General features: G+C 38.1%; 2 protein-coding genes and 1 long non-coding RNA gene across 3 annotated transcripts; 1 reads left to right on the top strand and 2 right to left on the bottom strand.

The window, feature by feature from the left end:
- Positions 1 to 3231: 3231 nt before the first annotated feature.
- LOC115921704 lies at positions 3232 to 8740 on the top strand. The gene is made up of 3 exons (XR_004063055.1): positions 3232 to 3286; positions 4528 to 4603; positions 8701 to 8740. It is a non-coding gene; the product is annotated as an uncharacterized LOC115921704 (long non-coding RNA).
- Positions 8741 to 55337: 46597 nt separating this feature from the next.
- On the bottom strand, positions 55338 to 84652 carry LOC579589 (sushi domain-containing protein 2). The gene is made up of 18 exons (XM_030979671.1): positions 84410 to 84652; positions 77791 to 77918; positions 76975 to 77274; positions 75739 to 75876; positions 74743 to 74905; positions 73659 to 73907; positions 72971 to 73268; positions 72093 to 72368; positions 71647 to 71779; positions 65218 to 65362; positions 64459 to 64593; positions 63103 to 63276; positions 62389 to 62646; positions 61401 to 61658; positions 59695 to 59979; positions 59299 to 59413; positions 58681 to 58737; positions 55338 to 56222 (listed from the first exon to the last, which is right to left on the bottom strand). Exons 1-18 carry the CDS (start codon positions 84483 to 84485, stop codon positions 56204 to 56206), a joined length of 3207 nt encoding a protein of 1068 aa, XP_030835531.1. The 5' UTR covers positions 84486 to 84652; the 3' UTR covers positions 55338 to 56203.
- A 3677-nt stretch (positions 84653 to 88329) lies between these two features.
- On the bottom strand, positions 88330 to 131659 carry LOC100889130 (sushi domain-containing protein 2). The gene is made up of 18 exons (XM_030979670.1): positions 131315 to 131659; positions 121655 to 121782; positions 117166 to 117465; positions 116600 to 116737; positions 115448 to 115610; positions 114384 to 114632; positions 113352 to 113649; positions 110705 to 110977; positions 110092 to 110224; positions 97450 to 97588; positions 95457 to 95591; positions 94222 to 94395; positions 93366 to 93623; positions 92060 to 92317; positions 91099 to 91368; positions 90677 to 90791; positions 90000 to 90056; positions 88330 to 89537 (listed from the first exon to the last, which is right to left on the bottom strand). Exons 1-18 carry the CDS (start codon positions 131379 to 131381, stop codon positions 89519 to 89521), a joined length of 3174 nt encoding a protein of 1057 aa, XP_030835530.1. The 5' UTR covers positions 131382 to 131659; the 3' UTR covers positions 88330 to 89518.
- Between the last annotated feature and the right edge of the window lie 12520 nt (positions 131660 to 144179).

Below are 144179 nucleotides of genomic sequence, written 5' to 3'. Positions count from 1 at the left end.
CCGATTGATAATTACCCCATATTGCTCCGATTGTCTCATTTTCGCTCGCGTGAACATTGCCAGCACAAACCACTGACCTTTACCTCCTGAACGGATCATCGCACATTCCCATTCACTATACGTTACGTACTAAAAGGCTGTATTGTCTGACCGTTCATGAATATTCATGTTTTTGCTAAACTCGGCAAAATGTTTGCTTTTACTAAATGGAAAAATTACGGTGGGGGGTTGGATGAAATGGACATAATGAAATAGGCAGAAGTGATCTATGATAATTCATGCTTTTTATGTTTCGTGTGCTCGACCTATAATCTTCAAATCGCTTGGTAAACTGAGTCCAAAGTTAGACTTGTTTCACATGTGTATTATAGGCAATGACGAGCTTGCAACCTATTTTGAAAAATTACGGTGGGTGAACTTTCAAAAGTCAATGAGACATGAGGGCTCCAATGAAAGAGCTAGTGATAACGTACGTCGGGGTGGATGTGCTTTTCGTTTAAACAAAAAATGATTTAAAAAAAAAAAAAAAAATTAACGATTTTTTTAAAAAACGTCCATAGGCTAACATGTTAGGCTGCTGAATCTGACCATGCTCTGACGATAGGGGGCGTTGTGAAATGAGACTAAACGGAGCCATATGTAAGTGGTTATTATCCGGGAGTAGGTGGTAGATGTCAAGGGGGTATATGTCCTAGAGGGCGGTTGCCCTAGAGGTAGTTATCTGGGGGTACTTGTCCTGAAGGATGGTTATCCTAGGGGTAATGGTGTGGGGGTAGTTGTCTGGGGCCAGTTGTCCTAGAGGATGGTTGTCCTAGGGGGTAGTTGTCTGGGGAAAGTTGTCCTAGAGGGTGGTTGTCCTAGGGAGTAGTTGTTTGGAGGGTAGTTGTCATAGAGCGTGTTTTTCCTAGGGGTGATTATCCGGGGAAGGTTGTCCAAGGGTTAGGTTTCCGGATACGATTCTCAACATCCTACTACTAAAAACCATGAGTTCAAACAACTTACATGCAAGGTGTATAATAGGTATTATTTATATATATTTGCATATCCATCATAATTGTCTTTTTAACTATTTATGATACAAAGTATATTTGTGACACCATAACACAAAGCCACCAAAAAGTAAGATTTAATAAAGGTGTATTTGGTCAGGACGATCATATACTTTTTTCTAAGTAATTTCAAAATTTGGAAGCAAAATAATTATTTAAAACTGGTATTTTGGCTGTATTTTGTGGACCATGTCTTCCTAACTTTGAGTTTTTTTTAGCAGTTTTAGTTTGTTACAAGTACAACCCTTGCTACTGGTCTCATTTCGATCTCAAATAACTTTAAAACATTAAGATATGACATTGATGCCATGAAAATAATGAAAAGTACGTGATTAGTTAGTGTGCCAAGTTTGAGGACAATTTAATTATTCCTTCTAAATATCTATAGAGGTGTACTACTCCTTTTTCACCTTGCACATGACATTGGAAGTCAAAGTGCTAAATAGACAACAGACTTTAAACACATCTTTCTCTAAACCATCTTCCTTTATTGAACTTTTTTGATTGAGTTAGGGTTATATTGATGAGTAATATATCATGATAAAGATAACAATCTCTTCTTTCAGGATCAACCCTAAGCTACAAAGTCTTTTCTGGCATCTTTATGGCGTTTTTGTGGTGCGGGGTGACATGTGTCCTTTAAATGTAATTTATTATTATTTTTTAAAAAATCGTTCCATTATATTTCATCAAAGCTCAGTAATTTGTTTTGTTATTAATCATTTTGGTAATGCTTCCTTGCTGGCCGTTGCAGTAAAATGTATTTGTTCTTATCCTTTATTTCCTGTTTACAGTGCTGCTGATCTGTACATACGAGATTATCTTCATGGATTCTGTAAAGATTGTCCTGATATTTGGATGGTGCGTGTGTACACAACAATGCGGAAAAAAAGCACGGTTAGAGATCCAGTGAAGCAATACATGCTCATCGATGCTGCAGGACCTCGTTTGCCAACCGAAGAGGAATGTCAAGGTAAAACCTGCAATTTTGGTCACCGAGTTTCAAGGTCAGCCTGTCTGTAGGAGCCGGGATTACTGGATGACAGTGGTCTTGATGTAGAGATTGGGTTTGAATCCCTGCGATAACAATAACACTCTTTGGAAAGACCTTAACCTAGTACATTTGACACTCTATACCCAGTTAAAGTGAATAAATGGGTACCCGGTCTAAAGTTATTCCTTGAATGCTTGATCAACATTTCATGCAGGGTAGCTTGGTTAAAGCCTAGTTATAATCGCTATTATCATCATTTGGAAATTTGTATTAATGCTACTTTATTTTAACTACCAGTATTACTGTTAATGGATTTTTGTTCTTGTATAGTTGAGTATTCCAAAGAACCAATTTGCATATCTTTGATAAATGATATTATCATATTCCCATAATGATAGCTCTTTACAAACCAGATTAATATTTTGAATTATTGACCCATCTGTTTTCAGACTGGGTCTCCAGAAAGGGGCCCAGTATAGTTGTAGTCACTCTGAGTACAGCGGTGCACCTCACCAAAACAGCTACACTGCGTGGATACTTCTCTCATATTGTGATAGACGAAGCCGGGCAAGCCCTAGAGACGGAGGCCATCATTCCGCTAGCCCTAGCAACAGAAGATACAAGTGTTGTGCTGGCTGGCGATCCGAAACAGATGAGCCCACAGGTAAAGTACAAGTCTAATATGCGGAAACTAGACTGTAAATTATCATACTGTGAATTTCATAAATAAATGGCTCAATTTAATTGGAGGGGTTTCGTGTATTAAAAGCATAGGTCACCAATGATCTATTGATTGTCTTGATCTAAGAATCAAAACATGAGCACCGATCAACTATGGAGATTTCTTCCAAAATTGCAGGTGCACTCTCCCCGCACGATGGAGGCCAAGTTCAACATGTCCCTGCTGCAGCGTCTTTTCAAATATGACAAACAGAATTACTGTAACGCCAGCTGCAACCTCACCATCAACTACAGGAGCTGCCAACCCATCCTAGACTTCTTGAAGGTGCACTATGGCACAGCTTTCATATCAAAGAGCACCAGCAGTGAAAATCCCAACCTCTTTCCACTAAACTTTGTGGACGTGAGGGGGGAAGAAAAGCTTGTCGGGACATCATACATGAATGCAGAGGAAGCAAGGATAATAGCAGAATGCGTCGCTTCGTTGATAAAGCACTGGCCTGTAGTGTGGGATAGAGCCAAACAGAGTGACGTTGTGGTACTATCACCTTACAGAGTTCAGGTAAGTGTCCTTTTGTTTTATTAGTATTAATCAAAGCATGACATTTACTCCATTGATATGACATTAAAGGAAATCGGTTTATCATGTGTACATGGACATTGGCTTGAAAGCAGTAAGGTGTTTAATAGTTTAAATGTTATGGTACAATATTGTTGTAGTTCTATCACCTGTATACAAAGTTCTAATAAGTGTCCTCTTTGAGAATCGGTGCTCAAAGTTCACTGATTTGACATGATGTTGATAGCCGGTATTTGCTTTGAAGTTTGTTGATTATAATGTTGTGTATCTGTAAAGCACGTTGAGCCATTGTGGATGTATAGCTATATAGATCAAAAATAGTTTCCTTATTCAGGCATACCAAATACCCTGTGTTGATTTCATCTTATTTTCTTTAAAATATACAGAAGCGAAAGAAGAAAAAACAAATCAATAATCAATGTTGCCTTCTTTGCCTTAAAACCCCAGCCAACAAATTTGAAGTTTAAAGGTTGACAAATTCTACATATAGGTAATCACGCCTATCACGGGCATTTTAGAAGTTAAGTTTGTTTAGTTTTTTCTCCATTCTTTTTCTTCTTCTTTCACAAGGTTACGCAAGGTTTATTATATATATATATGGGGCCAGTCACCACGAAATGAGTCCAGTGTCGCATTAGGCTCAATCGTAGTAATAGCGATGTATAGTGTGTATGTACTGAAAATTGACCCACCTACCACATTTAAGATTTTTCCAAAAATCGACTTATTAATGTCTTGTAGTTTATGTCCCTAGAGCTTAGGTCACGAAAATATCTCCTTCTAACATTTGTTGGCAAATAATATAGGCTATGTTACGCATCATTAACTTTACACCTAATTATCTCAAAACTGGGTAATCCCATTGTTTATAAAGTCCAATTAGGTTTTTGTTCATATTTCTGGATATAATTTATCAATTTTAATGTGTGACCCCTTAATTTAAAGCTTACTTAATGTAGATTCATATAATACTTAAAAACAGGAATAAAATTTTTGACCAACTGGACTCATTTCGTGGTGACAGGCCCCATATATATATATATATATTTTTTTTTTTTTTTTTTTTTTTTTTTTTTTTGGGGGGGGGGGGTATTTTAACCAGTTTATTTATAAAAAAAAATATAGCACACCTTTACCGGTAAATATTCAAGATTTAGCCTGTTTGGTTTACTTTTTTTTTGTAGTTTGGTCTTAAAAGGATTTTTTTTTGCCTTTTTTGATAGGTCGAGGTAATCCGACAGGAGATGAGGAAGAGAAGCCTACACGCTGTGACGGTTGAGACAGTGCAGAATGTGCAAGGTAATTTTCCGAAGATACTCTGCTGAACTTGTTGAGCTAAAGTATGATACGTAAAGGTGTCTGACTGAATAGTAGGCTTGAGTCGAAACGGTTCCCCGCTTGCGTTTTCGACCGTCACGATAAAACCCTGGTTTGAATTTCATATATTTTGGGTATTTCAAAATTTAATTTCATACTGATGTTTTGGCGATACAGAACTTAAAATCAACAAACTGAATATACACTCACAAAATAGTGGCTTACCAAAAATGTGATCATGAAGGAAAATGAATTAAAGCAATCAGAGCCCCCCCCCCCCACTCCGGGAACGACGGAGAGACCGCAATCATGTTCCCCAAATCTAAAATTAAGGGATACTTTTTACGCAAAAATGTCAAGCTCGTAATACACACAAAAAAAATATCGGCCCTTTGGACTTTACACTTTGGATACACGGATGGCGCGCCATATGCCCAATAACCCCGAAAAACATTGTTTATCACCGATAAACAAGGTTTATCGACGAAAAACAAGGTTTATCGTGAGAAACTCTGTATATCGACTGATAAACACAGTTTCCCTCGATAAACAAGGTTTATCGACGATAAACAAGGTTTATCGAAAAACAAGGTTTATCGAAAAACACGGTTATTCGTATTTCGTCAGGAGTGGGCGCTTTTTAAAGTTGCACCCAGCTCAGAGCACTGCTCCGCACGTGCGCTTTACACTGTAGAATATACCAACACCGTAACACTTGCTCGCGCTCATGACCACGATCGACATTTTCTGAGTGGAGGTATGGCGAAGTATTCTTAATTCCAGGCTTTTTTCCCAATTTTTGAAATGTTATGTTGATATATCTCTCTCTAGCCCTCTCTCTCTTTCAAACTTTCTAGGTTTTCCCCTTTTCTTATCTCTCTCACTCTCCCCCATTCTTTCTCTCACTCTCTCTTTCTCCTACCCTCTCAATATAACCCTTCTGTCTCTCCCTCTCTTTCTTCTAATTCTCTCTTTCCCTTTCTCTTTCCTTTTTCTTTCTCTGCACTCCCTCTCTGCCTACTCCCCTTATATCTATTTCCCCCGGTATGAGAAATAGGGTAGAGTAGATGGTTGGAGAGAAAGGAGAGATACAATCAGATAAAGGACAGATAGGGTAGAGATGGATAGATGGAGATAGAGGACAGATAGAGGGGAGATAGAGGAGAGATAGATCAGGAATAGATGGATGGAGATAGATTGAGAGATAGAGGAGAGTTAGGGTAGAGATAGATGGATGGAGAGATAGAGGAGAGATGAATGAGAAATAGAGGAGAGATAGAGCAGGGAAAGATAGATGGAGATAAAGGAGATAAAGAGCAGGGTAGATGGATGGAGAGAGAGGAGAGATAAAGGAGAGATAGAGGAGAGATAGAGGAGAGATATCGATCTATCCCCGCTCTATCTCTCCTCTATCTCTCCTTTATATATATACCTCTCTCTCTCTCTCTCCATCTATATCCATCCATCTATCCCTGCTCTATCTCTCCTCTATCTCCTCCATCTCTCATTTATATCTCCTCTCTCTCCATCCATCTATCTCTACCCTATATCTCCTCTTTCTCTATCCTTTTCTCTCCATTCATCTATCTCTACCCTTTCTCTCCTTTATCTCTCCTCTAATATTCACCATCCATCTTTCACTGCTCTATCTGTCCTCTCTCTCTCTATCTTTATCCATCTACCTTTAAAATATCTCTCCTCTATCTCTCCTCTCTCTCTCATTTATCTCTCCTCTCTCTCCAACCATCTATCTCTACCCTATTTCTCATACCGGGGGAAATAGATAAAAGGGGAGATGGCAGAGAGGGAGTGCAGAGAAAGAAAAAGGAAAGAGAAAGGAAAAGAGAGAATTAGAAGAAAGAGAGGGAAAGACAGAAGGGTTATATTGAGAGGGTAGGAGAAAGAGAGAGTGAGAGAAAGAAAGGGGGAGAGTGAGAGAGATAAGAGAAGGGGAAAACCTAGAAAGTTTGAAAGAGAGAGAGGGCTAGAGAGAGATATATCAACACAATTGGGAAAAAAGCCTGGAATTAAGAATACTTCGCCATACCTCCACTCAGAAAATGTCGATCGTGGTCATGAGCGCGAGCAAGTGTTACGGTGTTGGTATATTCTACAGTGTAAAGCGCACGTGCGGAGCAGTGCTCTGAGCTGGGTGCAACTTTAAAAAGCGCCCACTCCTGACGAAATACGAATAACCGTGTTTTTCGATAAACCTTGTTTTTCGATAAACCTTGTTTATCGTCGATAAACCTTGTTTATCGTCGATAAACATTGTTTATCGAGGGAAACTGTGTTTATCAGTCAATATACAGAGTTTCTCACGATAAACAAGGTTTATCGCTCGATAAACCTTGTTTTTCGTCGATAAACCTTGTTTATCGGCGATAAACAATGTTTTTCGGGGTTATTGGGCATATGGCGCGCCATATACGCGTACCCTAAATAACACTGAGTGGGGGCCCGGACTCAGAGCCACATAGATGTGCCTTTCAGTAGTTCAACAAAATGCATACATGTATATCTCAGGCTTTATGAGCTAGGCTAAAGTGAGAGTGTGTCATGCTCAATGTGCATGAATACAGCCCTACAATGCCATGCACGCAGACAAAGGCCAAGTGATTGGGATCAATGAGCTTTAAATTTAAGTATACTATTACTATAAACCAACATGTTTGCTTTTTACAAACAATACTATAGACATCCATAGTATCTCACAGAAATATTGATTTTCTGAAGTTACTAATGCATTAAATATCATGTTCAGCTAGCCATATTATGTGGCCTTGAGCTATTGTCACAACTTAGAGTGGCGACGGACCGATTTGTAGCCTGCTCGGTCCACGCTGGAAGTTAGGCATCGCCAAGAGATTTTTAAACAAGTCAGGCAGGCTGTAGAGCATCAGCGATGCCTGGGCGGTGCGCTGTCGATTTTCCGTCGGTCGCCTGTCAGAAGTTGGTCAAATCGGGGTGCTTCTACGGGCAGCGTCCCGGCAGTGACCGACGGACGACCCACCGATTCCCCAGCGGTCTCCACCCGGCCATCGGCTGATTTTAAAGAAATTGCCCGGAGGCCGGCCGATGATCGGTGGGGCACCAAAATACGCTCGGTGCCCGGGCGGTCGCCGCCTGGGCACCGACTTAATCGAGCGTTCGCCGTCGAGCGATATAGGTCAACAATCAAAGCTGCGAGGTCAAAGGCTGCAGACCGATTTTGAACTAGCCGCCCAGTGACTGACTGATCTCCCAGCGACGACCGGGCAGCGACTGGGCGGCGACCGCTCGGCAGCCTTTGACCTAGCGGCCTCGATTTTTGACCTAAATCGCTCGACGGCGATTGCTCGATTAAGTCAGCGCCCAGGCGGCGACCGCCCGGGCACCGAGCATATTTTAGGCGGCGAGTGAAAAGTAAGCAGGCGCTGAATTTTAACTCCGCGCTAAAATTTTAGCGGCGACCGAGCGATGCCCTTAAAACAAGCGCCCGTGCGAAATGGTTAAAACTACGCCGCCCTGCCGCCGAGCAGGCTACTTTTGGGGCTGTGATCATAGCTTTAGGACCACAAATGTATTCCTCTCTGCTGTCATATGCTGACTATTGCAGGACAATATCTCATATCACAATTTTGGCTAGCTAAACGATAAATTATTATTCCTGTTCTGCAAAATCCGTAATGACTCAGGCCTACTAGATACTTATGAAAGTCTTGGCAATACATGAGCATGTATGAAGGGTGTCAATACGTTAAAACTATCCCCTATTCTGAATAAAAAATAGTGTGAACAGAGGATGTGTTTATGGGCAATTATTATCAATTGAATGTACGATTTCATTATTTAACATTCCACGTCATGGAGCTCTCTGCACCACTATGTTGAAAATGTGTGCAAATGTAAAACTTTAACAATTTATGAGTCCAATGTAAATTTCGATAAAAAGTTGTTCTTATTGGCTGAATCTAATCAATGGGAAGCTTAAATGTATTTCAGACATATTTTTCTCGCTCGTAAAGTGTATAAGTATTTAGTTTATAAGTTATATATAGTCACAAAATATATTTTCATGTTTGATCCACTTTGTACAGGGAAGCAGTATCGCGCTGTCTTTTTGAGCACTGTGAGAACGAGATCCTCGTTAAATAAGATAGACACCACGTCCCTTCCCGAAGTAGGTGACCGAAATGTGGGAAACAAGTTCTGGTATGGATTCCTTTCAGACAAAGGGCTTCTGAACACAGCTTTTACCCGTGCACAGTCTCTCATAACTGTCATGGGTGATCCTGTAGCAATCTGTTCAGCAGGGGAATGCCAGAAGACATGGCAGAGGTACATCATGACATGCGAGAGGAATGATGCCATCCATAGCAAACAAGGCCTAACGATGGCTGCTATCCAGAATGAGATTGCAAATGCCAAACGTCTGCTCAACCCTAGTGCAAAAGCATTCGTTCCAAGAGATTCCGCTCACAGTACAGCCGTCAGAGGAACCCCTCACATTGTAACTGCAAGACCTACAGTCAGTAGAGCAATTGAAGTACCAAGTTGCTCTCCGAGGACTGGAAAGCAACATAGAAGTGCCAGTGAATACCCTGTATCTGGTGCTGGTGTTGCTGCGTCTGCAGTTGATGATGATGAAGACGAGGAGGAGGAGGACTTGCGTGTTGATGAATGGCTTCAAGAACTGAAGATTCAAGTGGATGAGGACATGGCTGAGGAGTATAGGAGATTACATCCAGAGGTGTCGGCCGAAGATCAAGGGGAAGAGGCTGCATCAGAACAAGAATCTGATGGCCGAGTTGCTGCCATTGAGCAGGAACAGAGCAAATCAGCCATACATATTCAGGAACTAGAAGCTAGAGTAAGATTACAGACAGCACAAAGAGGGGAAACTACACCATCTGCGTCAAGAGCTACTGTACCAGTACCAAGTGTCACAAACCGTACGAATAAACATGTGCTACAAAACCTACGCATGGTGGAGAGAGAAGGTCGTGTTGCTTTTCTACAAGATGATTCATATGATTCACATGATCCAAATTATGTAAGTGTGGATACCTCTTGTGAGGCACAAGAGACTGATGTTGAAGAACTTCGTCGCAAAGCTCTTCAAAGCCCTGACATGTACAAGGTCTGTATCTTCCGCCAAGAAATCACTGGACGTGCATATGCTGTCCCCCAAAACAGACAGTCAGGAGATGAAATACCCATCATGAATGTAAAGCGTCGAGGACATGCCCTCAACAGTGATAAGGTTCTTATAGAGGTCTTAAAAAATGAGGATGAGCAAGAAGTTGAAGAAGATAATGATGCCGAACAAGAAATAAAGATCTCTGGAAGGGTAGTAGGCATCATTGAACACAATGCTAATCTCAAGTTACAAGAGTTTGTGTGCCACATTGATCCTCAGAATGATAATGTTATGGTGCCTATTGACCGTTCGTCTCCTAAGATATCTATCCTGGGAGGGGAAAAAAGATGCGCTTCAAAGAATAATGCAGCTGTCGTTACACTGCATGAGACACAAACACGAACTGAATGCAGCCCTAAAAATGTAGAGGTTACACACGCGGAGAGAAATCATAAACTCTTTGTTGTTCGCTATCTCGAGTGGCCCCCAAAGGCTCCATATCCACTGGGAGAAGCTGTTAAAGAGTTGGATCATGGCGATACAGAACGAAAGGGGCTTAACATCCTTCAACTTGTGCATGGCATCAGAACTCAATGTGAGCCAGCTGCAAGAGAACAAATGCTGCAAGATTTCCCTGAAGGATGGAGTCTTCCAGATAAAGCTGTTCAGAAAAGAGAAGATTTCCGAACGACAAAGACCATCTTCACTGTGGATCCTCCTGGGTCTACAGACTTGGATGATGCCATCAGCTGTGACTGTCTACCTGGACAGCGCTATGAAGTTGGTGTACACATTGTAGATGCGTCCTACTTCATTCAACAGGACAGTTCAATGGATAAAGATGCCTACAAGAGGGGTACAACATTCTACCATCCATTCCAAAGTGATGCTTATCATATGCTGCCAAAGGATGTAATCTCAAGGCTTCTAAGCTTGCTCCCGGAACAGGATAGACTTGCATTGTCAGTCATTTTCACTCTTGATCATGAAGGGCAGATCGTTGCAGAGCCTATGTTTAGAAGGTCCGTGATTCGATCATGTCAGAGACTTACCTATGACGAGGCAGAGAAGTTGATTGTTGACAGCAGCAATACTTGTAATCCATACATGCGTGTTGCAGAACCTATTAGATACTTACATGAGCTGTCAAAACATCGCCGAAAGCAGCGATCGGGAGATGGACAGATGGTATACAATGCTGATGACGATGATGGAGGGGCACTTTCTTATCCACATGCCCACAGCGTAATCGAAGAGCTGATGCTGATGACCAATAATGCTGTTGCTGAACAAGTTCTTACCAGGTTTCCTGAGTGTACACCACTTCGCAGGCAACTTGCCCCATCGCAAGAAAAGGTGAAGACATGGAAAGAAAGTCATGGCAAGACTGCAAGAAACAGTATTCGTCTTCTTGAACTTGTGAATCCTAATCACAATGATGCAGTTCATGGAGGCCAAGAAGAAGATCAAGGTGGAGAAGACGTCCTAGTTGCTGCAGAAGTATGGCAGAAGGTCAAAGAATGCTGTGAATCAAAAAATGCATCGAGAAGTCATATGGAGGATATGGCTAATCTCATACTTCAAGATGAAAACCATCCACATCATGCAGTGGCTCAGTCTAACCTCTACGCCATCATGGAATCTGCAGAATACGTCGTATCAACAAGCGAAACCACGCCAGAAAAGCAAGAACACTATTCTCTGCAGATGAGAGCATATACTCAATTCACCTCACCCATCAGACGTTACATTGACCTTGTTGTGCATAGGATGCTTGTTGCTTGCATGGAGAATAGCAAATGCCCTTACACTGCTGAGGAGATGGCTGAGATCACCCATCATTACAACAAGCAACATACCAAAAGTAAGCGCTTCGGCATAGCCACAAAAGAGCTGAAGTTGGCTCTGAAGCTCAAGGAAGCTCCTCTTCAGGTTACAACTTTTGTGGAAGGGATCACTGAGTCATCTATGAAATTGCTTATCCCGTATCGTAGATACATCCAATCTAGGCGGAGAGAAATTCCCTTTAGTGTTCTGAAGCCCTCCGAGAAACCAGTAGTAAATAAAGGTTTCACAGATGTTCAAGTTACATGGAAGTGTAGCATGTATGACTACAGCAGGAAATGCCAAGCAGAATCACCAGCCAGCACTAGAGTCACATATTCAGACGTTCCTGTCACAATTCCAGAGGACAAATGGCAAGAGATCCTGCAATCGATCAAGAGTATGTATAGGGATGGAAACTTAGAGGAAGTTCGGACTGCCATTGAGACAGCACTGATCCATGCACAAGGTAGCGAGAACCCCTTCTCACAGAGGAGAGGAAATCAGGATGACAGGTCAGAACAGAGGGAAGCGGGAGCTATGCGTTTCCAACGAAGCTACAAGTTGGGTGATCCCTGCAGGGTCCAAATGCATGCACAGATGATGAAGGGTATGCTTACTCCAAAAGTACAACTCTTCAACATGACTCATCACTTGGATATTTGTGCAGAGCATCGATCACAACCCATTCAGTGCTTCTCAAGGATAGCCACTGACATTCCAGACATAGAGGAAAACATTACAGCATACAAGTCAAAATGGCTTCAAATCCTGTCTATGATCTCCTGCCACAACGCAGTCAGCGATGATGACACCATCATTATACAGAATGTGCCAATCACATGGCAGAAAACTTCAAGTGAGTTCACAGGTCACTTTCAGTTAGATAAGAATTTCCTTGAAGTGAACCACATACAGATCTGGGGAACAAGAGAAGGAATGAAGAGCAATTATGATTACCTGTGCATACACCTGGTCAATCTTGACGTGGAAACCAAGCCTTTGCCACAGATCAAGGGGTGTGATAACCGAGAACGTAGACATCATGTAGGTCCATTCAATGCTAAGGACTGGGAGAAGCAAACGTGTGTTCTCCATTGCAGGATATTGAAAGGCGAGGATTCTCAGGATTGTCGCACATGCCAACGGCTCCTTCGTACAAATTCAAAGTCACTTCCAGTCCACTTTGTAGTGCATCAGAAATCCGTGCCACTTCCAAAAGGGAGTAATGATCACCATGTTGCAAGTACTGTGGAATTCATTTCGAAACCAGAGCCAAACAGGTAAGTCTACTCAATGCTCAATATAAACATATTTAGGCCATTATTTCGCTTCATTCGGATATGACGCGGTAAATAACGTTATTGTTCCTTGTTACAAAGAGCTTAGTAGATACCTGTAAGGCATTTTTTGTGCGCAATTGCCATTCACTTACAGGTTGTAAAAATGAACGAGCCTTTAATCGCACATAACATCCAAAGCATAAACATAACAAAGTGGAAGAGAAGAGCAATTTCCATTAGTTGCATTATCTCTTATAAATATTGTTATTGTTCCTCTCTACAACCGATGAGCAGTCAATGTTTGAATAGTTTGTCTTTGAAAGAGGATCATCTAATGGAAAATTATTTTTGTCATTTACATTTAATGTTGTTGAATTGTAGGGTTGAGAAATGACAGTATTACCAGGCTCCGATATCCTCAGGTGTTTTAGGTACACATGGCCGATTATGATGAGAAATTATAGTAAATTAATGATGCATGTGAAACGATTTGAGTAAAAAACAAACAAAACAAAACTGAACAAGTCGTCCCTTCCATGTACTTTAATAGCACTTGAATATGGTCCCATATGATTGTTGATACCTTCAGTGACTAGATTTTCCATTACATTTTTATTATTTTGTTAACATTTTTACTGGGCAAATAAGCAAATGGTATAAAGTGCTTGCTAGTACCAAGAAATTCAAAACTTAATATAATTATTTCCATTTCTTTCCCAAATAGCTGCATTAAACAGAGCACGATGATTGGCCTTTAAAGGGCAAGTCCACTCCAAAATAACTTACTTTCAATAAAAGCAGAAAAATCAGACGAACCAATCAAAACAAGTTGAAGCAAAATCGGATAACTAATAAGAAAGTTTTGAATTGTTGATGACATTAAATCACAAGACAAATTGGCAACCTATTCATAAGTATGTGACGTCATTGCCTCACACACTAATTGTTTTCTTTGTATTGGATATATACATTTCTAATTTTCCCCTTGAAAATCTTATTTCCCCACACGAGAGCATCCAAGTTATATTGATAGTTATATGTTTTTGTGTAATTTTGTTTTAGTTATATAATGAAAAATGTGAAATTGTATAGACTATTTAAATGAAAATCAATGATTATGAATATACAATATTCAGAAAATAGTATTAATTCTTCAAAATTCGTGAAAAATTTTGTGACATATCATGCATGCCATATGATACAAATCATATAGCCTGGGCAAAAGCATGGGGAAATCAAGTTTTCGGGGATAAAAAGGAAAATAAATGGGATAAATATATATATAAAGCAATTGATAAATAGTGAGGCAAACTGATAACCAAATTGGCAATTTGTTTAATAGGGATTTCTAGGTTCTATACTTTTTCATACTTTAAACTTAAAACTTCCTTATTAGTTTTCCTATTTTACTCAAATTTGTTATGCTCCGTTTCTCTTGTTTTTCTGCATCTATTAAAAGCAAATACATTTTGGAGTGGACTTAGGCTTTAATGAGTCATGTGTATTTAATTTTACTGCAGACGAGAAGAAGTGGCTGTAGATGGTGTGGACTCAGAGAGGGTGCCGGTGTTGGTACAAAACATCGTCTTGCAACGAGACATCGTCTTGCAACGTCCGAATCATCCTGATTGGCACTTGGGTAAATTAGAAGGAGTCATGGTAACAAAAGATCTCAGGGTTTTAGCCCTGTTATCGCAGTGTACATTTATCAAGTACGATTTGATCCATGAATTATGAATAATGCACACTAATACCAATAATTGATTATATTTTGAATAAAAGAAGGTCAACTGTAAAGATATTAGCAGGTCAATATACATGGAATTTAAGGTCAGTTTAACCTTGGTATGGCCAAATCAATGACTGTTTTACGCTATTTTAGTGCTCAACTCAACCAAAAGCTCAGATTTTCGGATTTGCATGTCATAGGTCAAAGGTGAAAGGTCATAAAGTTCTATTGTTAGTACATGTTAGGTAAGGCTTCTTTGTTCTCACCGCGATATATTTCTAAATAATTGAATCCAGGATCTTATACTAATTTAGGCCGAGGCATTTTGGTTACAAAGTCGCATTTGTCTTGTTTTTTTCTACTTTTCTTTATCTTGAGGATTCATTCGAAGACCTTAATGTATAATATTCGGCATCACTATATGAAGAAATATCGATTGCAAAGTGACTCACTGAAGGCTTTTCAATATGTTGATATTAGACAAAGGATGAATTTAATTTATCTCCACTCAAACATAAAATAGAGAGTAATATCAATATCTCAAATATGGAGAACATCACTATCTTATTAAATATTTGATAACCCAGTCATTCGAAATTTAGGCTCCCACATTTTACTCTTTTTTTAATTTTTTTTTACCTTGGCCTGTAATTTAAATATATTTCGAAACTTTGTACTTATTTTCCGTACATTATCCTTATTTTGAAATCTTTATTTTCGTTTTGTGTATGAAATCTATACGCTTGTAAAAAAACAAAAATATAATTTAAAGTGTTTTTCGATGTAAAATGTGGAGTAAATAAACTTCACTTTTATAACTTATGGATACCTATTTTCTTTGATATTACTTCCATCTCTCTGATGAAGCTAATTTCCTTAGAATCCTCCAAAGGGAATCCCAAGCGTTAGCGCTCACAGACCTGCGTGTACCAGAGTCGACACTGCATCCGTTGAACCCTTCCCAGCAAGCTGCTGTGAAGAAAGCTCTCCAAAATACATTCTCTGTCATTCAAGGACCCCCTGGTAAGAATTTATTAATCCATTATCTTCAATATATGTGCCAAGCAAACAGATTGCTCGCTGGATATCTTTTTTTTAAATACCGTAAGAATGTTCTCACGTTGTTTTTACACCGCATGCAACTCCCTTTCCCATTCATTTGGAGAAAAAGAAATCGTAACTTATGTCTTTCAAAATTATGCAGATGAAATGTGGACTGAACCTTAGTTTCAAATTTCAGGCCATTTCTTTTCTATAATTGTGCCAAAAAATGGGCACCGCTCAACACTGGGTATGCTACTATTAGAGATGTATCCATACTCTTATTATGGCTCGCTCAATAAAGCAATGACTTGTGGTCTAGTAGATAAGTCACCGGACTGTAGATCACATGATACATGGTTTAAATCCCAGCCCAGCATAAACTTCATTTGAACAACATGCCTTGTTTTAGCCAGATGTTCATGACCCTGTCTGAATTTCATATCAACGGAAAGCTTGTAAGCCACAGATTACAATAATTTCAACAAAAAATTATGCTAGTTTAGTGTCTGTTAGAGGAGTCAAATCTTTCCGAAGACCCCAAATTTAGAGCTATGAAAATCGAAAGTTGTCCACCTCGCATTAAAGCAAAGCTCATTGCCTCAGCTAAATAGGCGAGCCGAATGGGTTCACGTGTTATTCCGTCACCGTGACTGCGGCAAATTTGTCCCATGTCGTCCTCTAATTTGGAGGGTGCGGAAAATGAGGTTTTAATTTGCCTTTGTTCAATACTAAAAATGAAACTACTTTGTATTAATTTATATTTTTATTCTATGTTCATTCAGCTTTCCATTGAAATTAAGTTGTATCTTCATCGGACCGGGTCTCCTTACAGTGGCGGATCCAGGGGGGGGGGGGGTTGGGGGGGTTGCAACCCCCCCCCCCCCCTTGGGCGGCCCCCAAAAAAAAAAAAAAAAAAGGAAAAAAAAGAAAAAAAGAAAGAAAAAAAGAAAGAAAAAAGAACGCACGCTGGAGAGAAACCCTTTCAAGTGCAAATATTGTGAGAAGATATTCAACTCATCTGGTAACTTAACCAAACACATGATAACTCTGGATATAACTATGTATTAAACTGTTACTTGATTTAAAAAGACGTTATCATGCACTGCTTTTTATGGTCTCCATTGTGTTAATAGATGCCAGGAAAACATCACTTACGGGGTTCAAATAAACACCCCCAAAAAAAATCGGCTCGCCGCTTCGCGGCTCGTGGAAGATGCTCCGCATCGTCATTATTTTGGTCAACCCCCCCCTTAGCAAAAAGCTAGATCCGCCCCTGCCTTAGAACTATAAGCTAAGAAAGATAACCAATACCTTGTTCAAGAATATACCAAACGGTCCTTTTCAGGACTACAAACCCTCAAGAAAGATTATCATGAGTCCTTTTTCAGGACTCCTCAATCCTCCCACTCTCTCACATGGTGCACCCTCAAGCCTACTGTATAAAACATGTTTTGTTGGTGATTTTGTCTTTTTCCAAAAACTTTAATTATATTTTTGTTTAATTGTTATTTTCCATATATCGAAATCGGAAAGGTGCTGTTCTTCGTAATTTTCAGGAATTCGTCCATGTACAAGGGAAATATTTAGTGCGAAGGCTTACAGTATATCTATTTCAGTGAAAAAATTATTAGCAACCGAAAGTCATTGATTTAATTTCCATTACAACAATAATTTTTTTCCCCATGTGTGTATCAACTGTATGCATGTACGTGTATTAATTTATTCGGTATGTGTTTTGTATACTTATATCAAGTCCACTCCAAAAATAGTTTACTTTCAATAGAAGCAGGAAAATCAGACAAATCATTCAAAATAAAATTGAGCAAAATGGGATAACTAAATAGTCCTCGAACCTGTATCATGATAAAAAGCTTTCATGGGACTCAAAATTGTGTTAATATTTGCATGAGCGTGCATTATAACAACCCTTTTCCCCTTTTGTTCCTTCTTTTAATAGTGAATTTCACTGTGTTCATCACAATTTCCTACACGTATCCATTGTTTCCAATGCACATACGACATGTAGGGCTTCTTAAACCTCACTCGAGATATTGACTCTTAAGGGGATCCGGGAACTTTGTCTCATCCTTGATTTAGCCTATATGCTGCAATCATAATTATAAACTTGTAAGCCATTCAGGAATCCCATGACTTGTACAAGCCGATCTCGTGTCTGATTATCATTATCATGAATAAAGATATTTATGATTGAAATCGAAATTTCATTTTGCGTTTTCTTAACGGTTTTCATAACACTACAGTCTATCGGGGAAAATGAGTATGGTAGAACCGGTCACTCAAAGATTTTTTACTTCTTAGAGGGACTTCATGATCATTTTGAAGCGCATTTTTTGTAGGGCTTCAATATTACACCATATCACAGACGCTAATAACACGTAGGGCCGTGCATCTCAGATTTAACATTGTTAAACGATGCCTTTAATTAATAATAATAACAATGATAGGCATGTCCATAGTGCCGTCTATCTAGAAATTCTATTCCGAGGAGCATTTATTATTACCCCGGCTTTAGCCTAGCTGCCATTACAGTGCTCCAGCATTTCAAGGAATCAATTCTTTTCAGGTACCCATTTACCTCATCTGGGTCGAGTGTGGCAAATGAAGATTAATGCCTTGCCAAAGGACATTAGTATCGTGTCGGGGATCGAATCACGACCTTCGAATTTCAAGTCAAGTGCTTAAACCAATCGACTACGACACTTTTAATTCCTTTTTAACAAAAATGTAATGCGCGGATGAGATAGTTAATACCCTTTATTTCTTAAATCCCATTTGTACTAGTTTGGCCGGGGGTGGGGGGGGGGGGTGAAAGCTCGCTGCAAGGTCACTGACAGGTGGTTATCTCATCAAATGGGCTCTGAATAAACATAAGAAAAAGGGGATCATGGGGAACCCACATGCACCGATTAGGCATTGTTTGCCATTTACAAAATCCATATATTTGCAGAATTCATATTGTTTGTATATGAAATAATATATACAATACCTTGTGAGAGCTTCAAACAAATAAATGTAAAGAATCGTTCAAGTTATGAAGAAAAAATAATCTTTCAAGGTTTTTTTGAAGGATTTCCTAGCATTCGGGTTAACAATTTTGAAAAATATGATTTGTGGCAATTTTGGCATCCCAAATTTGTTTACGAAACGTGTTCAGAAAACAAGTCACATTTATCACACCTCTAACTAAACTTTAATCTTCCTGCCTCAAAATTTCCCCAAAAAAACTTCTCCAGAAGTTTGAAATAAACCATTTCGTAATTCAACCACTTATTCTTCAAGATATATTATACATATAGTACCTTTAAGATATTGGTAATCACAGCATTACTGGTATTATCAATGATTGTCTATACTCTGCAGTCTCCAAGTTATGAGAAAGCGTGAGTTTTTCGGCTGCATTGCCCGCAATGGTTCATACTTAAAACTTTGCAATTTGAGATCATGGTCGTTTCCTTGATATTTATGTTCAAGAGTTTGTTCAACAAAAGCGAGTTGTTTAGAAGCATTTACATGTAGATGGCGCAAGTAGCTATACGTAGTGCAGTGGGGCTTTAAACAAATATTGAATGCAGCTCATCATTCCATATAACAAACATTCCCCTCTAAATTCATTAATTTCCCTCAGGGAAATATTGCATCACTCAAGGAATGTGTTGGTTCGTATATTTTGTTCAATTGAACACATTAGCATTCACAATGTGTATAATATAGTTGATATAAACATCTCCTTTCCCCTCAAGGCACTGGAAAGACTGTAACAGGAGCTTACCTTGCATACTTCTTCACTCGTCTCAATCGGGAACTACCAGCTAGCAAAATGCGTCCACAGGTGCTGTACTGTGGACCTTCAAACAAATCGGTGGATGTTGTAGCCGGTTAGTTCTTTTCATTTTTAGTACCAATATTAATGCAAATAAAATTGCAAAATCCTATTTTATGCACTTCGATGATAACCAATTAAATTCGTGAATACATATGTATATTTTGCCTTAACAATTTAGTCCTGCTGTGCCAAAACGATTTAATCGTGCTTCCATCATCCCATAATAGAAATATAGTGTCCTTTGCCTTCTGTTAATATTGATAATAATAATATTAATTTTTTTTATATAGCGCTTAATACAAATGTCTCTAAGCGCTTTACAAATATAATATTACCCCGGTCATTGGATTCAGTCCTTGCCCGCACACAATTGGGGCAGATTTCTTTTTTGTTTACATAAGAACTAAATCCTTTTCGTAATCCGCATGGTTATGTGTTGGTCCAATATTATTTTCTTGCATATTGACAGCTTTAGAAAACTTTTTTCATATACTGCTTGTAAGTGTCGGCTTGCATGGTGATGTAGATATACAGTAGGCTTTTGGATGCACCATGCGTGTGTGTGAGAGAGAGAGAGAGAGAGAGAGAGAGAGAGGGGATTAAGGAGTCCTGAAAAGCCACTCCCGCCACTCATCCTCTCCAAGCGCTATAGTTCTCCTTAGAGCTATAAGCTAATAAAGATAAACAGTAGTCTTTTTCAAGACTACACAAACAGTCCTTTTCAGGACTACACACCCCCAAGAAAGATTACCGAGAGTCCTTTTCAGGACTCCTCAATCCTCTCTCTCTCTCACATGGTGCACCCGCAAGCCTACTGTATATTTTGCATATATATATATAATTAAGAATATTACAGTAAACTTGAGAGATTTTTTGTGTCTATTTGTCCATTTCCTCCCCCCGTTAAACATACTCTCAACACCCTTGAATATAACACCGGATGTGGGTTGTATCAGTGAGGGGGACATGACGATCCTGCTATACATCCCCGCCCCGCCCCGTCCCGCCCCCCCCCCCCCGCCCCGCCCCCCACTCTGGGGTCGGAATGACCGCATGCGTGTTACCAAAATATCCGGTAAAGGGGTACTTTTCGCCCACCAAAGTCCGGCTCGTACATACACAAAATTTGACTTTACACACCGGACTTAGGGGGTGTTTTAAAAAGGAGGGAACACGCTTATGCGTATCCTAAATAACACTGAGTGGGGGCCGGTTATACAGCACACTTATTCAGAACATACTCAACACTCTGAAATTGACCACATGAGCACAGGTCAGGTCTTTGAGAGCTCCAGAGCTTCATGCTTGCTGCAAAGCGGCCTTCGCCTAATCGTAGGAGGTTCAACTGAACCAAGGGCTTCCTGGGAAGGTTGATGAGAGGGTGAGAGGACCAAGCTTTGATATAGGGTTTGATCTTCCCTGGGATAGCTTATTATGTAGCGCCAGCAACCTGAAGGTTCTCAACACTAAAGATTCTAGCATTTTTCACACACATTTACCATCACGGCCTTCCATTTTTGTAAATATATGTAAAACTGTTTCATTTATATACAAACGCATTGTACGGCCAGGAAAAAAGTTTTTTTCCCAGATTAGATGGGATTCCTGTTCATCAGACTTCCAATTAAATTCAGAGCTGCTCTTGTCATCTTGTTTATTCCATCGTTTCATAAACTCGCCCTAGATTATCTCAAGAAGTTCCCAAACATCTCCATTGTGCGAGTCTACAGTAAGCAAATCGAGCAGGAGGAGTACCCCATCCCTGGTGATAAGCGGTCCAGGAAAGAAGCCTCTATGTCAGAGGGGCTGTCAGACATTGCGCTTCATCGCTTGATCAGGAAGCGTGGAAAGCCGCATGCAGAAGAACTGGCGGCATACGAGAGGAAATTTCGCACATATCCAGGTGGAATACTTCCCAAGGAAATCAAACGCTACAAAAGCAAGATATTTGTGGCCACGGTGAGTGTTTATTTGTTTAACTAAGAGAAAGACTTATTGCACAAAGTTGTGTAAAGGACATTGGTGTTCTAGGTAAATACAAAAGATCGGATATTAGATGAGAGCAATTTATGTCACTTATTGGATATACATTATTATTTTCTAGGTTGGCAGCTATGTGCAAAATGTTTAAGGATTCCGATCACCTAAAAGATATTTTCTTTATATGTTAGTGGTTCCTTGTCATTATACAATACTACACATATATTTAAATCATTAGCTTTGAATATAGCTTATATAGAAAGGGATAATGTAAGTTCCGATTTACTCTCATTAAATGTGAAATTGACCTGTGAATAGAATAGACATATAGCTCCGTTTAGTCTCATTTGAGAACGCCCCCTTTCGGCAGAGTCCAGAAGCCTAACATGTACGTTAGCATATGGACTTTTACCCAAAAAAAAATTGTTAAAAATTCATTTTTTGTTTAAACGAAAAGCACATCCACCCCGACTTACGTTATCACTAGCTCTTTCATTGGAACCCTCATGTCCTATTGACTTTTGAAAGTTCACCCACCGTAATTTGATAAAAATAGGTAACAAGCTCGCCATTGCCTATATAACACATGTACAACAAGTCGAACTTTGGACTCAATTTACCACGCGATTGTAAGCTTATAAGTCAAGCACACGAAGGATAAGAAGCATGAATTATCATAGATCAGTTCTTATTTGTTCATTATGTCCATTTCATCCAACCCCCCCACCGTAATTTTTCCATTTAATAGTATAGGCAAGCATTTTGCCGAGGTAAGCAAAAACATTTAATATTCATGAACACCATGGACTATTCGATTATTAACAGAGGGGTGCAATTGTGCACCACATCAAACTCCCCTACTTTCAGTCGAGTATTTCATTGTATTATGTAGTTTGGTAGGTTTATTTTACTAACTGATTAATTATCAGATATCAATGATAGCTTAAAGATATGGAACAAATTCTTGTATTTTATATTTAGCAAAGCAATCTCACATACAAAATCACTATCAAGTGTCGTCTGATCCGCCGATTGCCGTCTGCTATATACGCGAACTAGCCTACGTTTGTGCTGGCGAAAATGAGACAACCGGATCAATATGATCACGCTCTTTAACTATTATCCCATTAAATAGGCCTTTATTTTTGTAAATGTTATTAGTACCCTTTCAGATTCATAATTTGTTTCACTGCAGAGAAAAGAACTAAAGAACCATCACATAGTCCTGTGTACCTGTAATGCCGCTGGAGCGCCTCGCATCTCAGAATCCACCCGTATTATCCAGGTGATTGTTGATGAGGCTGGGATGTGCAGCGAGCCAGAAACTCTGATCCCTCTGGTTTCAGTGAAACCCAAACAAGTGGTACTGGTCGGAGATCATCAACAACTCAGGTATTATGGGATACCCTTGTTTCTTTAAAGAAGGGAGGGTGAAAGGTTAAATGACCATTACTTTGTGGATATACAGTGCGTCCCAGAAAATACGAAACCGAGAATTGTCGAAGTTTAATCATAACTTAGTCACATTTATTATCAAATTAGCCGTAGACGAAAGACTTCATGCGTGGCTGATTGTCAACGAAACGGAGTTAAGTTTTTGTCGATTCTGCTTGTTGCTACAGCAGGCAGCCAGTAAAAACGCATTTGTTTAATACAAATTATGGAAATGCAAGCACTACTTTAAACAAACAAAACTTTGTTATTCCTAGCTCATATTTCCTGACCGAGGTGTCATATGAAAGGGCAGAAACCCAGCTTTCTAGAAATGTGATTTTCTCTTTGAAATTCAGATACCGTCCGCCAAATTACTTTTTGGTTTCCTCTCTTCAAATTCATTTTAATCACCCATGCGTGAATTATGCATCATATGAGTTGCAATAAATGAAAGTCATTTCATTTCAATCTTTATTCCAATTCATAAAAATACAACAACATCAAATATAAAACACAATATCATTATATACAACATTTAGTAAAAATGGTACAAAAAATAAATACATAAGTTTCATAATAATATTGTAAAAATGAATGGAAAAGGAGGCGTACGTAAAAAGCCAAGGGTAGGCTTGTAAGAGTGTACGACCCTACAATTTAAATAATGTATGAATATATATTGCAAAAAAATAACAAGTACCAACAATACTGTATCATCATATACCAAAACACAAAATAAAAAATCAACAAAAACAACAACAACAAAAAAATCAATAATTTCCAATCAAATATTTTTTATATTGCCTTTTAAATGAGTTATTAAATTGAATATTAAAGTTACTTAAATTTAGACTATTCCAAAGGATTGGGCCTGTGTGGCGTAATGAGTATTTTGATTTATTATTTAAATACGTCCAACGGTGAAAATGATTGCAAGATCTTGTATTATAATTATGGATATTTCTATTTTTTACAAACATATTCATTAAATATGGGGAGAGTGTTTGAGAGTGAAAACGTTGCATAAACGAAGCAATTTGGATCTTATTTATATCTTGTAATTTGAGAGTATATAATAATTTAAATAATGTGGAAGTAGAAGCAGTATACTCGGACTTCGTACATACTCGTATGGCTTTTTTTGTAACATTATTAGTTTATGTAAATGGCTCGAATATGTGTTACCCCATATTGAGTTACAATACGACAAGTGTGACAAAACATAAGCATTATAAAGAAGAAATAATATGTTACTAGGCAATTCATACTTCAATCGACTTAAAATCCCTATGAATCGTGAAATCTTCAAGCGTACTAAATCAATGTGATCCTTCCAAGACAAACTACTATTTAATACTACACCTAAAAACTTAACAGAATCATAGAATTTCAAAGGAACTGCATCTATTTTCAACAATATATCATCGACATTAAATTGCACACCACCCTTTTTAAACAGAACACATTGGGTTTTACTAGTATTTAAAGAGAGCTTATTACATTTAAACCATGCTGATATGTGGGCAAGACTTGTATTCAAAGATTTAACTAAAGCTTCAATATCATTATGAGAGGCAAGGAGTGAGGTGTCATCCGCATACAAAATACAGTCACATTCATGGCAAGAATTCACAATATCATTAATATAAATTAAAAATAGTAATGGTCCAAGAATTGACCCTTGAGGGACACCTGTGTTTATATTACCGAAAGACGAATTATGTGAGTTATAAACTGTAAATTGTTGTCGATGTAATAAATAAGATTGAAACCATTTTAAGGAAAGACCTTTAATGCCATAATGCTGCATTTTTTGTAATAAAATATCGTGTGAAAGGGAGTCAAAGGCCTTGGATAGGTCCATGAATACGCCAATAACACTTTTACCTTCATTAAGTTCTTTAACTATTCTATCATGAATTTCAATGACTGCCATGTCTGTTGAGTAATTTTGTCGGAAGCCATACTGACTATCATATAAAAAGTTATGCTGCAATAAATAGTCATATAATCTATTAAAAACTAACTTTTCCAAAATTTTAGAAAAACAAGGTAAAATTGAAATTGGTCGATAATTTGTAAAAAGACTCGGGTCATCCTTTTTAAAAATTGGCACAACCTTAGATATCTTCATCTTAGAAGGAACACAACCAGTGCGTAATGATGAATTACAAATATAAAGTAGTGGTTCAACAATAAAAGGTAGTATATGTTTCACAACTATTGAATCAATTTCATCAAAACCACAACTTTTACCAGATTTAAGATTTGACTTTACAATATCTATTATTTCTTCTTTTGTAACTGGTTTAAAAAATAATATATGTGGCGATGGTTGGCCCATATAAACATTAAATGTATCAATTGCATTTTCATCCTCCGCAATACAATTAGCAATATTTGATCCAATGTTCACAAAATATTCATTAAAGTTTTCCGCAATGTCATCCGGATTACTAATGTAAGAACCATTGTGGCAAAAAGATTTTCCTTCTTCCACAGCACTCTTTTGCTTTCCTAAAATTTCATTAATAAGTGTCCATGTTTTTTTAGAGTTATTTTTTACAGAGTCAAACTTTTTAAAATAATAATCCCTTTTTGCTCTGCGTAAACGAGTTGTGACCATATTACGGAGCTTTTTGTATTTATCATAGTTTGCTTGAATCGATCTTTTCAAGTAATTCTTATACAATTTATTTTTCGTTTTAATAAGTTTTAACATATCAAGAGATACCCACGGTTTTCTATTTCGTTTGCGTGTTTTAATATGTTTAGTTTGTACAGGAAAATGTTCATTATAATAGCCAATAAACTTTTCATAAAATACATCATAGGCCCTTTCAGTATCATTCTCCTGGTATACTTCAGACCAATCAGCATTTGCAAGATCAACACTCAGCCTATTACAATTTTCAATAGTGACTTTTCTAAATGAGAATGACTTTGATTTACTGTTATTTACCCTGTCTAAAAAGTGTGAAATATAGAAAATAGGAAAGTGGTCTGTTATGTCTGTTACAAAAATACCGGAAATAATGGAGCTACAAAAGACGTTCGTATAAATATTATCAATATTTGTTGCTGACCTTGAATTAACACGGGTTGGTCTATTTATTATAGGATAAAAACCAGATGATGCGACTGTATTGATAAAATCGAATATTTGCGAGTTTGTGTATTTCTTCATCAAATCAATATTCAAGTCGCCCATTAAATATGCTCGTTTATTTTTTATTTCATTATAATTCATTAATTTATCAAAGAAAGAAGAAAACTGAATAACGTTTGATTTAGGTTGACGATAAATAATCGCTACAACAATATTTTTAGATGTTTTGCAATCTATTTCTATACATAAACAATCAACACCTTCGCATTGTTCAGAGAACTGGACAAGTTTATAATTCAAGTCCTTTCGAATAAATAGACCAACTCCACCACCACGTCCGGACGGACGGTCAACATGCACAAATGTATAACCTTCTATTACAAAAGGAACATGTGAATTGGAATTAATCCATGTCTCTGATATTCCTATGACTGAGAATTGATATTGAAGATTAGAAAGATAGGCATGTATTTCTTCAAAATTACGAAACATACTTCGGGCATTAAAATGAATTATGCTAAAGTTTTGATTAACTGAATTATCTATAATTTCATTAAATTCAGATGATAAATAATACTTTACAGGAGGATTTGAATGTGTGTCTTCTTCATTTTCATTCAAACTTTCATCTTCAAAATTAAAGCCATTTAGGGAGACATCATATTGATTTACAGGTGAGAATAATCGTTCAAAATCTTCATTATTAACTTCTTGAAAGGGGAGACAATTTACAAAATTTAAATCATCTATATTTGAGTTTAATTCGTTGGCAATACAACTGTATACATTAAAGTCAGATGTATCACAGTATTTAACGGGCATGCAAAACTAACTAAAACTAAAATAAATAACAAAGAAAAAACCAAACAACAGAACAACAAATACAACAAAATCAAAGTTCAACGTCAAAGTAGAAATGTTCAGGAGTGGAATGTATCAGCATGATACATGTGATCACTCAGTACTGCTATAACTTGTCCAAATCACGTTTGCTGTGGATAGTTCGTTTTACTGTCTTTCCGTTCGTGGCTGGGAGTAGGACGATTATCCGTCCGTCGAAGGACCACGCCTCGTTTACTCTGTGGTGCTTTTTTGCTGCCCACAGGAGGTCCTGGTTTGTGGACGTGAGCGCTTCATCGATGGCCATGCCTGTGCCCTTCAGCTTCCTACGTGCACGCAGGACAGCGCTCCGTACACGATATGAGCAAAACTTTGCAATGATGGCGCGAGGTCGTTTGTTCTTGGGGTTGGCGTCTGCAGACCCGGCATCGTTTGCGATTCCGCCCCTCGGAGCGACGCGATGTGAACGATCAATGTCGACTGCTGTTAGGTTGACGCCCAGTCGTTCACTCGCTAGTTGGCAGATGACGTCATCTGTGATTTCCGTGTTGCTCTCTTTCACGCCGTAAAACTTCAGACAATTGCGGCGAGAGTATTGATCAGCCTCATTCATCGCCAGTGTAAGGTTGTGAATTGAGGTTGACTGCTTCTCAATGACGTCTTTCAAACGGTCGATCTCAGCTCCCTTCGTATTCAGTGAAGATTCAAGCTCTAGCGCCTTTCCATCGACGCGCTCTATCTCCTCCATTGTGTGAGTGCTGCTAATCTCTAGCTGGTCCAAGCGTTGATTGAACTTCATTATGTGCTTATCAATAGCCCTCTCTACAGCCTTTTCAACGGCATTGACAAAGGCGTTGCTTTCCATGTACTTCTCGAATGCTTTAAAGGCCGCCGCTTCTATTGCATCTGCCGTGGCCGTATCCGTGGTCGTAGGAGTGGCTTTACGATTTCTGGTCTCCATATTGGAGATGTTGACAATTAGTTTGTTTGTTTTGTTTTTTTCCTTCAAGTTATGTTGACTAAACGTTTGAAAGGGTATAAGATACTCGTCGTAGATTACCCAATAATGATCATATAATGATCTGGCATAAAATCAAGGTTGCTGGCAAATGAATTGCGTATCACACTCAAAGTGAGCAGTATCAAACGTTTTAGTTCATAAAATACTTAAATCACATCACATATATCATGCCGATACAATTCCAGAGGTGTGGAAATCAATTAAAACATGGCACAGGTCGAGACAGGTACTAAGTAGTCCTTTAAATAGTCATTAGTTCAGACTCGTTACCTGGTCGAGTTCCTGTGCGTTTACTTTCACTGGTCAGCATAGATGGGACTAACGAGGGATATGCAGAAGTTCATGCAAATGTAATCCATCAAAATGTTCCCAAAATCCTGGCGATCGCTTGCAGACCATTATTCAAGTAGTATCGGGATGATTTACAAAGGTGTATGTATAGATATACTTACATACTTACATATAACCGTGGAATACTTGTGACTTTTTAGAGATATTTTCGCTCGCTCACATTAGAAACCAGGGCAGCGTGTTGCGTTGAATTTCACAGAATCCTAAGCTTTTCAAACATGTGTTATATATCGATTATAAATGCGACTAAATTATGATAAAACATCGATAATTCTCGTTTTTTTTTTTCTGGGACGCACTGTATAGCAAGAAGAGTACATTTCTTTCCACAATTTGTCCACTCATTATAATTCAAGAAATCCATTATTTGGGATTTTGGGTGACTCTGAATGAACTTTGTGTACATCAAATCTTAATCACGAATATTTATAATCCAATCACAAATTACTTGTATATGAATGATACTGTGTATCAAAACTTGCACACTCACTTTGCAATAGTATATTTTGAATACAAGTAGGATTGAAATATGCCATTTTGGGCGATAGAAGTTTGAGAAGTTCAGAACTTCGAAACTTAAATATACTGTTTGTATCTAATAAATGGAGATGTGATTTTTTGCTTAAAGAGATGTACATGCAACCCACTTTTGAAATATCAATGCACTGAATTTGCAATATTTTGATTGTATTTTTATCGAAAGTATAATTTGATTAAGATGTATTGAAGGATACCAGCATGGTACCGTAAACATAAAGGAAGAGAGAAATGCTCGATAGATCTCATACATTAATGTAAGTCCCTTTATGTATTTGAGAGAAATTGGAAGGATCTGTTCTCGATGTTGACATCTATTTCCTTTCTTCAATAGAGATATAAATATGTGTGTTGATGGCCCATGGAAAATACTGTTGAGCCAATTTTTTCCTTAGTCACTGTATTGCCTGATACGTGTTTGATGCTGACAGGTCAATAATCACAGAGCCAAATGCTAAGCAGCTTGGAATGGATATCTCACTGCTAGAAAAATACAAAGAAAAAGCCGAGATGCTTACCATCCAGTACAGAATGGTGAGTGTGGTAAAACTTGAGTTCTGGTTAAAAAAAATATAACAAAATTCTCACAGAATCAAACGAAACATACACTGAATGTTAAAGATTACAAATAAATGTCATTTGCTAAACAATTTTGGTAGAAAATGTATACTGGCTGAATAATGAGCATATGCAGATAACGAAATCGAGATAAGTAGGCCCGACACCTTTTGTGTAGTCCCATATACATCTTTCTGTGTACAGTGCTTGTTACTTTACCAAGACTGGGCCAAATTTATTATGATTTTGATGACTGCAGAACCTTGCAGTACATACCAATACTTACATGCTACATGATCAAATTTTCCTGATCCATTCCACACATTTTCTTTCAAAATGCAATCGCATGATCAGAACTCAACTTTATCTTTAAAAACAAAATATAACAAATATACCATGTGCTAATAGTGGCGGTGATAATGAGGATAATGATGATGATGACGATGATGATAGTGACGATGATAATCGTAATAATGATTATTACGATGGTGTTGAATATGATCATGGTTATGGTTATGATTATGATGATGATGATAAGGATAAGGATAAAGATGATGATGGATATGATGATGATGATAATGATGACAGTGATAATGCCGATGATATTGTTTGATTTGCACAGAGCCTGGTGCTGTAAATATGTTATAAATAATGCAGGAAGGTAAGACTGCAACTAATGGTGCTTGCTAGGGCCTAGTGTGGTGATGATGATAAGGATGATGATGATGATGGTGATGATGACAGTGGTGATGATGAGCGCTGCTGGTGGTGGTGATGATGATAATACTGAACGTGTAGCCCAGCAGCCCAATGTACTTGGATCAAACGAACGAGGTACCAATATCTGAGTATTGGAACATTTGAGGAAAACCCTAGTATAACCAAATGTGGACGTCTGACGTGGTCCCTCTGCTGCATGTGGCCACTGGGGCCGGTTAACCAAAATGGATTTGATCAAACGAAAGAGGTACCACTTGAAACCAGTGTTAACTAAATGCATGAATGCCACAGAGCACTGAATGGCCCATGCCAGACAAAAACTTCTGCTGCTAAGGGCCCGCCAGACGCCCATTAACGTGGCCCTAAAGCCAATTATTGTTGCATTGACCCAGATTAGATATGCAAGTTACCCCTCAAAACCAGTTTAAAATGGTCGGGTTTATCTTAAAGACTACGGAAATCATCATGTCAGTCAAATTTTCTGCTGCAAAAGGGCCCACAGGCACACTAACAAAAAAGGAGGCTCCAAATGGGCAATGATCAAGTGAAAGAAGTACCACTTGAAATTAATTGTAACTTACCGTAATAGTTGAAGGCTACACAGCACTGAACGGCCCATATCAGACACATTTTCTGCTTCTTAGACGCCCCATAAAATGTTACCCAAAGGGCTGTTATTACAGCATTGACCAAAGTTTAAAAGGACTACTTTAGGTACGACTCAAACTGATTTGGAATGGTACGGTTTATTCTTACAGACTAATTAAGGAAACCACCATGACATACTTATTTATTGCTGCAAAAGTGACGAGAGACACCCTAAAAAGAGGAGCCCCACCTGGCCAATGAACAAACATTACAGATACTACACAAAACCAATTTGAAATAAAAGGGCACATTCCACAGAGTAAATAACTGCCGATGCAAGACAAATTAGCCTAGCGACCACCAGATAAAAGAAAGTGGCTAAATGTCGTTCTTGGGCCTTAGGAATCGAACATTAAATGTAGATTAATTTTTCTTGTAACATGACAATTCAAGCAGATCACAATATTGTAATCCTAAATTAGATTGCAGAATTAACACGTGGTGTATATTACTAAATAAATATGGTGGCTTTCAGAATTCTACTCAAGACAAGTGACCTCATTTTAACCCGTTCCTTCCGGGAACCTGGTATACCAGGCTCCCGTGGAGCCCACTCACAGACGGGAACCTGGTATACCAGGTTCCCATAATAGGCAGGTAGACGACGTCTTTACAAGCCTAAAATTGCCTTTCCCTGCCATTAATTCACTAAACTAGTGGATTTGAGGGTGTATCCAAAGTATATTCTATCATTATCCATTACTCCTGTTTTGTTTACTTTAATATTATTAATTATATTTGTACTTTTTCATAAGCATGTCAAGTTTTCTCTCACATGAAATTCGTACAGCAGCGTATTGGAGCTCCGCGATGTCTGTCCCACAGATATTGACTTTCGCTGAGACCTTCCATGCACAGAATACCAATACTGCTGGTATTTCAATTGGGAGCAGCGCAAAGCCAAAGCCTATAACGGCACGCGGCACGCGCGGAACAATGCACTTCACTGCACATGAAAGGAAAATCCAAAGGTCAGCTCTCTATTGTCAACAACAACAAGCAGTATTATAAGGCTAAAGCAAGATCGCGAGGTTGTACTCGATTTAGTCTCCGAAAACAAGTTTTGATCAGGTGTATGTTGGATTTATTATTATGACATTTTGTATCACCGACCCCCCCCCCCCCCCCAAAGCTCAGATTTATTATTTAGTTTGTCTCTCTTTTTGTTTGTTTATATTTTCTGGCTAAAGTATGATGTTTGACGTATAGTAACGTCAATATAGCATAATAAACATTTTTGTATAGCGGTTTGATGCAACATAGATTTACATTCAAAAGTTTTACTTTTATAAGTACTGGACAATAATATTTTTCTCATTTCGACTTTATCAGCCGCTCACTCTCTATAGGGTTCCCTATACTAAGGCATATGTGAGAGGGGGAGGTATATTTGAGAGGAGATATAAATTATTTGAGAAAGAGGAGGAGATAGAAAGTTATCTCCGACCCCCCCCCCTCCCCCAGCTCTGATTGTTTTTCTTTTGTGTACGTTTCTTTTTTTTGTTTTATTATATTTTTTCGCTAAAGTATAATGTCTGACGTATAACATCAGGGATATGTTATAATAATTAATCTCAAGTAAGGGATGATGCCGGCATGCAAGTAAATGGCGGAATAGTAGACAACATTATGAAACATGAAGATGGAAAACGACGTAGAAAGAGAGATAGAGAGAGAGAGAGAGACAGCGAGAGGGAGAGAGAGAGAGAGAGAGAGGAGGGTGGGCGGGGGCAGGATAGATAGAAAGTTTGACGTAGTCTGTTCTGTATTTATTATTATGATATTTTTCTCACCGACTACCCCCCCCCATACACCTCAGATTTTTTCTTTAGTTTTGCAACAGAGATTTACATTCAAAGTTTTTATTTTTTATAAATATTGTACTGTAATATTCTTCTCATTTTGACATTATCAGCCGCTCGTTTTCTTTTTCACTCCCTATAATAAATATAAGGTATAATAATGTAAATCATCAGGGATAAGTTTATGTTATAATAATTTATCTCAAAGAAGGAATGGTGCCGGCATACAAGCAAATGGCGGAACAACATTGGCAGATAGACAGAGAGACAGACGGAGAGAGAGGGAGAAAGTGGAGAGAGAGAGAGAGAGGAAAGAGAGAGGGAGAGAGACACATAAAGAGAGTGAAAAGGAGAGAAAAAAGAGAGAGAAACAATCATTTCTCATCATCATCTTTTTGTCTGTTACATTTTAGCATATCATATATTCTTGTTCTTTCCTTTATCTTGTATGATTGATATTATCTTTGAATGATTGCAAAAACAACAAGACCCCACTCCCCAAAAAACACACACAAAAAAAACCAGGGTTATACATGTAGGATCATCAATGCTGTAAGCCAGGTCATTGTCATTCAATTATACCTTTACCTTACTTCCGCTCTTCTATTGTTGGGGTTTATAACCATGACAACAACCTTTACATCCGTCAACGTTCTTTGTTCCTCTTACGTAACTAAGCTGTGGGATCATGGGCCAAAGACAAAGATATAGCTCTTTTCACATATTCTATATAGGTCCCAAATACTTGCAGACATTTCTGTGTCATTTGTATTTATACGTACTTTGTCAATTCATACTTACAAACTATAATTGTCAAAATTTGCCAATATATTCATACATATTGATATTATATAGCGCCTTAACATCAAACATGATCAAAGCGCTTTACATTAGTAAATAAAACAGAATAATTATTTTGCTCTCTAGGCAATACTACCGAACTATTTCGTTTCCCCTATATCATCTTCCGCTCTAGAATCCTATCTTGTTTATATTTATTTATTGTGTATTTGTCCTTGTCTCCCTCTCCAGTATTTTTCTGTTTTTTGAAAGAGAAAGTTTCATACTTTCTCTTCTTTCTCTTATAATGTTATCCACCTACTTCTAGATGACCCTTTTGTGGTAAAGTATAATGTCCGATGTATATTATTTCCGTCGATATAATGAACGTTTCATTATATTTTGATGCAACAGAGATTTACATTCAAAATCAAAACTTTTACTTTCTATAATTTGTGTACAGTAATATTCATTTTGACATTATCAGCCGCTCGTTCTCTATTTTTTTCCCTAGTAGTTAAGATGTATGTTTTCATCATTATGGATATGTTATCATAATTTATCTCAAAGAAGGAATGATGCCGGCATACAAGCAAATGGCGGAACAACATTGGCAGATAGAGAGAGAGAGAGAGAGAGAGAGAGAGGGGGGGGGGGGGAGAGGGAGATAGAAAGTTGGACGTAGTCTGTACTGTATTTTATTATTATGCTAGTTGTCCATCTGATCAACCCCCCCCCCCCCCCCCCCCGTTCAGAATGTTTCTTTAGTTCTTTAAAAAAAATTAAAAAAATAAAAAAAATCGATAAAGTGTAATGTCCGACCAAGGAGTTATTTCCTTCGTCCGACGTATATTACTTCTGTCAAAAAGATTGTTTCAAATTAATTTTTTGCAAAAGAGATGTTTTTATATCCAAACTCTTACTTTTAACAATTCTTATTTATATGTTGAAACGTGCTTTCGGAAATCGCGGAACAGAAAACAGTATGAGAGAGATGAAGTATAATGAACGGTTTTTATAGAGAGAGAGAGAGAGAGAAAGTTGGGCGCATCGTTATATAGTCTGTACTGTATTTATTAGTATGCTATTTTGGCTCTCCTTTCACCTCCCCCCCCCCTCCCCCCTCCTCCCCCCCCCCCCCCCCGTTCTGGATTCTTCTTGAGTTTCATTTGATCATGTTTATATATTTTCGCTACATTATATTGTCCGATGTAAATTATAACAGTCAATTTTGGCTGATAAACTATTTCAATTAAATTTGATGCAACAGAAACTTACATTGAAATAGTTTACTTTTTATAAACTGTGTATTTTCTCATAAAATCGAGTATCAAAATAAAAAGAGATAAATGAGAAGAATAGGAAGAAGGAGAAAAAGAAGAAGAAGAAGGAGGAGGAATAAGAGTGACAAGGAAAAAAAAAGATACGGAGGAGAAAAAAGAAGAACAAAATAAGTAGGTAGAAGAGGAAAAAAAGATAACGAAGAAAAAAATCTACAGTACGGAAGAGCTGAAAGAACTTAGAGCACGGCAAATTGCCAAATGATCTGCGCATGCGCTAAGTTCCTGCTCGTCGAAGCGACTGGCCAGGCTTTAGGTCGCTTCAACGCACACGCATTGTTCCGCGCGCTGAACAGTCGCACGGTATTGTACGGCAGCGAAGGAGTCGAGTTTTCGATTTTTAATCTCGTTTGTGGGGTGGCTATCAGGCTGAATAATTTCGGAAGGAACGGGTTAACTAGTGATGGGGATATATATGGCGGTTATGAAGATGATGATGATGGTGATGATGATAATGGCAGGAAGGCACGTCAGACTGTAACTAATGGTGCTTCCTAGTGCATTCTCTAAAGTGCCTGAAGATGGAATTTTGCATTACACGACATATACATCCATATTTATTAGTAATATATTATTATTTTAATTGTGTCTAGAAAGACTAGTTTGAAGAAGCACAATGATTTTGCTTTGTTCAAACTCAATAATCGATTAGTCTCCATTTTTAAGTGCATCCCACTGTTTGAATATCAATATACTGCATGTATATCAAAGAATACGTAATGCAATGTTTTGCATGTCAAAGAAATGCAGATGGACCCAATGTATCCATTCATTAATATACACTTAAGTATATGGAAATATTTGCGAAATCCCTCTAATATTGGCACTTCATCTGGAATTTCTTGTTCATTCTTTCATCGTTATGTACAGCACCAGCGGATATGTGAATTCCCATCCTTGGCGTTCTATGATGGCAGACTGGAGACGGCAGATTCTGTAAAGGGGCGTGGCCTTGACCCCATCCGCAGTATCTGGCCCAACAATGGCGAGATGCCTAGAGTCTTCTGCCATGTCAATGGACGAGAGGACACCCTCTCAGTGAAGTCAGAAGAAGGCAACGAGGGTTCAAAGAGTAACGGTGCTGAGATGAAACACGTGGTATGGACGTATTAAATTAATGCTTTTCATATGCTTTAACCTACTATCATTATAATGTGATACTCTTTAACTCATAGCCTGTCATGCATGCTACCGTTATAGTGCTTTGTACATGCGAGCGAGCAATTGCTTCGCTGCCTTGTGCATGCTTGCACACATTCGTAATAGCAGTTATTGTTCATGTTTATTGGACTGTGCTGTGTGTTTCGCACGCGCTATTCATATAACCATCGCATTAATCAGATTATCTCCAAAAAAACTTGGCACGAGGGGATTTTGGGCTTGGCACAATTGGGATTAGCCCTGTTGCATGATAAGAGTTACCACAGGGACTAACCGCTTAAAGTAACTTTCTAATATGACCGGAAATGGGTATAAATGTCACGTCCTTTAATCAAATAAATATAACAACATACAACATTTGTAGTTTATAATATGTAGCTTTACAAAATGTTCTTGTATTTGTTAGCCTAATTAAGGTACATAATTTTTTGTATACATGTAGTAGGATTTTTCGTTGATGGCCATGTACAAATTAAGTTCTAATGAAATATGTACATGGCATTAACCCTTTTTTCGGCTTGTTATGTTTTTGTTTTTTTTGCAATGGGGTTTTGTTCATGAGTGAGATTGTTTTTGTCATGGTCTGTTCCCCCTTCTCCCCCAATCTTAAACCACTACAGATCAGAATCGTTCGAGAGATGATCAAAAGAAGGGTGTCACCCGAGAAGCTCATCGTCTTGTCTCAGTATAACCTCCAGTGTACAAAGATTGAAGAAAGGCTTCGAAATGACAGCAATGCATCTCTCCAAAAGATTGAAGTCAGCACGGTGGTCAGTAGTCAAGGTAAAGCTTAATAATAATATTAATAATACACCTGTTTCCTGTAGTGCCTGCTGTCTCTATAATAAAGTGTTTTATGTTGTTTTAGTTATTTCCTATTCTTACTCATAATGTTGTGATTTTTGGGTAGCATGTTCCGTCTTCAGAATGTATCCATGCTTGTACAGTAACATGCAGTAACTTAAGGATATAGGGTAGTTTTTTCCGTCTCTGAATGACTTCTCCAGACTCTCATCTGGGAAAAATACCCTCTATGATAATCTTTCCCAGGACAAATAACCCTATGAAAATCTATCCAAGGACAAATACCCATGGGACAATTTATCCTAAGACAAATGCCCCAGGAACAATCTTGTCCAGGACAAATACCCCTTAGGATAATATATCCAAGGAAATCTACCCCATGTGACAATCTATCCTATAAATATCCATGTGACAATCGGTCCGATGACAACAGGATAAATATTCCTAGGACTATCTACCCCAGGACAACTATCCCCTACAAAGAGTAGGCCTTTAGGATAACAAATACATAACAATCTTTTTTTTAATAATTCTTGTACATCCCAAAACACATTACTTAACTATTACTTCCATGAGTTTGAGAAGAAATAGAAAGAAATAGAAGGGGGAATACGCAATTGTGTTCCTTTTACCTGTTCAACATTTGTTACCCAGCACCACAAACCACATCAAAGTTGCCAGGAAAGAGTTAGTTTAGGGATGATTCTGAAAGAGGTGTCTCTCAGTTTTAAAATTACATATAACTCATGCCGGGATGTGCATGTATTGGAGGTTATATCGAGCCACTGAAGGATTTACATACTTCCGACGTGCGCAATATACGTATCCGTAGGCCTTTTCTAGATTTCCCTCTCGTCGGCTGCTACTGAGTTCCTTGGATTTTGTTTCCAAGTCCATGATTGTTTGAGTAGACATACTAAGGAAATCCCATTGCATGTTCATCATTTTGTAATTGTTCTTTGTCAAAACGCTGCCAACAGAGTTGCAATCGTGCAGTGACTTCAAACTTGTCTTGCTTTAGGAATAACTTTTTCCAGGTTGCATGCTGTGCAAAATTTTACCCAAGTCCCATCTCTCAGTCAGGGATATCATCAAAGGTTTTTTCGTTTATTTTTGTGCAACTAGCATACATCAGATACAATGTACACAGTATAGCACCCTATTCTGAATTTCTGACTGATAATTCAGTTTGTAGAAAAATAGAAAAATGCTTACGATATATTATAAAAAAGACAAAGTAAAGGGAACCGCCATCCAAATATATACAAAGCTCGATGACTACTGAGTCCCGGCTACCGCCCCCTGCTCCGCGCAAGCCGAGACCGGACGGCACAGTACAGGCGCACAAAATAGACCAGAAGCGACTAATAGTGCAGCGGCTTAGCAAGAAACTTGTGCACTTTTTGAGAAAAGCATGAAATTTCTAGCATAGTTTGCTTTCACCATAAGATTTATTTACAGATGTGGAGGGAAGTCAGATTTGACCTCTGATGACCCTGAGAGGTCAAATCCAAAATGGCCACCAGTCCGCATGGTCTAACTGTACAAACACGCTTAACTTTTGAACCAAATAGTCCAGAAAAACGTTTAAGGTGTCATTTCCGACTAACTTGGGGATGCCAATTCATTTGATAATACTTTTGAGATCGCCAAAACTCAGGGTTTTGTATTTAGGTCAAGTTCAAGGTCAAAATTGACTAAAAATAGCAAGTTTTGAATGGTTACAAAAGGTTAAATCTCATTTATTTGTCATTTGTTCTCAAATTTCTTTAGGAATGGTTCCCCTGCATAGTCCTCCACCTTAATCCTTTTCAGCTAGTTTATTTCACAGTTTGATTTGACCTCTGATGACCCTGAGAGGTCAAATCCAAAATGGCCGCCAGTCCGCATGGGCTAATGTACAAACTCGGTAACTTTTTAACCAAAATAGTCCAGAAAAACGTTTAAGGTGTCATTTCCAAATTAATTGAGGATGCCAATTCATTTGGTAATACTTTTGAGATCGCCAGAACTCAGGGTGTTGCATTTAGGTCAAGGTCAAGGTCAAAATTGACTAAAAATAGCAAGTTTTGAATGGCCACAAAAGGTTAAATCCCCATTATTTGTCATTTGTTCTCCCCTATGTTCTCAAATTCATTAAGGAATGGTTCCCCTGCAGAATCCTCCACCTCAATCCTTTTCAGTTAGTTTATTTCACAGTTTGATGTGACCTCTGATGATCCTGAGAGGTCAAATCCAAAATGGTCGCCAGTCCGCATGGTCAAATGTACAAACGTGGTAACTTTTGAACCAAATAGTCTAGAAAAACGTTTAAGGTGTCATTTCCAACTAATTTGGAGATGCCCATTCATTACGTAATACTTTGAGATCGCCAGAACTCAGGGATTTGCATTAAGGTCAAGTTCAAGGTCATATTAGGCCAAAAAAGAGATGTTTTCTTTTAAAAAATAAACTTTGCCTATATTTTGACACTTAACCCTATTTAGCCCGGGCTATTTTGAAACTGCATAGCCTAGGGGGGGGGGGGGGCTTCTAAGGCCCCCCCCTATGATCTCGGCCGTGAAACGCCCGATCGCCGCGAAAATTTGCATACATGTCAAATGAAGTGTATAACTATGGTTATTTCAATTTTTTGAAAAATTCACTCATTTGCATATTTATGGTAATTTATGCAAATAAGGTCATAACATTCACATTTTTGCCCATAAATCAGACATTATTCATATTTAAGCATTCTTTCTCACTACATATATTTGTTGGACCATTTGGAATAATAATACAACACAAAAAAATTGAAAAACCAGGGTTATTCCTTATGTTATCTATTGTTTTGATAATTTCTTATGTATTTCTTTGTTTTTATAACTTATGTATTTTATTGTTTTTGTTGTTTTATTTCATTTCCAACTATAATTCAACTATTTTGACCCCAAAATAAACACCTAAACTATAAACAAGACCAAATAACCAATGTTTTATCTCTTTATTTGAAAAATGAGATTTCCATATGTTTTGTACACAAATCACAAAAATGAGCGATTTTCGGGCTGACATGCAAAGACAAAAGGACACGTGACTTTGTAATGGTAGGTCCGATTTTCGAAAAATTTCTTTCAAAAGATGCGCAAGACTCGAAAGAAAAAAAGTCACAAAATTTCAGTGAAAGATTTTCTTGCGTTAAAAAATTATCGCGAAAAATGTCGAGGGGGGGGGGGCTTCTAAAGCCCCCCCCCCCCCCCGGGCTAAATAGGGTTATTGGGGTCATTGTTTTAAAAATTAATAAAAAGACCCGTGTACCACAACTTTGACTATCCAGGGTCAAATTTTATAGAGCTGCTTATCGACTGGTTCTGTGCTTACCTATGAGTTTCTACTTCATAGCACTGCTAACCGTAAGCACATAAAATGCATTAACCTTACGCTGCTTATTGGACGAAAATGAATTTTGTAACAATGCAAATCCATTGTGAACGCGCAAGGTGGACACCTTGTTTTCTTGCTAACCAAATTTGTCTGCTACAGTTAAAGCACGAAAATTTGCTTACCGGTAAGCAGCTTTATGAAATTGGGCCCAGAAGACCAAAAAAGCTATTCCAAATACGACCTAAAACCTGTTCATTACCACAGCTATAGATATCCAAATGAATTTATCACTGTCCACAACTATCCTAATGGTAACAATCAAAATCTAACAGTCTCCAGAACAAGAGCACAGTTCAGTGCATCCTTTCTTGCAGCGACAGTGGATTATTCATGGCACAATTTTGATGCTTCCGGGAGAGTGGTCCAAAGAGGCTGCCATCCAGTTGTTTCGTTTGTCCAGCCCAAGTCAGATGGCTCTGGCATCTCTGGATTCTTGGCCAATATCTGGTTCCAACAGTTGGCCTGGTAGCAAGTGCGCTTGATGTGCTTCTTGAGTGCTGCCTGGGCTGGAGGAAAGTTCTCCAGGTTTCTAGACTTCTGTGCGAAGAACTGTTTCCTGGCATCATTCACTACCATGCTCTCACTGGTTCGGTCGTATCAGCACCACAAATCGCTCTGGCATGCAGTAACATTGATCCTTCACTAACCTCCCTAGGCATGCACAGGAGTTCACTGAAGGAATCATTCACCTCTGGGAAAGAGTTTTTCCTCTGAATGCAAAAACAGTGTGACACCCGGTGAACGTATGAAAGATTGGGAGAGTCATACATTGTGTCGGACTCATGGTGGCAACCATCATGATTTTGTGAAAAGCTATGTACCGAAAGCTTGATCTGACACCAAAAGCGATCCACAGCATCAGGAGCTGTAGTGCTGAATGAAGCCACGGCCAGTTCAACCGCATCAGTACCAACAGTACGTATGGTTACCCTTTTACACCCATGGGGCAAGGCCTGTCAAGTGTGACTCAGCAGGAGAGCAGAGTACTCCACTTCCAACTGTTGCATATTATACAGTTCCTTGCCCTATGGTAGAAGAAGATGAACGGCTTTGCATGACATGAAATCAAACAATTCGGTTTTGTTCTCATTGACTCGAAGGAAGTCCTTCCAGCTTTCTGGCAGCACAGTAGAAGGAGGCACCCTTTTTCTGGTGCCCTTTCCCCTTTCCTACCTTATCGAGGCTTTCAGGCTAGCAGGTAAGTATACACCCTAGCCAAGGTCGATGCGGATGTTTTTCTCGAGTTGAGCAAAGATGTATGGGACAAACACTCTTTCTCCATACTCTTGAAATGTTCTTGATGTTCCAGGATTGAGCATTTGAACCACAGCTTCGCCATCAATAATTATTGCTTGGGCCACAGGTGCACTATTGTTTTCGAGCAGATTTGATTCCAGGCAGCGAAGTAGATCTGCTTTAACTCCAAACCGCATTTTCCTCCAGTTAACAAAGCTGGCGGGGCTGCCTGGTTTTCATGAGAGAAGAAATTGTCCATATCTCCATCCCTTGTCTGACACGAGATGTACATCCTCAAAAGAGACCACAGTCACTCTTAAGTGCTGCAAGCTGTGCCTTCTGTTTTAACATAACCTTCGCCGGCTGCCGACTGAAAAATGGCAACTTGTTCGTATGAAGTGTTTGTGTGACAGGTGTCGTACACTGCTCTAGCCTTTCTGTCACAAACTTTGTGTACTGCTCCTCACCTAGGGTCTCAATCCTTCTCCCCGTTTCAGCCAATTGGGTGTCCATGATATGTCGCGTGTGCCAATGACTAGAAGGTCTTGACTTTGTTCTAGAAATGGATTCCCCATCTCTTCCAGTACTGTCAGAAGTTCCCATCCCTCAAGAATGCTGCCTGCACTCCAGGTTGCTGGTCATGGTGATGTTGTCTAGTGTTAGTAGAACCGTTATTTTGCTTTATGGCCTGTTCCTCAAACTCTGTAGTGATCCTTTAATTTACTTAGAACCAAATAAAACACAAAGTAACTTAAAGAACATCTTACCAGTATTATCGAGCAAAAATGGAAAGAAGCAGTTTTCCTGACTTCAATTGAGGTTTTTGCCGTATACTGCCTAGCTGCCCCCTGACCATGCTACGCATATGGTCAGTTACAAGACAAATAATGGTTTGGTGCTATAAGTAGTGAAATAAACTAACTGGTAGGGATTACGATGGAGACTATGCGGGGGAACCACTCCTAAAGAAATTTGAGAACATAGGGGGACAAATAAATGGGAACACTTTTAGTAAACATTTAAAACATTCCAAAAAAAAATAGTCAATTTTGACCTTGACCTTGACCTAAATGCAAAGCCCTGATTTCTGGTGATCTGAAAAGTATTACCAAATGAATTGGCATCCCTAAGTTAGTTGAGAATGACACCTTAAACGTTTTTCTGGACTATTTGGTTCAAAAGTTAAGCGTATTTGTACAATTATTAGACCATGCGGACTGGCGGCCATCTTGGATTTGACCTCTCAAGGTCATCAGAGGTCAAATCAAAATGTGAAAAAAACTAACTGAAAGAGATAAAGGTAGATGACTCTGCAGGGGAACCATTCCTAAAGAAATTTGAGAACAAATGACAAATAAATGAGATTTAACCTTTTGTAACAATTCAAAACTTGCTATTTTTAGTTAATTTTGACCTTGACCTTGACCTCAATGCAAAGCCCTGATTTCTGGCGATCTCAAAAGTATTACCAAATGAATTGGCAACTCATAGTTAGTCGGAAATGACACCTTAAACGTTTTTCTGGACTATTTGGTTCCAAATTAGTTAAGCGTGTTTGTACATTAGACCATGCGGACTGGCGGCCATTTTGGATTTGACCTCTCAAGGTCATCAGAGGTCAAATAAAAATGTGAAATAAACTAACTGGAAGAGATAAAGGTGGATGACTATGCAGGGGAACCATTCCTAAAGAAATTTGAGAACAAATGACAAATAAATGAGATATAACCTTTTGTAACCATTCAAAACTTGCTATTTTTACTCAATCTTGACCTTGACCTTGACCTAAATATAAAACTCTAAATTCAGGCGATCTCAAAAGTATTATCAAATGAATTGGCATCCCCAAGTTAGTCGGAAATGACACCTTCAACGTTTTTCTGGACTATTTAGTTCAAAAGTTAAGCGTGTTTGTACAGTTAGACCATGCGGACTGGCGGCCATTTTGGATTTGACCTCTCAGGGTCATCAGAGGTCAAATCTGATTTCCCTCCACATCTGAAAATTAATCTTATGGTCTAAACTAACTATGCTAGAAGTTTCATGCTTTTCTCAAAAAGTGCACAATTTTCATTATATTGGGAGCTTATCCGCTGTACTATAAGTCACCAAGCTGTCCCAGAGTGATTTTGGAACGGGACCATGACAGTAGCATCCGGGCATTAGAAAGTATTGGAGAAAGCGAAAATTGGATATCCCTAACCCAATTTAAAAAGGAAAGATTTTCGAGTCCCATAGAATGATACTTTGGAGAAAATGGTGTTTAAGTTCTGTAGTCTGTTGAAGCACTCTGGCTCCCTGAGTCCAGTGCGAGGTGACAAAAGGAGGAATAAAACTCAATATTCATGTTTGTTATTAGGGATAATCAGATTGTCCTGAACATTGGCACTCTAATTAAACACTTCCTGTTCTTTATTTATTCAAGAAATCAATGTAATGGCTTACTCTGTTTTAAACTTGTTGGATATTAAAAAATGGGACCAGTAGCAAGGATCGAACTCGTAAATAAATAAAAAAAACTACGACAAACTGATATTCCGAAAAACTCAAAATACACTTTTACATTTGTTTGTGTTTCCAAAACCTTAAATTTCATAGCAACAAGTATACTTTTTCAGGAAATGCTGAAAACCACATAGATCTGTATTGAGCTATAACTGGATACAACACAGTATGTGACTTTGTGTCGGTTTTGTGGTGCGTGTCACATTTGAAATAAGTGTTTGTTTAACTGAGGGCAGATTTAAACTTATATAGTATATTAATGTTTCTAAGATGGTTGGGGAGGCCATTCCATAAATCTGGGCAGCATGGATACATGATTTCTTAAATACGAGGGAGCTAGTCTATTAAACATTAATGTATATACATGAGAATGATTGACTCCCCCCCCCCCCCCCCCCCCCCGGACAACCAATCATACATTTCTCCCTTGGAACCTACCGAAGACTTCTTCATATGGCATGTTTATTTGTTGTGTGCCAAGTGGAAAACAAGTGGGGATGAAAATAAAAATAGTTGCATGCAAGAAAACATAATACTCAATTTGATGTCTGTGTGTTAGAAGATTCAGAAATGTAAAGCACAGATGGTGAGTATTATGTGAACAAGCCTTTCGGGGTGTTACTCTATGCATATTGTTCAGGGGTTGACAGTTAAGAGGGGCGAGTTGTTAAAGAGGAGGTATGTGTAGTTACGTTGACAATAAAAGTTGGTTTACAAACTCATTTGTCTGCAGGGAGTGAGTGGGACTATGTTGTCTTCTCAACCGTGCGCTCCAAACCTCGGAGTGAGATTGACGAAAATCCAAGCAAAGGCTGGCAGAAGAGACATCTTGGATTCATTAACGATGATAACCAGATGAATGTTGCCTTGACAAGGGCCAAACGAGGGATTGTCATTGTCGGTAAGCTTTATAGTATTTCATGGAGTGGTTGACTCAGGGAGTTGGAAGTTTTTTTGTATATATAAAAAGAATATTATGTTTTACTTGTAACTTAATATCTGGTCATCAGGTGGGCTGTATCTAATACAGACCACCTTATAATTTTGTGAAAATTGCCTTTATTATTATTATTATTTATTATTTATTTTTTTATTTTTTTATTTTGAACCACTTTTTTGTTAGCAAGATAACTTGACAATGGCTCAATCAAATAACTTGAAATTTGGAACACATATGTATAGGCATATGAAAAAAGCAAGGTAAGGATTTTAACCTTGACCTTGACTGATGACGTCATCTAGGCGCCATTTTGTGAAATTTTCTGAAAATAAACTCTTGATCATATCTTCATAACCAAAGGTTATTTCTCTTTCATATTTATCATGATCAAGGTCAATATCAGTCCAGTCAATTTCAGGTCAAAAAACGCGCGCGTGCGCGTACGTCCGCGCGTCAATGCGCGCGCAAAATTTTTAAATGCTCAAAATCGTCTCAAATTTATTTTGCATACGTTTTAGGTCATTTTAAGCATTTTATAAAAAATCGCGCGTACGAGCATGCGCGCGCGTTTTTGCGCGTAACACCATTAAAAAACATAGAATCGCCATTTTTTTTTCTTTCATGATATTTTTCATATTTTTTCAAGGAATTTGATTCCATGTTTATCTCTTTATGACCATTATTAACAAGATGAGCGTAAATTCAAGATAAATGTCAGTGCGCGCGAGGTCTTTTAATACATAGCATATATGGGCAAAAACATGCCTATACAAAATCCGTTATAGCTCTTTGGAATGCACCGGGATCCTCAATTTGTTTTCATATTAAGATAGAGTATGAGTCGGAAATATTTTTTATTTTATTTATTTATTTATTTCTGATCTTTTGACAGGGTAGCCCATTCACCAGCAAGTAGTGGTCTTCCATGGGGCCCTGAATGAACATATTTACATCGTTTATAACATTTATACAGAACAGTTACAAAAATAATACTCGTTTGCAAAATTAACATATATCATTAACTTAGTAAGCAGTAATGTCAATAGGAAAATATTAATTAAGTCGCAATTATGTGAATAAGACATGTAAATATTACAGAACATGCACGTAGTGTATGTACGGCTGAGCTATTCACAAATTACAACTTTGTTTAAACAATCTCTTAAATGAATTGACAGAGGAAGCCGTTCTCAACGAATTATCTAGCTTATTCCATTCAAATATGGAAGAAACAATTGGGCTACACTTATAACAATCAGTGTGAAATCTAGGCACACGTAAACATCCACTGTCTATTTGCCTTGTATGATGCTCATGTACATCATTAGGATTGATTAAGCCTACCTGAAGGTAAGAGGGTGCTAAGTTATGAACGCATTTATATATCATCATAACGCGACTTAACTCAAACCGCTTGTCTAGTGTCATCCATTTAAGACTTGTGAACAAATCAGCCGACGGTGTGTCATATGTCTTGTTCAATATTATTCTTGCGGCCCTCTTTTGAATTTTTTGCAGCTTAGTTGTATGAGAATGAAATCGGTTCGACCATACAACAGAGCAGTAATCTATATGATTCCATGTCTCATTTGGCCATTAAGTGTATCGTGACATCATCACAATGGACTTGGAACTCAAAATACGAATTTGCATATTATGACGTCAGCATATTTATGTAAATTTGATTGTATCTCTGTAAATATTGATCAATTTTCTTCAAAATTTCGATATGTTGTAGCTAAGACAATTCTCTACAAGCGCAATAATAACCATTTTTCATTTTGATGACGTCATCATAGTAAAGATTTTGATTAAAGGCCTCACGTCAAAAACTTCATAATTTGCGTGTTATGCCTATAGAAGGTGAATTTAGTTCACGTTATGAATCTGCATGATATTGTCTTTTAAGAATTTGTAAGCAGTATGTCGCTTATTTTTGCTCTATTTTGTCTCAAATGTTAGTTGACCAGCCCACCTATACTTGTTCCAAACAAGTATTATATGTCTAGTTTTCATTATGTATGTTTTTTTCAGAATTGTTTAACCTTTTGAAAAGTCTTTGTCTCTTCTCAATGGCTGTGACAAATACGTATTTTTTAAACAATGCTAAATGCAAAACGATTTGTATCAGACACTGATAAGACTAGGTAAGTGTGCTTCAGTTTAAGTACCCTTTTCGGAATGAGTATATCTGGAATATCTAAAGTTATGGATGAAAATAGATATGTAAAAGGTCAATAAAAACAGGACCATGTCTCTTCGTTATCTCAGAACCTTGTATGTCTCCCAAGCTTACATGGATAAACAGATTAATACTGTTAGAAGATTCCTCGAAATTGAAGCCTTTTTGGAATCAAGATAAAGATTCCAGACCTCCTCAAAACACCACACATAATACTCTTGCTTCATGAATAATCTTCGGGATGCAGTATGTTAAACTAACATTGATTGCATAGGGGGTTTTTGTGCGTGTTTTTGTTTCTTCTATTACTTTCTAAAGTAGTCCTTGGACCCAACACTTGTGTAATGTAGACAAATTGTTCTGTTGGTATTTCTCACAATAACTGACCTCTCTAAACTAGAATTTCTTCATCTCTTTTTCTTTAAATCAGGTAACAAGTATCTACTGCGATGCCAAGACAGATGGAGAACAATGCTAAGTATGTACGAAAAGGATAAATGCCTTCTTGAAGCTCAGGACTTCCTTCCCTCCCAAAAGGAAAAAACAGTTACCACCAGTTGAAATATCCATCTGGTTCCATTGAAATTCCATCTGGTTTCCTGTTGACGGCAACTGGTTCCAGATGATTCAAACTAAGTGCCCTTACAATGGTTTAAAAATCATCCTAACAATAGGGTCCAATATGTAATATATAACTTTAATTGTTCAGATCTATCTTGTATTACTCACGGTGTACCCCAAGGGTAATCCTTGGCCCCCTATTATTTTTGCTATAAATTAATGACATTAAGAAAGCCTCTGATAAATTTGAATAAATTATGTATGCAGACGATACTACTTCAATTTATACGCAGCAAAATATTGTTGATTTAGAAAGTAATGTCAACGATGAATTAGAAAAGATTTATTTATGTTTTAAATCAAATAGACTATTGATAATTAAGGTTTATCAATAGTCTATTTGATTTAAAACATAAATAAATCTTTTCTAATTCATCGTTGACATTACTTTCTAAATCAAAATTTGTTTTACTAATAGTAAAACAATTTTTGTAATATTCCATAATAAGACTTATATAAAATAGCCAATACACTAAGTGGTCTCACTCTACAAAGTGATAATATTTCGTTACTTAAGATTGATACAGTTAATTTTCTCGATGTACTTATAAGTAGTAATATGCATTTGGATACACACATAGATTATTTAATAGGTAAAGTTTCTAAAGGTATTGGTGTACGCTATAGACTGAAAGATACAATTCCTGCATCCTCTTTGATATTGTTATATAATGCATTTATGATGTCACATTTAAATTATTATATTATTGTATGGGGTATTTAGTAATCACAGAAAATTGGATGAATTATTTAAACTACAAAAGAAAGCTTTTAGGATATGCTTTGGCTGGCATTATCGTACTCACTCTGTCCCATCATTTATGAAATTGAAAACACTGAATAAATTTGACTTATATTTTTATTCAATTTCCCTGTTTGGATTCTTTTATTTTCAAAAAAAAACTACCGCAAAATATGTCTAGAATATTCACTTTAAATAATGATGTTCATATTTATAATATCCGTTGGCGAGACTCTTTTTATTTTTGGCCAGTTAGGACAAATATATATTTAAAATATGTAAGAAACAAGTTTCCTGTTATTTGGAACTCTATTCCTCCTGAAATATCCTCATGCAAGTCTCTAGCATTATTTAAAAGAAAATTGAAGCAGCATCTTATATCTATATCATTACCTTTTGTACCTATATTTATATTATACAGCATTACCTTTAACTGTTTTCAAACCTTTCATTTTGTAATGATTATTTCCATTTGTATTACCTGCCATGAACGATGTCCCTGTCATGTTTTGTCATGTATGTTTCTTATTTTATAGTTTTGTTTGTATATGTAAATCTCTTAACTACTGTTCGGGGAACTATGCCTCCACAAGGCCACTTTGTAATGTACATATGCATATGTATAAACATGTATATACATCATTTGATAAGGCGCCTTGAGCATCCCTTGGGGTGAATATGTGCGCATTATAAATGTTGTTATTATCATTTTTTTCATTATCATTAAACATATACACACAAAATCGTTTTACATATTCATTAAACCACAATAGAAGACATGGATATAAATCCTGCATTAGTACACAGTAGGTTTACTGCTGATTCGGTTTGTGTTGATTCGTTTAAAGCCATTATAAACATATGGGTACATAATAATGTTCAGACAATAGATTGTTGTTACCAAATGTATCGTTAATTACATGTACGTAGATATTGTAATAATTAGATGCATCGTAAATAATACTTAAAGTCTTAAATCGTTACCTGGTGTTTTGGGTGTGAATACTATTGCTTACTAGCTGTGTGTCCATGGGCATTGCCACATTGATACAGTCTATTTGTGTAGATGATGTCTTATTAGTCATCTGTACATTCAAAGAATGTTTTTACCAAATGTATCGTTTATTTCATGTACGTAGATATTGGAATAATAAGATGCATCGTAAATAATACTTAAAGTCTTAATTTGTTACCTGTTTTTTTTTTTGTGTGAATACTAATACTTACTATTTGTCTGTCCATGGGCATTGCCACATTGATACAGTCTATTTGTGTAGATGATGTCTTATTAGTCATCTGTACATTCAAAGTTTTCTAGCATCTTTTATCAATTATATGTTATGAAAATTAATGGTACATTTTTAAACCTTATTTGCTGCTATCTAACTTTAACATACATGTAGCTTTTGTTCTATTATAGGCCATATTTGTTGTCATGCACTGGTTAAAAGTATTGGTTGAGGCTGTCTACTTACATATATCTTTTTATAAATATGTAATGTATATATGTATATGTATAAACATGTAAATACACAATTTGTTAAGGCGCTTTGAGCATTCCTTGGATGGATACGTGCGCATTATAAATGTTGTTATTATCATTATTCATTATTATTATACATATACACACAAATTCGTTTTACATGATTCAAATGATTTTATTTCTCATAAAAAAATATACAATGAAACGACAAATATAATAGAAAAAGTACGAGAAAAGGGGAACTAACTTGAAGCAGAGCTTGTTGAAGTGTTGGTTCCTCAGATGCTGATTTACAATATAACATGAACAAGGTATGTTTAGAAATTCTTTAAACCAAAGGAAATCAGTTGTAGTCAATCTTGAATTATTTTTAACAAATCGCTTTCTGTTTTTTTGAAGCTCTCTTATGATTTGGTGTGATAAAAGTGTTTTTCCTGAAAAACATTTTTATATTTATTTTTGTTATATTACCGGAGCTTTTTTAAATTAGCCTTTTATATTTTTCATTTCTGTCTACAAATAGTCAGTATCAAATATAATCTGAATATTTTTTAAAGAGATTTGCTGAGACAACCATCTAAACCCCTAATAAAAGGAAATGAGAAAGAGGTATGTTTAATAAAAATAATAATGATAATAATAGTAATAATGAGGGTGAGCGCTCAAATTTGGCATATTACCACTCCGGGCACTCCATTATCATTACCCTGGCTTTATCGCAGCTACCGTTCGTTACGGCGCTCAAGCATTTCAAAGAATAAATTCCTACCAGGTACGTATTTACCTTCTGGGTGGAGTGAGGCAAATATAGATTAGTGTCTTGTCAAAGGACCATTACTGGTGATGCGACAGGGATTCGAACCCAGTATCTTGTGGTTTAAAGTCAGGAGACTTACCCACTGGACCACAACACTTTTACATATTAAAAGTATAATTGTTTGTTGTACAAAGTATAGAAGCATATATTATATACTGTATACATGTAATATTTCATTGCACAAGCTGCTTATTTAATGTTAGTTTTGATTGACGCCACACCCATACCCTCTATTGTGAATGTATCATGGTAACGATTTTATTTGTATAGCACTTTCACTCAACGCCTCTATTTCTAAGGATTGTATACATACATCAAATACCCAATCATTGGATCGAAGTGCAAGAATTTATTGGAACATTTATTGCATATGCCATTGGGAATGGGGTTCAATTCCCGAAGGACAGTTTTTGCAGGTACAATAATAGAGCGGTGCTGTCATCCCCTTCGGAATTCGTTTGCAAAGGTTGCAAAATGTCTCCTTTTGGAATCGAACCCGGGTATATGTATACATGTACACTGTATATGAGACACTGACATATTTATTTTTCTAGTAAAAGATATTGACTACTTAAATGACCAATGGAAGTAATCTGTGTTGAATTCCTATTTTTGATAGTGTTTGGCTATTTATGGAAAAATCATAGATATTTCGTCATTTTATCATTAATTGTAAATTGAAAATGAAAGTACAGTGGTATAAACTATTTGATCAAAGTATATGCATCTTTAAAAGTTTCTATTTAAATGTAAGTTTGTAAATATCAAGAGTATTGTGATATTGTGATTCATTAAACTGTTTTTTGTAACGCCTAATATTCAATTTAGCTCAGTTAGCAAATTCATTTTTATGTTGTAAACAAACAAATAATATTTTGGGGAATTTTGTTGTTTTCCTCGTATTGGAATCGGACTCTTTGTCCCACTTCACAGTACAACCATTCCTAAGTTTGTAGCTCGACCGGGCCCGTTTCCTTGTTCATCCCGATGAATGTCTTGATCTGCTCAGCTTGAAAGTTGAACGGGAATAAGGAATGGCAAGCACATGCTGGTTTTTTGTATAGCCCTCGAGTCAGGACGGTATGGCACACGCACTATAAGGGCCACTAAGAACATAATCAGGAGGAGCTGAACTGTCTCTAAACGGGGGGGGGGTCGGGTTACAAACTAGTTAGCACCAGTTGTGAACTCCTAAGAATGGGGTTGGACTTATCGGGAACTCGAGGTGTAATCAGTTAATTTGACTACAAATGGGCTTAGACTACTTGGAAATTTACATTTACACATTTACCCGATTTGAACTTGATATGAATTGACTGTAGAAGAGGTACAGACGAGATGGACGTTTTGAAGACTGTTTATGAACGAACTAGGTTTGTTTTATAGACATTATTTCAACATTCTACCTAGACCCCGACCCGTTTTACGATTTTAGGACGGGTCAAAAACGTAGTGAGATCTAGTTTGGTTTGATGTGGGCTTTAGAGAGACACGCGGTTTATCTTTGTGGAAAGTGTTTCTACAATTATTTAGCAGTCTTTATGAGTATATGTTATGCTTCTAGAAAAAAATATATTAAATTTAATCATGTATCAAAGTGAGTGATAATGCATTGTTTGAGGTGGATATAGATGTATGTTAATGATGTTGAACATAGGTTTTGGTTATAGGGAGTTGATTTACTTATATTGCGCTGTTCATAAACAAAATGTTAGAGAAATTTGTGGTAAAATTGTTTATGCACCATTTTCTGTCGATATAGATGTTTTGAGGGATATAGAGGTTTTGAGGGATTTCAAAGATGATTTAAAGAATAATTTTTCCAGTTTTGTATTTCAGTTTGTGTTGTTTGCTGTTGACCTTGGATACGTTTAGACGTCAGTCTGTTAGAAGTTTGTAACAGACGTTGTGTAACTTAACTGAGTATAATATTGCGATGTGTATTATACTAGTATCATGTGTTACAGAATTTACAAGATGTTAATTAATATATGTGAATCATGTTTACATTAAAAGTATATAAAGTCTGACTTTGTGGGACGATTGGGCTTATAGTTTATCAGCATTGTTCAAGGCTTCCAGCCTATTATACATACCTACCGATTGGTATATTTTCGCTTGTCTGGTAGTAGTATATTGCTCCGATTACTAGACTTATATTACTGTTTGATGATTGATGTTTTGATATAATTAGATCATTTATTCGAGTACATGGTTATAACATTTGATTTAAGTGAGTATACGAGAGAATCACGATTAGGCAGATTTGAATCGGAGATCAATTTTGAAATACTTTATATGATATTTAATCAAGAGAATAACAATATTTCTGTATAATAATTGTTTTTGTTTTATGTTCATCAAGATAATCATGTTGTTGCGAAGATAACATATATAATTGATTATATACTAAGGTGTTTTTTTTCTTTCTGCCAATTGCAAGGTTTTCAGTTTTGCGTGAACACCGAGAATTAACAGTTTATGAATAAATAGCCAGAATGATGCTAAAAAACGTCTCCTGGGCCTCATTTATTGTCTCATCGTACTATGACATTAATAAACCTGTTTAGTATACAATTGAAAGTTTGATTCGACACACATAATCATGTATGGCGCACTGAATCATAAAACAGTTTTTTACTCAGAATATAGGGCTCATAAAAATTCCTATATTTCAACAAACAAATTACACACCATAAATATGTCCATTAAAACGCTTTTTTCATGATTTAACATATGACGTATGTTGTCATGCCGCACAATGCAATGGATAATTAATTTTGAATTATCCCAGCTGAATTGATGACTTTTTACAGAATGCGCATTTGAAGTGGAAAGCACAATGTACATTTACACATACCGTGTACATGTATCGTGAATGGTAATTCTCACAGGTATTATTATCCCATGACAAGATAACTTAACGGATAAATTGATACATAAAGTTCTCATACAATTCTAACTACATTTATTCAACCGACTTCTCAGAGTAAAATTAGAAGGGAGAGAGAGTGACAGGAGGTGGGGGGGGGGGGGGGGAGCGGGATGGGGCAAGGCTAAGAGAGTGAGCAATGAAGAATTCGAAACAAATATTTTTTTTGCCGACGGCCATTGGTAATGGATGATTAAACCCAAAAGGATTTTAATCCATTTTATGAGGTTTCGTGATAAAAGTGAGACAAGATACGAAAAAAAAAAACGATGATGATGACGATGATGATAATTATAGAGATTTTCCTTTCTCATTATCTGATAATGTATTTTATTTCTCTCCTCTCTCTCTCTCTCTCTCTTTCTCTTGTATGACCTTTTTATTTATCAAACCGATGAGCGACATGTCACCTCTTATAGACGTTTTAAAAATATATATTTCTTAAAACTACTTCAAAAGAAAAACAAGACTACTTGTAATAAAATCAGTTAAGTATATTCGTGCCAAGAACAAATTACAAAATAAATGCTATGACAAGTCTACTGCTTACTCGTGTAAGTCTAATACTTTAATTTTTCAAAATTGTAAGAAACAAATATCTATATACGGAGTAAAAATTTACACAACGCCATGAGCATTGTTGATTACGTTACCAAATTAATTATCTCAAATTTTGTTCATGATAATGTTTTAAAATTAAAAACAAAATTATTGTATGGCTTAAAAGAAAAACTTCATTTTGTTTTTTTATTGATTTAGTACAACTATTGCATTTCTAGATGTGTGCATTAAAATCTATTCGATTATTTTGTTTTAATGTTATTGTATTCATCGTAATACGCGTGTATTGTGTGTGATATGTAAAAAAAAAAAAATACCAATGCTTTATATGGATATAAATGGATTTGCTTTTCATATGGTCAGAAATTCGATATGTAAATAATTTTGAAGTAAAAGATATTCCCAATGAAATACTTTGGAATAATAGTAATATTGTAATTCATAAAAGAAGTATTTTTTTAATCAAACATGTTATAAATCAAGGTACATGGATAGATAACTCTCTATTAAATAACCGTTTTGATGTAAAAAATCTGTTGTTTTTATTCAAAATGGCAAAATTAAAAAAAGCATTCCCGAAATCTGAATAAGAACATTGAGACAACTTTAGATGTTATAAACGTTGAATGTACTAAAGCGAAAAGTTACTATGATTTAATGCTAGAAAGTAAAAAAGAGAAAATTGGTTTCCATTACTGGCAAATTATTTTAGGCCTACCAGAAACATTTGTTGGAAAGACATATTTCAGTTCGACTTTAATAAGATAAGAGACAATAATATCAAACAATACAATTTTAAATTAATTCATATGATATTACCCTCTAAAGACAATCTCTTTATATGGATATCGTACAGTCTAACGAATGTGAATTTGTCGTGAAAAAGAAACTATTGAACATTTTATATTTCGTTGCAAGACATTAAGAGTTTTCTGGAAAATTATCTAAAGAATGATATATTTCATCTTTAAAACAGAAATTGAAATTGATATGAAAATATTGTTGATTGGATATAAAATAATGTTTTGATAAATTATTCTCAACTGGTAATATACAAAGACTACGTAAAGCGGAACTTTGGGGAAGTACCAACCAATCCAAAGAGGTTAACAAATAATTTTATTTCATCATTAAAAAGTTATTTGAAATACAAAGAAAATATAAGATACTTCGATAATGAAGTTAAACAAGTATTAGAAATGTTAAAATTATCATTTTAAGAAATTATGTTGATTTTGTATGTAACTGATATGTTTAATTTTACTTGTTTTGTTAATAATATATTTGTATTTTGAAATGGAACAATAAATTCCCTCTGTAGAGGTAAAGAGATAACAAAAAAAATCAAAAAAGTATTGTGTGGAATCCTGTCATCAATTTAGTGTATTTGTTTAACCATTCTTATTTTGTTATAAATCTTCGTTCATGTTATGACCTCTCCCTTTGTGCCTTGTAATAAACTGAAGTTTATTTAACGTTTGTTATTCTGTTTGCCTCTTTGTTTCTTTTCTCACCCACCCACCAAACCCAACCAACAGGAAATGTTTGTGTCTATATTCAAGAATTACGAAAGTAATCTTTGTACCAGTGAACTCTTTATTAACGTGATCCATTCTTTTTGTTTCCTTTGAATGTTTTTCATTTCCCAAGTGGTATTCAATAACCGTTGAAACCACTGTAAGATGTACAACTGCCACCTCGTGATTGGAAAATGAGAGATGAAACTAATATCAGAAGGATGAATGCAAGCAGCGCGAGAAAAACCAGAATATAACAGCTACAGAGAGAGGTAAACAAATCCACTTTCCATAAAAGTAGTTTATTGAGAGTAATAGTAAGATACTGCAACAACATAATTCTAAATTATTGCGTGTGTAATGGTTATAGATAATGGTATCATTGGGAATATGTTGATGAATACTGCGCCGTCCTACCTATTTCCTAAATGACAATTGCATTTGATTTTAATCGCAAAATTTAAAAGGACGAAACTACACATAAAGGAAAATAGTAAACTTTGTAAAATATATATTTAAGCCGTTTATGTCTGAGTAATAGCGATTTCTGTGATTTAAAAACAATACACATTATGAAAAGTAAAAGAGCCCAGAAAAAGCTTCGATTTGGTTATTCGCTCATGCATACATTTGGAGAGATTTCGAAACAGCAGCTCTCTCCTCATGCGTCGATAAACTCGTTGTATTGAAGTTTACTGCCAAGCCTCAGCACTATAGAGAAAAAGAGACAAAAAGAAACGCCATCAACATTAATTATGTTTCTTTGGCTTTCTTTTCAACCCACCTCCACTATTTCTTGTCTCTGGGTCTGCCCTAATGGTCTGCCCCAACCACAGTGTTACCACATAATAAACCACACTGTGTACCACATAGTCAAATATAGTGTTGTACCACAGCGTGCTACCACATAAGGGCCACATGTGATTTTGGAACATGTGGTAACGCTGTGGTGTACTATGTAGTGCGCACCACATAGTACACCACAGCGTTACCACATGTCCCTAACATCTCATGTAGCCCACATTGTGGCATCAACCACATAGTATACCACAGCATTACCACATGTCCCTAACATCTCATGTAGCCCACATTGTGGCATCAACCACATAGTATACCACAGCATTACCACACTGTGGTACGCATCACATAGTACACCACAGCGTTACCACACGTCCCAAAATCACATGTGGCACCCATGTGGTAGCACGCTCAGGGACCAAACACATTATTACCACATAGTCTACCACAGTAATTCATACCACATTGTGGTTAATATGTGGCGCACCGTGTTAAATATGTACGACTATGTGGAAGACCACATGATCTGAAACCCCTCACTGTGAACATACTGTGATCGCATAGTTTGCACATAGGTAAATGTATACCACACTCTTATAAATATGTGTCACTCTGTGTTAAATATGACCGATTATGTGGTAAAGCAAACACCACACTGTGACAATACTTTGAGCACAGAGTTTTCACATAGTAAACACATATACCATGCACTGAGAGGCTCTAGTTGAAATTCTGGATAGAGGTGGCAGGAATAGCACTATTTTCTGAGGGGCGTAGCCCTGAAGAAAATAGTGCCATTTTTGTCGCCGAGGAATCCATAATTTTAACTAGTGGTCTGAAATGCATGAAGTGCATGATATATTTGTTTTATATTTTTCCAAGCAACCTTCGTACAAATAATAATAATAATAATAATAATAATAATAATAATAATAATAATTATGTTAACTGTCACTAAAGTAGTGAAGAGTGCAGTGAGAGCAGTGAGAGCAGCACGAACGACAGTACCGCGACCGTGACCGATAGCACATTGATCTTAATCGATCGCATATATATGACGTCATCCATGTTATAGTGCCATGGTATAGTAAGCAAATATTAATCGACTACGAGGGTAATGGTGCCAACTATTATCGCCGAGGTGATCTCGGGGCTACTATCATCAGCGAGGAATGATGGTAGCCCCGAGATCACTGAGGCAATGATAATTTGTATCCATTGTCCGAGTAAAGGAGGTTAATATTTGTTTTATATCCCTCATCGACAATAAGGTCTATTTAAAGTGAATTTTACATAACAATAAGAACTGATTCTGCAGACAGTTTAGCTTCAGCTAGATTTTACAAAGCGCAACATGCATACATGTAATACAGTCGATGCGCGCTCATTTGACATTGACATTTACTTTGACATTTAGCGTAACCTACTTTGCTATGCGTATTCAATGGGCAAGGGTGTGCAAGTGGGGTAGCTGCAAAACATTAATTTACAAAAGTACTATCTCAGGTAGATTGTACTTATCTATATTTGATCATGTGACCTCGTTTAGACCAATCAGATTGCAAGATTCTTAGTATGCGGGATATAATTTGCACTTTACCATGGATGACGTCACGGTTACATCATAGCAATGTTATGTTTGGTCACATGATGCTATTTTGACCAATCACCGAACAGGATATCATTGATCAAAAATATAATTAAAATATACCACACTGTGTAAAATGTGTGTCACTCTGTGTTAAATATGTCAGTTTATGTGAATAATATGTGGTAAACCACATGGTCTTAAACTTCACACTGTGACAACGACGTGAACACATAATGCCCATATTGTGAATATAGTGTGGCAACACTGTGATTTTTCCATAAAGGTGGATCGCTCAATTATGATTATATTTCTATATTACTGTTATTATCAATACTATTGTTGTTATTTACCGCTTTGATTATCATTTAAATCATTATTATAATTATTATTATTATTATTAACAATAACTATCCTTGCTTATATAGCGCCTAACACTTACTTTATCAGAAGACTCTAAGCGCTCTAAGCGATCTCCAATAATGCAGCATAATTACCCTGGCTTTTGCGTTTCAAGGAATAAATTCCTATTATTATTGTTATTATTAATATTATTATTATTATTATTATTATTATTATTATTATCATTTTTATCATTAATATTATCAATTTTCTTGTTATTATTATTATTATTATTATTATTATTTTCATTTCTATCATTACTATAAGTATTATCATGAAATAAATATCATTATTAATAAACCTTTTTAAGTTGCTTCCAACAGTTTCATTCACAATGTAACTGCGTGACAATTACACAGGTATATGTTTTAGAGGACTTACTGGTCATAAGTAGGATTTTCATGATCTCCAGCCTGGTCTGTTGAAGAGCTTACCTTCCTAATACAAGAAAACAAAAAAGCGACAAGAAGTTTGAAGAGGGAAAAAGAAAGTAATCATTATAATGATGATGAAGTACACGAACAAACGGGATACTGAAAATAGTTATGTGATGAAGTCCGATTGATCATTTGTATCATTTGCGGTAATTTCCTAAGAATTTCTAGCCTCGACACTGAACCCAACACTATACCTAAACTTAACGTTAATCCTAAACCTAAACCAAACGAACCTATTGCAATCCTTATATCTACCCCATACTTTTAAGGAAATGAATTTAGGAGCGATTGTCGCCCAGACAAATGTCGGAGCACACTAGCGAAACCCTATACAAGAAACGAGTTACATGTGAAAACCCATATCTATAACACGAACAATATGGCAAAGACTTGTGAAAAAAAAATCAACTTCAGACAATATCAACGTAATCCCAATATGGTTTTTATTGGAAGTACAATAGAGTATAGAAATTGTCTTCAGTTGATTTTTATGAAGGTCTTTGCTACCATGATGGCCGTGCTTTTCTATGTGTGTTTGGCGCCAACGAGATATCTAACATACCCGCTCGACGGCGGACGTTTCTTTGGTCCGCAGATCACACTGACGATAAGCACGATCACAACGATCAGAATGACTGATCCCACAGATATTCCGATGACCGCGGGCGTCGAAAGAACTGTAGGGAAAGAGGAAATGATTTATTTAATTCTTGACTTAAACACTTAATACATGGATAAACTAGGTGCGATTAAGCAAGAAGAACTTAAGAAGTACGGATATTTGTATTTTATTTGTAAAGATAAAGCATATGACAGAGTTCATGGTATTTCGTCTTAAAAAATGGATAAGGAAAATACAAATATTTATTAATGTAGAAGCCAGAATCGAATACCTGAAATCTAACATCTGAACAAGATGGTTATGGCCCTTTTAACATCGACCTGACTAAATTCTTACCTGGCCCAAGTGGCGTCCCTGATGTAGGGTCCTTCTTTCTGTTTGTAATCAACTGCGGAGAAGTCTCAAACAAGGGCATGGTCATTGACATTGTCTGTCCAGATGCCTCACTGATGCAGGTCGGGATATCGCCATCACTCCATGTACCATCTGATTGGCAGGTTAAGTTGACCACGTGACTCATGTCGAAGCCGGCATCGCACACGAATCTAGCCACGCCCCCTGCCATGTAGGTCGTCACGATGGCACTTCCATTAGCAGGGGCGGGAAGAGTTGGGCAACTCACTGAAGATATGATAATTAAAACAAAATATTAACAAAGAAAAAACAGGTATAAAATTGTCACTAGGCATATGGAAAATGTCAAAACTAGGGCTCCGCAACACTGAATCAAACACTGGGTGAAAAACAATGCGTCTCGGTCTGTCATGTGCATTTATTTATAACTGACCCTAGGGAATTAACGCTTTCTGTGCAGCCAGCAATACGCGGCGTTTTTCCTATGCGCGAATAGATTCCTTCAAACAGAATGATCTATGACATAGAAAACAGCGAACAAATACAGATAATACGAGATGCACATAAGGAATCAAACCCGTATCAAGTGGTTTGCCGAGCGAGTGTGTTTTGAATGGCGGTATATATTTAAATCCCGTTGCATACGAGATGTTAGTTTGCTCACGGAAGAAAGCGTCAGTGACCGAACAGTCCGTGATATGCTATGTGAAAGTGAAATCATAACCAAAGGGAATGCGAAATGAATAGTTCTAACTCTGCCTTGAACTACTGGTGAATTCCTATTTACTTTCAAAGACTTAGTTAGCGCAGGTAATAACGAAATGGACATAACGCCTCATGCGCATCGCGCGGCATAACAGAGACGCAATCTTGCGCTAGGTTGTCATAACCTTGCGTCATGGAGTTGCGTCTGTGCTAGAGGCTCTGACGTGTTCTGTTGATATTTTATGCCGACGGATGAATGTGATTGGCGTAATAGAACGAGATTTTATGAGCAAGCGGTATGATATTAAGCAAATAATTACCGTTGGTGAAGGTGATGGAACAAACTATCACTTCCGAGGCGATGTGGATGTAGCTATCTCTCCGAAGCGAAGCTGAGGAAAGATAGCGTATACATTCAGATCGCCTGTGATAGTGATAGTTTGCCATCGCCTGAAACCAAAAGGTGATTATTTGCTTTATATTCCACATCGGAAACTTTTAACTTCTTCCGTCATTTTAGAACAATTCATCAATTAACAGCTAGCAAACGGTGTACGATAGTGCATGCAGTATGGTGGTGTGACCATATAGTTCGCGCGTGACCATGGGTGTCGATCCTTACGTAATACCTATTCATCAGGGGGGGGGGATGAATGAATAGATCATCCCCCCCTGATGAATAGGTATCAGTTATCAGTATCGACACCCATGCGCGTGACCAATGTTTGCGTACTAACACCAAATGCACTTAAAGAGGAGAGTAATACGCAACGTATACAATTAAAGTGCGTTGCACTGTGTAGATAGTAATTATATCTTCAGTGAAAGTGCGTTGCACCGTGTAGATAGCACTACTATCTACACAGTATAACGAACTTTTCTTCTCCCATCAGTGAAAGGCAAACTATCTTTCATCAGGTGATTTACTTTTGACCAATCGTAGAGCAAGATTCTTAGTATGTGGAATGTAATTTTAAATATACCGAACGATACTCTGTTGTCGACTGCCTGCTGATACTGCACGAGGGACTTCACGGAATTCTGGGCAAAACTCTGCGATCCCGTTGTCTGGTAGTCGAAGATACAGAACGGGTTCGTACCGCACACCTCTACCACTAGGCTTTGGTTGACAGAAGGGTTGGCGACAGGCTCAAAGACAGGAGTGTAAGTGCGGTCGGTATGAGATTCGTGGTCCTTGCCCGGTTCGTAATAGAACAACGATTCTACTGCATCGATTTCCCCTGTATTGATGCAAAAGAGAGTGACCAACAATGCGGACATTTATTCCTCTGCGACAGCTATACGTATTCAAGATGAGAAACAAGGACGCTATGCAGGATAAAAGATTCCTGTAATATTTTGGGAGGGGTTGGTCTTGCATCCTCGAGGTATATTTATTTATTTATGTATTTTTTTTGTAGGGTGACTCCATCAGTATTGAGGCTAGGTTCTTTAAAAGGTGATAACATAATTTGTGGTCTGTTATATTCTTGTTTAAAGGATAGTTTGGGAGAAAAGCATACATGTAGTATTAAGAGTCCATACTAAAACGGGACTGCTAATTAGATGCCCTCAATCGTAAAATGACCAGAAATGGCTGACTTTTTTTCTCGAGCAAACAGTCAATGTGACAAGTGTGTGTAGTCCTAAAAACCCATTGAGGTGCGCAATGCATGTGATGTCAGCAAGATTGAGTGGATTTCTTGTAAGTTTGATGATTCTAAAACATTATATAATAGACACCAATAAATCTATACTAAATAATCAAGTTTTTCCGAATGTGTAACATTTGAAAATGTAATACTATGACCAGGATTTAACTTTATCTTGAATTCCCTCATATTTTGATTGTTTAGGTGAATGATGAGTATTGTCAATAGCACTTCGAAGTCAAAATGAAGGAAATATAATTGTAGACAAAATTGATATAAAGTGAGAGAAAAATATTGGAAGCACAAAATATGATCTTACATAGTAGACCGAACTGGTTGTGCAACTGCTCAGTAGTCAAATTAGGTGAGAGCAAAGATCCCTGAGGAGTGAGGAAATCGTCGCTGGTATTACCGTTCCACGTTCCCATCAGGCCTTGCGTCTGACCTCTGAAGGAGTCTGGAGCTACAAGAAGAATGCTCATGGCTCCCTCTGATGCTTTCAACGTCAGTCCTACCCCTCCGTTGAAAACTACAATGATTCCATCTGAGGTAATGTTGCGACCAGTTACCGAGACCCCTATTAAAGCGAACAGAAGCAAAATGATGTATGCATAAGAACTCAATTATTTAAAATACATATGTACCTGTTGTAAACATCAAACGATTGGTATCAAAATAAAAAAATATATGTCAAAAACAGTGATTATAAAGCTCGGAGTTTCTTGCATCGAAACTACATCATAATTTCCAGCGGTGGGATATTCCTCAATACCAGGTTACTCGAAAATGTATTTAAGTCTTTCGATTGTTGAACTGACTTAGGTCTCCTGGTCGCCTTCCTAATACAGATAATAAACTGCTTTCTCAGCATCTTATTGATAGGAGAAGAAGGTAAAACTTCGGGGGGGGGGGGGGGGTAAATAATATAATCCATACAATTCTTACCGCATGACGTAAACAAAAACAGTTTTGTTTATAGACGTGTTATGATTCATAAACGGGAGGGAAATTGTTTCTTTTTTTCTTCTAATACCTGAATATGACCATCGAGAAGCCTGATCAAAGTCAATCCTTGTGAAGTTTTGTCCATCCTCGGCTAGTCGGACATACGCATCAAGAACCCTGCGTTCATTCGTTTGAACATGAATTACGTCACTATCACCATATCGTGCTGCCATGGCAACAAACACAGTTGCATTAGTAACTCCTATAGCGGAAGATACAGTGTGAAGGAGTTTTTCATATGAACCTTCCCAAAATCTTCCCCTGAAAGAAATATGAATTTTCCTATAGAATGATGTGTAAGTGTACAGACATTTCAGAAAGATAACCAGTGACTTTTTTATTTTTATTTTGAACAGGATGAATGATCTGGCATTATTTTCATCATTTAGCATAGACTGAAGTGTTTCCACTCTTTAAACAAAAATGGTCAACAACAAAAACGGGTTGGGTTCCTCATCTTGTCTCATTTTTAGAACCCAAAAGAGTTCTTCCGAGTAACGTTTGTAATATGGCTCTTAAAGAACCTATTGAAGATGGTTCAATTAAGAACATCTTTTCAATGTTATAACATTGAAGGTAATACAAAGTTTTGGGAAATTTTAGAAATGGGTGGATAGTGATTCTTTACAATTTTGATGTATTTGGATACCTCTGTGGATGTAATATAAGCAGTAGAAAATTTAGCCCCTAAAACACTTCTGCTTTCGAGAAAAATTGAATATAAAAATTTACCGGTGCTCCCGGTAAATGTTGATATACATTTCAATTAGCGTCTACGGCCCTACGATGGTAGCTGCGACCATGAAAATCTCAGAATATGTAGTTGTGATATATAATTTCCAAACGGGAATAGCTAATCGGTCGATTTTAGTCAAGAAACATTGTTTTAAAAACTAATTTAATGTCTTGACCTTGAGAGGGAGCTATACAACATAAAGAGTTTATTATTTACAATTTCATAACTTTAGACTCGATTTCAACCGCGACGATGATCACTGAATATTGTAGGGTCGCATATGCTTCCAATTTGTTCATTTGAACCAAATTCACGACCCAATACCAAAACTTTGTATTACCTTTAAGATGTTCTTAAATGCACCTCTCACGCAGGGTAGTTGAAAGAATCCTTAAAGAACCTGTGGTAAATTTCAAGAACTCGTTCAGAACAATATTCTGAGAGTGAAGTCTACGATAAGAAGAATACAATAACTAAGATCTTGTTTTTTAAATGCCTGTCAAAAAATTGGTAATAGGGTTTCAAGAATAAAAATCTTATTGTATCTAACTAAACTCACATTCAGGCAAAACGATGTAAAATCGACGTAACAATTAAACTTTAACTGAAGACGGAAGACTAAACAAATAAATGGAAGATGTATTTTACCAACGAGAGGAGCCGCTCTTGCTTGTAAGATGAAGGTACCATTCAGTGCGTTCAGCATAGTAAATTCGCCATGACCGTTGAAGGTGTACGTGGTCGAGTCAAGAGTTGAAATATGTGGATCGCCATTGCCCAATGCTGTGATGTGACAAAGAAAGAGAGAGAGGAAGGGAGGGATAGATGGAGGGGGAGGGATGGAAGAAAACATTTAAATAAAAATAAATGGAAAAGGATCTTGGAAGGGTGTAAGGGGTGAATTTCTAAGCAGTAATTGATGTATTGAAGGTCACTAAACATGAACTTAAAGTTTTGCGCTCAAACATACAATATGAAGTGCATTGGTGTCACGAAAAACTGGATGGGCGCCTGCGTGTGTGTGTGTGTGTGAGAGAGAGAGGGGGAATAAGATACACTACTCGAACCATTTGTCACCAATTTCGTGATTTTCATTGTTCATATTCGTCGGCATGAAACTATCGTGATTTTAACGTTGTTTGTAATTAAGTAACATAATCGACGTTCAGATATGAAGTGGTAAAGCGTGATACGGTGCGGTTGTCATGTTCCTTGCGCGCAGTTGCCATTTATTTACTCGTTTAAAAGAAAAACGTGGCAGCTTGCCGCGTCATATCTTAACATGGTTACACAAATTTTAATTCCAAATATGCATGACGATGTATAGCGGTTGAATGGTAATAATGGTAATTGGGAGAACCTATTTAGGTTCAATTAGCTTTTCCAAAGTCGATGAAATAGGCATACCTGGAGGAGGCGGTACATAGTTGTTGCAAGTCTGAGAAGGCCGTTGCAATCCAAAGATATTGCACTCAGAATTATGTGGTCCACCGTATGTACAGCAGTATGTCCACGGCAAGATGTCGACGAGGAAGTGCGACAGATACGGAACCTGAATATTTGATTGAACTCATGTGATATTATTCATAACTTTCACAGAATAACGAACGAGTAAAGCGGGAAAAGAAACAAAAGAAATGTTAAACTATAATCGATAACAAAAAACTCATAGTCGCTCCTTCAGGTGCTGTTGACTTTCTCTTTCGTTGGAAATTAGTATTAAAAAAAAAGAACTCGCTGACTGATACAAAGGTCGATTTTCTCGTCGATATATTCTTTTGCAAGTAATTCATTGAGACATTTTTTGTTGAAATAATAAGCCATTCTTTAATACAACATCTGTGACAACTCTCCTTGGGTTTTGAAAACTGTTGAGTAGGTTTATATTTCCTTACATTTCTTTACAATTATCCAAACTTATACTGTACATATATCTCAAATCATTCGCTATTATTAAGCTGGGGCATGCCGACTGCCATTGCTAAAATATCACCTGCCCCCAACAAAGGAATTAATGAACGATGGATGAAGGATTATCGATATATCAGTCAATTAAATCCGCATTGGCGTTTACTTCTAAAGCTATGGAAGTAGCTTTAAGGTTTATCTGGGTTTATCTGGTACAAGTTTGATTCAAAACCTATCTGATGTCATGGCTTCTTGAGCTTGAAAGTTGAAACGTATCCATTGAAGAACATTATCACAGGAAAGAGGAACTACTGATATGGTATGCTTGCTTCTAGTAACATTTTAATGGTCTTTTTACTGTGGCCAAAGAACATCTACATTTTGTGTCTAGCCCCGCTCAGCCACTTCTGTGTAAGTAGGCCTACACTGCATTGTACTTCTATACAACCGTTTTGCAGGTGGCTATACCCGCCTAACTGTATTCAATATGTAACAATAGGCCTGTGCTAAAGTGGAATATTTTAAGTGGAAATGCGGATTCCAGTCAAGTATGGGACTCTTTTATCAGCTGTGTGCCCTCTGCTTACTCCTTCTAATTGCTGAATCGCACAGCTCATTTTTAATGAACTCCAACAAGTGTATCACTGGAGTATCGTTCAATGCTCGTAGCATCCGACGTAAAATTGCTGATCTAGAGGCATACATTGATTGTAAACAACCTGATATTATCAGTATTACTGAAACATGGCTTGATTCCAGCTGTGAGAATTCTGAACTTGCCATACCAAATGATTATGTTATTTTCCGACGGGATCGGGAACAACCAGTCAATCATCAGCGTACCGGAAACATTGGTGGTGGGGTACTCCTGTGCCTCAAATCGTCTTTGTGCCCACGACAGTTATTCCAACTCCAGCACCCTGAGTTGGAGAATGTTGCAGCTGAGATATCTATCAATGGCTCCAAATGGATTGTTGCAACCCTATATCGGCCTCCTAACAACCTGGCAGATTTTTGGGGCCGCCTTCAGGACAACATTGACCAGATTCAGTCTGTTTCATCGAGTTACAGGGGAATCTTACTCACAGGGGACTTCAACATCGATGTCTCTGATCGTAACGCTGATGCTACCAGATTGCTGTCTATGCTGGAAGCGGTGGATTTATTGCAGGAGGTATCTTCCTTCACGCGGCCATCCTCTCGTGACCCTACAATAGGCTCCATTATTGACCATCTTTACTCAAATCGTCCAGATTTATTGGAATCTGTTTCTACTGAGCCAAACCCTGTGTGTAGCGACCATTTTTCTGTTTTCTTCAAACTGAGATCACCGAAACCTTACGCTTGCAGGAATGCTCTACGTGAATTTCTTCTAATTAAGGCAGCTGACTTTGACCATTTTAACCGTCTCCTTGAGCTAGCTCCTTGGCATCTCTTTTTTGATGCCAGTGACATCAATGCCAGTTGGGAAGGTTTTCTTGACATTTTTCATGCTGCCTCCCGTGATGCGATTCCCCGGAAACTTAGTAAATCAACAAAATCCAAACCGTGGATTACGAAGGAAATAAAGAAGCTGATCACCAAAAAGCACAATTCGTTTAAGCATGCAAAGTGTTCAAATGATCCACAAGATTGGGAAAAGTTCAAAGCTGTTCGCAATGATACAAAGAATGCAATTAATGCAAGCTACTGGATGTATGTAAATAAGCTCTTCGCTCTCCCGGACAACAGGAAGCGTTTCTTTGCGTATGTCAGATCTAGGAAGAAGAGTACATCTCCTCCAGTTCTACTCATAGGTGGGGCAGTCATTAATAAGCCTAGTGACATAGCCAACAGCTTTGGAGAATTCTTCCAGTCAATCTACCCTCCTCCATGTGTGTTGCCCGATGGTCCTAGTACATGTGATCATCCACTACCTCAACTCCATTCCATTTCAATTTCAACTCAGGAAATTCACAGGAGCATCATGCAGTTACAGGACAAGAAAAGTCCTGGCCCTGATTTAATCACTCCCATTCTTCTCAAGAAATCAGTGGATGTGATATCTCCTATCCTGCAACGTCTTTTTGATATGTCACTCAGCCAACGATCACTACCTGAAGGTTGGAAATCTGCAAATATTGTCCCAGTGTTCAAAGCTGGGGATCGATCAATTGTTTCAAATTATCGCCCGGTCGCATTAACATCTATTGTCATCAAGCTGATGGAGTCTCTGATTTCACGAGCGATCTCTGACCACATGGAATCAAATTGCCTCCTCACTCCATTCCAACATGGTTTTGTTCATCATAAGTCATGTGTTACCCAGCTAATGACTTTGACACACTCCTGGCTCCAGGACCTGGACAAGCGTAGACCCCCTTCTATTGACGCGATTTTCTTCGACTTCGCGAAAGCTTTTGATCGTATGCCTCATGATGTCCTTCTGCAGAAGCTTTCTCTCTATAGCATCTCAAGCGATATCTGGTTCTGGATCCGTGCATTTCTATCTGGCAGATTACAACGCGTCCAACACAAAGGGCATTACTCTGAGTGGTCAACACCTACCTCGGGTATTCCACAAGGGAGTGTCCTAGGCCCATGCCTGTTTAACCTATTCATTAATGACCTCCCTGAGGTTGTTTTATCGAAATGTGCATTGTTTGCAGATGACACTGTTATTTCACGACCTATCTATGACCCCATAGATCAGCAAGCGCTCCAAGATGACGTCAATGCTCTTGCGGACTGGTGTGACAGAAACAAAATGAGTCTGAATACCTCCAAAACCAAAGTCATGAGAATATCCTGGAAAAGGCAACCGGGCCAACCGCAGTACTATCTGAATGATATGCAACTGGAGGTGGTTACTGAAACCAAGTACTTGGGAGTCATCGTAAACAATCGCATGTCTTGGGATAGCCATGTTGCGTATGTCGTCTCTCGAGCAAATCGCTTACTTGGACTGATAACCAGCCTAGCCATGGGTCTTTCATCAGTGGCTGTGTTCAGCTTGTACAAGAGTCTGGTCCTCCCAATCCTGGAATATGGTCTTCCTGTCTGGACACCGCACAAAGTAGGATCGATCAACAGACTTGAGTCCATACAGCGCAGGGCAACACGTCTTGCCTTGAAGCAACGGCGAGGCCAAATGCCCTATGAGGAACGCCTACAAATGCTGAATTGGAAATCTCTCAAGATGAGAAGGACGTACTGTACAATGGCCTTCATTACTAAGTGTCTGTTCAAACACATCCAATGCCCTGTTGTGAACTCTCTCGTTGTAGTGAACCCACGTCATTTGGAAGACCTGAAGTTCAGGCATCTCTTTGCACGCAAAGATGGACTGCATTTCAGTGCAATACATGAGTTCCCTAGGCTGTGGGACACTCTACCTTCTGACCTCAGGAACTCGGTCCTTACTGTGTCTTTTTCCACATGGTGCAGTCACTTAAAATCCCATCTTGTCGATGCACCTTGAGTTTAATATGACAATGTTTGGTTTATATTTTTATGCAATTTATCTGAATTTTAATAAGTAATTCCAGTTAATCGTATTTATCTATATATATACATTAATATTTCTGTAGGGGTAAAGTAAAATGTTATTTTAAAGGCACCATTAAATTTGAATGTTCACTCTCAGTTGGGTCATTACTTAAATTTCCAATACTATTATGAAATCTCAGATATTTAGCTTAGCAGTGCAATATAATTTTTAGAAGAATGTTTTGTAGTTATACATGTATATTTTAATAAGCTGGCCTGCCAACATGCCACAACATTTTTACTCATATTGTTAATACTTATTTTCCATAGATTTCAACTGAACTTAATAATTTACTCTTCACTTGGTAAATAGATTATTGAATGACCTTTATCACCTTATTTCTCTACATGTATATTCACTATTCAGTGATTTTAACCTCGACTGAGTTGGTTCTTTCAACTTTCGTGCAATTATCCTTCAATTACACGTATATGCATTTACTTTATCTGTGCAATATTATCTCTGTTGTAATGTCACATTTTGCATGTTTTTTAATACATGTATTATGTTTAATGTATGTATAGGTTTATATGATTTTCTAGGGTTGAATCACACTACGGATACGAAATTTCCCCTCATAATCATTTTGTGCCACTTTTTTCTGCTGGTGTGGTCATGAGTCTCCGGCGTGTGATGCAGCCCTGGAAAAATTTGAAGTTTTTGTCTTGATGCATTTTAATTGTGGTACATACATGTATCTCTTATATTGTCTTTGTCACATAAATCTGCAACGCTGGTTGCATCTGGTTGGATATAGGTGAGGGCGGTCTGCGGACTATAGTTATTTGGTTAACTTTGCCCAATGCCTGGCAGCACAGCCGGGTGCACCCAGTGTTCCTTTTTTGTGTGTGATTTGCTATTAATTGTTTATTTTCAACTCTGTATTTTGATATCATGTGTTTTCTGCCAAATAAAATAATAAAAAAAAAAAAAAAAAACTCAGACCGGCAAACGACCGATTTGTAGCCTGCTCGGTCGCCGCTGGAATTTAGGCATCGCCCAACGATGTTTAGAGAAGTCGAGCAGACTGTAGAGCTCGAGCGATGCCTGGGCGGTGCCCTGTCGATTTCCCGTCGATCGACGGTCGATTTTAGGTCAAAAGCTGCCGTCCGATTTTGAACTCGCCGTCCGGCTGCCAACAAGGCTACCTTTGGGGTTTGTGACCAAAGCAAAAAAGGTGCCCTGTCGATTTCCCTTTGGTCGCCGGTCTATTTGAGGTAAACCAAAAAAAAATGGGCGAAATCGGGGAGCTTATCCGCGCGGCTTCCCGGCAGTGACCGACTGATGACTCCCCGATTCCCGGACGGTCTCCCACCTGCCGCCGGCTGATTTTAAAGAAATTGCCCGGCGGACAGTCGGTAATCGGCGGAGCACCAACATACGTTCGGTGCCCGGGCGGTCGCCCCCGAGCACCGACCTAATTGAGCGTTCGCCGTCGAGCGATTTAGGTCAACAACCGAAGCCGGTAGGTCAAAGACTGCCGACCGATTTTGAAATCGCCGCCCAGTGACCGACTAATCTCTCAGCGGCGAACGGGCGGCAACCGCGCGGCCGCCTTTGACCTAGCGGCTTCGTTTTGTGACTTAAATCGCTCGACGGTAAACGCTCGATTAGGTCGATGCCCGGGCGGCTACCGCTTTCTTCCTTTCGCATTGTATTTTTTGTCTACGATTTATTAAAACTTTTGTTGAGGTAATTTGTTTCAGATGTATATGTATGTATGTATCGATATGTGTGGAGTCGTTAGGTGCTATATACGGTAGTGCAGATGATCAAGTGAAGCTCCAGGAAAAACAAATCACCTTTGTAATTTCCATTCATTTCCCAGTGCCTACTTTTTGTGTTATATCTTCGCTTTCTCTCTCTCTCTCTCTTTCTTTCTGCCCTCACCTCTCTCTTTCCGACTCTCTCTCTCTCTCTCTCTCTGTATGTTTTCTTCACATTTTATTGACGTGTTTAACCACGTCCTCTCAATTCTGCTTTCCTTTCATGTCTTTATTTGGTTTCTTTATGACGTATTATTACGTCTTACCTCTATCCCACGTCTCTCTCTACCTTCTAATCTTTTTTAAATCGTAGCTTTTCGAGTCATCTCTGTCGGCCCCTTTGCGCATCTAATGGGGAAGGGATGCACATATTTTGACGCATAATAATTCTCAAAGTAAAATAAAATCATTACCCGATAAAATCCTAAGTGCGGAAATTTGTAAACTAATTTATTGTTGCACGGAGGGTTACTATTTGTTGCATGGTTGCATATTTTCTTGAAATCCGATCATCCGTAGGTGTGTGTGGTTGACTTTTTTCTACTTTACCATGCACACCACTCTCCCTTTCTTCTTCTGTTTGTTAAAAAAAAAAGCAACACCAAATACATAATTATACGAAAAGGATCATACCTTATGAGGTTCTCCATATGGGACGATGCCCCCATGGTGGTATCGATGACTGTAGCCCCCTCCCAGATTATCAAATACATTGATGATCATTCCATCAAACCCATAGCAGCACTCTTGTCCCCCTCCTAGCGAGCTGAAAAAACAAAGCGAAAGTTGACTATTACACTTTTTCAAAAGACATCTATCTTCTAAGCTTTAAGACACGTCCTATTGTATTTTTTATGAACCAAATTAATATTTTAAAATGAAAATTGTATGAAAATGGAATAATTCCAATATGGATTATATTATTGACGTCCCAACCTCTCAACCAGAGGTTAAAAGACTGGTCGGTAGTACGTGGACTTCAAGGTTATTTGGTTTAGCTTGACGGGTTTCCTAAACTTCCAATAGAGTTTTGAGAAGCTACATGTAGCTCTTCCACATAAGTGAGTAAAATAAAATACCTCGGTGAGTCGGCTCGTACGCAGTGTATTGCTCCAGGTTTATGGATGCAGTTGCTAGGCGACAAAATGTCAATATCACACAGCGGATGCGGACTAAACCTCCCTATGTCGATTTGGGCCTGGTCAAGTGTACATGGGCACGGGTGTGTGGCGGACAGAAAGGAAAGATCAGACCGAATTTCTTTTCCAATCCAATCATTGCACCAAAATGTTACGTCATCGCCGTTGTGCCACTGTAGAACATGGACCTTGCTCCAGAGGGCAGCATGTGTAGAACTAAAAGAAAATAAGAAAATAAAGAATAGGTTACTAAGGAAATACATTTAGACATTGCTCGAATGGCATATACCAAGAACACATCAACACTATTGGTCTACATAAGGTAACATGACAATATATGCATGGCATATTCTTTGCATGATGGTAAAAACTATTGTTTACATGTATGTAAAAGTTATTTTAATACTGAGCTGATGTCATGGATCTAGACATACCGGCTCAATCAGCCTTGTGACGTAGTTCAATGCGAAGCGCTTATGCTCATCAAGGTGCAAGCAGAACATTGTGGGAAAATTATTAAAATAAATTTGGATAAGTCAAATTATACTGGACCTACCAGTATTGCCTATGTGGGATACAAAGCGAATTACAGCCTTCTTTTATTAATGTGTAAACTATCATCGCCTAAGTGATCTCAGGCATGTAAGGTACTATACAATCTTCCCTCGTGATCAGCCCAAAGATCACCTCTGGGACAATGGTTCGTCGGACTCAAAAGAATCTATGAATATTTAATTATTTATATTAATCATCAAGAACGATAGATGAACTCAGACTACATTTTAGGTGCAATATCACACATTTGCTTTCATTCTTACTCCTCCGCTTGACCTCCAGATTCCAGGACGCCAATAACACCGACGTCGAAATGGATCTCAATGGCAGGTAACCCTGAAACGCTGTAGTGACCGAGATGGTAGTTAATACTTTGTGCCACTATGATCAGAGGTCCACTAAACTCCACGTCATTGTCTTCTTGGTAGCCGTAGACAACGATGTCAACCTCGTCCACGCTTTCGAGGGCATCTGTGTTCCATGTGATCTCGAAGTTGGACTCTCTTTGGTGGCTTTCCGTTACCGAGGAAAATACATTGTCAGGAACGTCCTCGACACTGACTAGTGGGCAAAAAGAAAAGTTCATCGTTTAGATAATCTGGGCATGGTTTCACAAAATTGTCAGAAATACGAGTTCGTCGACATCCTTTTGAAGCGTCTACAGTGTGTATTACAATGAACCCGCGTTTCAATGGGATGTCGGCGAACTTGGACTTCCGACATTTTCGTGAACGATGCCCAGTTACATAAACATGATAACGAAGCAACCTATTTATCTGTCATGCTTCTGCTCAAGTCACTCTCTACTCCCAACCTCCAATCAAAGCACTGTATGTCTATGCTGTAGCCCTTCTTTTTATTATCTACATGCTTACAATAAAATAATCTCAATCTGAATAATGTGTAGATGGTTATAGCTTCAAATGAAAGACGATGTTTATATGAGCGTACTAATTGTGAAAAATCCTGTAAAATCGAACGTGACTCCATCGTCTAGAGACACGCGCAGGGGAATCCGTCCAACTTTATAGAAAGTCGGCGAAACGCACAGGGCGATCTCGTCTTCCAGAAGCCTTCCAGAAGTCTCGATTCCGTCGAAGTCACAGATAATCAGGTTGGTTGAATTGAAGCATGGTCCGTTGATAAGAACCTGAGTTCCACCAAGCATTGAACCGACCAATGGGAACAGGGAAATTGCACCTGTTAGAACGAAAACAAACCTGTGGTAAACAAAGTGGAATAAACAAGGGCGTGGCATATTAATATTACGCACTTCGGTATTCATATGTAGGCTCTCTCTCGCAATGCATTAAAGAAGTTCACGCCGGAAAGCCACACACACTCACTCACGCACGCACGTTCTCCTACACAAATGCATTCGTCTATGCACCAGGTTGTGAATTATTAATGAAAAGATGGATGAAAAAAATATTTTCGGTACATTCTAATTGACCGAAGGAAAGTGGTTTATTTTTACCCATTTTATGATACGTTAACAGATCCTGATTATTCAAAATTTAAAAAAAATTGACGAGGCAGAAGTATCACAGAATACACAGAATATATCGAAGGGAATAGGACATGTTTTTATGAAAAGAAACACGTGAATCATATCTAACTCTTAACAATGTATTGAGGTCTGGTGTGAAGCCGTCCGATAAAAAGGACACAATTGAGTTCATAGAATGGTTGAGTCAGGGAGAAAATGTGGTAGAAGGGGTACAGAAGAGTGGATTGAGATGCATGGGTCATGAGTTGAGAGAAGAGGACGAGGAGCCTGTGAAAAGAGTGTGGGATCTGGAAGTAGATGGCATGAGAGGAGAAGGAAGACCGAAGATTTCTTGGAAAGAAATGATGAAGACAGAAAGCAGTACGGTTGGTCCACAGAGGAAGTATGCTCGAGACAAGAAGAAGAGGAGAGAAGGAGTGCCATCAAGACCCGAAAGTCGGTAACCTCTTTTTGGAGGGAAAATGCTGATGATGATGATGCTGATGGTTGCAACAACAAGTGCGAGAATAGTAATTGTTTACATACCAGAGGTGGTACATTCTAGTCCTTCAATGTTTGAGTTGTCCGTTCTAAACACCCATCTTCCGGGTACACCGATGTTCGATGTCGTTTCGATATCGACGACGACCGCTGTCTGAGATCCAGGGACACTATAAGAGGTCACTCCGTCACCAGCGTTGAATCCAACCTAAGAGGCAAACATGTGACCTTTGAAGCAATAAGTCTGAACACATGTAACTTGAGACGGGATTAAGTAATTCCTTTATTCGTCTCATTCCATGTCTTATTGCTTTGTCCAGTGTTGATGTTTTTTTAAAGAGTAAAAGTCTTGAGAGTTCTTTTACCGATTTATTAGTTGATGCGATACTTGATTGATATATTTTTGACGTTGAGCTAGATAGAAATAGACCAGACGAATCCAGCATCTTTTTCATATTATGGATCGAGATCTACAGTAGCTTTTACATTCTCCTCTTGTTGTGTGAAACTCCTCCTTATTACAAAGTGGAGTTCGAGTTAACGATTACAAACAATTGGGTGTGAAATGTGCTTGTCAGAATAACTGCACATCCCAGTACAATAAGGTTTAGAATGTGATTGCCAGAGAATTTATGGGTGGCACTCTAATATTGTAACAGGTGTCACTAAAGAAATGAGCGACAATTGAATGAAATACTAATATTTACCAATGCAAAGTTCTTCTAAGTCCAAGTCACTACAATAGAACGATAAGGCACTGAACCAAAAGATCCTCCGAAATTAAGACCAGAGTATTACAGTCTCAACCGAAATGACCAACACCAAAATGACAACAGACCCTACCAAAAATTACATTACACCGAATGGTTGAGAATTGGACATTCTGAACTCAATCGGCTTGGAGTAGGTTTGGCGATGTGACTGGATGATGTATATAAATGGGAGGGGCTACTGTAATACATGAGCTCGTTACCGCATTTATAAGCGTGTATCACTTTTATAAGAAGAGGGAGCTTCGACCCAAACGATGTAATAATTTACCTGAGCGGGGGTTCCACCAAGACCAGTACCACTATCACCACCACTGGCAGTTCCCGTTGTCCAGTTGATATCACCGTAATTAAAGATGGCGAAGGAATAGCGACCATCCGTCACCATCACAGCTTGAAAGGAATTTCTCTGAACAATGATACAAACATGTTATCAAAACCTATATTATGATATTAATATGAAACGGTTTTGTTTAATGAATAAATCCATACAACAAAACGGGTAAAACGGGTGAATGAAAGTGACCCGCAAATTTAAATACTTTTGAATAGTGGAAAATATGAACGGACCAATTTAAAAAAAAACAAAAAAACAATTGATATAAACGTTACTTTACGAGCCAAATCGCATTACTAGTCAAGAAGTGTTTTACACATTTTCAAAGATGACATTTGGATGGTTTCTAGGAGGTTTGCATTAGGCTCAAATACCTGATGTAATTCCTTTATCGTGTATGCAAATTGGCCGACACTATACTTTCAAAATGGTAGAATGTCATCTAGTAATTGCAAGACCCCGTAGCATGCATGCTGGGGTTAGTGGTTTAGAAAATGTTCTCATTTAAAGTAGTCAGGGCACTTGTTTGGATAAATTATATTACCTTAACATGAAACAGTTCCTGAAAGCCATGTTAAGGTGGCGACAAATGATAAATGAATAGGGAAGCGGCGAAAAACCTCTTTTCATATCTCTCGCATTAAAGAATGGAACAGTCTCCCAGATGACATAAACAAAATAGTACAACTCTTTCTAGGTTTAGAAGGTTATCTAAAACGTACCTACTTGAAAGACTGACATTTATTTTTATTTGCATCTTAGTAATTTCTTATTCTGAAATGCTTTTTGACCACTAAGGACCTACTCGTCAGTGTGCCTGCTGTGTATAGGCCTGTGTGTACGTGTGTGTGGGTTTGTATGTGCGTGTGTGTGTGTGTATGTAATAGAGTATTTGTATGTACTATATTATGTAGCTTAGTATTTTCATCCATTGTATAATCATACGTAACATTCTTTTTACTGTAAATGTATGTATCTATAGGGCCCCGCTCACAAGCTTAGCTTCTAAAGGGGTCCTAAAATCATTCAGTTTATGATGTAATCAATTTAGAATATGTTGATTGATGTACTATTACCAGTCTCTTTTTTATGTAACAGATTATATCATGCTTTGTGTGGTTTTGAATAAAATGAACTAAACTAAACTGAACTGAAAAACAGTGTACTTACGATGGAGGTATCAGAAGCACCGAAGAAAGCCACTCTGTCCCAGGTCGCGATGTACATCCATGACGACATAAAGTCTCTCATTTCAACAAATGATGCTCGTATAATTCCATCGGCTTCGAGGAACATGCCGTCGTTTTGGGCGAATCGTAAGACCTGTCGATAGGATAGAGTCCCGCCATTACGCGTGTCGATATCAGCCCAGAATGGGGTCAAAAGTCGTCGGCCATCAGCGAGTGGAAACGGTACGGAGGTATATTGACTAACTCCCGCCAAGAACGAGATGACACCGTTATTGTTGACCTGCATCAACATTTATATGTAAGCGATTGGTAATAAAATTAAGTGTAAAAGAGGGGGGGGGGGGCTGGTGATATTACAGAGAGAATGGGAATGAAAGTACAAACACGAAAACAAATGGGAAACAGATAGAGAAAGTTGTTTTATTCTACCCAATAACTTGGCGCAAATGAGATCTGGCAGTCTTGAAAAGATTGTCTGATGTTCAGTCATGCATGCAGAGATTCAAATGAAAATGGTACCTAAATGTACTGGGGGGTAACTCTATCAAGACATATCATGATGAAACCCATGATTAAATATTCATACTTCAAACTATACAACTTTTAAAAAGTGGGACATTTTTTTCTGACTCACTCTGTACATAGAACATCGAAAGATGATCAATACAAATTTACTTTATTTATTCCAAAAAATATGTCATAACATCCTATGTTTGATAAACGTTTACAAACTTGATGTCACATAACGGACGAGTACAACTAAGTTTTGTGTTCCGATAAGCTACGAGGGACTTACAAAAAGACTGGTGTGGTCGTGATCGAAGAAAGGAAAGGCGACGGAAATTGGTAGCTCTTCTGTGGAACCGTCATCGTTGGCGGGTAGGAATTCATCCCCTTCATTCAATCCAAATGGGAAAAACAGACCTGAAAATGATAAGAATAAGGGCGAATTATTATAATACTAACATCAATATCAATACTAATCATAATAATAATGATGATAGTTAATTATTTTAATTGATTTATTTATAAAATTTCAACGATTTTTAAGGTGCCATTACGACCGATATTGTTCTCTTTCTTAGATGACCCGGATGCTGATGAGGCACAATGAAAGAATGAATATAAATCTTCAATTCATTACTTTATTTATAAATGTGCGCGAGCGAAGCGTGCGGGCTTTGGGGGTACATTTGAGAAAAAGATTGCCCCCAGTCGCATTAAATTAGGGCCAGTTATTAGGATGGTTATGACAAAATATATTGTTTCTGGGGAGATGTGGGGTGATAAGATCATTTCATCGTAACACGTACAGTAATCGTGTATCATTCTTTCAACATAAATGACATTTGGTGTTGTTAATGCAGCTCTCATTATTTAAAAAGCTCTGGCAATGTATTTACCTGAACATTATTTAACGAAGGGCACTTAATTTTCTGACCTTTTCTATAAAGTTCAGAAGAGCATTAGGTTTAAAAGAGGATAGGTCGGAAGATCCCTTTTAGAGAGCACGATTATATTTCTAATACGGGCACAGTTCGTTCTCATGAAATGTGGGTTATTTTGCCTCTGTCACCGGCTCCACTGCCTTTTACTTGTTTGTAGAAAATATTCCTGTTACTACACAAAGTAATAGGGCGTATTTTTTTTAATTAAACCAAAGGGCAATTATATCAAAAGTAACGAGGGGAACTTATCATTATTTGAAACTTTGAAAGAGTCACTTATTGTGCAATGTTAATTAAGGGCACTTAGTAAAAAGGAAAAATGGCCACTAATCAGAAGGGAGACGGGCAACAGAGACAACTGTCAAAGTAAAAGGAGCATTTCCCAGAACAAAAAAGTGGCATTGCTCTTACCCAAAAAGTCATTTATCAGAGGTGAAAAAGGGTCATTTATAAGGAAGGGAAAGGGACGCTTTTTACAAAATAGGGATAAGAGGCACTTTTCTTAGAATAAAAAGTGGCACTTGAGGCTTATTCTAAAGTATGGGGGCACTTTACCCCTAGTAGTTCCCCCTCCCCTCCTCTCACCGGGGCGACGCCTCTGCATTAGTGACTATTATTTTTGGAACATGGGGAAATATATGGTTATGGCAAAATAATGTTAATGTTATCTCCAAACCTATAACATAAGGCATTATCTTGTACGAAGTTTTACTTCTCTCATTTGACACCTCATGAAATGGTAAAATGAGGTTTTATTAAAAAGTGATATTAAAAATCCGTCAGTATTGGTTTAAATGGCGGCCATTTTTGTTATCAGTAGGTTGATTTTGGGGTAATGAAGTACACTGAACACGTTGGTACTTAACAACCTTTGAAAACATTCGATGTCTCAAAAACTTGATCCCCCCCCCCCCGGTTGATGATATCCCTCAGCGAACCTGTTTGTAGAAGTTATCGCAAAGGGGACAGATAACAATGTTGACTTAGGATGTATTGTTTGGTTGTTATGACAACTATGTCTATTTTACTTTGGAATCGATAATGGGAATATTAATAATCAATAGACGTGATGCTTGTTGAGAGAGATATAGAAGGGAACATCTGTTTATTGCGACAGAATATCGAGCCACGTTTACACCACAATTCCCCCACATTGCGACTTGGGTTCTAGGACAATCACAATCACCCCCAGAAAATTAACCCCCGAGGGTAACTACCCCCCAAGGACAATTACCCCCCGAGGACAATTACCTCCGAGGACAACTACCCCCCCCCCCCCACCGAGGACAATTACCTCCGAAGCGAAGACAACTATTCCCAAGAAAAACTACCCCCGAGGAAAATTACCCCCCCCCCCGATACAATTACCCCCTCCCCGGAGAATTACCTTCCCCGGGGACGACTATACCCGCCCCCCCCCCGAGGACAATTACCCCCGAGGACAGCTACCCCTGTTGGACTCAGACTCTGGAACCCGTCCAGTGATATGTACATACGTATGGGCACATTTGAGAATATTAAAAAAAAGGAAAAGACATTTTGAAACTTGTTAAAAATTAGTTTGTAATCAACACACTAGAAACGATTTAAATAATAATAATAAAAATAATTCGTCCTTATATAGCGCATTTCAGGACGGCAGGCCCTCTCAATGCGCTTTACAGAGATATATTATTACCCCGGTCATCGTATTCATGCTTACTCGCACACAATGTATGCACATTTTGCAACCACACTAATTTTCGCATCCTACCGGGTAGCGAATTTTTTTTTCCCAAACAGGTTTACCTACGAGAGTATAATCCTGCCTCCTGATTGGTTCAGAGGTATACGCATCATGAATATTCATGACTGAGCTGAAAGATACTAGTAGTATTACGCATGCGCGTGACACCAGGCGAAGCTGCTCATGCAGCTCATCGAAATCCAAGTTTGAGCATAGACGTAATTTGTATTACGTCTATGGTTTGAGTTCGTTGATGCAGCGCAGCTATAGTACGTAGGCTATACACTGCATGCATGGATATGCATGCGCAGTGATTGGCTCTAAGTTATAACTTTTACATGAGCTATAGTATTATGGCGGAGTCTACAAGTACAACTCTCTGCAATTTTGGTCGCTCTAAAGAAGAGAATACCGATTTCTTCTGCAAGAACCATACAAGTCTTTATGTAAGTACCACAATATTATTGTGAAATTGTAAATCGGCCCATCCCATTTTTATTTTAATGCTTTGAAATTGTCAGTATATAGTGTCAGTAGGTTATGTTATTATGTATTCTGAATTAGTCTCAAAAGCAGTGACACATGCATGCAATATAATTTACATGGAGTCTCAAATTTAGTTGACAGAGGCAGTGAAATAAATGTGTGTGGGGATTGTATCTTAATAACAGAAAATGTAAAATCATATCCTGTGCATGTCATATCAAGTTTAAATTCATGAAAGTAGGTCAAAGGTTATGAACCTGCTGTTTGTATTTATTGTTGAAAGCTCAAATTAATGCAATGAAATGGATGTCCTTTAAATATTGTTTTAATTCTGATTTAAGTAAGATAATCTTGAGAAAAGAAGTTTGAAGATATAAAGATTGAAAAGGACTTAGTCAGATATTCATGTTTAAATAAGAGATGAATCAGTGTAATGTGCACTTGGTATGCATATTAATAATAAAAGCTTGTCTTTGACATGTGTGTAGAGCCTGTATATATTACTTTATGTCCTTTGTTTTCTTTGGCCAGGTTCATCTGTCACAAAGGAACCAGAACCACTGATATGTTTGTTTGTTTTGTTTTATTTCCACTTTTTCATATCAATACAAAGAAACATACAAATAAATATAATGAATAACATGTAAGTTTGACAAAATTTGTTTCTAGTTAAAATAAAAGTTTCATACAAAAGGAAAAAGCAGGAGACCACATGTCGTAAGCGTAAATGCTTGAACATGACCGTGGCCTCTGCCGAGTTAACAAAATAAAAGAACAACCCATGCAACTGCATTGTATTCAATGTTAAATAAGATATAAGTGAAGTGATTAAAAGTGAGCATGGCTGAATTAATTTGGAGTGAAAATAACAAAACAAATTTAGTGAAATATTTCATGTTGAGAAGTGCATTTGTGCAAGGTGCAAAAATTAGCTTGGTGGAACAAAAAAGAGACTAATACCGTGATATTAATTGTGTGTTGGTTTCAGTTACGGGTGATAATATTAAATGTTTGTCAAGATATCATGCTCGGAGCAACACAGTGGCTTTGACCCACATCCAACCATCTCATGTCGGACCATCCTGATAAGATAATTCATACCCCTTGTGTGTGTCTATTGTGTATTCTTGACAGCTAGTGTGTGCATTTGTTGCTTATGTGTTTGTAAATACATGAGGGTGGGTGGGTGTGTGTGTTTATAGAGAGAGAGAGAGAGAGCGAGAGAGAGAAAGAGAGAGAGAGAGAGAAAGATAGTGTTTGTATGTATAGCCTATGTGTGAAATTGGAATATTAGTGTGTGTACTGTAAGTGAACTCTTTGAGAAAAAAAATCCTCAGTGTAAAACTATATAAACCAAGCACCAGAATAACCAGAAATGTTCAAAAACAAACAGACCCCCCCCCCCTTCCCCCAATAAAAATCCCCTCGCACCACAGCTAGCTCACATACATTTTGTACACCTAAATGGCCAGCAAAACTGAAGTCCACGCGCATGCGTAATACATATACTAGGTACTGCAGCTCAGCCACAGTGCTGTGAACTCAGCTCGTGAATATTCATGACGCGTATACCTCTGAACCAATCAGGAGGCAGGATTTTACTCTCATAGGTAAACCTGTTTGGGAAAAAAAAAATCGCTACCGGGTACCCATTTAAAACCCGAGTGGAGAGTGGCAAATGTAGATAAATGTTTGTATGCGGGAACCTTGCCGCCAAATGTACATGAATAAAAAGCGAGATATTCGGTCTTGACCTTGATACACGAATATGGGGATATTCGGGCCTCTCGTTACCCTTATTTATCATGTTTTTAAAGGTAATGAGTGTGGTAACAATGTTATCTCGAGAAAAAAAAAATATAATATATATTTGGGTGCCTTGCTGTCAAAATATTGTCAGCGAGCAAGGAAGAAAAACACTATATTATCTTTAGCATGTTATTTTCTCATGTCATTACATACATCACAAAATTTACGTTTCCAAATGGAATTAACATTCTCTTGCGGCACCTTGGTTGAAAAACGCTGAGCTGGAGTTATAAAATCAAATAAGATGAGTTAACAGAGGGCGGCTATTTTTTTTTATTTTAACATGGCACCGTAAATATAACTTGAAGGCGATTTCTGTTTCAAAATAATTTATCGTACAAGAAAACATATTATTCTCCAGCATGTCAACAGAGATATGTATAGATAACGTGAAGAAAACCTTAATTTTGGATCATGGATAAGGGCCCAATAAACATACAAAGACAAATACACGATCAGTTGATTAAAAATGTTACAGAGGATGCATACATGAAATCTGACGTCCTAATTTATTTGTTGTGCCAATTGTTGGTGAGAGACGCTGTAACGCGTACTCATCTGCGCGCAATGTATTGTTAAATTTCTAAGAAATGTAATTTCTGTTCTTTATTCTGTGGCAAAACTACGGGGAAATTGGGCAAGCCCCCCCCCCCCCCCCCCTCTCATCGATTTGAATAATTTGAAAAGACTGAAATGAACTTCATAAACAACTAAGAAAATAAAAGTTCATGTAATTTTCTGGCATTATACGTCACAGTGTTACAAATTCCTCAGGGGTCATTGTCATTTGGGGGGTACTCCTGGGGTGGGGGGGGGGGGGGTAATTGTCCTAGAGGGTAGATTTCCTCGGGGGTAGTTGTCCTCGGGGGTAATTGTCCTCGGGGTAGTTGTCCTCGGGGGTAGGTGTCCTCGGGGTTAGTTGTCCTCTGGGGGTAATTGTCCTAGGGGTAGTTGTCCTCGGGGGGTAATTTTCATCGGGGGTAGTTGTCCTTGGGGGGTAGTTTTCCTCGGGAGTTAATTTTCCCGGGGGTAATTTTCCGGGGGGTAATTGTCCTCGGGGGGGGGGGGGTGATTGCCCAGGGGGTAATTGTCCTGATACACACTTCACACCGACTCCATAATATGGTCAACTATTGGTCGTTGGTGGTAATGTGCTGCCTCAACCATACCAACGAGCCCGTTGGTATGACTTATCTGATAATGATTATTATAGGTTTTCCCACCCAACTTCGTAAACTTAGCATCCGAATTAACGTTACGTTCATTCAAGTTCGTGCGAAATTGAATGACTATGTAGATCAACATTCAAAAAGCTAATTGCGTCTTTCAATTTGATTTAGTAGCATGCGATTTCATACTCTTGTCACGGAGAAGTGCAAAACGAGCATTCAATTTAGAAAAGCGTGCAAAGAGCATTCAAATTCGCGCCGGACAGACGGTGGTATGTATTCGAGCATTCAATTTCGTGATTGAAAGAGGTTGCCCATAGACGAAAATGAAACCGCAATTCGACAAAGAATTGTCCTCCCACTCAACTTTGGCGAAATTGAATGCCGCTTGCGCATTTCCAAATTGACTAAACCAAACGTTAATTTGAATGTGGTTGTTTCGAAAATTCGGTGACTCGAAACGAAATTGAATGCAAAAAGTTTAAAAATGAAACAGGGAAGTAACGAGGGGAGAGAATTTGCTCGAACATGAATGCACGTTAGTGAAATTGATCGCTGCTTTGACGAAATTGGCCGGGAAAACCTATATTACTAATGTGGTTTTTAAAAAAGACAGAGAGAGAGAGAGAGGAGAAGAAAAAATAGAGATGGGGGTGAAATTTGTTTGATGGACAAAAATGAATGTTGTTAGCCTTCAAAAGACAAGAACACAAGCCTTAATAATTTACAAACAATATTATTTCGGAAAGTTGGATATAAATAATTGTATGATCTTACTTTGATCTGCCTCTGATTTCTGAGGTACATCGAAGATGATAGCCACGCAGAAGAAAATAGCAACTTTCCAAATCATCGCAGAGAGTTACAAGTCTGTCAATATTTTAGAATCCGTCCAATAGGCCTATCTTTTGCAGTTATCTTCAAAATATAGCGTCTTTCTTCTTCTTCTTCTTCTTCTTCTTCTTCTTCTTCTTCTTCTTCTCCTTCGTCTTCTCCTTTCGTCTGTGCTCTGCTGATCGTCGTCTGTCTTTCTATGATTGTGTTGTTGCTCAGCCACCTGGTTTCTCCCTTTACACGTTCTGTCCACTCACTAGTTCACAGCCTGGAATGTTCTCACTGTCTACCGTACTCAATTCGTCGCTTTACGGACGTGCGCGCCAGTATATCTTCAAAAAGATTGCGCAAGCATACACATCCTGGTTAAATAATTATCTTGACAATAAATTAAATCCCTATACAAACAACCGCAAAGACAAACATACAAGGTGTAACTGTATTACAGATTGGTCACGCACTTTGATTTTTATTTTATCAAGAATTACAATGTAATTTCGTGTAAAAACATTCCAGTCAGAGAGGATAATTATGTTTTCTGCATTATCTACTTATTGATTTATTTCAACGGTGTGGATTTACGAGGTTAATGATGTCCAAAGATTGAAACATAATAACAAGTGTTCGGATCAAACACCAATTATCATGATAACTGTATGATAAGCGAATGCATGTGGACTTTGCGTCATTATTTTGGGGAATGTCTATACGGATATCTGATGTAGAGATAGTAGTAGACTAGCCAATCATAATTGGAGGTAATACGTGGCATCCATGCTATAACCTTTGCAACAACAAAAAAAATAAGCAATAATGTGACGGTAGGAGTCGATGCAGTCAGGCGCGGATCCACGGAGGGGGTGGGGCGACGGACTCGGAACCCCCTTTGGACTTAAACAAAATATAAACAAAATATATGAGTGCACTACCACCCCCCCCCCCCCCCAACTACTGACCGAAAATGTCGATCTGCGCAATTTACACATTTACTGGGCAAAAACGAAAAATTAATTATGCTTACATTATGCATCACACTATTGTCAATACCAAGTAAAATGTTGGCAAAGATAATTATTACCCGTATCATAGATGCTGTTGACCAAAGTCTTAGAAGGAAACAAGCAGGTTTTCAGAAGGGAAAAGGTGCACTGACCAGATATTTGCACTACGTAATACCATGGAGCAATGTACAGAATGGCAGAGGAAACTTTATATTAGTTTTGTTGACTTTGAAAAAGCAATGGATAGCATCCACCGAAACAGCCTTTGGAGAATACTACGCAAATATGGGATACCAGTGCAACTAGTTCTTGTAATTTTCACATGAATAGTAGGAAAAAGTAACCATAAATTCCAAGTGAAGACTGGAGATAGGATGTGTCATGTCAGCACTGCTCTTCAATATCGCCATAGACTGGGTAATGAGGCAGGAAACTGAAAACCCAAAAGAGGCATATTATATGGACCTTTTTTTTATTTGAGGACCTCGACTTTGCAGATGATCTCGTTCTACTTTCACACACCCACCAGCATATGCAAGAAAAAACATCCAGACTCAGTGATTTTGCCCAGAAAATTGGCTTGAAGATCAGCCAAATGAAAACAGAGGTGATGACTCTGAAAATCTCGAACCCTTTACCAATACAAGCAAACGGGGAAGACCTACCTATAACTGAGGAGTTTACTTACCTGGGCAGCACTGCCAGGCACGACGGACGCGCAGGCAAAGATATTAAGAACCGTTTTGATAAAGCCAGAAATGCATTCAGAATACTCAACAATATATGGAGATCACAGCAGTACAGCATCAAGACCAAGTTAAAGTTGTACCAGAGCTGTGTCTTTTCCACTCTTCGGTACGGCTCTGAATGTTGGAGAATGACAAAATACGACCTCAATAAGCTGTCGGTCTTCCACACAAAGAGCCTGAGAAGAATATGTCGCATTTTCTGGCCGAACACCATTTCAAAAGAAGCACTGTATGCCCAATGCCATCAAGGCAGCATGGAGAACATCATCATGAGCAGAAGGTGGAGATGGATCGGACATGTAATGAAAAAGGACATAGATGACATCACACGAACAGCCCCAACTGGACACTAGAAGGCGATAGAAGGAGGGGAGGTCCTTAAAACACTTGGAGAAGAACTGTGGAAGGGGAGAACCATCCAAAGACTGGCCCAGTATCGGAAGGAGTGGAAGACGTTTGTTGCTACCCTATGTGCCAGGAGGTATAATGGGCAGTAAGTAAGTAAATAGGGGTCGATGCCATGCAAGTAGTAACTCGTATTACAAATATTTTTACTCAAAATTTGAAAGTAGAAAACTAGGCTTTTTGATTTTTTGATCACAAAAAGTATTATCTGATATTAAAAGGAATTTTAATTGATGTAATTTTTATCACAAGTTTTAGGTAATTAACCTTTTAAATAAACAATTGAAAGTGGGATACTACACAAGTAATTATGTATGATGAAATGAATCATGAAACTGTGATATACTTCGAATAAGGGGGTTATAAAAAACTACCTATATTTTAACATCAAAATAATACAACATAAATCTGACGACTGAAGCATTTTTCTTGATTCAACATATGACATATTTTGTCATGCCAGATATTATTTTTAAAAAGTCATTTTAAATTAACCTAGAAGAATTGATGTCTTTTTACGGGATGCGCATTTTGAGTGAAAAGCACACTTTACATGCCAGTTACGATGATGACGACGACGATGATAATAAAAAACATGGAGACTCTCCCTCCTCATTATCTGATTGTTTCTTCTTCTTTTTTTGTTCCCTCTATCTCTCTCTCTCTCTCTCTCTCTCCCTCACTCCTCTTTCTCTCTTATGACCTCTTTCGCTATCAAACTGATGGCCACATGTCACCTCCAACAGCCGTTGTAAAAATATATATTTCTTTAAATTAATGCAAAAGAAGAACAAGACTACTTTTAATCAAATCAGCTAACTTTATTTTCGCCTTGACAAGATCGAAATATTTATTTATATGACAAGTCGACTGCTTAACCATGTAAATCTAATATTTATATTTTCCAAAATTGTATTACTGATGTAGATTTACCACAAATTATGAAACAACTATATACATCGTCGCTGTTTTCACGAAGTGACGGTAGTGAAAAAAAATTGCATTCACTTTGCGTTACGATTTTCCTCACTACCGTCACTTCGTGAAAACAAGGACGACATATAGAGTGAACATTCACACAAGGACAAGATCATTGTAAAGTTCCATTAACAAGTTATTTTTTTCAATCTTTTATCATGATAATACATTTAAAATTAAAGAACAAAACAATCGTTGGCTTCAAAAGAAAAACTATTTCATTGAACTAGGACGACTACTGTGTTTGTAGAGTTGTGCATTAAAATAAATTTGTTTATTTTGTGTACATGTAATTGTATTCATCGTAATTTGCATGTGTAATGCCTGATTCTTGTCATCATTTTTGTGTATTCCTTTGCTCCTTTCAACCATTCTTCCTTTGTGTAAATCTTCCGTCATATTATGACCTCTCCCTTTGTGTTACCCACATCTGATCAACCTGTTGTGTTGTGTTATGTTTATCTGTTTCTTTCTTTTCTCACCCACTCGCCCACTCGCCCAACCCACCCACCGAACCAGACCAACGGAAGACAATTGTGTCTTAATTCAGGAATTACATATTGACTCTTCGCAAAAGTGAAGGCTATATATAATCCTTTTTTTTTCTTCATCGTTTTCCTTTTAAATGTTTTTCAGTTCCCAAGTGGTATGACATTATCTTCTTTTTTATTCCTTCAAATTTCAAATTCAAATTTAATCAATTAAAATAAAATATGATATGATTAATTACAATCAACTGCATTTTTTTCTTCTTTTTGGCTCGAATATATAAACAGCAAAAGTCATAATTCGGGAAAGAGATACCATCTCTCTGGAGAAGTGTTTGCTCCTATATATGACGCATATAATTGTCTTAGTGCTTCTCAATATCTTAAATGTTATACGGAAATCAAAAGATAAGTAGGCCTCTGACAATTGTCAATGACTTTTACCTTATCTTAAAGACACACGTTCTAAAAAAAAAATGTATAAAGCTTTTATGCCTTTATTCAGATTTCCATATACACAATTATGAAGAAGAACTTAAATTTTGTTACATAAACATAGAACATTGTATCCTACATTATAAACACAGACAAACTTTATTTTTTTATAAGTATCCAAACTAATATAGTACACAAGAACAGAAATTGTGATACAATTCTACAATTTGGGAGGAAAACAAAAAAAGAAGAATTTTTAATATAGACAAAAGCCAAAGGTGACGGTAATACTTCATATTAATATTTTCGGACACAACGTTATGAAAATTAATATTTGTTTTACAGTATAAACATAAATTCTATGCAAATTAATTGGTTCAATATTTAATTAAGCAATCTGAATCATTTGGGACCACTGTAAGAGGTGCAGCGCCACCTCTTGGTAAGAAAACATGAAATGAGAGAGGAAACTAATCTCAAAAGGCTGAATTTAAACAGCGTGAGATAAAACCGGAATATAACAGCTTCAATGGTAAACGAACCTACTGCATCTAAGAGTAGTTTATTGAGAGTCATGGTAAGATACTACCCTACAGCAACCACCGTTTAACAAATTTATGTTAAAGACATAATTATTAAGTATGACATGTATAATGGTTATGAATATGGTTATCATTTGGAATATATATTCACGAACACTGCGCCGTCTCTAATATCTAGTTCCTATTGGCAGTTGAAATTGATTTAAATCATAAACTTAAAAGACGAAGCTACACAAATAGCGTATAATAGTAAAGTGTATATGCTCTATATCAAAGCCATTTATGTCTGAGTAATAGCAACAAAACATATTCTGAGATTTGTTTTCTCCAAATAATGAAAAAATAAAAAGCCTACAAAAAGCGTCAATATGATTATCCACTTATGCATGTATTTGCAGAGATTACAAAACAGTGGCTTCGTCCTCACGCGTCGATCCACTCGTTGTACCGAAGTTCACTGCGAAGACTCAGCACTACAGAGAAAGAGGGAAAGAAAAAAAAAGAAAAACGCCATCAACATTAATTATGTTGCTTTGGCTCTCTTTTCTGCCCACCATCACTTTTCTGGTCTCTGGGCCTGGATCTCTCATTTATGATTATATTTCTATATTACTGTTATCATCAATACTATTGTTGTTATTATCCTTTTTATTAGTATCAATATTTACATCATTATTATAATTATATTATTATTATTATATTATATTATTATTATTATCATTAATATTATTATTATTATTATAATTATTTTTTAATTACTATTATCAATTGTCTTCTTCTTCTTCTTTAAAATGTTATTATTATCATTACTATAAGTATTATCATAAAAATAAAATTTCATTATTGATAAACTTTTTTCCAAATTGCTTCCAAACAGTTTAATTAAAAATTCAACTGCGTGACCCATACTCAACCTCATGTTTAAGAGAACTTACTGGACGTAGGTAGGGTTTTCATGTACTTCAGCCTGGTCCATTGCAGGGTTCATCTTGCTAATACAAGAAACAAATTCAAACAAAATAAAGGAAGAGCGAAATGCAGTTTGAGGAGGGAATAATAAGGATTCATTATAATGACGATGGAATATACAAATTAACGGGATTGTGTGATGGTGTCAGGTGAGGTTTGTGATAGTTGTACGACACTCGTTCCGAGTGACCATTTGTATCCTTTGCGGTAATTGTCCTACGAATTTCTAGCCTTAACAATGGAACCCAACACTATACCTAAACGTAACGCTAATCCTAAGCCTAACCTACAAGCGAATTACAACTCTTATCCTTACCCCATCATTTTGAGGAAATGAAGCAAGGAATAATTGTCAGCGGGGCAAGTGTCTGACCACCCACTCGACATCCTATACAAGAAATGAGTTACAGTTGAAAACCCATATCTGTAACACGAACAATACGGCAAAGACCAGTGTAGAAAGGAAATCAACCTGAGACAATATCAATATCCCTATCGATCAACTATTAACACGTGCAAACATTACACTTAATTTCTGATCCCAATATGGATGTACAATAAAGATTTGTCTGAAGGTCTTTGATATCATGATAACCGTGCTTGTCTATGTGCCTTTTGTGCCAACAAAATAAATGCAGCATACCTAATGGACGGTGGACGTTTCTTTGGTCCGCAGATCTGAACGACGATAAGCACGATCACGACGATAAGAATTACCGATCCAAAAGATATTCCGATGATCGCGGGCGTCGAAAGAACTGTAGGGGAAGAGGAAAAACTTAATATTGACGTTAAAAATTGATACATTGATACACTAAATGCGATTAAGCAGATACAATAAAGAGTAGCTAAGCCTGATTTAGCCAAACGGATTTTTATAATCATGACATTTTTTTTTATTTGATCTGTAAGGCTATCTTGCAGATGACAAAGATTAACGTATTTTGTTTTATAAAGCGGGATAAGAAATTTCTTTCATCTAGTAGACAGAATCGAATACCTAAATTCTAACATTTAAACAAATATGTAAGGGTCCATTTGACATTGACCTCACTAAATTCTCACCTTGACCAGTTGGCGTCCTTGCAGTCTTGAAAGTTTCCGTAACATGCCCCTTTGTTACGTCAGAGGTCATAGGGATTGTCTGCCCGGATGCCTCAATGATGCACGCCGGGGTATCGCCATCACTCCAAGTACCATCTGATTGGCAGGTTAAGTTGACCACGTGACTTAGTACGAAGCCGGCATCGCACACGAATCTGGCCACGCCCCCTGACATGTAGGTCGTCACGATGGCACTTCCGTTAGCAGGAGCGGGAAGAGTTGGGCAACTCACTGAAGATATGAACGGAATATGAACAAAGGAAATACAGGTACGAAATAGTATAGCCTGCCATGAGGCTACATGCACGCTACCGTTAAAGTACTTTGTATATGCGAGCGAGCCATTGCTTCGCTGTCATTTGCATGTTTGCACGCATTCGTAATAGCAGTTACTGTTCATGCTCATTGTAGTGTGCTGTGTGTTTCGCAAGCGCTTGTCATAGATCCATCGCGTTAATCAGATTATCTCCCCAAAAAACTTGGCATGGGGGATTTAGGGCTTCGCACAATGGGGATAAGCCCTGTGGCATGAACATTCAGTGTAAGTTTCGTTTGATTTTGTGAGAATTCATTTTCTTTTCTTTTTCCACCAGAACTCACCTTTTTCTTTAAAAGCCCGTTACACACAAGGTGTTATTTTGCTGACCAAAAACAGCGTCAGTGACTCGCGCGATCTTTGATATGCCATGTGAGAGTGAAATCAAAACCAAAATGAATGCGAAATGAAAAATGTAAACACTGCCTTGAATTACTGGTGAATGGCTGTTTACTTCCTTAATTATAGTACAGGTAGTAACGAAAATGACATGACGCCTCATGCGCGACGCGGCTCTATCGTGTTATGTTGATAGTATATGAATGGATGAATGTGATTGGTGCAATAGAATGAGGGTTTGTGAGCAACCGGTATGAAAAAACTTACCGAACGATGCTCTGTTGTCGACCGCCTGCTGATACTGCACGAGTGCCTTCACGGAATTCTGGGCAAAACTCTGTGACCCCGTTGTCTGGTAGTCGAAGAAACAGAACTGGTTTGTACCGCACACCTCTACCACTAAGCTTTGGTTGACAGAAGGGTTGGCGACAGGCTCAAAGACAGGAGTGTAAGTGCGGTCGGTATGAGATTCGTGGTCCTTGCCCAGTTCGTAATAGAACAACGATTCTGCTGCGTCGATTTCCCCTGTATTGAAGCAAAGGAAAGTGACCAAAAATACATACATGTATTCCTTTGTAACGCACATGCGTGTTCAAGATCAGAAGCAACGACAGTACGACACTATGGAGATATAATAATAATAGGCATTTTTATAGCGCCATCTATCTAGATAATTCTATTCCGAGGCACATTTAATATTACCCGGGCTTTAGCCTAGCAGCCGTTTATACAGCGCTCCAGCATTTCAAGGAATAAATTCCTGCCAGGTACCTATTTACATCACCTGGGTTGAGTGTGGCAAATGTAGATCAATGTCTTGCCAAAGGACATTAGTGCCACGGCGGGACTCGAACCACGTACCTTGCGATCGACAGTCCAGCGACGTATCCTCTCATCTAAAGAATCCTGTAATAGTTAGGATGGTCTCTTCGATACCCGAGGTTAAGGAGAAGGCTGGGTTCTTTAAAAGGTAATTAATAATCTAAGAAGTATTTTGTTGTTGTTGTAATGGAAGTCTGAAGGAATATAGTGCACATACTAAAAAATGATTGCTTGTCAAATGCTTTCATTCGAAACATGACAAGAAATTCCGAGCAAACATTCATGTAAAATGTGTGTTTAGTATCCAAAACCATTATGTGTGTGCAGTGCATGTTGTGTCAGCAAGATTGAGTCGATTTTTTTTGGTATTTTTGATTATCATAAAAACCTCTTAGCGGACGCCAATACCTCTATCTCTATCAATAGTACTTAATAAACTTTTCAAAATAAATGACTTCATACAAAATGTATTACACCGGATGACCAGATTTCAACCATATCTTGAATACCTCACATTTGCTCACTCTCTGTTTCTATTCTACCTAGGACGGGAAAATTAAGTCAAGGTAATGAAGATTATAGACGAATGACTTCAGAGGTCGCAGCAAATAGAGTCTATTTATGTTAAGGTGAATTATAATTAGTGTCAATAATATATGTACTTCGAAATCAAGGGAATGAAAGATAACTATGAACAATATTAACATACAGTGAGAAAAAAGGGTTGGGAGGAAACAAAATGTGATCTTACACAGTAATCCAAATTGGTAGTGCAACTGCTCAGTAGTCAAATTAGCTGAGAGGAAAGATCCTTGAGGAGTTAGGAAATCGTCGCTGGAATTGCCATTCCACGTTCCCATCAGGCCTTGCGTCTGACCCCGGAAGGAGTCTGGAGCTACAAGAAGAATGCTCATGGCCCCCTCAGATGCTTTTAGATTCAGCCCTACCCCTCCATCGAAAGCTACAATTATTCCATCTGTGGTAATGTTGCGACCAGTTACCGAGACCCCTACGAAATCGAATAGAAGCAACAAGATGGGTACAAAAAACTCAACGATTCATGTTATTGATTAACTTATTGTAAACATCAAACAGTTGATATTTAAAGCAAAATATGAATAAATGAAGTATCTGAAATAAATTAGTTCTGCTCACTAGCTCTTTAATAAGAAAACTATTCGGTTCTCGTATAGCGCATATCCCATTAAACAACGTCTATATGCGTTTCCTGAGAGCTTTGACAAATTATTACCTGTGGCTTGTGGAAAAAATGGGATCCCTATGAAAGCTTGGAGATTTTTGGTTCGAAACTACATCAGAATTGACAATGGTGCGATACTCCTCGATACCAAGTTACTCGAAAACTGAAAGTCTTTCAACTTTTGAACTGACCAAGGTCTCCTGGTCACCTTCCCACTACTGCTAATAAATTGCGTTATCAGCATCTTCTCGATAAGAAGAAGAGGCAATAAATTCGAATGATAAATAAATAAATTAATATAATACTTATCGCATAACAGAAATACTAATAAACAACTTTAGTTGATGTGCTTGATATGACCTAAGAACGGGAGCGACATAAACACATTTTGTTTTTTAAGGAATACCTGAATATGACCATCGAGAAGCCTGATCGAATTCAATCCTTGTGAAGTTTTGTCCATCCCCGGCTAGTCGGACATAAGCATCAAGAACCCTGCGTTCATTGGTTTGAACATGAATGACATCACTATCACCAAATCGTACTGCCATGGCAACAAACACCGTTGCATCGGACGTTCCTGCAACGGAAGGTGCAGTAAGAAATACATTTTGATACGAAAATTTCTTCCATTTAACAGATAACTATAGAATGAACAAATGTGAAAGTGTCAGATATTACAGACAAAACACCCTGACTACTATGTTCACTATGAACAGGATGAATGATCTGGCGTTAGGTTCATCATTGGGCATAGACAGCAGTGTTTCCCCTCTTAGAAAGAATATAAATGATGCCCCCGCCATAGATAGATTTTACAAACCAAATCAGACGCAATTACAAAATTCAAGTTTGATTGTAATCCATTAGCAGGTTCTCAGAATATCGTGCCTATTCTGTATATACATGTATGACCCTTTGATCTTAGACCTCAAAATGATCCTGAATTGCCTCAAAAAGGTGCTAAGTTTTGGGAAATATTGAACATTGGGTGGATAGTAATTTTTAAAAAGGTTGATATATTATAAGCATTAGACAATTTAGCCCCTAAAACAATTCTGCTTTCGAGTAATTAGATAATCAAAATTTACCGGTGCTCCCGGTAAATTTAAAATACTCAAATAGCGCCTAAGGCAATTCCATAGCAGTTGCGACCATGGCAATCTCAGAATATGCAGTTCTGATATATAATTTCAAGAGGGAGCTATACAACATAACGAGTTTATTATTTAAAATCTAATCACTTTAAACTCGATTTCAACCGCGACAACGATCATTGAAGGTTGTAAAATCGCATATGCTTCCAATATCTTCATTTGAACCAAATTCATGAACCTATACCAAAACTTGGTATTACCTTTAAATGCCCCTTTCACGTAGGTTTGTTGAAAAAAAGACATTTAGAAGCTCGGGTCAATTTCAAGAACTCTTTTAAAACCAATTCAGGATGAGAAGATTATAATAACTTAATTCTTGTTTTAAAAGTTCCTGTTAATAAAACCGTATACAGACTATCAGGAGTTTTTTTTTTTAATGTATCTGAGTAAACTCGCAAACGGATGTAAAATCGGATTGACATCGACGTGACAAAAAATGTTTACTGAAGACTGAGCTAAAACAATAAATGGAAGATGATTTTACCAACGAGAGGAGCCGCTCTTGCTTGTAAGATGAAGGTGTCATTCAGTGCGTTCAGCAGAGTAAATTCACCGTGACCGTTGAAAGTGTATGTGGTCGAGTCAAGAGTTGAAATATGTGGATCGCCATTGCCAAATGCTGCGTTGTGACAAAGGGAGGAGGAGGGGGGAGGGGGGGGGTGGAGATTGGGGGTTTGGAAGGGGTAAAAAAAGGGGAACAATTTAGTACATATTATTTAAGGGGGAAAAGGCATTGGGACAGTATCAAGGATGATTTTCCTAGCAAGAATTTATAACAATTCACAGAATATTTCATTTAATTTCATATTTCTCATGTTACATGTACATTTCAAATAAAGTACAAAATGTTTTTTTTTTTTAAAGAATTCATAATAAATAACAAAGATAAGTGGTCAATATCGAGTACTGATTTAACTAAGAAAAATATGATGGGACCTACATGAAAGCAAGCTTGTAAAGCTGAAGGCCCCGATATGATATTAATTTCATGCTCTTAAAGGTAGTATGTCCCTTTTGCAGCCAACATCAGATTCTTTAGAACGTTGCAGGAATAATGAATATGTCATGTATGTCCTATCTGTTAAATTTAAACATTAGCAGTGTCCTTAGTATTCAAATTATGCAAACAAACCTGTTTACCTTTTAGACTTCACTGTCAGACACTAATGAGTGACGGACCGACATATATTTTCTTTGGTAATAACATACATAAAAAGAGCTGTAGGCAGGTACATGAGCATTTGTCTACATCAACAACCTACTTCTTGCCAAGGCCAAAATTAAACTGATTGAATCTTTGTGCAGCACAAAACGCACGACCATTCGGTAAAAGGGTCTGAAAATCAGACTATTACTTAGGTGAGTGCAATATTATGTGATTGTAAATATTAATAAATGATAGATACACACCATAAAGACTAAAATAACAACAACAACAGCAACCACTTATGACGATTAGACAACTAATGGTCGTTATTTACCCACTAAAAGCCTTTTTCAAGCCCTTTCGTTTTGAGGGAAGTTTTAAATTAGTATTGTCTTTCCAATGCTGTTGAAATTTGTCCTTTTTTGTTGGCCTGCAAATGGTACCTTTAAGCATGAAATTGGTAATGCCATGGTCTCACCAAAAACTATGTTTGTGTTTGTGTGTGGTGGTGGTGGGGGGGGGGCATTTTTTACAATATTTTTCATTTGTTCAACTTCATCGTTCAACCTATTTATATCCGTTACTGAAAATGAAGTTGCAAAGTTCATCACTACTTCTTATTCAACAACATGTGAATTGGATTCTGTTCCTAATTAACTTATGAAGAGATTTATTTTAACTTTTTACTGTTTATGACAAAGGTGATTGATGTTTCATTACTGACTTTAAGTTTTAAGTGTGCAACTGTTAAACCTAGATTGAAAAACGAAGCCCCCAATGTTGAAGTTCTTGAAAAGTTATTGTCCCATTGCAAATATGAGGTTCTTTGGTAAGGTTTTACAAAGAATTGCAGCATTTCAGCTACAACAGTACTTGAGTATTTGTAAGCAAATTCCCAATCTGGCTAACGCTCGCTTTATATCATTGAAACTGCTCTATTTGGAGTAACAAATGACATCCTTGCACTGTTCGATTTTTCATGCACGTTCAACACCATTCAGCATGACATATTGGTGCAACGCTTGGAATTGACAGTCAAGCCATTATGTGAATACAGTCCTACCTATCCCAGCACCAAAACCTGTTTAAAACCTAGGGGTAACTTTTTGTTTTCCCTTTGTCGGCATTGTTTGTAATAGAATAACATAAGCCCCGTTCAGAAATGAGGTAGTAAACCGCGGCGGTCATCTTTTTCGCAGCGGTTCACCGCGTCTTTTTTTTTAAAGCTGTTATGGTTACACATATATTTCCAAATATGCTTCCATAACTAAGTCTAGCTGACATCATCATGGTTATGCGGAGATTGATAAAATCGATAAATAAAAAATACCTGGAGGAGGCGGTACATAGTCTCTACACATTTGAGAAGGTCGGTATCTTCCAAATTGGCTGCACTCATATGGTCCACCGTAAGTACAGCAGTAGGTCCACGGCAAGATATCGACGAGGTAGTGCGACAGATATGGTACCTGAATAGTTCATAGAGTCACGTGATATTATTTATAACTGTCACACAATAACGAGTATAGCGTGAAATAAAACAAAAGAAATGGTATTAACATAAACGTGTTTAACCTGATACGCGGCTCTCATGTTATATATATAATCAACCACTGTAAACTAAAGTCGATAAGAAAGACTAACTCACAGTTACGTATTCATATGTATTGACTTGTTGATTACTATGTCAAATTGATCAACAACAAAATTCGCAGTGAGACAATGAGACAATTTCCTTGTCGACCTATAGGCCCGAATTCACAAAGGAGGTTTATATTTAACCCACGGTTTAATCATGGACCTATTACGGATGGACATTCAACGTGATTCTTTCTTTGATCCAATGATAGTCGCCGCCTTCTGATTATGTGCATCTTAATGAGAACATTCAGCTGTTTTAACAATAACGACTGCGTAAGCATTTTCGGTCATTGACAAAGGAGCAGTTTCCCTCTCTTGGGTTTTGTTTGTATGGTGTGCTCTGTAAGAGTGTGTCTTAAATGAAAGCATCCCAAATGGGAAGCAGCAAAGTTGAAAAGCAGACGAATAGGTGATATGAAATGTATTATTACTGATTCGCACACTTTCGCACACACCCATGACCTTACACAACAGTTAGAAGGCCATGATCTGTATAAGCCCTGTGCTTTGTAACTCTGGAATATTATGAGGAAATAGGGGGAAACGGGATTTTAAATCACAACCCAAAAATCCAAAAATAACCTCTATCTGGTAATATTAACATGTTTTTCAAAATAAAATACATGCACAGTACACGGAACAACAATTTCCGATTATAAGTCAGAACTGCACATCGATTTTCCATGATTTAGGTGAGTTATTATCTTCTGCGCATGTAGATTAACATGTGTAAAATCACTATCTTGATTCTCTCCGGCTTTTTGGCGGTGACCATCATGAGATCAAAGTGACGAAACATGTACGGAATGTTATTGAGATGACATTGACGGAGACAATCACAATGAATTCGTTTCGAAAACGATGAATGTCCATCCGTAATAGGTCTATGGTTTAATAAACCGTGGGTTATTTAGCCCAGGCTAAATCTAACCCATGGTCTAAACCTCGCTCGGTATTCACAAAGCGAGGTTTACATAAACCATGGTCTAAATCTAACCCACGGTTAACCCACGGTTTAAGCATGCCTAAGAGAGCAAAAAAAGTGAACTGAGCATGCGCGTTCAGTACACTTAGTTACTCCACCTAGTTCACCTTCGTCTGCTTATAGTCCAGATTCAGTTTTTCTTAGGGAGGTGGGGCATTAATTTGTTCTCAATTTGTTTATTTGCTGTATTAATTCTTTTCTTAGTGGGCATTCATTTTTTAATTTTTTTTTGCTGTAGATCTATTGAATTTCTTAAGGGAATAGTGGTTTAAACTAAAAGGAAAGTCAAACTTTTAAAAAAACTTTTTTTCTCGATTTCTCACTTTTTCACCTTCCCTGTTTTTGTTTGTTGTCTCTCTTTTTTCACCAGCTCTCTACCCCACCTTCTCTGATCTTTTTATTTCGTTAGAACTCCATTTTTTCTTCCTCCCTCTCATACCCCTTTTTTTCTTTTTTCCTCCACCTCTCTCTCTCTCTCTCTCTCTCTCTCACACACATACCCTTTTTCCTTCTTTCTTCATCTCTCTCATTGTATTTTGCTCTCTCTCTCTCTCTCTCTATCTTAATGTTGTACTGCACAGGTGTTTGGATTTAGCGAAAAATACTGAATCCATTTTAATTCATGGTGGGTACTGGTTACAAAGTAATTATGAGTAATAGATAACAGCAAATGGTATATTAATAATTGAACAAGATGAACAAAGTAGGTTATTCACTTGTAGAACTCCCCAAGGGGGTTTACCTTCTAACTTAATGATCTCCCGAGAAAAACCACACCATCAAACAAGAGAAATGTATATTTAAATATTGACGATTTAATATGGATAATCAAAACAAGTATTCAAGGTTATTGACGAAGACAATGTTGAAGTCGATGATGTCAGTATTGATAATGATGACAGCGATGTTGTCGGTGGCGATGAAGCAGTCAATGAACGATTTCAGTGATGATGTCGATGATGATGATGAAGATGATGAAGATGATGAAAATGACGATTAACAAAAAGTCAGCACAACACAACAAATGACGGCAATTGAAAATACAGATGTGAGAATACTGCAAGATGCTGCTATATGTTGCTTCTACTTCTTCTCTTGATGTTGGGTTCTTCATGAATTGTCTCCTTCTTCTTGCAAACACTTCTGACACGTCTTTGATGACTCTGCATACAGAAGACTGTGAAAGCTGTGCCTCATCATCATGCATCTTTTGGAATGACCCTGTAAAAAAAAAATCCTTTTAGTGAAATATCAACTCGTACAATTTCTTACAAGTTACAAGGCCACGTCAAATTCTCAAACTGAGAAATATTTAATGTCCTTAAAATTGTAGAATAGTTTTTTTTAATTAAATCAGGGCTGTCAACCCTCTTGCATTTGGAGGGAGTCTCACGCCACCACGCCCTTCCTCCAACTTTCATGTAGAATATCCCGGTTTATGACAAAACCTCCCGCCAAACATGGTAACCACAATTTTACCCTTTTATTTTTTCGCTCAGCCCAGATTACATAGAATTTTAACATAACATTCCCATACTAAATAAGATAAATTACTCACCAACAGCATATAGTCGAAGTGCTGTCACTACATGTATCAATACAGGTATTGGTCGTTCCTGTCTGTCGTCCTCCTCAGCTCTTCATCCACCAAGTTGATGAGCTATAGAGCGCTGTCTCTTTGGAAAACTGGTACCTGGTCCGGAAGGACTCATCATCATACACTTCAAAAGGATTCTTGCGGTCACGACGGCCTCTTTGAGGTCTGCCTATCAACTCTCTGTTCCTGTCAAGCCGGCGGAGATGGTGAATATATTCAGCCATGCTGTCTCTGTCACAACAAAATAGAAAAAAGTGAATTAAGTTAGAACATGAAATGAAAAAAATCATTCATTGCTTATCGAATAAAGCCTATGATATTACATGGTATGCATTTTTTGTATTGTAGACAATCTGATTTTGAATAGCTTTTGCAAACTCTAAAAAAATAGTAACGATACTTTGATTGCAGTAAAGAAATGAGTGTTATTAGTACTACTAGTTGATTCATACTATTGGGTAATTAGGACAGATGATGTCACTGAACCTCAATTTTATTTATTTATTTAAAATGGTTTATTTCATTAAAAAACATTCGCGGCCCGAGAGCCGAATTGCAGTTTTTTTTTACAAAGTAAACATCAGTGGCAAAGTAAAATTACACGTAAAACATTATACATGGCGAAGTAAAATTGCAATTCTTTCGTACATATGATATATTGTGCTTCAACGACCTTGGCAAATAGGTTGAAACATATACAGAAATTTGAATAAGAACGTATGGGACAATTCCTGTCATGTTTTGTTAAAAATCTACTCATGCTTGATATTTATAAAATGCGAAATTAGCTAGAATACATGTACATGTAAATTAGCATTAGATGTCCCATGTGAAAGGTTGAATATAAACTTAGAATAGGAAAAACACACATTGATTTATTGGCTATTAGCTTGCGCAAATTTTAAACTTGCTTCTAAAAGTAAATCAAAATTCAAGTACAACAATAAACATGTATTGATATAGATCTAGGCCTAGGCATGATGTACTATAGTAGGAGTTGACTGTAGAGACATTCGACAGTCAGTACTACTACTGGAGTCTAATCTAGATCTAAATCAAGATGGGCCTAGGCTAAAGAAGTAGGCCTAGACCTACCTCTCATTCAGCTCAGTCAGACTCGAACTCGAACTCAGCGACGGTGAGACACACAAACACCCAACTTCTTCAGACATCTAAGTAGACCCCATATCTAGATCTAGGCTAGATCTAGGCCTACGTGTTTGTGCGTCTCACCGCCACCGACTTCGAGCTGAAGCTCAAGACTATTCAGTACAGTATCAGTGTCACTAATAATTCGTAGGCATAGGCCTACTTTAAGTCTAGATCTAGGTCTAGACCTCTAGTAGATCTAGACTAGGTCGAGTAAAATCCGTCGGCTTGGAAGAATGTTCATTTTCATTTCGGCATTTTTCGTTCTCCTCCGTTAGATGAGAAGCAGCATCAGCTAAGTATCAGCAGAGCAAATGCTCGAATCAACGACAAGCATTTTCAATCCATCGCGTCAGCCGAGGCCAGGCAGCTGGCAGCAGTAATGCCAATGGAACTGTCGCTACCCCCCCCCCCCCCTTCCCGAAGCTAGGAATGTCTCGAATGTCATGATCAACATATTTTTTCTTCCCGATTCACACAATTATGTGATGTTATTTCGTATTGCTACTATGTCAGCTGGCATATTCGCAGTTATTGCGAAGTTGCCTCGCCTCGCAGGATTACATAAACTAAACACAAATACACACGCATGGGTCCGAGCTGTGTTAGGTGCCACGACAATGTTCGCAAGGGCTGTGCAATTATAATGATTAGATTATTATTCGTGCACATTTTACGCACATAAAACATGTTTAGTTTGGCTTCCATTATAGTAAAGCTGAGAATATGGTACAAATATGTTGTAAATAACTCGAAATACTTACAATGTAGGCTATCACAGTTGAAAGCTTGTTGTGAGAGTGACAGAGGTCCTCGCGAGGGGGCTCTGATATTTGTCCAAAATTTTCACTTTTGGGGTCCGATTTTTCCAAAATCTTCTTGATTAGTAGTAAGATTTTGTGTTTTGGTAGATTTTGGAGGGTGGAGAGAATCTTTATTTTGGTCTGGTATCTTGGATTCTGGGAAATTAATTTCATTAAAACGTGTGCTGGAGGTAACGCCTGTAGTGTAGCTTGTACGGTACTGCTACAGTACACAGCAGCATGGACAGTGACGTCATTCAAAATGGCAGCCAGCCTACTTCAACCGGCAGCAACGTGGTAAACTCTGCAAATTCTACCGAGCAAACCTTTTTCCAGACCACCAATGAAAGGAAGAAAAGAGGGAGGCCTAAAAATAAGGATAAACAAGGAGAAAAAATTGCACCTCAGCAAGAATTGGCTACAGGTGATAGAGGCACCGGGGTGACTGGCAGTTCACTGGAAATTGAGGTATGGCATTGCAAAGTTTGTAACTTAGATTTTTGCAGTGATGACGACAAGCTCATGAAGTGTGAAAGATGTGATGGTCCCACATGCATTAAATGTTTAGATATGGATACTGAAATGTACGAGGAACTTACAAGCAGAGTAGATGTCCATTGGTATTGTACAGCATGTGACAGACAAGCCATGTCTGCTATCAAAACAGATTGGGAGATATAGGAGAAATGTGCAGCATATATGGCTACGTTTAACAAAAAGTTGGATGACATGCAGAGCAATTTAGACCAGAAAGCAGACAAAAAATCAATGGAAAATAATATCTGCTGAAGTGATGGCTACACCAGTGGCGGATCCAGGCCCCCTCCCCCTTGAGAAAAAATCATGTAAAAACACGTGATTTTTACCTTTGTTGGGGGTTGGCACATTTTTAAATTTTCGAGGACCCCCCCCCCCCCAAAAAAAAAAAAAAAAAAAAAAATGTGCTCACAACCAAGAGAAAAGGAAGCTTCTATTGAGAGGTGGTCCTAAAGTAAGAAGAGTTAATCCTGAAGGGGTTAGCTTTAACCCTTCCAAGGTCTTCATAAGTCCAGATATGATTATTCTACAGCGAGAAGAGGACTTCAAGTTGCGTGAGGAGCTACGTAGGAAAAGGATAAGGGACCCAAACTGGATAATAAGGGGAAAAAAGCTCTTTTTAAAGACTCAGGTACCACCTCGAGATCTTCCACCAGACAGAGTAGGAAGTTCAGGGGAAAGGAGTTAGTTCGTAAGAAGAAGGAATCTGCACCGCACCCAAGCATCGACAACACTTTTATTTTCGAAGGAGAACATGGAAGTACATGTACTACTCCCTAGGATGGATCGAACCGCACTTACTGCACAAGCACAGGCACATCACAAATTCGTAAAGGAAAAGAATTCGATCCACTCAAGGTTGTACACATGCATGCTTTTAGCATCAAGAACAAATATGTTGAACTTCAAGACTTCTTATGAAAATGACATTGACATCTGGCCATAACAGAAACATGGTTAGATAAGTCGGTGAGCAGTAACGAATTTTTCGCCAAGACCGCAGCCTTGATTTTTACAATGAAGGTACCTACACAGAGGATGGAAGAGGAGGGGCACTACTTCTTGTGAGAAGGAACTTAAATCCCACGCCATATCAGAGAGGAGATACTGATGCGGAAGTGGTTTGGTGCACATCGCATCCAAACCCAAAGACAGAATTATTGATTGGAGTAGTTTACAGGCCTGAGCGTGGTGGTGAACCGTACTTGGAGAAAGTCTGTAATTCAATTTCAAGAATCGACACAGACAATGTGATATTACTCGGAGACTTTAACTTTAGAGACATCGATTGGGATAAAGGAGAAGCGCATACTGCCCTTTCTCGGAAATTCCTTACATGTATTGAGGAGAACATGCTTTTTCCAGTTGGTGAAGGATCCAACTAGAGGTCGAAATATCCTCGACCTAGCTTTTACCGGAAACCTGGATATCGTTCACTCTGTTACTGTTGGAGACAAATTGGGATCTAGTGATCACAATAGTGTGCTATTGGAACTAAGGATACCTGTACCTCGTAATTCATTGACAGAACGCAAGATGTTTTGGACTCCAAGGGAGACTACTCGGCATTATCCGACGAAGTTAAATCTATTGACTGGGTGAAGGAATTTGTATCTAGGAGTATGAACGAAAGATGGGAGTTACTCAAATCCAACTATCTTGAATGGATTGACAAATACATTCCAATTAAAACTGTGAAGTCGGATCAACGCCACAAACCTACATGGATTAACTTCAGATCAGTCAAAAGAGCAAAGAAATCCAGGAGGGGAGCAGCTGTTCAAGCAAGGAAGATTGGACTTAACGCCCAAAAGGAACAGTATCTTCGAAAGAAACTTAATACTGAGGAAGTAATACGCCAAGCCAAAGTAGACTTTTAATCGTCCCTTATCAATCAGATTAAAACTGAACCAAAGAATTTTTATAACTATGCAAGGCACCTCTCTAGATCTTCTGCTACGATTGAGGTTCTTGAACACGATGGAGTAAAGATAACAGATGACCAGAACAAAGCAGAGATTCTGAACGAGTTTTTTTGCAAGTGTACTGAAACCTGAACCACTTGAACTTAATCTAAATCTACCTCTTCCCGAGATATCACACAACATTGTATATGACATTGAGACTTCCCCTTCTAGAGTTAGAGAAAAGCTTTCCAAGCTTCACATCAACAAGGCCTGTGGTCCTGATGGGATACATGTAAATGTGCTATTTTTTAAAGGAATGTTCCTGATTTGGATGTACCTCTTGGTATTTTATTTGATCAATCTATCCGAACCGGACAGATACCCCCCCCCCCCCCCCCCCCCCACTCAGTGTCATTTAGGGTACGCTTATGCTCGTTCACTCTTTTTGAAAGCATACCCCCAAAATGGAAGGACGCAAATATCACTCCACTCTTCAAGAAGGGATCCAGGTTGTCTCCAAACAACTATAGACCAGTCTCCCTTACCAGTCAAGTGGTAAAGCTTCTTGAGTGAATTATCTACGACAAACTGATGGAACATGCAGTAGACAATGATATGATTTCATGTCACCAACACGGCTTCCAGAAAAAGTTTTCATGTGTGACACAGCTCTTGGAATGTCTCTATGACTGGACTAAAGCATACGATGAAGCGAAAGGAATGGATGTCATATACCTTGATTTTCGAAAGGCATTCGATACCGTCCCCCATCGTCGACTGTTATACAACCTCAAGCACAATGGTATCCGAGGACACATTCTCAATTTGATTGAGGGGTTCCTAACTGGACGCAGACAAAGAGTAGTGCTAAGGAACGGCGCCTCAAGATGGAGGTTGGTGACAAGCGGCGTGTCGCAAGGGTCCATTCTCGGGCCGCTCCTCTTTCTAATCTTCGTAAATGACATTCCCGATATGGTTCTCACTACTGCGTAGATTTTTGCTGATGATACCAAGATTTACCGCCAAATAACATCGAAAGATGATTGTGACATACTACAGAGAGACTTAAATGCACTCGCTGCATGGTCTAAACTATGGCTACTTAAATTCACTTTGTGAATGTCTCTTCGCTTTGTTTCACCATAAATCTGTCAACATAATCTGTACGATCGATCGAAAGCTAAAGCTCGCCGATATGACGTCATATTACGCGTTAAATTGTGGGTTAGATTTAGCCCGCTGTTTAAACCACCCGGCCCTCTGAGCAGGCTAAAAATATGACGTAATATGACGCGTTAAACCGTGGGTTAAATCTAAACCTCCTTTGTGAATACCAAAATAATGACCCATGGTCTAAAGCTCGGTGTTATGACGTATTATGACGGCGTTAAACCGTGTGTTAAATCTAAACCTCCTTTGTGAATTCGGGCCATAGAATACCGAAGCTGTGACATCATAACAGTCTATTTGAAGAATTTCTATAAAAAAAAATCTTCATTTTCGGAAAGATCATTAAAAATAATGTCCAAATGTCGAAAACTAATTTAATATGTTAAGTATTGGCTGAGATATGATCATCTGAACAAATGGATTTCCTATATGAACTCTGTGTTATTTTGCTCTGGTTCATAACATTTCGAAATCTATTCATTCAGATGGTCATATCTCAGCCAATATTTATCATATTCATTTAGGGTGCGTTCAATCGAATTTTCGAAGCTAGAATCACAAACATGAATCACACATCAAAACGCCATTACAAAAAAACAAGGTCACTGCGGTTAGCGTTCAAGCGATTTTTCATCAACGCTGATTCTAGCTCATTTCGAGCCCAGCCACTGCGGATCACACTCGCAGTTTGACCCAGGAAGTATAGGTCAACTTCGGTGCGCGCTTTTTGGAATTGTTTACGGCAGACTGTTGACTGCTGTTTTGAGCATAGATCGCAATAATAAAACAAAGAATGAGAAGGAAAGACAGAAAGAGAAAGTGATAGAATGGTTAAAACAAAGAATTACATTAAAAAAGCTGATAGAAGGAAGAAAAAAAACAAAGATTGACATAAGAATAGAAAGAAGAATCAAAGAATAACAAAAGAGAAAGTGATAGAATTATAAAAAAAAAAAAGAATAACATAAGAGAAGGTGATAGAAGGAAAAAACAAAGAATAACATAAGAATAAAAGGAAGAGACAAAGAATAACACAATGAAAGACAACAAAAGAATGTGATACAAGGAAGAAACAAAGAATAACATAAGGCAAGACAGAAAGAGAAAGTGATATAATGATTAAAACAAAGAATAACATAAGAGAATGTGAGTGAAGGGAAAAAACAAAGATTAACATAAGAATAGAAAGAAGTAACAAAGAATAACAAAAGAGAAAGTGATAGAATTATAAAAACAAAGAATAACATAAGAACAGCTAATAGAAGGAAAAGAACAAAGATTAACATAAGAATAGAAGGAAGAAACAAAGAATAACAAAAGAGAAAGTGATAGAATTATTTAAAAAAAAAGAATAACATAAGAGAATGTGATGGAAGAAAAAAAACAAAGAATAACATAAGAATAGAAGGAAGAAACAAAGAATAACATAAGGAAAGACAGAAAGAGAAAAGGAAGGAAAAAAAGGAATAACATAACGGAACAGGCCACGATAAAGAGCATGGTATAGTGAACGCAAAATTTTGCATGAAAAGCAGGCGCGCGGTTTTTGCCCAAACCGGACCAGGCTCCGTCATACAATCATGATTGAGAACTCCGTACGTTCAATCGAAAAAATCGCTTGAACGCATTGCGTTTTAAACTAAACGTCTTTAGAAACCGTGATTCTAGAGTGAAAAAGTGTCGATTAAACGCACCCTTAGTCTTCCAGTCGACATTTTGACATTTGTATGCTCTTTCAGAAAAAGAAGAAAAAACGTAGAAATTCAAAAAATTAATTTTTTGATGACGTCACACTTCACCACTCTATAGTTTTGCACGTATTTATTATAAATGGTGTTCTCTTTAAAAAAAAATGAACCATTCTCTCATTTCCTTTCGCATTAAACCTATACAGCAGCTTTAGCAACACTTACTGAGTTTCCAAAGCTCTTGTATAGATTTATAATTCCTGACATTCCTTGACAAATATCCAAACCTATACATGATTGTATCTTCAGGCATTTGCTTGGATCCAGCTGAGGCATGCGGATTCTCATTGCTCAAAACTCACTTGCCCCCAACATATGAATTCATTAACGCAGGTTGAAGATTTGTCAGCCAATTGAATCTGTGTCGCCTAAGCTAACTGGCCTGTCTAGTGGTCTAGTGGTTAATGCATTGGCGTTCTAAGCAAGCGAATTTTGCAAAAAAAATGCTAATCGGAGGACAGCAATGGGTAACTGTGATTTAAACTACTCGACCATTATTCTATCATTTAATTTTGTTATATTTATTTCCACGAGAGTTGTCAATGCTGTTGTTCAGGTTATTTTCATGGATTTACCTTTTATACATAATAATATATGAATGTTTGTATGTATCTCAAAGTTTGTAAGTGGTTAGATAACATGGTGGTACATATGATTAACGGAAGCTACGGGAAGAACATATCATCTACCGGTTGGGCTGCTTGCAGCCGGATAGACTCATTGTCACTTTTCCAGTTTTTGACTTTTGTGTTATATCTTCGCCTTTTCTGTCTTTCCATTCTTTCTCTCTCAATCTTTTTTTTTATTCTTCTCTCTTTCGCTCTGTTTCTGTATGTTTTCCTTCCACTTTAGTGACCTGTGTATTCTCTCCATGTGACGTAATTATTCGTGCTCTCCCCCCCCCCCCCCTCTCTCTCTCTCTCTGTGCACCTCCGCAGATTTTATGGGGATAGGATGCGCATATTTTTACGCACAATAATTATAGATAAAGACCAGTAATGGTCATGCGATGCGAGTGAAACAAACGTTGTGGAATCGATCAGAAAAGGTTGATCATCTAGCATATAAGTATTGGTGAGTACTGCAAGGTTCTCATATTGCTCCGATTGTCTCATTTTCGCTCGCGTGAACATTGCCAGCACAAACCACTGACCGCTACCTCCTACACGGATCATCGCACATTTCCATTCACTATACGTTACGTACTAAAAGGCTGTATTGTCTGACCGTTCATGAATATTCATGTTTTTGCTAAACTCGGCAAAATGTTTGCTATTACTAAATGGAAAAATTACGGTGAGGGGTTGGATGAAATGGACAAAACGAAATAGGCAGAAGTGATCTATGATAATTCATGCTTTTTATGTTTCGTGTGCTCGACCTATAATCTTCAAATCGCTTGGTAAACTGAGTCCAAAGTTAGACTTGTTTCACATGTGTATTATAGGCAATGACGAGCTTGCAACCTATTTTGAAAAATTACGGTGGGTGAACTTTCAAAAGACAATGAGACATGAGGGCTCCAATGAAAGAGCTAGTGATAACGTACGTCGGGGTGGATGTGCTTTTCGTTTAAACAAAAAATGAATTTTTAACGATTTTTTAAAAAACGTCCATAGGCTAACATGTTAGGCTGCTGAATCTGACCATGCTCTGACGATAGGGGGCGTTGTGAAATGAGACTAAACGGAGCTATATGGTAATCATCAAAATGATAATAAATTTGCCCCAGTCTTGGCAATGTTCCAAGCACTATACACAGAAAGGTGTATATGGATTACGCACACGTGCGCGACACGTGCGTTATATCTTTCAGGTCCAAATAAATATAATAATTTACCAAATATATCAATTGGAATTTTGACACAATAAACCGAAATGAATGAAGAAAAAAAATGAATGAATGAATTAGTAGGCGGTTTCTCCGCAAAATTTGTATGATCACGTATATGTATTAGTCAAAACATATTCTTTCATATGATTGGTAATAAGAGCTTCCATTTCATTTTTTGAGAAGGGGGGGGGGGGCGTTTCCAAAACCGGTCTTTACCTTTAAAGTAAAATAAATCATTACTTGACCAAATCCTAAGGGCGAAAATTCGCAAAATAAATTCTTCTTGCACGGAGATCATTATTTTTTGTGTTTTTGCTCATTTTCTCAAACTCCGAGTAAACTCTTGGTAAAGTTACAAGCACTGTACACAGAAAGATGTATATGGGACTACGCCACACGTGCGCGACACGTGCGTTTTATCTATCAGGTTCAAATAAACTCAGAGTAAAACTCAAAACTGTGTGCATGGGTGTGTGTGGTTGACTTTCTTTTTACTTTACCATAATTATACACCATACCCTTTTCTAATTTTCTTTTCTTCTTCTAATTTGTTCAAAAAAGAGTCACACCAAAATACATAATCATACGAAATGTATCATACCTTCTTAGGTTCTCCATATGGGGTGACGCCCCCATGGTGGTAACGATGACTGTAGCCTCCTCCCAGATTATCACGGACATTGATGATCATTCCTTCATCACCATAGCAACACTCCTGTCCCCCTCCTAGTGTGCTGTAAAAACAAAGGATAAGTAGACATTTACTTTTTTCCACGATATCCATCTTAAAATCTATACATATCTTGTCATTTCTAACACTTTGATAAGTATAAATTGAAATTGTAATAAGTGTTGCCGTATATAAAAAGTAAAATAAGTTGAATATCAAAGATCGTAGAGCAACTCTTCAGCCAGAGGATAAATGACTATTCGGTAGTATGCGGACTACATATGTGATTTAGATTAGCATGTGGGTTTCCTAAAAAATGACGTCCGGCTGGAATGCTCCAAAGTGGAGTGGAGAGTGTGCACAGTGAAGTACAACATTTTAATTAAATCAAGGTTAATAATATTGTAAGCGCTTCGGCATGTAACGTTTGAACTGGTAAAGTGCTTTATACGGATCGTAATCGGATTCGTAATGATTATTAACAATCACGCCAATAGATTGTGGAGAAGCTAGCTCTTTCATATTAATAATTATAATAAGATACCTAGGCGTGTCTGCTCGTACGCAGTGTATCGCCCCTGGTTTATGGACGCAGTTGCTAGGCGACAAGATGTCAATATCACACAGCGGATGCGGACTAAACCTCCCTATGTCAAGCTGGGCCTGGTCAAGTGTACATGGGCACGGGGGCGAGAAGTCCGAAAAGGGTTCAGACCAAACTTCTTTTAGAATCCAATCATTGCACCGATGTGTTGCGTCATCGCCGTTATACCACTGGAGAACATGGACCTTGCCCCAGACAACAGCACGGGTAGAACTAGAAAAATATAAGAAAATTAAAAATAGGGATCCAAGGAATTATATACTTATATCCCACATTCCAAGAATCCTGCAAAACGGTTGGTCTGAATAAGATCACATGGAAACTGATGAATTGCATTATTTGTGGTGTGATAGTAAACAAATAGGGAATGGCCGTCAGTGCAATGGTGCAAGATTGTGCAGGAGGTGAAAGATAAGAGATTCTTTATCCAACTTAATTTTAATTATTATTACATTAATTATTACATTTATTAAATCCATATGTTTATTAAACGAATTCGTTTTCGCTGGCTGCCTTCCGTAGCAACAAACGGAATGAACAAAAGACTTAACTCCGTTTCGTTGACAATCAGCCGTAGACGAAAGACTTCATGCATGGCTGATTGTCAACGAAACGGAGTTAAGTCTTTTGTCAATTCTGCTTGTTGCTACCGCAGGAACCAGTGAAAACGAATTTGTTTGATAAAATTATGGAAATGCAAGCACTACTTTAAACAAACAGAACTTTGTCATTCCTTGCTCATTTTTCCTGATTGAGGTGTCATATAAAAGGGCAAGAACTCAACTTTCTAGAAATGAGATTTTCTGTTTGAAATTCAGATACCGTCCGCCAAATAACTTTTTGATTTCCTCTCTTCAAATTCATTTTAATCACTCATGCGAGTGTATATGAGTACATATGAGTTGCATAAAATGAAAGAGGGAGATCTCAGCTTTCCCAATATGTGCCATTTATTAAATGTGCCTAAGTTATGATAAAACATCGATAATTCTCGGTTTCGTTTTTAATGGGTCACACTGTATAATAAAGCCCCGCCCCCCCCCCCCACTCAGTGTTATTTAGGGTACGCATATGCGTGTTCCAACCGACCCCCCCCCCCCCTTTTCAGCAAAAGTCCGGTGTGTAAAGTCAATACGGCTCGACCTTTTTCTTTTGTATACGAGCCTTTTTGCGCACCCCCCCCCCCCCCCCTTTTCAGCAAAAGTCCGGTGTGTAAAGTCAATACGGCTCGACCTTTTTCTTTTGTTACGAAAAGGACATTTTGGCAACACGCATGCGGTCATTTTGAAACCTGAGTGGGGGGGGGGGGGGACCGGGAATAAAGCATGTTGAATAAAACTAGTCATCTAATTGGTCGAAATTGTAGTCGTGATTTTAGCCATTGTCCGATCATTCGGGGTAACGGTCAATAGTTAATGACAAATATGCCCGTTGCCTCGGGTAACGGGGCCGCATAGTTAAATTTTGCTGATATCCCCATTGGTTAACGTGTCAATAGTTTATCTGTGCGAGCGCGGATACCATACAGTGTGTGTGCGATTCCCGACTGATCGTAACATTAGGGCAACTTTCCAACAAATAATAACAGACAGTGTCTCAGATTATCTGTCATTATGTGGTGTTTTATCCAATCTTTACTCAAGAAAAGGATAATAAGGTGAAAATTCTTTGTAGACTATTTTGTGAAATCGGTATATAAAAGATATATGAACTGCTTTTAATTCGACACATAGCAGTAAAGGGGTCATAGCAGGACGTAACGTCCCCTTAAACCTATATACACAGCTATGCCTCTCATAGCAGTCAATATATCTATATTATTTTCTTGGCGTGATAGTGAATATTATATCCTGCATCAAATATTTATTGGTTTTTGATTGGTTGAGAGTTCTTTACGTGACCAGAAATATTTCACCCATTTTAAGGTTGTCCTGAAAAAGTGCTGTTTAGGAGTATATTTGGGAGTTGGAAACATAGTGATTTTTTTTTTTAATTTTTAAATTTTATTAAAATTCTATAAATTGTTAAATTGTATAAATAAGAATAATATATTTTCTTTTTATGAAGGATACTGGTTAAAACTATGGGTCTCGGTGAACCAAATAGTACTATTGGAGTCACCTATTGCCCATAGTTTCAACCAGGTACTCTCAAGACAGTGTATGTTTGTATGCTATTGAATACATTTATGAAATCTCTTTTTCAGCTGATGCCATAGATATAGACGTTCAGGTTACATGGGCCATTCTGACGCAATTCAATGAGCAGCGTTTTTTTTTTAATGTCCAACAAAGCGCAATCAGAAGGTGGTGCAAACAATGTTATAGTATTTACTATGTTGCACGATTGTTGTGTCCCAATTAATGTCTCCCATCATTGGTTCAAATGATGTTTTTTTTTTAAATTTCAATATTAATCCAAGCATGTCTTTTCTGCCTCTTCTTCTATGTCAAGCTATATCTCGTCTGTCCTTGATGCCCCGAGATCACATCTTGGAGAATAGTTCATCAGACTTAATTATCAAGAACGATAGATAAACTAAAACTACACTTAAAGTAGAAGATATAAAATTTGATGTAATTCTTACTTTCCCCCTTGACCTTCAGATTCCCTGACCCCAATAACACCGACGTCGAAGTGTAGTTCAGGGTCTAGTAGCCCTGAGACACTGTGGTGACCGAGATGATAGTCAACTCCCTGTGCCACTACGACCAAAGGTCCACTAAACTCCACGTCATTGTCTTCTCGGTAGCCGTAGACAACGATGTCAACCTCGTCTACGCTTTCGAGGGCATCTGTGTCCCACGTGATCTCGAAGTCGGACTCTCTTTGGTTGCTTTCCGTTACCGAAGAAAATACATTGTCAGGAACGTCCTCGACACTGACTAATAAGTACAAAAGAAAAGTAAATCGTCTAGATAATCTGGACATCGGTTCACTGTGACAAAATTATCACAAATACAAGTTCGTCGACATCCTATTGAAACGTCTACATTACAATCAACCCGCGTTCCAATGGGATGTAGGCGAACTCATACTTCTGACAATTTTGTGAATGATGCCCACTCAGGTTCATAAACAATATAACGAGGCAATCTATTTAATCTGTCATACTCACTATGAACATGACGGACAAAGAAAGAGGATATTTACTGTATATTTTGTCCTCTTTCTTTGTCCGTCATGTTCATAGTGACTTGTGCTCAGGTCACTGTCTAGTCTCAACCTCCTAACAAAGAAATTTAAAGCGCTAAAATTCTATGTTTATCTCTTAGCCCTTCACAATAATATATCCAGGCTTAGACTCAAATGATGTTGATATGCTCTGTATATTATGCTTTGTATACGTATATGAATAGCAAACATTTTCCGAGAAAGATGATGAAGACAAATGGAGAGGCAAATAAAATCAAAAAATATTTTGTTGGTTCGAATTAAGATTTATACCATGCACGTAACATTTATTTGTTCATAAACTTTCATTTCAAAGAGCTTTCGGCAAAATGTATTGCAATGTATAACTATAGCACAAGCTAACGATTCTGATCTGATGACAGTACAAGGTGGACATGGTAATAGCATTTTTACAGATTTAAAGACGATGTTTATATTAACTTACTAATTGTGAACAATCCTGTGAAATCGAACGTGACTCCATCGTCTAGAGACACGCGCAAGGGAATCCGTCCAACTTTGTAGAAAGTCGGCGAAACGCAGAGGGCGATCTCGTCTTCCAGAAGTCTTCCAGAAGTCTCGATTCCGTCAAAATCACAGACAATCAGGCTGGTTGCGTTGAAGCACGGTCCGTTGATGAAAACCTGAGTTCCGCCAAGCATTGAACCGACCAATGGGAATAGGGAAACGGCACCTGTCAAGACAAAAGCCAACATATGGTCAATACAGTAGAATAAACAAGGTCGTGACACTATACGAAGCACTTCGGTGTCCATCAGTATTTTCTATCTCGTCATTCATTAAAGATTTTAATGCGGTAGAGTGAGGAGGGCATGCTCGCAAGCACGCATCCACGCTCGCACCACTCACTCACCTACACACCCCCACACAATACCTCGTCATCCGACAAGATTTTGATTTATAAATCAAGATATGACTGCAATATCTGTTAGATATCTACTTATTGACCGGAGTAAAGTGGTTCATTTTAACAATTTCATGATGCGTTACGAAATATTACAAGATACCATGAATTTATCGAAAGAAAAAAAAATATGTTGATGTAAAAAGAAACATTGGAACGATACCTAACTCTAAACAGTTTGTTGTTTATGTGTGGTGTGAAGCATGCAGTCCGAAAGAAAGAACAAAAGTGAATTGTTGGGTCTGAGAGAAACTGTCGTGAAGGTGGTAAGGGTGAGTAGATTGACATGGGAGGGTCATGAGTTGAGAAAAGATGATTGATGGAGATGTCAAAAAGCGTATGACGTGGAAGTGGATGGCATAAGGGCTAAAGGAGGAACGAATATTTCATCGAGAGATAAGGTGAAGAAAGAAAACAGTATGGTTGGTCTTTATGGGGAGGATGCTCGAGACAAGAAAAAGTGGAGAGAAGGAGTATCACCAACACTCTAAAGTTAGTAACCCCTTCTAAGAGGAAATTTATGCTGATGATGATTATCATAGTTACGTCAGCAATTGCGGGAATGGTAATATTGTGTTACACACCGGAGGTAGTACATTCTAGTCCTTCGATATTGGAGTTGTCCGTTCTGAACACCCATCTTCCCGGTACACCGATATTCGATGTCGTTTCGATATCGACGATGGCCGCTGTCTGAGATCCGGGGACACTGTAAAAGTTCACTCCGTCACCAGCGTTGAATCCAACCTAAGATAAGAGTTGAGCATGTCAGCTATGAACACTACTTCCCAACAAACGTACTGTAACTTGATGTGGGAATGACCCGCCCCCTCCCCCCCCCCCCCCTACTCCGTGAACGGAGGGATACCATGCGTGTTATTAAAATGTCTGGTAAAGGGGTACTTTTCACGCACCAAAGTCCGGCTCGTACATAAACAAAAAAGACTCTACACACCGGACTTAGGGGGTGTTTTCAAAAGGAGGGAACATGCATATGCGTACCTTAATAACATTGAGGGGCCGGGTGGTATGATTATTGTTTTTATTAGTCTCATTCCATGTCTTTTTGCCCAGTTCGGTGTTGGTGATTCCCCCCCCCCCCCCAAAGAGTGAAAACATCAGTTGTTTTACCATATATTAGTTGATGAGAAACTAAAATGACTATACTTCTGAATCTAAGCTACTGCAAAACTTTTTTTTCTCTGTTTAGGTGGAAATAGACTAGACGGATTCAGCATTTTCTTGAAATATCGATCGGGTTTTACGCAAGATTTGATTTTTCCTTGTTTTTGAATACTCCTCTCATATTTTTACTACAAAGTGGAGGTCGAGTTAAAAATACAAAAAAGTATATTCACTGTCATGGATACATGCGTCATAGCATTTTTATCGGGTTTTATATTCCAGCAGTGCATCATTATATACACCGAAGCATCACTCCTTGAAGCTATGCGAATGGACAGTTCATTTCTGCCATTCGAATTCCTGATTAACTAAAAGTAAAACAAAAACTAGGAAAAGAATCGTCTAAAACATCCGATGAGACCGACTTCTAAGTGACAATAGACCGAACGGAAAATCACATTACGCCGCATGGTGGAGAATTGATTGGTCTGGACTGGCTTGGAGTCGGTTTGGCGGTGTGACTGATGTACATGAGCACGTTACCATATAAACAATCGTGTCCCTAGTTTATAAGAAGGAGGAGCTACAAACCAAACGACATAATGCATTACCTGAGCTGGGGTACCACCTAGACCAGTATTAGCATCACCTTCATTGTCAGTTCCTGTTGTCCAGTTGATATCACCGTAATTAAAGATGACGAAGGAGTATCGGCCATCTGTCACCATCACAGCCTGAAAGGAATTCCTCTGAAGAAAACGGGTAAAAATACAGAATGGTGAATAAAAGTGGCACGCAATTTTGTGTTTCATTTAGTGAAAAATACAAACAGACCAAAGTATAATATTTATGTAGTATTGTTTACGGGGCCAAATTACATAATTAGTCAAGTTCAATGATTGCTAGAAGGTTTGCATTTGGCTCAAATATCTGCTGTAATTTCTTTATTATGTCACAATTTGGAGGACTGGGAATATCCTCAAATAACTGCAAGACTCCTTAAAATGCCGGGGATTGTGCTTTGGATACCGATCTCGTGAAAAGTAGCAGGGTGATTTATTTTGTTGGTTCACTTTATCACCCTACCATGAAACAGTATCTAAAAAATGATAAGGTGGCGACAGATGATAAATTAATAGGTCCTGTGGCGAACAATCGATTCAGCCATTGTACTCACGTGGGCGGCAGGAGAACTACCGTAGAAAGACATGTTGTCCCAGGTCGCGATGAACATCCATGACGACACAAAATCTCTCATGTCAACGAATGATGCTCTTATAATTCCATCGGCTTCGAGGAATATGCCGTCGTTTTGGGCGAATCGTAAGACTTCTCGATAGGATACATTACCGCCGATCTCTGTGTTAACATCAGCCCAGAATGGTGCCAAAAGGCGTCGGTCAATAGCGAGGGGAAACGGTTCAGGGGTATATTGAGAAAATGTTTCCAAGAACGAGATGAGACCGTTATTGTTGACCTGTACACAATTTATGTGAAAGCGATTGGTAAGACATTTTAGTAGCAAGGAGGGAACATTATAGACAAATGAGAAGGAAAGCACATATCAAAAGTTGCCAGAAAGGAACGGATACAACTTGAAGGAAAAAGAAGAAAGAACTAGAAATGCAATCGTGTCACAACGATGTGCGTGCAATGACGCCATGTTTCTACGTGTCAAACGAAAGAGCTTCTCTCGGATTATCCAGAGCAATTTGTACGAAGTCTGTAGCTTCTGTGATATTGGAGATAGGTAGGGCGAAAGAAAGGCCTCAACAGTGACCTTGATTCATTTCATTTTCATTCATTTTTATTTTTTCATTTCCAACAAAATATAATACATAATAACGAATACAATGTAAAATGTATACAAAACATATTTACATTTGTAATAAACAAATCTTAATAATAATTTATACATTTTAGTAAGACAAAAAAATGAATTTTAAAATTTAACTGCATTTATATTTTGAGGAAATGGAGAGGTCCACTGAAAAGCAAAGCTTGTAAATTGTGGACCCCTCAGATAATAATGAGTGTGAACAAAATATGGAATACATAATCGATGAAAGAAGAATAGTGGCCGACGGAGAACATTTATTAAAACACGTAATGACTGTAAACAAGAAGACGTAACAAAGTAATTACATGACGAAGAAAGAACAGAAAAAGAAGAAGAAAAAAAAAAGGGAAAAAATGTGGGCTGCGTTTGGAGGGAAGGAGAGGAGAGAAAAGGAAAGTTGTAGAGATCGAGCACGAAATAGCGAGCGCACAAAATCCTTGAGATAGCTGATCCCTTGATTGGATGGTGGTGACTATGCCTACGAAGTTTGAAAGAAATTGGGATAGGGGAAAGAACCTAGAAAGGGCTCGCAAGCACTGCGTGCAAAAACCAATGAGATTTGGTGCATGTTCATCATTGCAATAAAGATCGTTCTGGGGGCCAAAAGCGTGAGCCCGATATGCCCCATAGACAATGCGTGTAATACATGGGCGGAAAACGTACAGGATCTGTATCATGACCGGAGCTAAAAAAAAAAAAATTTCTCTCTCTTTATGTGTCTTTATGGGCCGTATTTGGTATCATTAGAAAGATAATTGCATGGTTGCTATTGTAAACCACTCTCTTTGTTTCTATGATAATCCTATCGAAACACGTGATGTAAAATAAATTTATAGGACAAAATGGCGTCTTAAATGGCCCCATTGACGAATTTCAAAAATCCGGCCATGAGGTGCCCTGCGTATTGCAACTCGGAATGTCACTGCAAAATTTCAAGGAAAGAAAGTTATTTTCATAACTGTCCTTCCTTTTCCTGTTCCTCTTTTTGCCACCGCTGGGCCGAGGGTCCTAGACTGTTATTTCTCAATTTTCTTGAAAATGGCGAATTTGGAGGGCATTTTTCGCAAAGTCGGTCAGTGTTAGGGTATATAATTTTGTATATGGCTGGAAAGGGCATATCTTCAAGTATCTAAATCCAAAAAAGGGTACGGGTTTGCCAAGCCATAATGGAGATACGGCCACAGAGAGAAAGCCAATTCCTAGAACTTTAGAGGGGGCTTTTTTGTTTTACAAATGGAGCGTGAAATTTGGCATGGCTATGTGCAATTATGAGATAAAGATACTGTGAGATTTAAATACAAAACGGAAGTTATATGTGAAACTTATGGCAGTTTTAGATTATTTAGGGGTCAATTTTTCAAGAATTTGAGCGATTTTTGACGGAGTCGGTTTCAGATTTAAATTTTGAGTACAAAGATGGCATTTTGAAGGGCATGTTATACGTCGCAGATTAAAGAACATCTCTTGGACTATCTAGAGAAATTTGTTGGAAGGTTGTAGGATCTAGGAAAGTGGAGATAGGAAGGAAGCAAGAAAGGCCTTAAAATGGACCAGAAACGGACAAAATGGCGCCTGGAGGGTTATGCATGAGAGATTTCGAGAATCGAAGAATGTAGTGACCTTGATGAGATGTTAGAGATTATGCCTATGACATTTGGAAGGAAAAGGACATGAGGAAAGCACCTAACTTGGAATCACAAACACTACATGCAAAACGAATGCGATTTCCTGACGATAAGGAAAACAAGGACTAGAAATGCAATCGTGTCACAACGATGTGCGTGCAATGACGCCATGTTTATATGTGTCAAACGAAGGAGCTACTCTCGGACAATCCAGTATGTAAGAAGTCTGTAGCTTTTGTGATAGTGGAGATAGTTAGAGCGAAAGAAAGGTCACCAAAACGGCCCAAAACGGAAAAAAATGGTGCCTGGACGGTCACGCATGAGGGTTTCCGGAGAACAAAGAAATCAGTGACCTTGAAGGAATGCTAGAGACTACGCCTACGAATTTTGAAGGGAATTGGAGTAGAGGAAGGGATCTAGAAAGGGCTCGCAAGCACTGCGTGCAAAACCAATAGGATTTGGTGCGTGATGAACATTGCGACGCGTGCTTTGGCACGAACGGCCGCCCATACTAACTCAACCGAATGACAGTCTTAAAAAATGACGTCATATCTGATACGTGTTATAATTGGGCGGAAACTCGGCGAAATTCGTATAGTGACCCTTGTTCAAATGTGATTTACTCAAAATTTTCTGTGTGAACATATACCATACTTGGTATCATTCGAAAGGGCACTTCATTGCGGTCAGTTTGACACCAATGTCATCTGCGCACAATGTATTGCACGCATTAAACGCGCTATCACGTAATGCATAGTAAATACATCATTTTGGGCGATAATTTTGCGCTGACATAATCGAATTTTACCAAACTTGGCAGACAGTTGTCACGTATATAAATACATGTGTCTGTAAAAGTTTCATTGATGTAGGTATAAAGATCGCCATTTTAGAGCAAGTTAAAGTTATTTTGGAATTTTCTTGAAAATGGCAAATTTGGAGGGCATTTTTCTGAAAGTCGGTCAGTGTTAGGGTATATAATTTTGTATATGGCTGGAAAGGGCATATCTTCAAGTATCTAAAGCCAAAAAAGGTACGGTTCTGCAAAGCCATAATGGAGATACGGCCACAGAAAGAGAGCCAATTCCCAGAACTTTAGAGGGCGCTTTTTATGTTTTGTAAAGCCATTGGAGCGTAAAATTGAGCATGGCTATGTGCAATCATGAGATAAATATACTGTGAGATTTAAATACAAAACGAAATTTATATGAGAAAGTTATGGCAGTTTTAGATTATTTAGGGGTCAATTTTTCAAGAATTTGAGAGATTTTTGACGGAGTCGGTTTCAGATTTGAATTTTGAGTACGAAGATGGCATTTTAAAGGGCAGGTTATACGTCGCAGATTAAATAACAGCTCTTAGACTATCTAGAGGAATTTGTTAGAAGGTTGTAGGATCTAGGATAGTGGAGATAGGAAGAAAGAAAGGCCTTAAAATGGACCAGAAACGGACAAAATGGCGCCTGGACGGTTATGCATGAGTGATTTCGAGAATCAAAGAATGTAGTGACCTTGAGGAGATGTTAGAGACTATGCCTATGAAATTTGAAAGGAAAAGAACATGAGGAAAGCATCTAACTGGGAATAACAAGCACTATGTGCAAAACGAATGCGATTTCCTGACGATAAGGAAGATAAGGAAAAAAAGGAGGAGAATATTAATGCAGAATGGGGCAGAATGTGAACGAAAACAAGGCAATGACGAAGGTCGTCACTGCAAAAAGGAGAATAAATGGGGCAGAATGTGAACGAAAACAAGGCAATGACGAAGGTCGTCATTGCAATTATCAGTTCACACGGATATAGATAGACACAAGCACACGCACGTAGGGAAAGAGAAAGAAGACGACGATAGATAGGACGAGAGAGAGAGAGAGAAAGAGAGGGGGAAGGGTCAAGAGTGGGAGTTAGTGGTGATGACTTAACCCTTTGACTGGCCTATACCATAGTAAGTCGTCAATGTAAAGTATGCTTGGAATACTAAAATCTTGTCTTTCCTCTTTAAATTCGAAAGAAGTTGAAGGGCTTTTAGGTTTGATATCTTTATCATTTTCATGGTACCTTGATTGTATTAAGATGATTATATAAACAAACGTGACGTAAACTCATATCGATGATATGTGTTCATACATTTAACGTCACGTAACGTGTTAGACAGATTTCTCAAACAAAATATTTTAGTTCAAGCTACGAGGAACTTACATAAAGACTGGTATATTCGTGATCGTAGAACGGAAAGGCGACGGCAATTGATAGCTCGTTTGTCCCGCCGTCAACGGTGGCGGGTAGGAATTCGTCCCCTTCATTTAATCCAAATGGAAAGAGCAGACCTGAAAAGTGGGGAATATAAGGGAAATAGTGCCAGTCTGCTGACATTGAACGACTACAGAAGAGACCTCTTCGCATGATTTGTTAAACCGACTGACGCTCACTATGGTGACCTTCTTCACCAATTTGACATTTCATCTCTTGATAGCCGACGTGTTGAGATCCTCACGCGATTTGCGAAATCACTTCTGGGTTCCTCAAGGCACCGCCATCTCTTGCAACAACCGCGCCATAATACCTGCCGCAGCTTGAGAAACTATAATCATTTGTCGTTATCACGATGCAGAACTCAGCGCTATAAACAATCGACAGTTCCCTTTCTTGTTCGTTTGCTAAATTAAATCAACTGAAATCTTGTTAGACCTGTTAACAATGTATTGTCATTATTCGAACTCTCTCTCTCTCTCTGTCTTTCTCCTTCTCCCTTTCTCCCTTTCTCTAACCTTTTCTCTCTCTTTCTCCTTTCTCTCCTCCCCTCTCCCGCTATTTCTCTATTTCAGTCATGTATTTCCTCTTCTCAATTTTCTGACAATGTGATAATTACTCATGAACAATGTTCACCTATATATAGGTCATTTACCAATGTTAAACAGTATTATAACAACTCCATAATGGCATTCGTATTGATGTATCATTTGACATTTCCGTATTATGTGCATTTTAACTTTTACAATGCTTCATTAAGCTAATTCAACTCAATTATCGGTCATTTGCTTGCATTGTTTTGTCATAAATTGAACTCTTTTTTTACTCTCTTTCTCTCATCCCTCATCTTTCTCTTGTCTTTTGTTCCCCTTTGTTCACTTCTCTCTCTCTCTTTCAAATGCTATCTATCTTTATCCTTTCCCCTTCCACTCTTCCACTTGTCACTCTATCTTTCTTCCTTCTTTCTCAATTCACTGACAAGTTGATTATCACCATGAATTTCTTCAAATATATAATAGACTTATCCTATTGATACTAATATACCATTTTATATTTTACAATCCTTTTCTTTTGTTCGTGATATTTTGTCGTACTTTAAATTATTGATCTACTGTTTTTAATGCATTTTTATATGATTCAATGTAAACCAAATATTGTTAGTCTTTGGAAATGTCATTTGGGTTATTTTTAAAAACCGAAATTGAATTGAATTGAATAGAATTCTTCCCGTCCAAGCCAGTCCGAGCCCGTCTATGAAGTTCTAAAAAAGATCGTAAATAGTTGCTAATACTTTTAATCCGTTCGCACACAGTTTGAGCCCGTCTGGCAACATTTTCCAGAACGTAGTGAGAAATAGTTTGGTGTGATGGGGGCTTCACTTAAATGTCTTGATCTGCAAAGCTTGAATGGTTGAAGTTGAACGGGAATAAGGACTTTTAGATTTGCGTGGACTGAAACGTGTGACGTCCATTCAAGACAGTGCATTAAAAGGACGTCGATCGTAGCATAGACCTATTGTATTGGTGCGAATCTAAAAGTCCCTATTGAGGAACGGCGAGAACGTGCCGAGGGTATATAGCTTCCGAGCCAGGACGGGATTACACACTCGAACGCAATAAGAACGAGATAAGGACGAGTTATACCGTCTCTGAACGGGTTGGTCGGGTTAAAACTAGTTAGAACAAGTGGCGAACTAACTAGAATGGGTTTGGACGTATTGGGAACGAGGTAGAACTAGTTAATAAAATGGGTTTAAACTGACTACGGACTGGTAAGGACTGCCTGGAAATGGCAAATGTACCCGATCTGAACTTGATATGAACTGACTGTGGACGGTGTACAGACGAGATGGACGTATTGAGAGCTGTTTATGAGCGAACTGGGATCGTATTATAGACATTATTTACACATTCGGCCCCGATCACAACCCGCTTTACGATTTCCAAGGACGGTTCCAGAACGTAGTGTGAACTAGTTTGGTGTGATGGGGGCTTAATTCTTCAAATTGAAATTGAGAATAATACAAATTAGCAATACCTTCAGCATGTATAAAGGAATGGTTCCCCGGGAGAAAATGTCTGTACTAGTCTATGGGATTTCTTCTCGGCAACGTTTTCACCGACGACTGAAATAAGCAACAATGTCATAGTACCGTTGCGTTTGCTGGTGTCTTCGTCTACGTGGAAAGCGAACACGAAAGTTGTGATTGTTTGGGTTGTATCTATGCAATTGTGCGCACTTCTTCAAATTTGAGAGGGGTGGGGGGGGGGGCAATCCCCCTAAAAAATGAGGAGGGGACGTGTCCCCCCTTCCCGTCCCCCGGGATCGCCGCCCCTGATATTACATATTCAGCGGGCAGGCCGTATAACACTTCTAAAACCAACTGTTAGTCCCAGATAGATGTTGTGTCAAAGACATGATGTATAAAATAAAAAACCTGTCTAGATATTGTAGTCCTGTTCTTATCTGGTTAATTCGATATTTCGAAAAAAAAGCTGTAGCAGTTTTAGTTGCTTTAGGACATATAGTGGTCTTAGTGGATAGGAATTAAACAAAATTATTAAATTATACCTCATTGAAATGGCATCCAAAAATATACAAAATTCATTTTAATAATAAATTTGTGCTAGTGTGATCGGAAGAAGTCCACTTTAAAGGCCCACTGCACTACTTGTAGCTACTTGCGCCCTCTATATAACAAACCATGCCTAATCGGTGACCATTGGTCCCTCATGGTCCTCTTTTTCTTATGTTAACTGAGAGCTAAGGTGATGAGATAGCCACCTGTCCAGTGACCTTGTAGGGTGGTCTAATCCCTCCTGTAAACTATGGCAGATAAGCTTTAAGAAAAAAAAGTCGAGTTAAGCTACTTGCTCCCTTTATATAGAAAACTTCCCCAATCGGTGCCTGTTGGTCCCCCATGATCCTCTTTTTCTTATGTTAAATGAGAGCTGACTTAATGACATAGTCACCTGTTACAGTGACCACGCTGGCTCGCTGGGTGGTCTAATCCCTTCTAGCTAGTGTAGTAAAGACTGCCTTTAAAGGAAGGTTCAATTTCGTTCATATGGCATGAGGTGCTGATAGAAATTTAATTTAACAAAATCGTTCATATTGGTTAACTATGGCGTAATGTCGCCCATTCTTCTATTTCTGAATATTCATTATTGTCATATACATATAATTCAAATTCCATGAAAAATTTGTTGCATTTTACCATTTTTTTTTCTTGAAAAGATTGATATGATAATGCATCATTATTACATTTCTCATATGTGCAGAATTCTCTCATAAGTTCCCACTTTGGCTAACATTGACAGTTGGCTTTTTGACCCTTGGTAGATGAAGAATAATGCGAAAAGTCTTTGTGTAGAAGAGCCCGCAAAGAGGACAAATAGAGGTGTTGACATAGGAACTCCTATTTGGTTCTCATGACCACCATACTCATTTCACTTTGAAACTGATAATGACAGTGTTTTTACGGGGTCTACAGGGGAATTCCCTGTATTTCATATTTCAACAGAACATCGTGCCACATTTACACCCAGCACCAGCCTACCCTTTCCCCACGGAGCGACGCCTCTGCATTTAATAGTGATCATTACTTGTTTAAATATATAACAAATATATTTATTTTTTGCGAAAGTGATATTTTTTGTATGTATGGTAACAAAATAAAGTTGGGCTCAAAGTTGTCTTACAAATATTCTCCCCAAATATAGAATGTGACATTAAATTGTAGGAAGGTTAAATTTCCTTTACATGACATCTCATAGAATGGTAAATTGAAGTGATGTTATAAATTATTATAAGACGGGTTCTAGAATCTAAGCAGTCCAATTGGTGACATCACGTGGGCGTTCATTCCTTTACATGACACCTCATAGAATGGTAAATTGAAGTGATGTTATAAATTATTATAAGACGGGTTCTAGAATCTAAGCAGTCCGATTGGTGACATCACGTGGGCGTTCATTAGTTTCTCCCACCGTGCAAAAAAGCTCCCATCAAAAATTGATTACATACGCTCGATACCTGCCGATGTCTCTTTCGCGTAATTCAACCAAAGTTAATTTGTGCATAATTGTCAATATCTAGATCTGGATGTAGAATATTCTAGGCCTTGATCTAGTTAGATCTAACTTAGATCTAAATCTGATATCTATTTTTACTCTAGATCTAGACTATATTGTAAGAATATATTGCCGATCCATCTTATAAAACAAATAATGCACTATTTCGCTCCTGTGTTAAGGCAGTTCCAGCGCAATCAGTTAAGTCTAAGAGCGCTTTAGCAAAACACGACGGAAGCAAAGATGACGGGAGAATGGCTCAACTGAAATAATTTTTTTATGCAGTTTGGTCTATTGAAATATATTTTTCTTATCAGGTGAATGAAATAATTTGTATTGAGGCACTTTACAAAGACTAATGCATTACATTTGGTTACATTACGAAAATGGTCCATTGTAAGGCGATACAGCTCTTCCTTCGTGTTTAGGGGACGAACGCTATTATGGCCGAGAACGGTCGTGAACATCAACAAGACGGAGAAAATTCTGGTTCACGCAAGCGCAGATTGGTTGTTTCGCTTGGTTACCCTCGTCTTTGCCTTCCGTCGTGTTTGCAAAAGCGCTCTATTTACAGGTTACAAATGAAGACGGGAGCATAGTACAGGACAATCTCGGTTGAGTGAATTATCCCGTCGTCTTTGCTTCCGTCGTCTTTGCTAAAGCGTTCTAGTGCGATAACGCACTTGCCCTGTGGGCGCGTGCATTATAACTATGTGCACTGACTAAACTTCGTGCACCGGCCCTGCGCTCACACACTCGCAACAGTGCATTATTTGTATAATATAAACAAACCATTCAACATTGGTTATTCATGGATGGCGCTCATTGTTCTATTTATAAATATATATTCTTTTCATATACAGTTAACATATTTTCTATGACGAGTTGTAGCACGCTGCCTAGCCATCATGCATATTTGCATTATACCATTGTGTTGGCAATAGGTGTGTTTCCAATTTGGCTAACAATAAAATTAAAGTTGGCTGTTTTGGCCCTTGTAGATGAAAAGGTTCTAGCAAGCCTCTTTGTAGAAGTTCCCGCAAAAAATAACAAATAGAGGTGTTGACGTAGGACCTATTATTTGGTTATCATGACAACTATACTTTTTGCTTTGAAACGGATGACAATGCTTGTACGGGGATCTAGAGGGGAAATTCCCTTTTTATTGTGTTAGAATATTGGGCCACGTTTACTTAACAATCACATACTATTTACTTACATCTAGTTTGTTGCCGAATTTGTCCTCTTTTTTTAACAGCTATTTTTTTTTTGTAAATTCAATTTTCAATAATAATTATATATCTTAGTATGGATCTTGAAGCAAATACATGTGTATTAACCATGTTTTGCCTAATTATGTAAAGCTTTTTATATTTAAATGTCTATAATGAATATATCAATGACATTGCGGTTTGTGCTTTAGGATTCATTGTTTAATTTTGTAGTCGGTTTAAGTTGGTCTCAACAATTATGCTGCATTTACATTGTACGGTATTATATTTGTATTATAGTTTATTACACTTTATCCGATTATATATCTAGATCTCCATTTCAGCCTATTTATCTGTCCTACTCTTTATCTGTCCCTTTTATTGTGTAGTCTGCTCGCCAGCTTCTCTTTCTCATTTCTCTATGCCCTCTCTCTCTCTCTCCCCTCTCTGTTATTATCTTACCAGTCCTTCTAATCTTCTGTTACATTTGTCTTATTGTCTTCTGCTACGCGATCGTTCTCCTTCAATTATCCTTTAGTCATCCGTTTCAATCTCTTCTCTTGTTTCTCTTCTTTTCGTTGATCATATCCTTGATTATTTATTGTATATCGCCATTTATATGTATATGTTATGCTTTTGAATGTATCTTTTGTAAATTCAATTTGTTTCAGCCTCTGGCTGCTATTTGAATGTTTTTTTAATCAATAAACCATATCAAATCAAATCAAATACCTTTTCAAATCAGTGATAGATCACAATTATACCAGACAGATCAAATATTTACATTAACATTACAGCTCGGTCACACAATCAAACTGGATCCACACCGACTTCAATCCAATCGACTCTTGGACATTTGGGATAATATGATACGCAGTCACATTATTTAACAAGAACGACAGCAGACCGAGCAAAAAATATATTACCCCGAATAACCAAGGTTTGGTCGGTTCGGAGTCAGTTTAGCGGTGTGACATAGGTATATTGTTTTGTTCGATTTGTTGTCGGTTCGGTGTCGGTCACATTAATGTGTCTCCGGTCAAAATGGACGTGCATTGGTCGGTATCGAGACGGTGTGGAGTCAGTTTAATAGTGTTACTAATACCTCTGTCACACAAACGAGACCGACACCAGACCGACAGAACACCGAGCAAAATATTGTATTACCCCGAATAACTAAGAATCACTAGGTTTGGTGTCGATAAAGATTTGATTAGGGCACAAGATATGATAGAAGTAAGATTTCATTCCGAGGAGTAATAGGAGTCATTCCTTTAAAATACTTTAAAATGTAGTTGAAATTCGCTCCAAAGTAGTGATTGAATAAAGCTTTTGAGTATAGTTTCTACTATCTTTTTAAGTCAATTCCACTCCAATTAAAGTCACTCTCTCTCGAAGTTGATGTTGTCTCCTTAACATTTAGAATGTAACATCGCGGAAGGTGCTTAGCAACTACGAAACAAAAACAGAAACATGAACAATGCAAACAAAAAGAAAGACATAACAAAAAGGAGCTGAAATAAAACAGCAAAATATGCTCCACTAGTGAAGTTTCTTATTATTTTGATAATTAAACAAAAGTTTTTTGTAGAATACCTTTCCAAATCAAGTCCTTTATGGCAGCGTTTTTATTACCTGTTTCATCCGCATGCGCCCTTCTCAGAAATGATAGCGTCTCCCCGAACCTGAATTCATCACAAAATATTACTTATACATCTTTATGAAACTCATCAAATGCCATATAAACACTAACGGGCATAACATTGATGCATATGCACATAATTTGCGTCAATCTGCATGTTAACATCCAATTGTGTCAATTGAATGGCATTTTGTGCGCAATTCCATGAAATGTATCCGTATTTATGAATTTATTTGAAAAACCTACAATTATCGCCATGCCGTATGACACTTGATCTAAAGCTATGGTCACAACTCAGAGCGGCGACCGACCGATTTGAAGCCTGCTCGTTCGCCGCTGGAATTATGGAGCTCTCACACTCTGCCGTGTAGGCCTACCGTCCACCTGCCGGGCTATTAAAAAAACAACAGAGTCCAGAACGTTGGGTTTTGAGCGAACTTGTCCCCGGCCGCAAAAAAAAATTCATAAAATTAATTTTTTCACCGTTTCGTTGCCATCTTCTGACCGTTCTCACCGGGCGCATACCGGGTGTTAAACGTGCTTCTACCGTCTTCACCGCCCAGATTGACTTTTGTTGAAAATTTTGGCCGTTTCCATACCGGGCCCATACCGGGTCTCGAACGTGTGCACCGGGTTTGTAGCAGCCACCTACCAGTCTCTTAGCGTCCCCTCAGCGCTCGGAGCGTCCTGTGAGCGAGTCCCCGAACTGCTGACGTCATGACACGACTGCCATAAATACCCCGATTTGAACGGCAACGGTCAGTCGGCCAGCCGGTGCCATCCGGCCAAAGTTTTGAACATGCCCAAAACTTTCGCCGGGTCCCACCGGGTGTAAATAAGCGCCAACGCCCTATTAACGTGTTGCCCGCTTTGATAACGAACCACCGTGTGCCCTCGCCGTTCTCCACCGTCCGCAGACATTTTCGCGCACGGTGGCACACGGTAGGCCTACACGGCAGAGTGTGAGAGTCACTTTACACCCGGTGGGACCCGGCGAAAGTTTTGGGCATGTTCAAAACTTTGGCCGGCTGGCACCGGCCGCAAGTAAGCGGCAATAGGACGGTGTTGAACGGTATGAGGACGGTATGAATACGTTATGAAAACGGTCACACTGTATGAACACGTTCACAACACGCTCATAACCCGTTACAGAACGGTGATGAACGGGCAAAAAAAAAATCCACCGTCTGCAACGGGTTGTAAGCGGGTTGTGAACGTGTCATTAACGTCAGCAGTCCGGGGACTCGCTCACAGGACGCTCCGAGCGCTGAGGGGACGCTAAGTGACTGGTAGGTGGCTGCTACAAATCCGGTGCACACGTTCGAGACCCGGTATGGAAACGGCCAAAATTTTCAACAAAAGTCAATCTGGACGGTGAAGACGGTAGAAGCACGTTCAACACCCGGTATGCGACCGGTGGGAACGGTCAGAAGATGGCAACGAAACGGTGAAAAGATTAATTTTATGAATTTTTTTTTGCGGCCGGGGACAAGTTCGCTCAAAACCCAACGTTCTGGACTCTGCTGTTTTTTTAATAGCCCGGCAGGTGGACGGTAGGCCTACACGGCAGAGTGTGAGAGCTCCATTAATTTTTGACCTAAATCACCCGACAGCGAACGCTCGATTAGGTCGGTGCCCGGGCGGCGACCGCCGGGGCACCGAGCGTATTTTAGGCGCCGAGTGAAACGTTAGCAGGGCCTGGCGCCGCCCGAATTGTAACTCCGCGTTAAAACTAAAAGCGATGCCCTTAAAACAAGCGGTGCCCGTGCCACTTTTTTGGGTTTTGACCATAGCTAGCAGCATGCAGCAGTCAAAACCACCCGATCCGACCAGCCTAACCTCAGTGAAAAATAAGGTGAACGTTTAGAGACTCTGACGTTCCTTGCAAGAAAATCGACGGCCTTTGAGACGAAACAAAAACCATGCACTGCAAATTTCTGATATTAAAACATCACTAAAAATTGTGGCCAGAATATTAAGCAAATGAATTTCCGAAGCTTCTTATATCCCGGTCACACATATACGTCGCTCCTACTACGATGAATAAGTGGCCGAGAGCGTGGCCAATCGTGCCAATCGTGAGCCATACGTGGGAGGATCTCCATGCGCGTGGGTTGGTTGGGGTGGGATCTCCTATAGATCGGGAAGCTGCATGCTCTCCCTACGCTTATTTTAAACGTGCTCAAAATTAGCGCAGCCGGTTCATGGCCAACAATAAGCGGGGCATAGCCTATATTTTGTTCATAAAGAGTAAATAATCCTGCAAATGTTTTCTATAACGTTTCAAGATAACACACTCCTGAATGGAATGCCACATGATGCAAAAGATCGGCAAAACAGTGAAGAGCAAATAGCCGATATTATAAGTGAACGAGTGCAAGTCTATCTAACTTGTGGTGTGTTTGTCTAGTAATATGTGACGCCACTATACAGAGCTTGCCTTTCCATTATATCTATATGATTTTTTAGCAGATTATTAGTGTTTTTCAAGAGAAAATCTTTCCATCGATATGTAATTTGTCCATAATTATCAGTTGTAGTGAATTTTCTTCGGGTTACTACTTTAAGAAATTAGCGTGATGAGATCTATGTAACAAGCTTCGAAAGACAAGTACAGAAACCTAAGTACCATACAAACATCTCATTTTTGGAAAGTTGAATATAAATAGTATTATGAACTTACTTTGACCTGCCTCTGAATAGATTACAGCTACGCAGAAGAAAATAGCAACTTGCTTTTTCCAAATCATCCTAGAGAGTGATAAGTTTGCCAACTATATCAGAATTCGTCAAATATCTTCGAAATACAGCGTATTTCTTCTTAACCTGCCACTACTTTTTCTTCTTCTTTGTCCCTCTTCTCCCGTATTTCCTCTTCTCCTCCTTCTTCTTCTTGTAAGTCGTAACAACTCTTGTTACTTCTTATTTGTTCTATTATGTGCTCTACTGATCCCTGTCCGTCTTATCTGATTCCGTTGTTACTCAGCTTTCTCGCTTTTCCTCTTCTGCCACTCACTAGTCCACTGCCTGCGTTCTCGCCTTCTTTGGCTCTCAATTCGTACGCCTTTAAGGACGCGCTCGTCCGCCCACGAAATTACGCACGTTTATACAATCATACCCTTTTAAGGTTGGGTAAATAATGACCTAGACAATGAATTCAATCTCTATACAAACAACATGCTGAAAAAACAAACATGCTGAGCATTATAGACTCAAAATTCAATGGAAAATGTATGGGACACACAACATTTCTGGTTATGCACTTTTGTGTATTAAAATATTATCACTAATGAACATTTCAATTTAATTATCAACAAAGGGCTATAAAATACAGTGCTGTTATAAAGATTGTGAGGAAGAGGAAATATGAAGAAACAAAAACAGGTATATAAAGAAGAAACGATTTAAATAGCAAGAGTAGTTTGGTTTACAGGGTTTATTCCAACAGAGTGTTAATATTTTGTATCAGATTGTAGTATCATTCCATCCCTATCGACATACCGCTCGGTTATTAAATTGTGTTTAAGTTTAGAAAGCAAAAACAGGCAAAGGATTTGAAAGTTCATCGCTTCTCAATGCTCTGATGTGAAATACTAAGAAGCCTTAAAAAGGGAATTTGCAGTTTGGAGAAAAGGAATGTGATTTATTTGACATCACTTTTTAAAGAAAATACTTAAAGTTCCAAATACGACTAATGACAAAAACGTATAGTAGGAAGAAAGTGAGAGACGATTATCAGAAACGGATAGGGTTAGAAGACGAGTTTAACGAGATGGACGTACTACGAACGAAATTGCCGTACTTCGATCCTACTAGGAACGTGTTACCACGTGATGCGGTCTAGCATCAATAAGGAAGAACGCGCTGGGTTTGTATATCCCTCGAACCAGGACCGGATTGCAAAGCACGATATAAGCGCGTTCGAACGCATTAAGAACAAGATGAGGACGAGTTGAACTGTTTCTGAACGGGGTTGTTTGGGTTATAAACTAGTTAGAACAAGTTCCAAACTAGTTGGACTGCTTGGAAATATCAAATTTATCCGATCTGAACTTGATATGAACTGACTGTGGACGGGTACAGACGAGTTGGACGTATTGTGGACTGTTAATGAACGAACTAGGATCGTATTAGAGACATAAGTCCAGTCCGAGCCCGTCTATAAAGTCCTTAAACATGTCGCAAACAGTTACTAAAATACGTTCAACTCCGTTCGCACACAGTTTGAGCCCGTTTGGCAACATTTTCGAGAACGTAGTGAGAACTAGTTTGGTGTGATGGGGCTTTACTCAAAATATTGGGGTCATGAAATCGATCTATACTTCAAAAGTTTGTACACACAACAATTCTGTCTATTGAAACACTTTAACTTGATTAGACATGAAATATGATGTCATGACAGACAAAGTAATGAATATTTCATTTTAAATTATTCCAAATGAATTGATGTATTTGTACAAGTGCACTTTTGAATGGAAACTACACTGTACATGTACCGTGTACAGTAATTATCGCATGACAAGGTGATTAACTAAACAAATAAATTGATGCAAGAAGTGCTTCGCTTTATGGTATAAAAACCACAAACGAAAACATAACTTACAATGTTTATTGAACCGACTTCTAAAAGGAAAATTTGAGAGAGAGAGAGAGATGGAGAGGGGGAGGAGGGAAGAGAGAAAGAGTGGGGGAGGGGGTGCAAAGCTAAGAAAGTGAGCACTGAATGATGTGAAACTAATTGTTATGACGACGTTCATTGGATGATGACATGTGTAGGACTTTAATCCACTTATGTGGTTTTATGTTTAAAGTGAGGAAAGACGCAAGCACATTACGATGTAAACGACGACAATAATGATGAAAATTTCATTTATGGAGAATCTCCCTTCTCAATTCTCATTATTGTCTCCTCTCTCTCTCTCTCTCTCTCTCTCTCTCTCTCTGTCTGTCTGTCTCTCTCTCTCTCTATGTTTCCCTCTCTCTATATATATATATAATATCTCTCTCTCTCTCTCTCTCTCTCTCTCTTGTTAATGAACTCTCCTATAAACAAAAACACTGATGGACGACATATCAACTCTGACTAATATTGCCATTAATTCAAAAGAAAATCAAGACTAAATTAATTTTTGCCATGACCAGATCATCTTTTAAAATTTTGTATATGACAAGTCGGCTGCCTAGTTATGTAAATCTAATATTTTCATTTTCCAAAATGTCATTACTGAATTTGTAGATTTACCACTAATTATCAAACAACTATCTCAATACCAGGTATGTATTCATAATAGGTTACGAGCATAGCAAATTCCATGACCAAATGGATTCCATCGATCTTCTGTCATGATGATGAATTTAAAATTAAAGAACAAATATCACTGGGATTAAACAAATACACTTGATACTGGTGTTTTATTGAATGAGCAAGGCTAATATGTTTCTAGATTTGTGTGTTAAAATTAATTTGATTATTTTGTGTTAATATAATTGCATTCATTGTAATTTGCATGTGTAGTTTGCGATTCAGGTGATCATGTTCGCGTATTCCTTTTAACCATTCTTCTTTTGTTTAAATGTTGGTTTATATTGTGGCGGCCCCCGCCTTCGATCCCGACCTCTACGTCAGAATTGTTCCCATTCCCTGGTGGGGAATTTTATTCTTCTCTATACTTTATTTATAACCCATCAACTCTGTCAGGAGTTTCGTCAGATGACATATTATCAATATCTTTCGAGCGGTCAAAGAAAAATAGGTCCTAACATCAATATTAAAGGGGTGGAGGCAGCTACAACTAATTATTAATGTTCATTTAGTTAAAATGTATTACTATGACGGAAGTACACAAATTAATAAAGACACAGTTTATTTACTAATATTAAGTTTCAAGAGAAACAGAATAATATTCAACTTTTATTGATAATAAATTACAATATTTATATCGCCAATGTTAACATGTCTGGTGCATAACGTTAAACTAATTCATATAATTGGTTTATTTTCCTTCTTATATCTATCTTAATAGATGTAACTATAAAACTTCAAATGGAATCAATGAACATCTACGTTGTCAGAACTATGAAAGTTTCCCATCTTATACAGTTTTTTTTTCTTCGATTTCTTGTAATATACGGCATCATAGAAGGGAGTGGTTTTATACATATCCCAGCGTCTAAGTGAAGACTTCGTTCAGTACCTTAGACATATTACGTTTCAGCGTATTTCTTCTATGGGTCAAATTTCCAAGTAGAGCTCAATAATAGTTGTTCATCCGACGGAGGGCAAAATTCGATTCCCCTAATAAACTTCAAACATCTAACGGGTATAAAGTCACAATGCCAAGAGAGTATATATTTGTTAATGCCGGACAGAGCACAGTCGAAAATCGTCCACAAATTGCTGAGTCATAAATTTATCTACAGTATATAACATTCATCAAAAACACCTAGCGCTGGATCCTTGAACATCGTGCGCTCAACCGCAAAGAAACGTGGCTAAACATAGTCATTAAGGCAAATCTCATATTTTACAATAATCATATACAACACTCCAAATGAAATATCAGTTGCACGAAATATTAACAAATTACCATGCATATACAACTTATCATTGGACTTCATGATTTTTATGCAGGGGCGGCGACCTCTTTTCATGACCGGGGGGACGAAATGCGAGGGACGAGAGAGCAGTGGCGTAATGAGCAAAAACTTTTTTTGGGGGGGGGGGGGGGCAGAAAAAAAATAGCATCACCACCACTCTTACATGTTACGCAGACCCTGGGAACTTTTTTTCAAAATAGGGGGGGCTAAAGTATTTACGATCAGGTAGAGTAAAGCAAGGTGGAGCATAAATTGGCGTTGGGTGTCAAGGGGCGGAGCCCTATGAAGCTCAGGGGTTTTAAGCATATATTCACGGTCAGATGAGCATATTTTGATACCTTATTTGTGACACTTGCACGCAGGTCACTAATTGAAGTGCGGTCCAGGGGGCATAGCCCCCTGAAGCTCAGGGAAATATCATGCCATTTCAGCAACATTTGTAAATCACTGGTATCGAATTAGAAATAAACCACGTTTGAATTTCATTGGGGGAACTGCCCCCAACCCCCCCCCCCCCCCACAAGTGCGAGGGAGTAATAGTGAATGAGAGGGGTGAAGGTGACGGAAGTAACTAACCCCTCACAGGTTTTTGAAGTTGTCTTGTATTAACAAAATACAGTCTTAGCAAAACTATAGTATAAAAACAAGCAATATACTTTTTTCACACTTCACTTTTCTTGGTATTTACTTATACATTTTAGAGGATATTTTGCGAGGGAGCGTAGCTACCGAGTGAGAAGATTTTTGCATTTTAATTTGTCTAAACACTGCACTCTTGGGCCCTCCAGAGCCTAAAAGTGAGTTGCAGTATTGTCAGTACTTGCCATACATTCTTTTTTTTGCACTTTTCTAATTTTGAGGGGGAGGTTCCCCCTCTAAAAAAATTGAGGATCGCCGCCCCTGGTTTTATGTGTCATAAATGGTTAAAGTTTAACATTTTTCAAGCATCTCAATAGAGAATCCAAATACCTAGCGCTTGAATGCAAATTATCTAGATATAATATTGTCACTGCACTGTATTCGCGTCCATGAACGACGCGCATGGAAACAACATTCAATGACTCATATTCATTTCTTTACAATACATAAAGTGATTAACGAAAATCTGTTCTATTGTCAAGCAGTATAACAACCTAAAGGATTTTAATCAAATCTTAGAGAAGACGACAAATTTAGAAAACCAAATCATCAAATGAGTTTTAGAAACAAATGGATACGGCAGGCCTCTTTTTTACGTCACGGCCAAGGAGGATCGTTCTGATATTATGACTTCTCCCTTTGTGTTACCCAAGTTTATTTAACCTATCGTATTATATTTGTCTCTTTATTTCTTTTCTCACCCATCCCCCCACCTACTCACTAAACACAACCATCAGGAAACATTTGTGTCTTCATTCAAGAATTACGAAATTAATATTCGCAATTTTTTTTTTTTTGTTAATGTTTTTCATTTCCCAAGTGGTATGAAATTAACCTCTGGAACCACTGTATGACGTGCAGCGCTACCTATTGGTAAAAAAAAATGAAATGAGAGATGAAACTAATCGAAAAAGGCTGAATGTAAGAAGCGAGAGAGAAAACCAAAATATAACAGCTTCAGAAGTATTAAAACAAACCCACTGTCTCTAAGGGAAGTTTCATGAGAGTCATATCAAGATACTACAACAACCACAGTTTTTTTCTCTTTTCATAGTTCTAAAGTATGACATGTATAATGGTTATAGATAATGGTTAACATTGGGAATATATTGACGAATAGTGCGCCGTCTTTAATACCTGTTGACAGTTGAATTTCATTTTAATCGAAATTTTTAAAAGACGAAGCTACACATATAGTATATGCTTTATATCAAAGCCGCTTATGTCTGATTAATAGCATTTTCTGTGATATTAAAAACAATTACAAATTATGAATAAAAAAAGAGCACACAAAAAGCGTATATGTGGTTGTCTGCTCATGCATGCAGTTGCAGAGATTAAAAACAGTAGCTCTGACCTCATGCGTCGATCCACTCGTTGTTTTGAAGTTTATAGATCAGCCTCAGCACTACTGGGGAAGAGAGGGGAAGAGAGACAAAGAAAAATGACTTGTAATAATAGAAATATGCTATTCTTGTATAGCGCATATCATTATAATATTAACTCCTGTACACGCTGATAAAGGACTATGGATGTTATTACCCCGCATACACGATTCCAGTTACATTTAAAAGGAAATAATTAATATCTTTCATGACATTGGGTTTCTTAATTATTTAAGTCTGGAAAAGGAAAATAAATTTACAATGGTTTATTAGTTGGATTCATATCGGCCAAGTGCGGAATAGAGACAAAAAATGAACAGTGAACATGTTGTCTTATGGACGAGTCGGTTCTTTATAGCTTTCATATCAAGTTTATGAGATGGTGGAGCGTTCCGGTAAGTATGGAGAGTAGTCTGTGAGCTTCTCTATCCTCTGTAATATGTCAATTTAGAAGAATACCATCATAGAAATGTCCCCTGAACATGATCGCTCTTGAAATACCCACATATGCAGCAGATGACTATAATACTAGTTAAAGTGTTTGCATCAAACATTCAATGACGAATGTGCGTGTAGTTCCGTATACCCATTTTTGTGTAAAGACCATCTTGATTTTCGTAAGAATGATGACCGTGTTTTTTTTAAATGTCTTTGGCGCCAGCAAAATACAAGTAGCATACCTGCTCGATGGTGGACGTTTGTTTAGTCGGCAGATCAGAATGACGTCAAGCACGATAAAAAAACGATCAGAATTACCGATCCCACAGATATTCCGATGATCACGGGCGTTAAAAGAACTGTAGGGAAAGAGGAAATGATATACTTCATTATTGACTAAAAATGAATACAATAAGTGCGATTTAGCAAAAACAACTTCTTTAAGGATAACCTTGTAGATGTCAAAGTTCAGTGTATTTAGTTTTATAAAAAGAGATAAGGAAAAGAAAAACTGATTTTTTTTTTTCATCCGAAATTCCGAATTTTATACCGAAAGTCTAACATGTTACTAGACAAAACTTTAAACTTAAAACTTATACACAGAAATGTTATCCTACCTCATCTAGATTATGCCTTATCTAGATAAGTCTTGCGGTGGGAAACTTTGATATCTCGCCAGAAATTCTATACGTGTAATGATGTTTGAAATCCTCAAAAGCATGACACCAATTTATTTAGCTGAGAACATATTTTAAAACCCAAAACCTTATCAGCTACGGTACATTAATCTTTCCCTTCCAATACCCCGAACAAACAACTGCAAATGCCCTTTCGTCTTCATAAATGTGGGGGGGGGGGGCGGGCGGGCTAAGAGATACAACAGCATTATATTCGCAATTGAACATGTCTGTCCTTATTCAAACGATCTCTTTCACAACTAATTTAATTGATACCGTGAGACCTCGATATATTTTATTTCAATAATATTTTTCTTCTTGTTCTGTTTTGTTTTGTCTTGGTTTTTTACATATTTTTCTTCTTTTTTTTCTTCTTTTTTTTTGGAATTCAGCCGCACTATGCAAGTTCAGCTAAAAATGAGCTATCAAGTCGTCTTTTGTTCCTCTTTTTTTTTTTGGTGGTTCATTCTTATTTAAGGTCTTTTTTTAATGCCATAACATTTCTTTTCTTGCTTAGGTAAACTTTATATTCTGTGTCTGTTTATACACTTTGACATTCTTTGTTATTCCCTTTTGATTGAATAACATGTAAGACGGAAAAAACAACATTTAAACAAAAAGGTAAAGGCCCATTAAACAATGACCTAACTCATGCATTCTTACCTGGTCCAAGTGTCGTCCCTGATATAGGGACATTCTCCATGTTTGTAGTCAACTGCGGAGAGGTCTCAAACGAGGTCATTGTCTGTCCGGATGCCTCACCGATGCATGTCGGGATATCGCCATCACTCCAGGTCCCATCTGATTGGCAGGTTAAGTTGACCACGTGACTCACTTCGAAGTCGGCATCGCACACGAACCTGGACACGCCCCCTGCCATGTACTTTGTAACGATGGCATTTCCGTTAGCAGGGACAGACAGAGGAGGGCAGCGCACTGAAGATTGGATAATTAGAACATAATATGACCAAATGACCAGGTACGAAATAACATATCGGCAAAATCGGCATCTGATGGAGATAATCATTCCAGAACTAAGTGTTACAGTCAATGATTACCTCAAAAGCAGGGCTTCGTCAACAAAGAGTCAAATCCTGGGCGAAAAAATGCGTATATGCAAAGTCTTCTACTATTGATACGGAACTAAAATTGATACATGGTTTATTAAAAGCAAATCAATTAATATTGAATGCACACAAAAAAAACGTGCTGTATGTTTATAGTTCAGCCCCAAAACAAATATTTGATACATCCTGTATGGAAAAAAGTATCAACCAAAAAATGTTACAACATTTTTGGGAGAAAAAATTGACAACAAACTTACTTGGAAGGAACATGTATATTATGTATCCTGTCAAATATCTAGAGTTTGTGCCTAGAGGCATAGCTATAGCGTAAGCCAACAATTCTGATCCGATGACAGCATAAAGTGGACGTGGTTATGGCTTTTTACAACAGACGATGTTTATATGATCTTACTAATTGTGAAAGTATCTGTGAAATCAAACGTGACTCCGTCGTCTAGTGACACGCGCAGGGGAATCCGTCCAACTTTGTAGAAAGTCGGCGAAACGCAGAGTGCGATCTTGTCGGACAGAAGTCTTCCAGAAGTCTTGAATCCGTCGAAATCACAGACAATCAGGTTGGTTGAATTGAAGCACGGTCCGCTGATGAGAACCTGAGTTCCACCAAGCATTGAACCGACCAATGGGAACAAGGAAATGGCACCTGTCAGGAGGAAAACAAACCTCTGGTTATTAAAAGTGACTCTCACACTCTGCCGTGTAGGCCTACCGTGTGCCACCGTGCGCGAAAATGTCTGCGGACGGTGGAGAACGGCGAGGGCACACGGTGGTTCGTTATCAAAGCGGGCAACACGTTAATAGGGCGTTGGCGCTTATTTACACCCAGTGGGACCCGGCGAAAGTTTTGGGCATGTTCAAAACTTTGGCCGGCTGGCACCGGCCGCAAGTAAGCGGCAAGAGGACGGTGTTGAACGGTATGAGGACGTTACGAATACGTTATGAAAACGGTCACACTGTATGAACACGTTCACAACACGCTCATAACCCGTTACAGAACGGTGATGAACGGGCAAAAAAAAATCCACCGTCTGCAACGGGTTGTAAGCGTTTTTTTTTTTGCGGCCGGGGACAAGTTCGCTCAAAACCCAACGTTCTGGACTCTGTTGTTTTTTAATAGCCCGGCAGGTGGACGGTAGGCCTACACGGCAGAGTGTGAGAGCTCCATAACGAAGTGGTATGAACGAGGGCGTGGCATACTAATATTACTATTACACACCTCGGCGAACTTAGGTCCACGCGGGTAAAGAGAGAGGGAGAGAGAGAGAGAGAGAGAGAGCGAAACAAACACACACACACGCTCCCGCTAACGCACCACACACACTCAATCGCCTACGCTCCCACACAACGCCTTATCATTCGACAAGGTTTTGAATTATACATCAAGGCACCCGTGCACCCCCCCCCCCCCCCCCCATATGATCCTACTTATTGGATGTAATTTTGTTCATTGTGATCCATTTTATCAGAAAAAAGATGTTCCCAAGAGAAAAACTGATTTAGACAATGTTTTTTTACCCCTTATTTGAAGATATGTAAAAATGTCAGTTTTTAGCCGTGTTTTGCACCCTTTATTAGGATTTGTGAATTATGTGCTTACATTTTACCCTGTGTCTCAGCAGATATAGGTTTAATCTCCATCAAATTAATAAAAAATCTTTGTAAATCATACAACAATAGATAGACAAAATTGTTTTAATTCTTCAATTATTAATGACGTCATCTCAAAATCTGCCATAATCACCTGAAAGTAGTATTTTGTCTGCTATTAACATAAAAAAGTTTTCCAAAGTTTTTTCTACCCCCTTAATTTGGTGTAAAACTATTCATTTACATGTTATCGGATGTTTCCCGCAATTTGTTTCTTAGTATCAGTCAACTTGTTTCCCACCGCCCCCCCCCCGCATATTACGATTAATGCATTTTGTATATATATAATGTACATTCAATTAAAGTTTCTGTTTAAAAAAAAAAAAAGCTCAACGAGCAGTATTTTAATTACTGTTGGGGCTAGCCTGTTAACATCAAACTAAATCAAATCAAACCCAAGTTCTCCTGAAAATACACATAACATATGCCCAATGCGCAATGGAAGAAGCATGCAACCTCGTTCTTGAAGACATTTCACATGTGCATGGTTATCATCGGGAGTGCTCCCAACTTATTACCAATAATCTCAATCGACTGTCAGAGACCTTATTCTAATGCCACACAAGGTCAACATCCCGTCTCCCAGATCATCAATTGATAAAGTCATCTTCAAACCTGATTGTATCTTTTGTAAAAAAGGAAGGTCCAAAATCAATCAAAGTGAAAAGCTCTTGGACAACAGAAAGTACATAAATATTAGATTTTGGTTGTTAGCAAAATGTTGTAGATGTTGCGAAGAGAGTTGGTGATGAAGACTTACCTTTGAGAATCCTGGGAGTTGATCTGTTTGCTGCAGAAGCAAGATATCACAAGAGCTGTAGGAAGGAATATGTGGCGAACTAAGAACCAGATAAATGGAGAAGTAGCAAGTACAATGAAGTAGCTAAACAGAGAACAATGGAAGAAGCCCACAAGAAAGCATTTGTCAGCATATGTAGATTTTGTAGATGATGAAATATCAGGTAGGTGTAAGGTTTTGAGACTGAGTGACCTATGTGGGAAGTACAAATATAAACTAAAGGACACTCCATTTGCTAACTCTAAGTACAGAGCACGTAAGCTAAAAAAAGTAAGTTTAAAAGACATGAAGCATATAAGGGTAAACTATCCCTTTGTAAAGTAAGCGCTAAGGGATGTAGCACTTTTTCTCCGCAGAATAATATTTGAAGAGTCTAAAGCTATTCCCTGGCCCTCAACCGCAGAAGCCATTGCCTGTATAGATGACCAGATTCCCACTGAGCTAGAGCAGTTTCTGAATTTTTTGTTGAGTGGAAATCCATCTCGACCATCACAAAGAGTGACTAGACTTGTCATATTTCTTGGGCAAGATATATGTAGAACAGCCACAAATGGAAAGTGGAAAATGACCAAGCAACTATGGTATGGATGACTCTGAGACATCTCTACGCAGTGCTCAATTGATCACACTCATGAATCGCCTTGTTCATTGAGAAAGCTATTCATTTTCACTTGAGCTTGAATCTGCCATAGCACTAGCGTTACAGCAGACTTACAGTATTCTATCTAGACAGGTAGTCCGCCATCTCGTGGAGCCATCAGTCTTTCATTCAGACGTTGACAATTTCGACCAATACATTTCAAGCTTAAGTGGTTCTGGCTCTGTCCACACCGCCCATGTGATTATGCTGCAGGAGATTTCGAACAATGAGACAGTTGAATCTTCAAATAGCACAGTACCCTCAGTAGCACGTACCTGGACCAAAGAACGTTCCTTGGCTATTGAACATGAAGGTCCTCTTTCACCTTGCTATGTCAACCGATTTAAAGCATTGAAACAATGTGCCATAAATGATGTTTCGTGGATGCTTGTCCGAAAAAGTAGTGGAGAGACGGATCAAGAGCTTCCATGTTGGGCTGGATTTGTCTCAGTAACATGGGAGGTGCCTTCAAAGGTGACGACCATAGATTACTCTCCTGTAATGAAATATACCACAACAGAATTAGATTCAATCCAATAGTGCCTGAGAGCTGCAGAAGAAGCAAGCCACGAGGTTGGTCAAGACTATGTCATAACAACATTTGACTTGGTTGTGTGCATGAAGGCATATCCTCTCATTTTGAGTCATCCATAAAATTACAAGAAACACATTGTGTTGATTTGCACTTTCCATGTGATTTGTGCATACTCCAAGATGCTTGGAAAGGAAATGTTAGGATCCGGACTTGAAGATATCCTCTTGGAACCTGGTCTCCTGTCTTCTGGGTCTATGAAAGACGTCATGACAGGAAAGAACTATGACAGGAGTCGGCATTGTCACAAGACAATGGTAGAGTGCTTTTAAAGGCTTCTTTTTGATGAGTTCCTTTCAATGACTGGAAAAAGATGATGCACTTTTTAGTATAGCTGAGGAATCAAAGAAAATCTTCCAAGAGCTAATTCGATCACCAACAAATGAGAGGCTTGCTGGGGTTGTGGCTAATGCCGATCTTAAGGCGTTGGGAGAGTCATATGAGAGCTTCAAAGCTGATGTTCGAAAAGGATCTCTTGGAAAGACGGCACAATTGTTGATGTCGTATGTTGATTGCGTTTGGATTGCTCTTTCATTGATCAGGTCTGTGAAAGAAAAAAAACTTTACATTGTACTTGCACTGCCTGTTCCTTATGCCTGACCTGTTCTTGACATTTGGTGGTCACATTTACTCCAGATATCTAACCTACCTTGCTATATTCTTGACAAACATTGAAGATTCACATCCTGGTGCCATGACATTGCTGGAAAGAGGTGCAGTAAGTGTTGCCAGGTCGCTCATTCCAGGGAACCGATGTGCTATCGACAAGATAAGTGAGGAGATGATCATGAAGCATGGCAAATCTCGCGTATAGATATGATATGATGTATATAGCTTCCTTAATCCTGTTGATGTTGATGACAAGAAAGGATTATTTGTTTTCTCATCCGGTGCCCGTGTTCCAGCTGAGGTTGAGAAAGATGTCATGCATTCAAACACTCCAGGAAAAGACCAGAAAGAGATGTTCATCAAAGAGCGATTAGAGGAAAAGACATCGTTCTCTGACCCCATCAGGAAACGAGAAATCATGAAATATTCTTTGACACCTG

This window comes from Strongylocentrotus purpuratus, unplaced genomic scaffold (genome assembly GCF_000002235.5).
Source record: "Strongylocentrotus purpuratus isolate Spur 01 unplaced genomic scaffold, Spur_5.0 spur5_scaffold_10, whole genome shotgun sequence".
Taxonomy (NCBI): Eukaryota; Metazoa; Echinodermata; class Echinoidea; order Camarodonta; family Strongylocentrotidae; genus Strongylocentrotus; species Strongylocentrotus purpuratus.
The sequence above is the reverse complement of the archived record's forward strand: the minus strand, read 5'-3'. Positions and strand labels throughout refer to the sequence as shown.

What these genes read in the sequence shown, in the direction of transcription:
- LOC100889130 (XM_030979670.1), bottom strand. Translation starts at nt 131,381, where the DNA reads ATGATTTGGAAAAAGCAAGTTGCTATTTTCTTCTGCGTAGCTGTAATC. An exon ending in ACTAGAATGTACTACCTCCG is followed by an intron (nt 114,633 to 115,447) that starts GTGTGTAACACA and finishes TTGTCTTGACAG; the next exon opens with GTGCCGTTTCCCTATTCCCA. An exon ending in CGACAACAGAGCATCGTTCG is followed by an intron (nt 91,369 to 92,059) that starts GTAAGTTTTTTC and finishes TCATATCTTCAG; the next exon opens with TGAGTTGCCCAACTCTTCCC.
- LOC579589 (XM_030979671.1), bottom strand. Translation starts at nt 84,485, where the DNA reads ATGATTTGGAAAGTTGCTATTTTCTTCTGCGTGGCTATCATCTTCGAT. An exon ending in GTGCTTCTGATACCTCCATC is followed by an intron (nt 75,877 to 76,974) that starts GTAAGTACACTG and finishes ATCATTGTTCAG; the next exon opens with AGAAATTCCTTTCAAGCTGT. An exon ending in ACTAGAATGTACCACCTCTG is followed by an intron (nt 73,908 to 74,742) that starts GTATGTAAACAA and finishes TCGTTCTAACAG; the next exon opens with GTGCAATTTCCCTGTTCCCA.